At 44.3% G+C, this 144,179-nt stretch overlaps 1 protein-coding gene across 1 annotated transcript; it reads right to left on the bottom strand.

Moving 5' to 3' along the window:
• Positions 1-28,080: 28,080 nt before the first annotated feature.
• LOC142492226 (vomeronasal type-2 receptor 26-like) lies at positions 28,081-128,710 on the bottom strand. The gene is made up of 4 exons (XM_075594896.1): positions 128,618-128,710; positions 114,689-114,916; positions 80,746-80,869; positions 28,081-28,979 (listed from the first exon to the last, which is right to left on the bottom strand). Exons 1-4 carry the CDS (start codon positions 128,708-128,710, stop codon positions 28,081-28,083), a joined length of 1,344 nt encoding a protein of 447 aa, XP_075451011.1.
• Between the last annotated feature and the right edge of the window lie 15,469 nt (positions 128,711-144,179).

Here is a 144,179-nt window from a genome sequence, read left to right as displayed (position 1 = left end):
ATCAGGTCGGACCAGGGTCACTGCAGCTCCTGAATCCATCAAGCCGACTGCTTGCCGGTCACCGACTGTGACCGGGGTGAGATGTCTGCTACGGCCGTCCGTCTGCTGCAGGTCCTCGCTGAGATGTCCTCCGCTAATGGCTGTAGGCACCGATGAAACCGGGACAGGTGTGGCATGGGACGTCTCGCTGGGCGTTGGTTCCATGGCCGGTCCGGAGTCTTTGGTGGAAGCAACCCGCACGCAGGTTACCGGCATCGCAGCTGGGGTGTGTTGCCCCTGATGGGGTCCACCAGAATGCAGGGGTTCCGGGCAATCTGGTCTGATGTGACCAGGGCGGTTGCAGTTGTAGCACCAGCGCTCGTACCAGGGCTCCCCGGCCTTCAGTGGACTGCTGCCCGCAGGCGGCCTCTGAGTTCATGGGGGGGCATTGGCAGACTTTTTGGCCGGTGCCGCCGCCACCGCCGCCTTGCCTACTGCTTTGGCGAGCATCAGGGCTCGGCTGGCCACATAGTCATCTGCAAGCCTCGCCGCCTCCTGGTAAGTCTTGGGCATCTTGTCGTACACCCAAGCCCTCACCGCCGGCGGGCACTACTGCATGACCTGCTCCTGAAAGATGAGGTCTAGCAGGCGTTGGTAAGTAGGTGCCTCATAGCCCTCCAACCAGCATATCCCGTACAAAGCCATGCGGGTCACGTAGGTAACATAGGACTCCTGGGGCTGCCTCTCTTCCTGCTGAAATTTACCCCGGTAGGCTACGGGGGTAAAACTGTACTGAAACAATAACAGTTCTTTCAGGTGGTCATAGTCATCAGCATACTCATCTGGATGCGCCATCATTGTCTGCTTAGCCAATCCGGACAGTAAGGGGTCCAAACGTGCAACCCTATGCTGGGGAAGCACTTTGTACCGCGCGACACTGTGTCTTTAAGTTCTTTAGAAAACTGTTGATCTGATCAGTACCTTTCACGAACCCGGTGAGACTGTGCTGATCCAGTTTGAGTTCATCTATGTTGGGTTGAACAGGGGGGCAATAAGCGGGTCTCTTCACTGCCAAAGTGATAAACTGCAGCCGCTCCTCCGGTGTCCCTCTGTCACCCCACGCAGTAATCAGTGCCAACATTTCAGGGGTGAATGGACTGGTAGCCGCAGAAACCAGTACCCCTCCTGTTGCACTGCTCCCGGGAGGTGCACTCGTTCCCTCCCCAAGATTCCGCCTCCCCGGCACTGGGTTCCTTCCCTGATCGCCAGGTGGCTGTATAAGGGCAAGCTGAGCCGTATCCTGAGGCTCTGCAAGCCGGGCTTCATAGTCACCGATTGCGTCAACCATGTCTGCGACCTCCTGGAACTGATAGGGCAGTCCATATTCACGGCACTTGTCTTTCAGCTGAGCCCGGATCCTCATGTTGGATGAGCCTCCAGCCTCGCTCATGGTTCACGGTCGCAGCAGTGAGGTGGTGTTACAACTTGTGTTAACTGTTGCACTACTGTGTGTTCAATATCTTTAGTCCCAGGAACTCGCAATTACTCTCGAATTCCCACTATATTACAGGGTCCCGCAGTACACTCTAATATAGGTCCAGTTGAATCCCGCCGCTGCCACCAGTTAATTATAGAGCTTGTCACGGTAACTTATACCAAATAATGAACACCAAATATCTGGGTTGAACTGAACGAGGCTTAGATATAATAAAATATATTTATTCCTTAAAAAAGGTGAACACAGCAATATAGTACAATTAACAGGCAAAAAGGTAACACTTACTTAGGGTTGGGGGATGGAGAAGTATCAGCTAGCAATTCTCCAGCAATCCGGTGACATTCAAGATGGTATCAGAAGAAGAACAACTAAAAACTGTAGGGTTGACACAGTTTATATACCTGTGTAACCCTATTCTTAATATTGAATACAGACTATTGATGAACAATTAACTGTATCCAATCCCTAACGTGGAGACACAGCTTAAAACATGCCCCCCAGCTAGTTAGCTCATGTGTACTTGGACTCTATGGGTAGCCCCATAATTAAATCAGGGGCAACGACCAGTCTACCAAATGAAGTATCTGCATTGTTTGTAGGTGTAGACATAACACTTACAAACCACTCCAGTTTGATGATTCTCCACCCTCAGGTAACAATTAGAGTGGCAGTCTGTTGATTAGTACTTGGTCTGTTGATTAGTACTTAGTGTAAACAATCAGGCAGTTAACTTTTGATCACAGTGCTTAGGCTCAATCCTCCGGCTGCCCTTCATGACTTATTAGCATAGCAGATGAAGTCTGCATTTTCAGAACAGATCCACAATACCATACATATACACTTTAATATCTACACATATTAATAAGTTCCATTCTGGTGGGTTCAGGGGTTGAAATTTGCCAGTTTATAATGCCTACAGTGACTCCACATATTGGCCAAATATCAACTCTCTTCGACCTCCAGAACTGGAGATATAGAAATGCACTTTAAAACATCTTTAAAATACAGGATTATAATGAAACAGGGGAACATACATTTTCCTGACCTGACAAGGTGTAAGCCACCTTTCTGGACCACAGTCCAGTTAACCCCTTGCCTCCCTGGTGAGGTCAGGGGGTGGCCATATGGGGTGCAACCCCTTTAATACCGGGCCAACCCCCTCTCCCTCTACATGCTGTCTCCCACTTCACCTTCTGCTCCTCCTCTTCCTCCCATTGGTGTTCCCTCCTTTATGACCCCTGTCTGTCCTTTCTATCATTGCTCTGCATAGTTCTTGTTACCCCTGTGTATGATGTTCTATGCTTGGTTCTCCTCTGTGTTTCAGTTTGTTCCTGCTCCTGCTTATTCCTGGATTTCCCTGGTTTGACCGTGGCTTGTTTTTTGTTTTGGACTAACCTGCTCTCTGTTGTCATTGAACCCTACTGCACCGACACACTTTATTCGAGCAAATACCCAGTATGTACCTGGCAGATACCTGGAATGCGCCGCTCCTCACCTCTGACAAGCCCCGTTGCGTTTGCCTTCCCAGCCTGGGTTCATGCCTGGCTGACGGGCGGCTGATCTGTTAAATGATAATGATTAGGATTTAATAGGCTGCAATGCTTCGCGTGTCTACCAGATGGCATAAATTCATGAATTGTAATGCAGTATATATATATATACTGTGCAGTATTGCAGCCAGCGGGAATAAAATGCTTCAATCCCTGCCTGGAAAATAACCCAATGCACTCGGGCAGAAAACAGTCACAAACCTCAATACACCCGGGTATACCCGAATTCGTGGGACTAGCCGAGCTCGAATAAAGTGTGTCGCCAGTGTATCTACGAACTCTACCTTGCTGCACTCTTTAATCCCTGGACTTTGGCTTACGAACTTGACTACTCTGACTTCTGGATCCCTGGACATTGGCGCACGGACACCACTTCTCTTACTCTGTACTCCCAAGGCGTTGCAAGTATATCTAACCATCTCTCAAGAGTCCCGACAACGCCATACCACACTCCGGGCACGCCCTCACTGCTGTGGGTGTGTGGTGATACACTTCCCACCTCAGTTCTGGGGTCTTACCAGGTCTGCGGGCATACAGGCGTGACATGAACTTAAGATTCCCACAGTAAAGCATCTTCCCTCCCTCCCTATCAGCCAGTGCTGTCCTGCGGTGTGCCTAACCCGGTCTGCCCTCTCCCTTTGCAGTTACCGGTACCATGGGCCGCTCCCGCGCCTCACGCAGAGGGCACTCTGAGATCCTTAGAAATCTTTTAAACAGGCATTGCTGAGTGTAGAAAGAAATTAAAGCACAAGAATGTATATACGATGTTTAGTCGATGTGAATTCAATGTGCAGTGAATCCACAAAATGGATGGTGTATTTATACTTTAATGACTCACATTAGAGTACGCCCACTTTTAACACCTGCATCTCGTCGCCATGCATAAAAGGTGACACACATTGCATAGCCTCCCACTCAATGATCTGTATCTGAACTTGCCCTTGTCCAGATACTGCATTGTGCCATCTGCTTCCATGGATCAACCCCGATTCTACGGATGCAAGAACCTACTCTCTTCTGCCGTGCCTGTTGTGCAGAAAAAGCGAAAAGGCGGCAGCTGTTTCCAAGCCAAGGCCAAAACGAAAGGCTAAGGCTAATAAAGAAAACCTTCTGACGACTCCAAAGGCTAAGGATTTTAAGAAGCTGTATTATGTCAAGAAGAAATTCACTGATGTAGACACAAAGCAAAACAAATGGAAGCCAACCCATCGAACCCACAGGTCACCTCCTCCATCACTCCTTGACGACGACACTGCCTTTGCTCTCCCGGAAACCCACAGGTCACCTCCTCCATCAGTCCTCGACGACACTGCCGCTGCTCTCCCTGAAATCCACAGGTCAAATTCTCCATAGCTCTTCTACGACGCTGCCGCTTCTCTCCCGGAAATTCACAGGTCAACTTCTCCATCCCTCTTCGACGACGTTGCTGCTTCTCTCCAGAGATCCCCAATCTCATCCTCTTCAGCACCCATCCACCCAGATGTCCACAGCACCCCATGCACAAGATCCAGCTCGTTAGACCGCATGCTGAAGGGGTTAAGTGTCAATATCCCTGTGAACTCTATGCTGGTAAAGATAAATCTTCTTTTAGAGACCATGCTAAACATTGATCGACGAATGGAGAAAATGGATAAGCAGATGGAAAAGATGGATAAGTGCATGGAGAAGATAGAGACTGACATAGCAGGGATCTTCTCTTCTTAGGAGGGGAGATGTTCCCTCCTCTGTGACTAGCTTCAAAATGAGGCGACATAGGCTTTTATAGGCTACTGTATAAATATAGGCTTTTATAGGCTTTATGTTCTTTTCATGTATGGCTAATGTATTTAGCAGCTTTATTTTGTCATTGTTGTGAATAATGTAAATTGTATTTAGTTACAGGTTAATTGTAATGGCTTCTTTCTTGTAGTTAAATTAGAATGATGGTGGTTACTTTAAATTAGAATTGTTTGGCAATGGTTTGGCTTTAGTAATTGAATAGGGAATTGTAGTATTGATTTGTATTGTATTTTAATTGTTTGAGGAAATGGATTAATTGATTGCTTGGGATGCCTGCATACCCTCCCCTACTACCCCCCCACCCCATGAGGCCTAACCACCCTCACCCACTACCCACAAGGGAGGCCTACCCACATACCCTTGGGGCCAATACCCCCTTTCTCCCCCCCAACACATACAGTACAATAATGTGCAAAATAACTATTATCCAGATATGGATAATATATTATTTGCCCATTATGAAACACATAAAACATGCATAAATCAAAACATGAATTTTTAATCTTAAAATCACCACATTGCATGTTACAATTAATCCAGCATCTATTGTAAATATAAGCCAACAAATCAGCAGCTCAACAAATGTATATGAAATGTCACACAATTGCATTGTGTGTACATGATGCAATTAATCTGTGCATCATGTAACACTATGCAAAATATATGCAATAATAAAATACACTATGAAGAATGTCCCCTAACCACCAATTGCGGGAGCGCAAGAATCCTTATTGTGACTTATCATTCACATTATGTTTTTTATGAACACTGGGTGCTAAAATGCTTTTCAAAATTGTAGGCCTTTAAAAACCACTTTAGGTTTAGTTGGAATTCTTTGGCCTAATATGGGGCCCATTTTGAGAATCTCCCAGTGTTTTCTGATGATTTTCCTGATTTTGGGCTTCTGCTTACAGAAGTCGGCAATAAACATAGGTGTTTTGTGAATGTTTGAGAGAGTATCCTTTTCTCTAGGTATTAACAGCGTATATCGTGCTTTTCTTCTAGTTATTGATTTCTCCACTAGATTCTCGCTGTACCCTTTGTCAAAAAATCTTTGTTTTAACATATCGGATTGACAATCAAAATCTGAAAAAGCCGAACAATTCCGTCGGAATCTCAGAAATTGCCCATAGGGTATCTTGTTTAATCATTGAGAAGAGTGATTACTATTGTACTCTAAATAGGAGTTCACATCCAACTTTTTGAAAAAAATTATCATAATGACAGTTCTCCACAATTTCAAGATTGAGATGCAGGAAGTTAATGGTATTGGGGTTATGTTCTCCACTTAGTGAAAAAAAAGAGAGAAAAAACAGCGTACAACTCATAGTGTAGTTTATTCAATTATATTGTTGTAACGGGTATTCCCTCCTGTCTGACCCACCCAATCTCATATTGGCCCGTGTGGTCTAACCAAGCCCCACTACATGGTCGTGCCTGGTGGTGCACCTGTAGGCAACAGGACTCCTGAGTCTCCCGCATGGTGTTATTTGGGGATTGTCATACCAGACAGGCAGCTGAGGTAGTGTGTGCGAGTCCTACCTATTTCATGTGCAGCGCCTCCACCTCATCAGGATCTATGCGTCCGCAGGGAGATGGTCCTGATGAGGAACTCCTTCTTGGTGGTGCCTCCCACTGGAGAGTAAATTCACACTCACACAGTGGGGGTATCTTTGAACAGGGCATCTTTATTGTTGACGATGGTATGGACAGACTGCCCCTTGCAGCAATCAGCTCAGCCGCACATCTCTCCGTACTGTCCCTTGAAAAGGTACGCCCTCCCAATGGAGTGGGATCCCTTCTCCCCACAGGGAGATCACCCCTGTGCGAGGTCCCTGGACACAGTGTGGTCTTATCGGTTTGATACTACTTGATGTAGAAACGGGCCACTAGTTACTGCACTAGTGGACCCTACATTTCTAACGTACTCCAAACTCTCCAACACAACACGCACTCTAACTTTGGACAGTGATGTGCCTTATATACCTTAGGAAGCAGGCACATCTCTGATGTCACTAACTGTGGACTCAGAGTATGTAGCCACTCCCATCCATACATAGGGCACCTCACCAGGGTGTGAGGGCAAACCTCCATGATTACTGCTGGCATCTCTGTAACTTACCAGGTTTACTGCCAGCAGGAGAAGAAACTGCAGACCATTTTACAGCATGGCTACATTGAAATAAAGTGAAGGTGACAAATTTGCACGTACATCAAAACTTAAAAATATGGGCAATACATGAATTCTGGCACATGTTACTAAAAACAGCATTCAGCAGAACTCCTCATATATATCGCCGGCAAAAGCCGATCGCCGGTAAAGTCTCCTGCGGATAAATCTTCTCCTAATGGCAGTAAGATACACTTCCCAGTTATGTTCCGACAACGCAGAACCACGATGATCCGTCCCCGTCTCGCTGAGATGTGCTTCAGTCCGGAGTCCGGAAATTCAAAAGCTCTCTTGCTTAGAGTGAGCTTTCAGCCTATCACCTCCTCTGCGATTAGGTGTTACTATTTGAATACTTTTATAGCTCAATAAGAATGGATTACTATCATGATGCATTTTAAACTGGCTTGACACACTATGCTTATCATACCCAATTCTTATATTTCTGGCATGTTCTAAAATCCTGACCTTAAGTTTACGTTTGGTCCGTCCAATGTATTGTTTGAAACAGGGACACTCTGACAGGTATACTACAAAGGTGGAGCTTTTTCTATCTTTGCTTAATACTGCAGTTTACAAGCTTTACACTTCCCGCAACAAAAATTACCAGCTGGTTTCTGTGTTAACTAGTTGGTTTTATTTGTAAGTAACATCCCAATATCACTAGGAGCCACGCAGTTCTTGAGATTTTTAGCTTTCCGGAAAATAAACTCGTTTTTTTCTCTAATTGTGGACCAAGTAACGGATTATTAATCAAAATATTCCAATTTTTATTAATAATATTTTTTATCTCATGACTAACTGCGTTAAAATGAGTAACAAATGGAACAGATATTAATTGATTCTCTGAGTTTAACTCGTTCATATTTTTCTCAGTGTTTTTCTTGCTATTTAAAATTGAGTACCTATCATTATTAATTACTTTTGTTAATGCTTCAAGAAGGTTGACACCATTGTAGCCCCTCGGAATAAATGTATTAAATAATTACTCAGGTTGTTGTTAAAAATCTTTAATTTCAATACAATTACGTCTTACACACATAAATTGGCCAATATGGATGTACTCAATCCATGTTTTCTTATGGTTACTACTAGCCAATAGTTGGCTATTGGTGTCAACCTTCTTGAAGAGAGTCTTGGAAGAAACTTTATCTTCCATACCTACCAAATGTAAATCCAGAAAAGTTATATTAAACTTGTCACTTTCTGCCGTGAAAGTGAGGTTAAAATCATTTTGATTTAAATAGACAGTGAATTCATTTAAGGAGTCATCATCTCCCTCCCAAATACATAAAATATTGTCTATAAATCTGTGCCACGTAATGATCTTAGTTGCAAATGGGTTGTTGTTCCAAAAACGCCTTGCTCCCAAGCTCCCATATAAAGAATTAGATTGGTCATCACTCGAGTCTAGGCGCAAAGTTCACCTTTCCTGTCTTGCCTTCAAATACTTTGTGGGCAATCTACCCATCTATCTGAACAAGCTCCTCACCCCTACCACATGCAGCACTTATCATCTGAGATCAGACTCCAAAAGATTGTTCATAGTCCCAAAGCTCAACAAAGTATCCGGCCGCTCCTCCTCTCCGGCCGCTCCTCCTCTTCCCGTGCACCCCAAAACTGGAACAACCTACCGGAGACTGTCACATCCACCACCAGTTTAAGTTCTTTCAAAACTAAGGCTGTCTCACATTTTAATCTGGTCTGTAAATGTTTCATAAGCCTATAACATATATGTTTTCTTTAACTGTGCATGCAAATTATTTGATATAATGTATACCATGTTCATTTATGTAACTGTATTTGTAAGCATGCATTATTTGTCTTAACTCTAAGCCCAGGAGATACTTGAAAACGAGAGGTAACTCTCAATGTATTACTTCCTGGTAAAACATTTTATAAATAAATAAATAAAAATAAAAAGGTTTGCATAGTTGGGAGCAAAGTGTGTACCCATTGCTGTTCCACAGACTTGGATAAAACACTGTGTTAAAAATATAAAATAATGATGTGAGAGTATGAATCTAATTGACTCCAGAATAAAATGCCCATTTTGTACATATAATTTAGGATCGTTTATCAAATACAGTGCTATTGCAGCTACTGTACACCTTTCATATGGGGAATATTTGTATATAGAGACTGTACTGTACATCAAATGTGGCCCATCTGTAGCTTGTCTTCCATTTCAAATCTTTAAATAAACAAAGCTCCGGTGTCCTGTATTTAATGTAAGAAGGTAATAAACCAAAAAAATTCTGTAAGAAAAAATCAACATATTGTGACAGGTTTGATGTTAATGAATCAATCAATACCTGACACAACAGGTCTCTCAGGTATGGCTGTGAGGGATTTATGTATCTTGGGCAGATGATAAATAATAAGAGTTTTGGGGCTGTCTGAAAATAAAAATGAATATTCCTTTTTGTTCTCCACTTTGAATGATGTTTTTATCATTATCATTCAAATATATAGTGAATGCGTCTAGCTCTTCTATGGACCCTGACCAGATGACTAAAATGTCATCAATATATCTTCGATAGTTTTGGATATACTTCCTAAATCTATGTTCTTCCCATATATACTCACACTCCCATAAACCCATTAACAATCCTGCAGAATTAGGGGAGAAGCGTGTACCCATGGCCGTCCCATTGGTCTGGATATAATACCTGCCTTAAAAAAATTAAATATGATTAAGTATAAATGTGTTACTGTTAATTATACATTTCTGTTTAAGTCGTTTAAATGATCCTGGTGATAAAGAAAATGTGCTACTGCTTCAATACCTTGTGTGTGACGTATGCAAGTGTACAGTGAAGTTACATCAAACAAGACCCAAATAAAGTGTGTGCCATTCGATAGTCTGTAGTGAGTTTAAAACATTCTTACTGTCTCTTAAACTTGAAGGCAGTGCACAAGTGAGGGGAGCTAAAAAGGTTTCAACATAACGTGATAAATTGGAGGTCATAGAACCAATTCCAGACACAATGGGAAAGCCCGGCGGGTTCTTCAAGGTTTTATGAATTTTTGGGATGTGGTTTAAAATCGGAATGCGGGGATGGGCATTAAATATGTAGTGAAACTCCTTTAGTGTTAGGATGCCGTTGGATCTTTATCTGGGCAGCGATATGAAACATCATCCCCTAGGAGGCGGTTAGCTTCTTTTAAATAATTCAGCCGGTTCTATAGTACCGTAACTCTCCCTTTATCCGCTTGGTGGATAATCAAATTCCTGTTTTTATTTATTTATAAAATATTTAACAGGAAGTAATACATTGACAGTTACCTCTCGTTTTCAATTATGTCCTGGGCATAGAGTTAAGACAAATAATACATGGTTACAAATACAGTTACATAAATCAACAGGGTATACATTATATACAAGTCATTGCATGCACAGTTAAAGATAATATATATTACAGGCTTATGAAACATTTACAGATTAAAATGGGAGATAGCCTTAGTTTTGAACCATGCCATAAAATGGTATTGACAAATACAAAAAACCGCAGGTCATCCGGGATAGAAAAATTGGAGCCCTACATACAAGCAGCAAGGCATAAACACGCGTTGTTAGGAACGAGTCCTCTTGGCGCAGATGGTATCCTTGCAGAGTTGTATCTCTGCTCCGCCGCGACTCAAGTCCGAAACCACCCTTCAGGTATTCACCGGAACAGTGCCGGTGGCGGAGGCTAGTTAGTGGGGTCCACAGCTCTGCACCACGTGTGGCCGCTCTCCTCACTTCCTCCTCCGGTTTCACAGGATGTCTCTGTGCGCCCGCACGCGTGTGTGCCCGTGACCTTAAAGGGACAGCTGATGTGTTCTAAATGCCGGGAGCTGGCATTGGTTAGGATATATTAGTATGTCACCTAATATCATTGTTTGTAGCCCCTGAGGAAGAAGAGTAACGTCTACGAAACGTGTAGGGCAGGTGACATAGTCACTTTATGTTTGGTACTGGACGTTTATGGACATTCGATTTGGAGCCTTTCTGCAATTATAAAACATACAGAACACCTACAAGCTCAAATTGAACCCCCAAAATACCCACAACATATATATAAGCATATAAGTTTCACAGAGGAGTGCTACTGAGCATGGCAATATATATTTAAAACCAGAGACATAACATAAAACACAGACAAAGCTCAGTGCACATCCAGAAAAACTTATATACGGTACAGTGCCTAAATATACATGTATAAATAACTAATAAATAAAATGGTCTTTTAGTTTAACATTTTGGCCAAATTGTTGTAAGCCCTTGAGCCAAACTTCACGGCAGACCACGTTTCAAGGGTCCCTACACTAATATAAATTCTTAATAACCTGTGCATTGCCAGGAAGAATGATTTATAATAAATCTGTCATTATAAGTTGCAAAAGTTCTAAGTCTGATTGAAGCTTTTATTAACCTGTACATTACCAGGAAAAGCACTCTGTAATAGATTTGTCACAATCACACTGCATGCAGGCAAGTTCCCCTGATAGTTGGAGATGCCATGGAGTGAGCTTTTAACCATTTAAATGTGGGAGGGAGTGAGCTTCAATTGGATAGGAGGTTGCCACCCTCCAAAACAGCCAAGACTAGCTGCACAAGAATTATAAAACATACAGAACACCTACAAGCTCAAATTGAACCCCCAAAATACCCACAACATATATATAAGCATATAAGTTTCACAGAGGAGTGCTACTGAGCATGGCAATATATTTTTAAAACCAGAGACATAACATAAAACACAGACAAAGCTCAGTGCACATCCAGAAAAACTTATATACGGTACAGTGCCTAAATATACATGTATAAATAACTAATAAATAAAATGGTCTTTTAGTTTAACATTTTGGCCAAATTGTTGTAAGCCCTTGAGCCAAACTTCACGGCAGACCACGTTTCAAGGGTCCCTGCACTAATATAAATTCTTAATAACCTGTGCATTGCCAGGAAGAATGATTTATAATAAATCTGTCATTATAAGTTGCAAAAGTTCTAAGTCTGATTGAAGCTTTTATTAACCTGTACATTACCAGGAAAAGCACTCTGTAATAGATTTGTCACAATCACACTGCATGCAGGCAAGTTCCCCTGATAGTTGGAGATGCCATGGAGTGAGCTTTTAACCATTTAAATGTGGGAGGGAGTGAGCTTCAATTGGATAGGAGGTTGCCACCCTCCAAAACAGCCAAGACTAGCTGCACAAGAATTATAAAACATACAGAACACCTACAAGCTCAAATTGAACCCCCAAAATACCCACAACATATATATAAGCATATAAGTTTCACAGAGGAGTGCTACTGAGCATGGCAATATATTTTTAAAACCAGAGACATAACATAAAACACAGACAAAGCTCAGTGCACATCCAGAAAAACTTATATACGGTACAGTGCCTAAGTATACATGTATAAATAACTAATAAATAAAATGGTCTTTTAGTTTAACATTTTGGCCAAATTGTTGTAAGCCCTTGAGCCAAACTTCACGGCAGACCACGTTTCAAGGGTCCCTACACTAATATAAATTCTTAATAACCTGTGCATTGCCAGGAAGAATGATTTATAATAAATCTGTCAATATAAGTTGCAAAAGTTCTAAGTCTCCATGGCATCTCCAACTATCAGGGGAACTTGCCTGCATGCAGTGTGATTGTGACAAATCTATTACAGAGTGCTTTTCCTGGTAATGTACAGGTTAATAAAAGCTTCAATCAGACTTAGAACTTTTGCAACTTATATTGACAGATTTATTATAAATCATTCTTCCTGGCAATGCACAGGTTATTAAGAATTTATATTAGTGTAGGGACCCTTGAAACGTGGTCTGCCGTGAAGTTTGGCTCAAGGGCTTACAACAATTTGGCCAAAATGTTAAACTAAAAGACCATTTTATTTATTAGTTATTTATACATGTATATTTAGGCACTGTACCGTATATAAGTTTTTCTGGATGTGCACTGAGCTTTGTCTGTGTTTTATGTTATGTCTCTGGTTTTAAATGCCTTTCTGAAATTGCCAGGTCACGGGCACACTCGCGCGCGGGCGCGCAGAGACATCCTGTGAAACAGGAGGAGGAAGTGAGGAGAGCGGCCACACGTGGTGCAGAGCTGTGGACCCCACTAACTAGCCTCCGCCACCGCCACTGTTCCGGTGAATACCTGAAGGGCGGTTTCGGACTTGAGTCGCGGCGGAGCAGAGATACAACTCTGCAAGGATACCATCTGCACCAAGAAGACTCGTTCCTAACAACGCGTGTTTATGCCTTGCTGCTTGTAAGTAGGGCTCCAATTTTTCTATCCTGGATGACCTGCGGTTCTTTGTATTTGTCAATACCATTTTATGGCATAGTTCCTTTTAATAAATAGTATTTTTAACTGTCGCTAGGATTCTCACTGTTATATGTGATTTATAGTGTAGAACTGTTTAACCCTACAGTGTTGCACTGTGATCTGTGTTTGTTTGTGTTTTTTTCATTACATGGCCTGTCAAGCAAGTGTGCGGATCCCATGAGGAATACAGGACTTTCCATTGATTATTTGGCGCCAGGTTTCTTTTTCTTTATCACATATTTCTGTTAGTACTGGCAGTATTACCAGGCAGCCTACCTTTATTATAAGATATTTGTTATATTTCACACATTGGTATTTAGACTTTAGCGCTTGTTCACATTTTTTTTCTTCACACTTAGTTTTGAAAGAATTTAAACTGGTGGTGGATGTAAGAGTCTCCGGTAGGTTGTTCCAGTTTTGGGGTGCAAGGTAAGAGAAGGAGGAGCGGCCAAATACTTTGTTGAGCCTTGGGACCATGAACAGTCTTTTGGAGTATGATCGCAGATGATACGTTCTGCATGTGATAGAGGTGAGGAGCTGGTTCAGATAGATGGGTACACTGGCGACACACTTTATTCGAGCTTGGCTAGTCCCACGAATTCGGGTATACCCGGGTGTATTGAGGTTTGTGACTGTTTTCTGCCCGAGTGCATTGAGTTATTTTCCAAGCAGGGATTGAAGCATTTTATTCCCCCTGGCTGCAATACTGCACAGTATATATATATAAACTGCATTACAATTCATGAATTTATGCCATCTGGTAGACACGCGAAGCATTGCAGCCTATTAAATCCTAATCATTATCATTTAACAGATCAGCCGCCCATCAGCCAGGCATGAACCCAGGCTGGGAAGGCAAATGCAACGGGGCTTGTCAGAGGTTAGGAGCGTCGCATTCCAGGTATCTGCCAGGTACATACCGGGTATTTGCTCGAATAAAGTGTGTCGGTGCAGTAGCTTGCCCAGAAAGAATTTGAAGGCAAGACAGGAAAGGTGAACTTTTCGTCTAGACTCAAGTGATGACCAATCTTGTTCTTTGAGCATTTCACAGTGATGTGTGTTGTAGTTATATTGGAGAACAAAACGGCATATTGAATTGTAGAGGATGTCAAGTTTGCTAAGGTGGGTTTGGGGTGCCGAGCCATATACTATGTCTCCTTAGTCGATAATTGGCATTAGCATCTGCTGTGCAATACGCTTTCTGACCAGCAGACATAGGGATGATTTGTTCCTGTAAAGTACCCCTAGTTTGGCATAGGTTTGGGATGTCAGGGTATCAATGTGCATTCCGAATGTTAAGTGGGAGTCAAACCATATATTTAATTCCTTTAGGCTTGTCTTTCACAATGGGTTAGGTTGTAATTAAATACATAATACCTATTATTGCTGCATAGATTCTTAAATACTTTTTCTACTATATTTGCTGAAGAATTCAATGTTAGGTCGCACGATTCATAAGGATAAAAAAATCGATTTTCTATCTCAATTGTGTATGTATTGTGCAATATCCTTATTCCCATCACATTCTTCAAAAATGTGCATTAGGTCTTGTAAAGTCTCATCAATCGATCCTGGTATCTCATATCATTGTCTAGACTACTCATAAAACAACTCAACACCGTTATAAAGCGCTGCTTGGGGTCAAAAGAATCATATGGTGTTATAAGCGGATCGCGTTATAAGCAGGTCTATTTTTGCCCGACAGAATTGCACCCCTCAGGGTTTCCATGTCTGCCGGAGTGGGAGAACAGAGAGAACTCTCACAGCTGTCCCAGCTTCGGCAGAGCAGCGGCACCCCTATGCAGGACTGACCTGGCATCAGCTGGTAGCTCTCTCCTCTCCCTGCTTCTGGCGTAAGCTTCCGACTAACAGGGAGAGAAAAAAATCAGCGCAAGAGCCAGCTCCCTTTAAGAGACGGCATGTACAGTATGTGTAAGGAATCAGGGAGCATGTCCCCCGCGGAGCGCTCCTTCTTTATCTTCTGCTGCACAGCCTCCTGCAGAGCATCATATTGCACGTCCCCCGCAGCGTGCTTCCTATTCCTCCCGCTGTGCAACCTCCTGCGCATCTTACATAGCGTGCGCACCCATGGAGGGTTTTCAAGGATTCCTCAGAGCTTGGCTCCGCATAGACAAAAACACATTCTGTACTGTAAGATATAGTACTGTACTCACAACTGCTTTTCAACATTACAGTTACATTCGTGTTTTAAAATTAACTATGGGGCTATAATTCTGAAGACAAGGGAAAACATAATGCACTCCATAATTATTCTACTATTACGAAAGCATACATTAACAAACAAATTTAGGAGTAAACTTTAAAGCACTTACAGAGCTGAATACAAAAAAAGAAGAATTCAAGGTAGTCCAAAACATGTATCCCCCCTCTCAGTAAAACCTAGTGCTGGCCATGCACCTGGGAATACCACACTGAGGGGGTACAGAGCTTCAGACAGCTCCTCAAAGTCTATAGATTGTCAGCAGCTGCTTCAACGCGTTTCGTCCAAAAAAGACTTCTTCAGGGGTATTTTTTTGTATTCAGCTCTGTAAGTGCTTTTTTGTTTATAAAGTTTGTTCTACCTTTTCCTGCATCCTTTTCCTCTTTTTTTGCCTGGGATTTTTCCTGTGATTCCAGACATCTAAAGTTGGTTACTTTAAAAACCTAAAGGCGTACTACCTATACACACAATGTGAGTTGATACACTATATGGTTATAGAATTTATGTCTATATATACAGTATCACACTATGTGTGTTTATTTCTACATATCCGCATAATATCCTGCTGCCTGTGAGCTTGGGAGAAATTGGAAATATCCTGCCGTCAGAGACCATATAAGAATTGGTTACTTTAACAACCTAAATGCGTATTACCTATATACACAATATGAGTTGATACACTATATGTTTATAGAATTTATTTCTATATATACAGTATTACACTATGTGTGTTTATTTCTCTATATCTGCATAATATCCTGCGGCCTGTGAGCTTGGGAGAAATTGGGAATATCCTGCCGTCAGAGACCTTATAAGATTCCTGATTCCTGACGTTTCTCTATTACAGTTTGGTTAAACTGATTAACCGAGATGCCTGCTTTATCTTACTAGATGTGAGTGCATTACCATATTTATCTATACCGAATATATACAGAATTACCCTATTGTGTTTTCTCTCTCATTGCATATCCTTGTAAACATTGAGAAATAAAGCTAGTTTCTAACCCACTCCTGAGCCTCCACGATTCCCTGATGGTGTGTCAAGCCGCTGATGTGAAGATCAAACGCAAAAAGTAGAGAACAGAAGCGCACTGCCAGGGAGCCAGGTTGTTAAAAATCAATAGTAGAAGTGGAAAGGAGCACAGCTCACAGCGAGTCAGACGCAAAAAATAAGGGCAACTCCAACCGGGGATAAAATATAAATAAACCTTTAATGGTCAGTACAGACACACAAATAGGACAACGCACCTACGTGTTTCGTCCCTCGAGACTTTCTCAAGGTGTAATGAGGGACATAATAGCACACCATTTATCTAAACAAGAATTTGCGCCAAAACTCGGCACTCGTGATGTCATCTATATGCGTCTCCAAGCAGAGTCGCAATATTACTGCGCGGCTCAATACTGGGTCGCGCTCGCAATAGAGGAAGTACACAGAGTGTCTGGATTAGCTGTTCGAAGAAAACATTGAATAAAAAAAACTTTAATAAACACATTGTTTAAAAAAAGGATAACGAAACAAATATCATATGAAGAACAAATAAGATAAACAAATGGTATAACTATAAACCTCCAGAACAAAAAAGAAAAATTATTATAGAAGAAAAAAGAAGAAAAGGAAGAACAAATGAGAATATAAATAAATTATATGCAATATGCATGGTGCAGTGATTGTCAGAATATAGTAGAAGATGTATAGCCAAAAAAGAAACATCCATATAGGAAATCTATATAGAAAAATATATTTTTTTCATATTGTCATACCTACATACACTGACAACCCTACACCCAACATATATAAAAGTGAAGTTCCAAGAGGATACAAAAACCCTCCGTCCTATTAACAAAGGAAAAGGAAAACATGCATGTGTCAGTTAATGGTCAACATAACCAAATCAATAGATCAGCTAACATAGATATATGTTAATCCACATATTCATGGCACATACATATTTGCCAATATAGAAACTGCACAAAGAATAGAAAATAGAAATATAACTTAAAAAAAAGGAAAAAAAGATAAAAGATAATAATAGATAATAATTCTACATATATAAATATATGTTAACTCAGGGTGAGATAGAAATCTGCCAGACCTATGACAGGGTCAAGGGTCAAGGGTCAAAGCAGAGATCGTCTCTCCCTAAGAGAAAAAAAATATTACTTATAATCAGATCTACAGGAATCCTGAAAGATAAGGGGATTATATTAAAAAAAGTTTTAATAACTAATACACCAGAGACATTAAATGATTATAATCAAAAACATTAGAACATCTGATAATATCCCAGAATGACAATGGAACACTACAGACCAATATGTAAAATTTACAAACAATAAAGTGTAATTAACATAAAAAATATATAAAATATATACTTTTCCCAACTATATAAATTTGTAAAATAAAACAATTTTTTTTTAAAAGTTTTATTACAAAAAAATAATTACAAAAAATGAGTAAGATCCCAGTCTATGTTCATTCCGTGAGGCATTCTGGTCCTTAGAGTAAAGATCCAGAATGCCTCACGGCGATCCAGCTGTAAGGTCCTGTTGCCACCTCTTGTCAAAGGTGCAACCATCTCAATTCCTTGGAAGGAAAAGTTGTCAGGACCGCCCCTAATACAGCTGGAAAAATGTTTTGAAACCGGATGACTGAGATCCCCATTTGATATGAGTCTGAAGTGTTCCATCATTCTGATCTTAAGACATCTGGTTGTTTGACCCACATATTGACATCCACATCCGCATGTGATTAAATATACAACAAATGATGAATTGCAATTAATAAACATCATATTTTTATGAGTTGTTCTATTCACAGTGGAAGTGAAAGTTCTACCTTGTTTCATTTTAGGGCAAATCTTGTATTTATTGCATCTAAATGACCTCCTAGGGAGTTTCGAATGTTTTTCAGTTGATATTTTAAAGAGACTAGGTGAGAGAGTATTTGCTAACGTCCTAGCTTTTTTTTAAAATAACTCTAGTACCCGAAGAAACTATAGGTCTGAGAACAGGGTCTAACGACAAGATAGACCAATGTTTTTTCAGAATGCGTTTAATCTGTTCTCCCTGAATACTAAAAGATGTGATGAACAATGGACAATCATTTAATACAGTTTTTTTAGGGGACCGTTGGAGCAAACATCTTCTATCCATAGAGTAAACTTCCTGTATTTTTTTATTAGGTCACTATGACTATAACCTCGCTTAATAAAGCGATTATATAGGTCTTTAACCTGAACGTTAAATATCTCATCTGTAGAACAATTGCACCGGAGGCGTATCATTTGGCCCTTCGGAATGCTTTTAATTAAGGCTTTAGAGTGGCAGTTGTTCGCACGTCAAAAAGTGTTTTGTGAGTTAGGTTTATGAAAAACATCAGTATTAATTTTTAGTGAATTATCAATATACAAGTATAAATCTAAATAGTGTATATGGTGATAATTATAAGTGTACGTGAATTTGAGATTGAAATCATTAGTATTAAGTGTATTAATAAATAATAATAAAGTGGGGACATCACCCTCCCAAATAAACAATAGATCGTCAATAAACCGCCGATAAAATAAAATGTGCTCCCTATAAATGTTCAAATCTCCAAACACGTGGAACGACTCCCACCAACCCATAAAAAGATTGGCGTATGAGGGGGCAAAGCTTGTCCCCATGGCCGTTCCATGCGTTTGGAGATAATGAACCCCATCAAACAAAAAATAATTGTGAGTGAGAAGAAACCAAATTGAATCCAAAATAAAAGCAATTTGTGCATGTGATAAATCAGAACGACTCAAAAAGTGTCTAACAGCTGCCACCCCGTGAGAATGAGAGCTTACAGTATAAAGTGACGTAACGTCCAGGGTCACCCATAAGCAGTTCTTTTTCCAGACAACACATTCAATTTGTTTAAGGAGATCTCCGTTGTCTAAGATGTAAGAAGGTAATAATTGTACCAATGGCTGTAGGAAACAATCCACGTACCGTGAGACACCATCTCCCAAAGAATCAATGCTGGATATAATAGGTCTTCCAGGAGGGGAGACTAATGATTTATGAATCTTTGGGGGATGGTGAAACATGGCCGTGGTAGGAGTGGAGTTATAAAGAAATTCCATATCAATATCATTAAGGATACCCAACATAGAACCCTCATCAAGGAGGTTCCTCAATTCAGCAAGAAATTTAGGGGTAGGGTCAGATTGCAGTACAGCATAGGAACAAGTATCACAAAGTTAGCGTAAAGCCTCCCTGTGATAGTCATCCCTATGCTGCACTACAACCGCCCCCCCTTTATCAGCATTTTTAATAATAAGCGATGTATTGGCTTTAAGATCATTAAGTGCTTTACGTTCACCTATAGTTAAATTGTTGCCAAAGTGAGTATGTGAGGGAGAATCAAAAGTGAAACCCTTATGTAAAAGAATTAAGTCTCGTTCAACGAGACTCTCAAATGTTGACAAAAATTTGCCTTTCATGAATGAGGGGAAGAAATGAGATCTCCTCTTCAAACCCGATTCTCTTCTACCTCACTGCCGGGAGCCAGGTGGTTAAAAACCAATAAATGTATTAATCAAATAAACATCACCCGCAGGGGTAGTGCCACCCACCTACGCGTTTCGGACATAAGTCCTTTAACAAGGAGTATAATCCAATGGGGCACTGGACTGTACTTAAATATCCAATATCCCTGTATTAAAATAATTGAATTTCGCGCCAAAGCGGCTCCTAGCATGACGCGATAGTCAGGGTTCTCGTGCCCGCATGCGCACTGAAGATGTGCATGCGTGCGCCCCCGAGCAACCTCCGTCGCGTCCGCACGTGCCTATCATATTCCTGACTGGGGTGGATGTCAGCCGCACTGCACCAAGCCCCTCCCACCTGCCCGAGGCTCCCGGGTGAAGAACAGAGACCCATGCCAGTGAGCGGCAAAGACACACACTTCCCAATACCCCCCATGGCCATCTGTGCCCCTCCTCTCCTCGGGGGTCATCGCCCGGCAGGCACTGAGCCCGACACCCACGGGCATACACTCACCATCCAGGAACAAGGACTGGTCTCCATGGAAACCTGTCAAAACAATAACAACAAGGCGGGGGAAGTGGCTAAGTCCTCCCATAAAATAGAGACCTGTCATAACAGGGATTGGCACGAACCACAATAAAAAGAATAGCATAAAACAAGTTAATACAACATGAACATTAAATATATAAACTCATAATTTATACATAAAGTCCAGTAAGACCATAATAGAAACAAATAACATCTGTAATAAAACCTCCTAACAATATTATACTAAATTTATATAGAAACATAAATAAAAACTCTAATGGAGGATAGCCCTATAATAGAGGATATATAAATAACCTTCAACATCTTAAGCATTTATTCAGTTAATAGGGTACAGAAATATCTGGTTAATTAAAGAACAACTCCCTAAAGTGCAGGTTATAGTTAAATGCAGGATACATGGATATGTTGCCACCTTAAATATTAAGTTCAAAACTTTTAAGATGTAATAATGACTACTAATTTCATGTGGAAATGAAAGAAGGGGAAAATGGGAAAAGGGAAGGAAGGGAAGGGGAGGAAGGGGGAGAGGGAAGGAGAAGAAGGAAGGAAGAGGATAAGGAAAAGGGGGGGGCGAAGGGGAGGGGGAAAGGAGAAGGAAAAATGGGGAAGTCATCACTTTTTGGAAAACCAACAGAAATATATAAGGATCTGTCAGGAAAACACAATTGAATCAGATAAACAGAACAATTCCATATGGATAACAAGAGTGGACTCCACATAAAGAACGTAAAAATGGCATAAATTCCATTCAACATTCAGACCACAGGGGGCCCGGGTCCTCAAAATGAAGATCCAATAGGCCTCCCTGCGGTCCAAATGATTGAGTCCATCTCCCCCTCGTTCATCCAGGGAAAACTTTTCAATTCCTCTAACTGTTAAGTTCCTAATACTCCCTGATGTACATTCAGAAAAATGTTTAGATACAGGATGTGAGCAATCACATTTTTTTATTAGTCTCACATGCTCCATCACTCTTATTTTAAGAGCTCTAGTCATTCGGCCAACATACTGTAGTTGGCTCCGCATACACGTTAGAATGTTCACGACGTATTGCGTATTGCAATTAATATAAGATTTGATGGGAAATTGTTTACTTGAAGGGGTACTAGAAAAATGTGAAGAGGGTCACATATATTGACAAATATGACAGCCCTCACAACTGAAGGAACCCCTAGTAGTGAAGGTCTTGGTCACTGCATGTGAAGAGGCCACATAACTGGGGGCTACAACGGACTTAATAGTTCTAGCTTTACGGTAAACAAAACGGGGCCCATTTTCTACATATTGGACCAGACTCCGGTCCATACAAAGAAGATCCCAATGTTTGCATATGATCAGTTGGACCTGATGGCTTGGTCTATTAAATTGTAAAATGAATAAAGGGACATCATCCCCGTCCAGTCTTGTCCTGTCTCCAACTTGACCCTGTTTTCTACTACATTTGTTTACAGGCATACCCCGCATTAACGTACGTAATGGGACCGGAGCATGTATGTAAAGCAAAAATGTACTTAAAGTGAAGCACTACCTTTTTTCTACTTGTGCATCTACTGTACTGCAAACTTCATATACGCGCGCATAACTGATGTAAATAACGCATTTGTAACAGGCTCTATAGTCACCCCACTTGCGCACAGCTTTGGTACAGGTAGGAAGCCTGTATTGCAGTTCAGGACGTGCTAACAGGCGCATACACGAGATGCCTTTTGCCTATTGGGCGATATGTCCTTAATTGCGAGTGTACTTAAAGTGAGTGTCCTTAAACCGGGGTATGCCTGTATAATCTACCTTTTTCTTCATTGAGGATTTTCCAGCTCTACCTCCATACGCCAGGGTGCCCTCACTTTGTGGACTCAGTAATACAGTAGCTGTCTATCCATCGCTAACACTTCATTAAAAGTCTGTGATAATTCCTCATGTTTGTATACCCTTTGGATAAATCTTGAGCACAACTCCCCAGACTGACGGACAAAATCCTCAGTATTGGAGCAATTTCTCCTCAGTCTGAGGAATTGGCCTTTGGGGTTACCCTTTATGACTGCCATAAACTTTTTTTCCATGGAGACCTGTCATTTTTCCTAGATGGTGAGTGTATGGCCGTGGGTCTCCGTTCGTCCCTTGGGGGCCTCAGGCGGGTGGGAGGGTCTTATTGCCATGCTGCTGACATCCAACCCAGGCAGTGATATGATAGGCGCGTGCGGATGCGACGGAGATTGCTCGGGGGCATGCGCATGCCATCTTCAGTGTGCACGCGGGCACGAGTTCCCTGATGTGTGCGTCACACTAGGAGCCAGTTTTGGCGTGAAATTCAATTATTTTAATACAGTGATATTGGGTATATAAGTAGGGTCCAGGGCACCATTGTATTATACTCCTTGTTAAAGGATTTATGTCCGAAACGCGTAGGAGGGAGGCAATACCCCGTGGGTGATGTTTATTTGATTAATACATTTATTGATTTTTAACCACCTGGCTCCCTGGCAGTGTGATGCTGGTCTCTTCTTTTTGCATTGGATCTTCACATTAGCGGCTTGACACGCCATCAGGAACTCGTGGAGGCTCAGGAGTGGGTAAGAAACTAGCTTTATTTCTCAATGTTTACATGCAATGAGAGAGAAAACACAATAGTGTAATTATTTTTGTGTCAACTATTGCAGATATAAAGATTTGACATGAGCTTCACCATACTATAAACAGCAGTGGAAGTGTATGTAAACACAAAGTGTGCGTCAAGCAAAGTTCCTCTGGCTCAGATAGCCCGCAGCATACAGCTATCATTGAACTTGATAATTCAAGGTAGGTTATTTATCAACAAAGGTACTGGCAGCTCTGTGTCCCTATTAGAACAAGTGAACATCTAACTCCTCTGCAATACTCAGGATTAAGTATGCAAGTCGCTGCCAGTAAATTGCTTGCTTATTCAGCCGTCCCGCTGCTTTATCACATGGGGACGTTAGCGCTATGGCGTCACACACCAACGCAAGTTTCACGTCCAATAATTGACAGCATAGAACATCACTGTGTCTGGGGTATCCCACTGTAACGCATGCTCACCACAAAGAAGCGCGACAGCAGTGCTGAGGTAGGGAATTGAGTAACACCAACCCACAGCCACGCGGGCACACCTAGAATGTAGATTGGTTGTACAAGCAAGGTCAGGAGTAGGGATGTGAGAGTAGTAGAGGGTACCTGCCATATCAGGATTGGAGAGTAGTGGATCGTCAGGATAAGTAGCCAAGTTCAGGATTGGAGTGTAGGGGATTGTCGGGGTACTAGCCAAGATCAGGACTGGAGACTGGATGATGGTCGTACGAAAGCTGGATCGGAAGTAGAGCGGTGCGGAGTCCAAGGTACATAGCAGGGACAAGCAGCGGCAGGAAAAACAGGCAAGGCAGGAGAAACAAGAACTGAATGCAGCATGGCACAGCGTCACACTAGACTATGCTGAGCAATGAAAGTCTGGAACAAGAGATTATATAAAGGGAGATCCTCCAATACAAAGCCAGGGTAAAAACAGGAAACAGAATCCTATAGGCTGCTGATGCACACAGGTCACAGGACAACAGAAGCAGCTAGAGACACCCAGCTCCCTGCCACCTGAGACATGATAAGACCTGGTCACCCCTGCAGGGCACAGGTAAGACTAGATCTGGCCTGGTGTCTGGGGGCAGAGGGGCGGAGGGTGCAGGGTAGAGGGAATCAGGGGCAGGTGGCATCGGAAAACAGCATGATAGGAAGATCTGCATGTTACTGTATATGCTGTATATATGTATATCACGTGTTCAGTGTTAACAAGAAAAATCCACATTGCAGTACTTTCAAAACAATTGGGATCCACGCTTGCATCGCGTTATAAGTGGATTCCCCAAAATTATTCAACCAGTCAAATGAAGTATTAACAGCAATCTGTACATTCCCTATGGAATCTATTGTTCCTTGAGATCTTACTTCTCTTGTGTTTTCTCTTACAGTTCTCTCTATCAGTACTTTCTACATTTGATTCACCCATATTTGTCTCTGGCAAATCCAAATGACTGTAGGTGCACTTGTAACAAAATGCCTTTTCAGTGTTAATTTTCACAGGAATTTCTACATATCTAAATATAAGTTAAATTCGCTCCGTTTGTTCACCGGTGCAAAAGTTAAGCTCTTTTTGAGTAAACTGAATTGTGCACATGTTAACTGGAACTCAGACAGATTATAGATTCCATTCTCTTTCAGAATCTCCTCTGTGATTTCAACTTTTTCTGCTTGGGTACATTTTTCCCTTTACCTCTCCTCCCCCTGGGACATCCTTGTTCCTCCCCCCTCTGAGCCATGGTAGCGCATCTGGAGACTGGATCCAAAACCAAAAAATAAATTTGCCCATCTCTACTTACTAATTAGCCTATAACACAAGCAATATGTACACACATTTACATTTCTTACACTTTTTCGTGTGATCTTCACAGTTATGCCTTCCAGTCTAAATTTTCCTTACCAGTGCACATATTTCTAATTATGAACTAATATTGAAAATCAGTAGAGAATATTTTGTGGCTTTATTGCAGTTCCAGTATATTGTGTGTTTAGAAGTGAGATTGCACTGTTATAGCAACTAGTAGAAACAACACAATGATGAAGCACAGTAGCTCAGAAAGAAGGAATATCCCCAGTGAGAGTGATTTAGAGAGATGTTGAACAGGTGGAAGAAGAGGTTGCCAGATGCCCCATTGTTTAGGATGAATTAGCACAAATTAAAGTTATGCAGGTTTCAATCAGCTATTGAAACTCAGCCAGGAACTTGTACTCCTAGATTACAGAACTGAGGTTGTTTATGTAGAAAGACTTGTAGAAAGTGAACAATTGTAAGGGATTGATAGCAGAGTAATTACCTCACTAGACCCCAATTTTTTAAAGCTCCTTCACCTTGAATCAGAGTAAAGTCCCATTCATTTGCACTGACCCATAACAGAGTCTGATGAATATGGTAGGCTATGTATCACACTGATGATAAATACAGGCATTTACACAGCGCAATCCTTTCCTTGTGTCAGTGTACAGTACTTAAACTTATAGTTGCAAAGGTTAATGCCACTTCAGGCCTCGTGCATTTAATCAGTATGAAGAAAATGACAGAGATTCCATTTTTAATGCAGTAATACAATTATTGTCTTTTGTATGTTATTGATGTGAATGAGGAAGTCCTTTTAAGTTTTTGAGTAATGGCCAGAACCACTCTAGTTGATATCTGAGTTTTTTAGGTCTGTGTTTAAGAGAAAAAACGTACAAATACTCTATGCCTGCAAATAGAAAGTCTTAATATCACCTACAGCCGGGGTGTGCAAAGTTTCCTACATGCGCCCCCCAGTCTCCTCTCCCCTCCGGCTCGCACACCCCCTCCCTGCACAGCTCCGGCATCAAATGATGTAGCGGGGTCACGGAAAGTCACGTCCGCTGCGTCATTTGATGCCGGGTGACAATGGAGACGCGTCGCTGGAAGAAAGGTAAGTAAACAGTGATAGAGGCCTCGTGTGATCCCCGGCATTTATTTTAAATGCTTTCAGAGGAAACGTGCGGCCCCTGTAACAGCCATGACCACCCAGAAAATCTTGTGCCCTCACTGTGGGGCACGCCCCCCACTTTGCGCACCCCCTGATCTACAGTACCAATGATGTTGCATCTATCTGTTAGCTGCAGAAGCCATCCTGGTCCTTCTGTCATATTGTGTCCAACGGTAACCTATTCTTACCTTGTGAGAATAAATGCTTGTATCTTGGAAACAGGGTCTCTACAGAGGTTAGAGGGATGCGATCATCTCTGAAAGATAATTGCAAGAGCAATTTCCTCCCTCCAAAAAATAGAGACATGTGGACTGTTTATTTAATACAGGAAAATGTATACTTGCTCTGAATTCCTGTTGTTGGGAAAAATAGCTATATATTTTCAGTGGTGCATTGCATATCTGTGGAGGGATCCCCTCAAACCATCACAATTTCCAACAATAAAAAATAAAGCAGATGTAGTCATATTTGTGATGTCCAAAAAGGTCCTTTGACCATTTATTAGTATACAAGAAGACAAGCAATAGAACAACATCTCAGGGTAAAAATAATTCAACCTTTTTCAGGTGTATAGAGATCAAACGTGCAAGATCAGTGTCTTAATACAGGTATACATTTCCCACAATCCAGTTCTAATATGGACAGCAAATGTTAATTATCTGATGTCATTAATCACATCCCTTTAAGTGACGTCAATCATTTCAAAATCTAAACTAGATTAGCCCTCTTGCTTTTGGAGTGCATTGCACAGGTCCGCTCCATTTTCTCCTATGCTCGGCGACCTAATGGTTCAGTCTGTCAGTATTGCTGTGAGGCTTCAGATGCCCTGTCTGTGTACTGATAGGAAGTGCAGCCAGCTCCAACAGCAGCTGTGTGACGTCACTGTAATGGCTGCACAGTGCAGAGAGACACTGATCAGAGGCACATGTGTGTCCACAGGGACTATTTAATCCTCCTTGGATGGACATTATGATTAAGCCTGATGAAGGGGCCAGGAGGACTTGAAACGTTGCTCTATTGCGCACATACTGTATAACAGTATCTGCTAACATTTCCTATCTTTGTGTGTCCTTATCTTTTCTGTGTTGGTTCTTTTTTTTATACATTAAAGAAAAACTTGGTGAGACCAAAAGAGAAACGTACAGTATGTCCTTAATTATTTTTTTGAGTGCTGATCCAGTTTGGTTTTTGTACAGTTATATGCATCTTGCGGTGTGGATGCAGCATCATAGCACATCTAGCTGAATTGTGTTATATAGGGTGAGTGCTAATTCATTCTATTTTTGTATGTAATTAATTTCAAACATCAGTAGACTTGCTAATATGTTATGTTACTACTATATAATGGCTTTCTTAGTCAAAGTAGCATCACAATCATAATTTGTATCAATTATATAAAAACAATCAAATTATCTTTTTGCATTCAGACCTAAATGTTTCAGGTTACACGAATTGCTAATTTGTTTTCGGTGTTGGATAGAATAGTAAATCTATACATATCTAGTATACGTTTAATTAGGGGATATAAGGCAATACTATCCAGAAACAATATTATGAAAATGAAATAGACAGCCCCTCACGCCCATATTTATGACAGCATATCTTGGTCACATGATATGAAATCAACCCAAGGTGAGAGATACCAATGAAAAGCTTAACAACGAATGCTGAATAGTTTTGTCACCACGCTGGTGGCAAACACCCCTGGCACTAAACGTGTTAATAACAGCGTGCTAATTTGGACAATTCTAACATTATGTACAGAGTTTAAAATTCTTAATTAAGTTCCCTCTAATGCAAAATTAAAGCACATTATACTAACCCTAAAAGGAAATAGATCAACATTGTTTTACTTTAGTATTAAGTATATTTTGGTTCCTTTAAGTCATAACTTTCTTTGGAGTATATTAGATGTATATAAGAAGACTCCCACCATAATTTTTAATTTTTTGTGGTTAAATGGGCTTTAGTGTTCAGCTCAGGTCTCATTAGGATAATATAGCACTTGGGAATGAAGATACAGCACAGAAGTCCTGCACTGGAGGACAGGATGGCAAATACCTCCACGGCCACCATGTATTTGCCTTTGGTGCTCAGATATGCTGGGATAAAGGAGACCCAAACACTGCAGAACACCAGCATGCTGAATGTGATATACTGAGCTTCATTGAAAGTGTCTGGTAAGTTCCTTGCTAGGAATGCAACACTAAAGCTTGAGAAAGCCAAAAGTCCCATATAACTGAGGGCGAAATAGAATATAGTGACCGAGCCTTCATTACACTGTAATATCATCTTGCCAACTTCTGATTGGGTGTCATAGTCTTGAAATGGAGGAGAGTGCATTAGCCACACAATGCAAATCACAACCTCACCCAGTGAGCAGAGGAGGACTAGATAGCTGGATACTCTGGTCCCCACCCACCTCCTCAATTTGCTGTCGGGTTTCATAGCATTAAAGGCGATGACAACTGTGATGGTTTTTGACAGAACACAAGACACAGCAACAGTAAAAATAATCCCAAAAGTCACTTGTCGTAGCAGGCAGGTCACCTTCAGAGGACGACCGATGAAAAGCAGAGAACAGAGAAAACACAGCACAAGAGAGGTAAGAAGGGTGTAGCTGAGGTTCTGGTTGTTGGCTCGTACAACTGGAGTGTCCTTGTGCTTGATAAAGATCACCAGCACTGCAACAGTGACAGCAGAAAAGGAAACAGCAAGGGCTGCAATACCGCCACCTAGTGGTTCCTCATAGGAAAGGAAATCTATCATTCTTGGGATACAAGTATCTCTCCTTATATTAGGCCAGTGATCCTCAGGGCACTTCAAACAGTTTTCCATATCTGACAAGAGAAAATAATTACAAATATTTATAACATTACATTTTATGGAAACATTTCAAACAGTTTGCTTTGCATTAGCATCCATACCTCAGCATTAATAACGTGGTATCATTAAACATACAAATTGACAAGGGTCTGAGAACAGATATCTATACTCAATAAGCAAAAAATACACAACATGTTATTAGCCTCAAGCTTTCATCCCCAATGAACAAAAAAGAGCCTGCCAAGGAACCAACTGATGAGGTTGATACATATAGGGGCCTATTCTACTAGCCTTGATAAGTTTGCTGCTACTGTACATCGCTAGGTTTGGAATGTTTTCGCTGAATGGTTTGTCAGTTTAGTTATCATGGTATTCAGAAAGCTCAGTGACCACTCTCAAACCATGAGGCAGGAAAATGCCCAAACCGTGTGGTCAGCAGCGATAAGATCGCAAGCCTCACTCAAAATTCTCCCTAATGCGATCTGGGACAGCTGCATAGAGAGAGCCGCCTCTCCCTGTACATATCTCACATGCGATCGCAGGGTTTTTATAAAAATGTTAATTCTAATGTACAGTATGTGAGCAGGGGGTCTCAAGGAGCAGAACCGCATTGATTTCAGGTCCAGGGACCACTTGCTTCCCTGTAATGGGTTGCCGGTATCTCCTATACATTTAAATGTCCTAGTCACGTGAAGCAGGACATTTAAACATTGTATGGGGATACCGGCACCCAATAACGGTGATTATTACAAAAAAATTGTGATTAAGGCGCTCCTCTTAAAAGTGATAATAATTAAATAAATAAAGTGATATAAACTAAATAGTGATTAAAAATAAAAATGTGTACAATGTGTTTAATAATAAATAGTAGTGATAAAATGCAGCTACAACCCTCTGAAGAGATGGTCCAGTTCTCTTTTTTGCAAGTATCCAATGGGGTTGTGGGGAGCGCAGATGTCACCATATGTAAAGAATGGAGATATATATAGTGCAGTAGTTCTTAACTCAAATTTGACTCTTAAGTAGCAGAATGAAATCTGTGTGGTGTCCCTCGGTAACAGATAAAAATCACACTTAGTGCAACACTGTGAGTTCTTAAAATATAATATATTAGCAGATAAATATCGCACTTACATTTGTGCAATAAGGATAAGGCACATACAAATTAAAGGTGGCTTTGACCCTCTGCTCTTTCTTGCCGCTCGCACACCGTCACGTCACATCCGTCTCTCATCCGCGATCGTCGACGTCACTTCCGGATGCGGGTGAACTTAAAATCGGGAGCCGTGGAGACGGGAGATGCTGGGCAGATGCTGGATAGTGTGCAGGGGCTTGCGTAGCCTACTGATGTGTCACACTTCGCGTTTCGCTTTACAAAAGCTTCATCAGGAGTATAATCTACGGCGCCTCTCTGGTCTAAATAAATATGCTATACTTCATTGTGATTGGATAAAGTGGGAATTGCTAGAATGCTATTGGTCAATTTATTGCATTGTGATTGGGTGATAGGGGCTAATACATAATAATACTACTCTATCTTTTTTTATATAATACAAACAAGTACAACTTTATTGACATTTATACAATCTCATAAAAACTAAAATAAGTTAGTAACCTATACAGAATGGATGAATTAAAACAATTAAATATTTAATATTTTAATATTATAAGAGATAGGGGACTTCCTAACAAGTTGCTATTTATACTCCAAATAAGTGATCATCAATAAATACAACGGGGATATAAATAGGAAAGGAAGAGCAAGAAACAAGAATTAACATTACTCATAAATTATAAAATACATTAATTTTAAATACAAAATAGACATTAACAACAAGGGATACATATTAAAGAACTATAGACACATTAAAGGGTAAATTTAATTTATACCTATAAAATAAATTAATTTAAAAATATTAAAGGTTAAAACTTGTGTAGCCATGTCTAAGATTGGTGTACATATCTCTTTCTCATGCTGGCAGTAAATCTGGTAAGTATGCAGGGCTGCCAGCAACAATCAATGAGGTTTGCCCTCACACCCTGGTGAGGTGTCATATGTCCCCAAAGGAAGTGACAACATGCAGTGTGTTCCCACTTAGTGATACAGAGCATGTTTGTTCTCCGGGGGGGGTGATATAAGACACAGCACTGCCTAAAGTTAGAAGTTCAGTTTCCTGTTGTTGTGCTGCCTCTGTTCAGTGAGAGGCACGTGAAGGTCTGCAACAGTGTTGCAGTGTCTCATGCTAGCTGTGAGTCAGTGAGCATACGCAGCAGAGTTAGAGGAGCTGACAGAGACAGAGCAGCTCGAGAGAGAGATGCAGAGGTAGAGAGAGGAGCTTACAGCAGACAGAGAAGCTGGGGAATCTCTCTGAGAGGATAGGTGGAAAGCAGCTCTATTAGAGAAGGGACCTTCCTAAGGGAGTGCTACAAAGAGATGAGTGGCTGAGCTGTTATCTGTGAGGGGCAGCTGGCCCACATCACCATGCCAATAAAGATGCCCTGTTTGAATATACCTCCACTGTGTGAGTGTGAAGTTACTCAGCAGTGGATGGCACCACCAAGAAGGAGTTCCTCACCAGGACCATCTCCCTGCAGAAGCACAGATCCTGATGAGGTGGAGGAGCTGCACTGGATATAGGTAGAACTCGCACACACTACCTCAGCTGCCTGTCTGGATGACATCCCCTAATACCATCAAGCGGGAGACTCAGGAGCCCTGTTGCCTACAGGTGCACCACCAGACACGAACATGTAATGGGGACTGGTTAGACCACACTGGCCAATGTGAGATTGGGTGGGGGAAAACCCGTTACACTTGAATAAAAGTTTTTAATTATTTTTAAATGAATGCACCAATCTCAATATCTACGTTTAACCCCTTTGGATTCAGCGTTTTGAGGCAGTGAATCCAAAAGGTTTCTCTTTTTAACAATTCAATCGCTCGATTTCCTCCTCTCCAATTTTGAGGAATATGTTCTATCCCTTTTAGAATTAGATCTTTGGGATTGGATTGGTGAGATAAGTTAAAATGTTTAGGGACACTATGTGTGTCCATTTTTCTTCATATGTTCCCTATATGTTCTAAGGCTCTAATTTTTAAAGTTCTAATGGTCTTGCCTATGTATTGTAGCCCGCATGGACATTTGAGCATATAAATCATAAAATCAGTATTACAGTTTAAAAATTGTTTAATTTTAAACTCCTCATTGGTGACGTGTGATTTAAAAATATCTTTGTTCCCTTTTGAACAAAAATTACAGGCCGTAGAGTTACCACATGAAAAAAATCCTTTTGGAAGTTTCAACCAATTTTTATCTTGTGTATCCTCCCTTATTGGTTTGAGGATACTTGGTGCTAATTTTTTGTTTTAAATTGTTTTGCCTTTGTAAAAATTATATTTGGCCGTGGTGGTAATATACTTACAAGTACTGGATCGTTTTGTAAAATGTGCCAATGTTTGTTTATAGCCTGTTTTATTTTATTGGCATCCTTATTATATTTTGTCATAAACGTGGTTGTGAAATCTATTTTACTATTTTTCCTTACAGTATAATTAGAAGCTGTCTGTCAAGCTTATCCGTTCTATCTTTTGCATCTATCATAATGGATTTATTATATTTCTTTTCTTTAAATTTATCCATTAGTATCTCTGATTGCTCTTCATACGTATGATATACGTCACCAATGAGGAGTTTAAAATTAAACAATTTTTAAACTGTAATACTGATTTTATGATTTATATGCTCGAAAGTCCTTGCGGGCTACAATAAGAGGCAAGGCCATTAGAACTTTAAAAATTAGAGCCTTGGAATATATAGGGAATATATATGAAGAAAAATGGACACACATAGTGTCCCTAAGCATTTTAACTTATTTCACCAATCCAATCCCAAAGATCTAATTCTAAAAGGGATAGAACATATTCCTCAAAATTGGAGAGGAGGAAATAGAGCGATTGAATTGTTAAAAAGAGAAACCTTTTGGATTCACTGCCTCAAAACGCTGAATCCAAAGGAGTTAAATGTAGATATCGAGATTGGTGCATTCATTTAAAAACAATTAAAAACTTTTATTCAAGTTTTAACCTTTTAATATTTTTAAATTAATTTATTTTATAGGTATAAATTAAATGTACCCTTTTATGTGTCTATAGTTCTTTAATATGTATCCCTTGTTGTTAATGTCTATTTTGTATTTAAAATTAATGTATTTTATAATTTATGAGTAATGTTAATTCTTGTTTCTTGCTCTTCCTTTCCTATTTATATCCCCGTTGTATTTATTGATGATCACTTATTTGGAGTATAAATAGCAACTAGTTAGGAAGTCCCCTATCCCTTATAATATTAAAAATATTAAATATTTAATTGTTTTAATTCATCCATTCTGTATAGGTTACTAACTTATTTTAGTTTTTATGAGATTGTATAAATGTCAATAAAGTTGTACTTGTTTGTATTATATAAAAAAAGATAGTGTAGTATTATTATGTATTAGCCCCTATCACCCAATCACAATGCAATAAATTGACCAATAGCATTCTAGCAATTCCCACTTTATCCAATCACAATGAAGTATAGCATATTTATTTAGACCAGAGAGGCGCCGTAGATTATACTCCTGATGAAGCTTTTGTAAAGCGAAACGCGAAGTGTGACACATCAGTAGGCTACGCAAGCCCCTGCATACTATCCAGAATCTGCCCAGCAACTCCCGTCACCACGGCTCCCGATTCTAAGTTCACCCGCATCTGGAAGTGACGTCGACGATCGTAGACGTGAAACGGAAGTGACGTGACAGTGTGCGAGCGGCAAGAAGGAGCAGAGGGACAAAGCCACCTTTAATTTTTATGTGCCTTATCCTTATTGCACAAATGTAAGTGCGATATCTATCTGCTAATATATTATGTTTTAAGAACTCACAGTGTTGCACTAAGTGTGATTTTTATCTCTAACCGAGGGACACCACACAGACTACTGTACCTGAGAGGATAATTTCATACTGCTGTCATTTCACTGGGAGAATGTGAGTTTTCATTCTGCTACTTAAGAGTCAAATTTGAGTTAAGAACTACTGCACTATATACTGTATATCTCTATTCTTTACATATGGTGACATCTGCGCTCCCCACAACCACCATTGGATACCCAATAATGGTGCCTGCATCTCGGGAAGCATGGGGTCCCGGATCTCAAATCAATTATGTTCTGCTCCAGAGACCCCGATCTCATGCACTAGTATTAACATTTTTATAAAAATAGCTTAATTACCTTAGTGGGTATTCGCTAAAGCAATGAAGGGGTTAAACTTGAATAGTCATTTTATTGAGAGCAGAGTGGGTGGATGAAGGGGGTAGTAGCTCAGGATGGGTTTTTAAGCCTGCCTGGAAGGTTGCGGGAGGTGTTAACCCTTTCACTACCATTGCGGTTGGAACCGCTATGGTAATGAAGGGGTAACCAGTCCCGCTACCCACCTAGTAGGCCTAAACACATACCTTGGGGCAACTACCTACTCACTCTACCCCCAATAAACATAAATAAATACAACAACCCTAGTACCCTCCTCCTCTAACCTCAACAACCCCCTTCCTCCCCCCAACACATACAGTACAGTAATTGGCAAAATTACTCTTATCCAGATATGGATAATAGCTAATTTGCCCATTCTAAATAAAACATTAGCCAGCCAGCATAAATAGAGTACATAAAACTTGCATTTAACTGTGACATCCTGATGATCAGGATGAGACATCCTCATCATCATCCTCCATGTGCATGTCCTCGGTTTGCAGGAACAGAACAATAAAAAATACAATCTAATTGCCCTAACTTCTTAATCACCTTAGAGGTTAATAGACGCTATAGTAATTAAGGGGTAAACCCTCCCCCCGATACCCACCCAGGAGGCCTAACCACCCACCTGGGGCCACTATCCCATCCTCTACCCATTGATTGGCACAGTGGTACTTCATGCCCATAAAATATGGGAATGATAAGCCACTATGGCAGTCAATGGGCAACAAGAAAAAAAACAACCTCACCAAAAAGGCTCAAAAATAAAATAAATACACAAGCACCTAAATACCAGAAGAAGAAAACAACTAAAAAGCTTAGCCAACACATCAATACAATTAATCTAACACCAAAAAAAATTATGAAATTAATGTAATCCCAAAATTCAACAAGAATACCATTAAATAAACACCTAGCCGGGGGCGTGTCCAGGACGCTGATGAGAACGGTCGGGTAGCAGAGGAGCTCCCTAGACCCAAGCATAAAACTACAAAAGCAGCGCTTTCCCACCCCAAAAAAATCACCACAAAACAGCTCAAAACCTAGAGGAAACCCTCGAGAAGGCAATGGCAGGCAAACAAAAAGCCCAATCGGGCCCAGGAATTGCCCGTTTTCTCTCCCCTTCTCAGAGGAGCTCGGAGGCTGCCACAAGAAGCCAAGATGGCGGCGGCCCCACACCACGCGGGGCCAAGCAAGCGGCAATGGAGCGTGACCGCACCGACACACCACCACCGCAAGACGAAGCCCTAACGCGGGATTACATGCAAGAGCTAATAACATCAATGCTGAACAAGCTACATGCTTCACTCAAAGCGGACCTTAAAGCTGCGGTCTCTGAACTGAAACAGGAGATCTCGGGCCTCTCAGAGCGCACCGCGGAGCTGGAAATAAAAATGGCTGACGCAACACAGGCCCAAGAAGACGCCGCGAACGAAATCTACCGGCTGGGGGCCGAAGTGAGTAATCTTAAAGACCAGATAGAGGACCAGGAAAACCGAGATCGAAGACAAAACATCAGGATCAGAGGGATCCCAGAATCGGTCCTCCCAGCCCAGATTAAACCTTACATCCTGGCCCTTTTCCAATCCGTCTGCCCTGACCTTACTCCAAGTGAGTGTGAAATGGACAGAGCACATCGAGCCTTGGGACCAAGGTCAGATGACCCCAACAGAGCTAGAGACGTGATTGCAAGAATCCACCATTATACAATAAAAGAGCAAATCATGGCAGCATGCCGCGCGCAAGAACCTATCACCCACAAAGAGACCATCTTCAAATATATAACGACCTGTCTAAACGCACGGTGCTCAGGAGAAAAGAGATGCAACCTCTAACCAAACTCCTGCGTGAAAAAGAAATCAAATATAACTGGGGCTTCCCGTTTAAACTGCTGGTGCAGAAAAACGGGAAATACCATACCATCAGACACCCAGAGGATATGGCGCGCTTTGCCAAAACGGTTGGACTGAACCCGCCAGCAGAGTGGGATAAGAACCCCTCCAGAGTCCAAGAACCGGACACACGAGACCCGCCAGCAAGAACATCCGAAAGGCTGGCAGGACAAAGACAAGGCAGAGTCAAGTGAAGACCCTGAAAACTCACCAAACAAGGCCATCACAAAGCGTCTACCAGAAATTAGCTAAACACTCAAACACATCAGAAACCCCCTCCCCCCCCCCCTCCCCTCTCCCCCCCCCCCTCCCCTCTCTCCCCCCCCCCTCCCCTCTCTCCCCCCCCCCTCCCCTCTCTCCCCCCCCCCCTCTCCCCTCTCTCCCCCCCCCCTCTCCCCTCTCTCCCCTCCCCACCCACACCTCCCCCCCCCCCCGCCCGCCACCCCTCTACCTCTCCCCCCTACCCCCTCCTTCACCCCCCAAAGAACCCACAGACCCGTCTGCAAACCTGATCCTCCGCATCAAAGACGGCTGCCGATACCAGCGGAGCGGATGACGTCGAGACGCGGCAGGCGGCCGACCAGAGAGTGAACGTGGCGAGTACCTGGAGGCGGCAAAGCCTCTTACAGCACACCGGAACGGCCGCAGCAATGAGGACGGACGTGCACACCGACAGCCCCGACGCTGAAGCTTAGCTGAGACAGTGTGGAGCCAAGACCCGCCGTCGCGAGGGGAACGCAGGATCCTTTTGCCCCTCCCCTCCCGGAGGCCCCGACAACCGACCGGCCCTCACGGGAGCGGAGGAAGCGAGCACTCAGACGGGAACCCAGGACATCCGGTCGGATCACCCCCTCCGCTTTCTTTTGTCTCCCCCCTATCACCCCACCGTGACCCCAACGGGAACCGTGAGTACTACTGCCTGTATAACACTGCGGCGATCAGAGAGTCACGCCACTGTCGGGAGAACACGGGCCTGCTCCCCCCCCATCCCCCCCCTCCCGGCCACAGAAGGCCTCCCCATGCCTTGACACCCGACCCTCCCCCCCCCCCCAAGGGCCCCATGAGACCCATATCGACATGAAAAGAACTTGGACAATACAAAGATACCCTGGTCTGCGACCCATTCAAACCATGGGCTGCAGACATAAAACTTTAAAATAATTCTGACTAAAAAGAACAATGAGATTCCTAGGGGCGTATATGTTCAATGTTCCAAGCCGATAGCAAAATCTAAGAATAGGAGTCCCTCCTCAATCCCTCCCCCCCCACCTCCCCTCCCCCCCACCTTTCCCCCCCTCCCCACTTTCCCCCCCCCCACCTTTCCCCCCCCCACACTCCCTTCCCTCCCTATCCTCTCTCCCCCCCCCCCCCCCCTCCCTCATGCTGTAGCCGAGACAGGCTGCTGCCCAAGACAGTACTGTAAATGTGCCAGGATACTAGACAAGAGTACTCAGATGTATATGCCAGGGCGAAATTATCAGGTTCTCATACAGATACTGCTGTATGGGTCGTTGTAAGCCTTTGACAGGTTACCTACTGCGCATGGCGAGGCAGGTCTACCATGCTGCATGCCTGGACCACATCACAGTATAGGTAAATCCAGGCTTGCAATGGTACACCTCGGCATCGTAACGCAGGGGGTATCAGTGCGATTGTGATACGCCCCTTGTCAGACCTGTACTGTTGTGTATGTCAAGGTAGATTTGATATATTAAATGCCAGGATCACGTAACTATGTAGAAACAGCGCCGATGTACTACATGCCATGACAATAACGATGTGTAGGTTAAGGCAGGCTTACTATGTAACCTAACAGGAACATTTCTCTGTATATGTTAACCAGAAAGCTGATTGTGTACTAATAATAGACAACGTATATGATACTACACACAATGCATACAGTCCCAATAAAACAGGTTAACCCAGGCTTGCTATAACATACCCCAGGATCTAAGATCAGGAGGCGCTCGCGCGACAAAGTTGTATTCCGTGTCAGACCCATATTGTTATCTATGTTAAGGTAGATTTGAAACATTATATACCAGGGTTATATCGCAATGTTTAAACAAGCAGACCAGATGTATTGCATGTCATGACAATAACGAGATGTAGATCAACGCAGGTTTCCTATGTTACCTACCAGGCACATCCGTCTGTATATGTTAAACCAGAAAACTGACTGTGTACTAGTAGGGGCTGTGTTTAAGAAACTACACACAACACATACAGATCCAATAAAAGGCAGACCTAACCCATAACTACCAACATAGAGAAGAAAGAAAGTTAGGACGCCCCCCACCCTCAACTCCCCCCCCCCCATCCTACCCTCACCACCCGCCCCTGTGCTCCCCGCCCCCCACCGCCCCAGTAGAACGCTGCCAACCGGCCTTAAGTAACCAACAGAGAAATACGCACCCTTATATACCTCACCAAAATGGTAAAATAACCCGAGCCATACAACCAACGTCAGCGACTCCAACACTCATAACCTGAACGTCTCTTTGGGTGCTCACCCTCCCCCCCTTTTTCTTTTTTTTTCTTTCCCTTTCACTACCCACCCCCCCCCCCCCCATACAAGTAAAACACGACGCAGCCTAAAACTGAAACATGACGACAGAAAAAGGGAAAGCGCAACACACTAGCAACCTAGGGTCTGGACCCCTCGGTTGCACGCCGGTCACTGGTGCCGGAACCTCCCTAGATGGGCACACCTGCCCAAATGCCGGCCTTCACTAGGCCTGGCAACACAATATTAGGACCTGAAAAGGCCCTAATCCTATCTGCTCTCTATCCGCTGACTCTGTCCCAGCGGATCTTTAACCACCCTCCCTCCCCCTCATTCCCCCCCCCCCCCCTTCCTTGGCACCACACAAACAACTACCAAAGAAAATATAGACAAGACACATCCCTACCCCATAAACAAAGCAGCTTCCGAAGTAATACATACCTAGGACATAAAAGCAAGATCCCCTCCAGTGGGAAGGGGGAGATCCTGAGTCCTCAAGCCACAACAAAATCACAATGACATCCACAGCCCCAATAAAAATCTGCTCACTGAATGTTAAAGGGCTCCAAAATAATAGAAAACGGAGACTTGCACTCAACGATATGAAAAAAACAGGGGGAGACATCATATTCCTACAGGAGACCCACTTCACATCACAGGACCCCCCAAATTTATTCAAAAAAATATTCCCGACCTGCTTTTTTGCATCATTTAGTAGTAAGAAGAGGGGTGTGGCTATCCTTATCAGACAAGGCACCCCATTTAATCATGTCAGAACAACAATGGACCCAGAGGGTAGATTCCTAATGGTATATGGCTCCCTAGCGGGCTCGGCAATCGTCCTGATCAATGTATACGCCCCAAACGAGAACCAAACAGAGTTTTTACAAGCTGTTCTCGAGGGTGTTGACCCGGGATATCTGTCATCGATGATAGTGGGAGGAGACTTCAATATGGTCTTAAACCCTACCGAGGACAGATCAACCAACATGGGCCCCCCCCGCAAAACCCACTCCCAGATCAAAGGGAAAAGGTTCAGGGAAATCATGAGCGAATTCTCACTGGTGGATGTCTGGAGAACCCAACATCAGGGCCAGAGAGACTACACATTCTACTCAGCACCTCACCAGACTTACTCTCGAATAGACCACATCTTGACCACCAAAAATGTGATGGCGGCAGCCATAGAATCAGACATTGGCTCAATCACATGGTCAGACCATGCCCCGGTCACCTTGACTCTGTCAGTCCCCTTTGAAAAAACAACAACGTACACCTGGAGACTGAACGACTCACTACTAAATCACCCAGAGATCGAGAGAGAAGTCAGATCCTCACTTAAGGACTATTTCTCCCTCAATATGGGAACAGTCTCCTCTCCAGCAATCCTATGGGAAGCCCATAAGGCAACGATCAGAGGGAAATTTATTTCCATCGCATCCCACAGGAAAAAAGCCCGCCAAGCGCTAATCAAAGAACTCGCAGAAAACATAAAAGCAATAGAGCTAGCTCATAAAACACATCCCTCAAAAAAAATATACAAGTCATTAATAGATGCTAGAACAAAGCTTAGACAAACCCAGCTGGAGGACGTTGAAAAGGCCCTCAAATGGACCAAACAACTATACTATGACAAAGGCAACAAAGCTGACAGACTCTTAGCTAGTAAATTAAGAGGGATACAAAAAAGATCTCAAATAACGGCGATCAAGAGTAGGTCTGGTGAGATTCAATATAGTGAAAGCAAGATTGCAGCGGAATTCACAAGATATTACACAGAACTATATAATTTAAGAGCTAAAAACGGCCGACCTGTACCGATAGCGTCAGAATCTATAACTCAATATTTAAATAAATGCCAACTCCCCTCACTGACGGAGGAGGAAAACACAGTCCTCAATGCTGAGATCTCAAAAGAGGAACTGGAAGAGGCGGTCAAATCACTAAAGCTTACTAAGTCTCCTGGCCCTGACGGTTTCACAAATATTTACTATAAAAGGTTCTTGCCAACCCTATCCACGCATCTACTAAAAATATTCAATTATTTTATGGAAGGGAATCAAATCCCCCCAACAATGTCTCTAGCCAATCTGGCTATAATACATAAGGATGGCAGAGACCCGATGCAATGTGGAAGCTACCGTCCAATCTCCCTCCTCAATAGTGATCTCAAACTATATAGCAAAATTTTGGCAAATAGGCTAAACCCAATATTACCGAGGTTAATTAATATCGACCAAGTAGGATTTGTCGCGGGGAGACAAGCCTCAGACAATACCCGAAAAATAATTAATATCATTGACCATGTTCACCTCACAGGCACCAAAGCACTCCTGTTAAGCCTGGACGCAGAGAAGGCGTTCGATAGAATAAACTGGCAATTTTTGGACCAGACTATGCGCAAATTTGGCTTTAAAGACGCATACTTAGAGGGGGTCCGTAGACTATATCAAAACCCGTCAGCCACAGTGAAGCTACCAGGGGGCAATAACCACAGATTCGAGATAACAAATGGGACTCGACAGGGATGCCCTCTATCTCCTCTCCTCTTTGCGCTAACGATAGAACCACTAGCATCAGCAATACGACTCAATACGGACATCCAAGGAATAGAAATTGGAAACAGGCAGCATAAAATCTCCCTATTCGCGGATGATGTCATACTAACCCTTTCCAAACCCCAAATCTCCCTACCCAACCTTCAAAAAGAACTCCGGGATTTTGGAAAAATCTCAGGATATAAAATAAACAATGATAAGTCAGAAGCCCTGAACCTAAGTCTGCCAGAGCCAGAGGTGAAACTCCTCAAACTAAACTTCAATTACCGTTGGAGCTCCTCTTGTATCAAATACTTGGGGGTTAAGATATCGAGGACCTACCAATCCCTATACCAACATAACTATCCGACCTTATTCCATAAAATTAAACAAGATTTAGAAAAATGGGGAGGTTATCAAATATCATGGATCGGGAGAATGGTCTCGGTTAAAATGAACATACTCCCTAGGTTATTGTATTACTTCCAGACTCTCCCGGTCCACATCCCTGGCTCGGAACTGAAAAATATCCAAAAACTAATCTTCCACTTTATTTGGCAAGGTAAAAAACCTAGAGTCCCTAGAACAGTTCTCTTGGCCTCAAGGGGGAGAGGAGGACTGGGAGTCCCAGACATCACAAAATACTACCTAGCTGCCCAACTGCGACAGGTGGTAGTCTGGAACGCAAACCCAAACCAATATTGTTGGCTGGATATAGAAACACAATATGCCGGAACGCCTTCACTGCCAGCTTGCCTTTGGTCCCTGAACAAGGAGGACATGCAGAATAGAAAATTCAAACTAGGCCCAATGAGACACACATGGGAGACCTGGACGAAAAGCAAACTCAAGTACAAGCTCACAACACCACAATCCCAACTTACACCGATTCACAAAAATCCGAAATTCCCACCTGGCTGTGAGCCCAGACAATTTGACCAATTTCAAACCAAAAACATCAGGGTGATTGCCGACCTCTTGAGCCTCGGGGAGTTCCTGAGCTATCAAAACATACAAACCAAATATGGAATAATAGGACTGAACGTGTTCAAGTACTTACAAATTCGACACTTTATCCAAACAATATCCCCAACATTGAAATTTCCCCCTCTCACAGGTTTTGAGCGGCTCTGCAGAGAAACAGCTCACCAGAAAGGTCTAATAACACAAATATGTGCGGAGCTAGAGAGGGGCACAGAAGCCCCCACACATGACTATATGCTGCATTGGGCAGCAGAATTGGGCATAGTTATAGACCGAGAGGATTGGGAAAGTATTTGGGAAAATGCCTCAGGAACTTCTATATGTACCACAATCAGAGAAAATATTTACAAAATAATGTTCCGCTGGTATCTTACCCCAGTCAGACTAAATCAAATCTACCCCCTGGCATCCGATCTATGTTGGAGAGGCTGCGGTCAAAAGGGGGACATGGCCCACATTTGGTGGACATGTCCGGAAATTCAGAAATACTGGGAAACAACACAAAAATTAATAGAGGAGGTCACAGACCTCAAAATACCTGTTGAACCGCTGACCTACCTGTTGGCCAGGCCCCTAGACTATCTGGACCGACCAACAGGAAAATTAGTCTCCTTCATCCTCACGGCGGCTAGGTGTGCGGTGGCAGCCGCCTGGAAGAAAGTGTCTCCCCCCTCAAAACAAACAATAATAAAAAGGGTGCAAGAAGTAATGGACATGGAGAGATTGTCTGCTTTCCTTAAGAGGTCTTCTACCTCATTCACTAATATTTGGGATCCATGGTACACCCACATGGCGCTCCTAAGACGAAACACCCCTTAACAGATCAGAGACCCAATGGACACCAAGATCCAAACCAGAACTGCCAAGAAGCTAGGGAATAAGACCTTTCCCCATTACACCCTCCCCACCCCCCCCCACCCCACCCCCCCTCTCTTCTCTATCCCCTCTCTGTTTCCATGCTCGCGCCGCCCCGTTGGACCACATATGGTCAGGGAGACGTTGAGCCTTTCCTCTTCTCTCCCCAGTTAAGGAAAAAAAAAAAAATGTGTATTAGACGGGCTTACTGTTTGTATTATCTATACCCTGTAATGTCATAACTGTCTAATAAAAAAAATTGAAACAAAAATAAACACCTAGCCAACAGAACAATTAAAGAAATGTAACCCCTAATCAATCCTAAAATGTAATAAAACCAAGACCTACAAATACATAACAATTAAGTGAAAATAAAAAAATACACAGAGTACACATATTCCCAACAAGTTATGAGAAACCACAACCATTGCCACATTATATATATATATATATATATATATATATATATATATATATTTTTATATATATATATATATATATATATATATATATATATATATATATATATATATATATATATATATGCATATAAGTGTCAAAAGGAGTGATAGTGGGCATGGCTAAATGTATGCAGCAAAAAAACAAAAATGCCCAAAGCTACTTCTAATGTGACAAAAATACACAGTGCAATACCTATATATCTCTTGTAAAAAGGGTCATATAGTTTAACCCTTTGGCCATAGCATATTAAGCCTGCTGCCATATACAAGGCATGACAAAGCAGGTCCTAACACTCACCTGAGTTAAAATTATTTTTACCTGTATAATTACAGGAAGAATGATCTACACTGGATCTGTCGTAACCTGGCAAAATGAAACTGACCTGCCAACTTGGAAAGTGGGGTAGGGAAAGCCTAAACCTTGGGGGGGGCACTACCCTCCCATAAGCAACTGAGACCAGCTGCACACAGTTAACAAAATACACAGATTCCCAACAAGCTCTGAGAAACCCCAACCATTACCACATCATATATATATATATATATATGCATATAAGTGTCAAAAGGAGTTCTAGTGAGCGTGGCTAAATGTATACAGCAAAAAAACAAAAATGCCCAAAGCTACTTCCAATGTGACAAAAATACACAGTGCAATACCTATATATCTCTTGTAAAACGGTCATACAATAAACAGAAAAAGAAAAAATAACAATCAATTCAAAACAAATATTTGCCAAAAAAAATGCATTGTGTGTTACTGTAAAACAAAAAGACCTGCGCTCATACAGTAAGTGATCAGTGATGGGTGATAGTGACTTAGAAATACGGTATAAATTACAACCTGATTAGGGTGAGGTTTTGTGCTGCTGGTCAATTAGGATGGCTCAAACACCAGGCTACATGGAAACAGAGAAAAGACAGCGCAAAAAAACCATAGTGTAGTATATTTAAAAAACTATTTATAGGGTGGGGGTGAGTGTTGCACGTACATCAATAAAAAAGGTTAACAGCATGACATGTTAGGGACATGTTACCGCTCGGCAGGGACAGCAGAACACGGACAGATGTATGTTGGACGTCCTCCCTCTAGCTGTTGGTATCCAAGAGCGGTGTATGCAGCTCTGCTTTAGGGAGCCTTCCCGTGTGCTGGAGATACTCCAACCGGTAGTTCAGAAGGGGTAATCTCCTAGTCGCTTCCGGGTTAGTCCACGCTTGCGTCTGACGTCATCTGGCGGCGTCTCTCAGCCGGTCGCGTCTTTGGTGCGTCTCTCCCACATGATAGTTTCTCGAGTGATTAGGAAAGTCCCGAACAAGTCCCAAATAAAACAAGTGCAATAATATATAACCGCAATGGGAGTAGATATAGAAAATGAAGGAACGCGCCATTAAGCTAAAATGAGACTGAACAGGCCTTATACTGAATAAGGCTTGTGACATCACATTTTAGGGTCAGATGGTACAGGTTCAATCTGATTGGATGCTGTATCATGTGATAGGCTTTAAAAACAAATAAGAGTATGATGTCATCTCCAAGGGAGGTACTTCACATCCTTAAAACCAAATGGCTGATATCACATGGTACTACCCACAATGGGATCGAAGACAATACCATTGGTTCCTGTACCATGGATATGTTCCATTTTTTTTTTTTTTTTCCAAAGATTTTTATTAGGCAAATACTTATTTCACAATGTACATGTCATATATGTTAATACAGCCTAATACAAATTTTCTCCATTTTTTGGTTAAAGAAACCAGAAAGAGAGAGGAAAGCTCATCGCCCCCCTGACCCTCCTGGGGTTGTGAGGGGGGCGCGAGTATGGAAACAGAGAGTCAGAGTATGGAAAGGGAGAGAAGGGAAGGTGGGGAGGGGGGGGGGGAAGGGGGGAGGGGGAATACCTGTTGCTTATCGCATCCTCAGAATATTTCTATTGGAGTTTCTAGACTCGTTCTTTTTACTTTTCATTTTTGAGTTAGGGGCGTGGGGGTGCCATATGGGTTAGCCACGGGTCCCATGTTTTATTAAAGGAGTCCGTGGATCTTTTCAAAAAGGCCGATAGTTTCTCCATATTCATTACCTCTTGTATCCTATTTTTTATCGTTTGTTTTGAGGGGGGAGACACTTTCTTCCAGGCGGCCACCACTGCACATCTAGCCGCTGTTAGGATGAAGGAGATTAATTTACTTGTTGGTCGGTCCACATTTTCTAGGGGCCTGGCCAACAGGTAGGTCAGCGGGTCAACAGGGATTTTGAGGCCGGTGACCTCTTCTATTAATTTTTGAGTGGTTCCCCAGTATTTTTGAATTTCCGGACATGTCCACCAAATGTGTGCCATGTCCCCCTTTTGACCGCAACCTCTCCAGCATAGATCGGACGCCTGGGGGTAGATTTGATTTATTCTAACTGGGGTAAGATACCAGCGGAACAGTATTTTATATATATTTTCTTTGATTGTGGTACATATGGAAGTTCCTGAGGCGTTCTCCCAAATTCTTTCCCAGTCCTCTCGGTCTATAACTATTCCCAATTCTGCTGCCCAATGCAGCATATAGTCATGTGTGGGGGCTTCTATAGCCCTTTCCAATTCTGCGTAAATTTGTGTTATAAGACCTTTCTGGTGGCCTGTTTCTCAACAGAGCCGCTCAAAAACTGTGAGAGGGGGAAATTTCAACGTTGGGGATAAGGTTCGAATAAAGTGCCGAATTTGTAGATACTTGAACACGTCCAACCTTGCTATTTCATATTTGGTTTGTAGATTTTGATAGCTCAGGAATTCTCCAATACTCAAGAGGTCAGCGATCGCTCTAATATTTTTTGCTTTGAATTGGTCAAATTGTCTGGGCTCACAACCAGGAGGGAATTTCGGATTTTTGTGAATTGGTATGAGTTGGGATTGGGGCGAAGTGAGCTTAAATTTATATTTGCATCTCGTCCAGGTCTCCCATGTGTGTCTCATTGGGCCTAATTTAAGTTTACTATTCTGCATGTCTTCCCTGCTCAGGGACCAAAGGCAAGCTGGTAGTGAAGGCGTCCCGGCGTAGTATGATTCTATATCTAGCCAACAGTATTGGTTTGGGTTGGCATTCCAGACTACTACCTGTCTCAATTGTGCGGCTAGGTAGTATTTTGTGATGTCTGGGACCCCAAGTCCTCCTCTACCCCTTGATGCCAGGAGAACTGTCCTAGCGGTTCTAGGTTTCTTACCTTGCCAAATGAAGTGGAAGATTAGTTTTTGTATATTCTTTAATTCTGAGCCAGGGATGTGGACCGGGAGTGTCTGGAAATAATATAATAATCTGGGGAGTATGTTCATTTTAACCGAGATCATCCTCCCGATCCATGATATTTGATATCCTCCCCATTTCGCTAAATCTTGTTTAATTTTCCGGAACAGGGTCGGGTAATTTTGTTGATATAGGGATTGGTAGTTCCTCGCTATCTTTACTCGCAGATATTTGATACTCGAGGAGCTCCAATGGTAATTAAAGTTTAATTTGAGGAGTTTCACCTCTGGCAGGCTTAAATTTAGTGCTTCCGATTTATCGTTATTGATTTTATAGCCTGATATGTCTCCAAAATCTCGGAGTTCTTTTTGGAGGTTAGGCAGGGATGTTTGGGGTTGCGTCAGGGTTAAAATGACATCATCTGCAAATAGTGATATTTTGTGCTGCCTGTGTCCAATTTCTATTCCTTTGATGTCTCTATTGGTTCTTATTGCCGCTGCTAGGGGTTCTATGGTTAATGCAAAGAGAAGAGGAGATAGGGGGCATCCCTGTCGAGTTCCATTAGTAATCTCGAATCTCTGGTTACTGCCCCCTGGTAGTTTTACTGTTGCAGATGGATTTTGATATAATCTACGGACTCCTTCTAGATATGCGTCTTTGAAGCCGAATTTGCGCATAACTTGGTCCATGAGTAGCCAGTCTATTCTATCGAACGCCTTCTCTGCGTCCAAGCTAAGGAGTAGTGCTTTGGTCCCTGTGAGATGGACATGTTCAATAATGTCAATTATCTTTCGGGTATTGTCCGAGGCCTGTCTGCCTGCTACGAATCCCACTTGATCTTTATCTATTAATCTTGGTAAAATGGGATTCTATCTATTTGCGAGTATTTTGCTATATAGTTTGAGATCACAATTAAGCAGGGAGATTGGACGGTAGCTTCCACATTGCATCGGGTCCCTGCCTTCTTTGTGTATTATGGCCAGGGTGGCCAGGGACATTGACGTAGGGATTTGATTTCCTTCCATAAAATCGTTAAATGTTCTTAGGAGATGCGTGGATAATACTGGCAAGGATCTCTTATAGTAGACATTAGTGAAGCCAACTGGGCCAGGAGACTTAGTGATTTTTAATGATTTGACCGCCTCTTCCAGTTCCTCTTTTGAAATCTCAGCATTGAGGACTGTGTTTTCCTCCTCCGTTAGTGTGGGAAGCTGACACTTATCTAAGTATTGTGCTATTAATTCGGATGCTACTGATTCGGGGCGGCCTTTTTTGGATCTTAAGTTATAAAGTTCGGTGTAAAATTTTGTGAATTCGGCTGCCATTTTATTGTCACTATGTTGTATCTCACCAGACCTACTCTTGATCGCCGTGATTTGGGACCGTTTATGCACCCCTCTTAATTTAGTAGCTAGAAGTCTGTCTGCTTTGTTACCTTTATCATAATATTGTTGGTTGGTCCACTTGAGGGCTTTCTCAACATCCTCCAGCTGGATTTGTCTAAGTTTTGCTCTAGCTGTTGTCAATGTTTTATATATTTTTTTTGAGGGGTTAGCTTTATGAGTTTGTTCTATTATTTTGATATCATCTGTGAGCTCCTTTATTAGTTTTTGGCGGGCTTTTTTCCTGTGGGATGCGATGGAGATGATTTTCCCTCTAATGCTTGCCTTATGGGCTTCCCACAGGATTGCTGGTGAGGAGACGGATCCTGAGTTAAAAAAAAAGTTGTCTCGAATGGCAGCTCTGATCTCTCTTTCTATCTCAGGATGGTTGAGTAGTGAGTCATTTAGCCTCCATGAGTAATTTATTGTCTTTTCGAAGGGTGTTGTCAAGGTTATGGTAATCGGGGCATGATCAGACCATGTGATCGGTCCTATGTCGGAGTCAGTTGTTGCCACCACCACATTTTTTGTGGCCAGAAAGTGGTCTATTCGAGAGTAGGTCTGGTGAGGTGCTGAGTAGAAAGTATAGTCTCTCTGGCCCTGGTGTTGGGTTCTCCAGATGTCCACTAGTGAAAACTCGCTCAAGATTCCCCTAAACTTTTTCCCTGTGATCTGGGAGGGGGTTGTACGGGGGGGACCCATTGTGGTCGATCTGTCCTCGGTAGGGTTGAGGACCATGTTTAGGTCCCCTCCCACTATCATCGATGACAGATATCCCGGGTCTATGCCCTCGAGTACTTTCTTTAGGAATTCGGTTTGGTTCTCGTTTGGGGCATATACATTAATAAGAGCGATCGCTGAGCCCGCTAAGGAGCCATATACCACTAAGAATCTACCCTCTGGGTCCGCAGTTGTTTTGATATGATTGAATGGGGTGCCCTGTCTGATCAGGACAGCTACACCCCTTTTTTTGCTAGTAAATGATGCGAAAAAACACATTGGGAACACTTTTTTGAATAAATTTGGGGGGTCTTGTGATGTGAAGTGGGTCTCCTGTAGAAATATGATGTCCCCCCCTGATCTTTTCATATCTTGGAGTGCTAGTCTCCTTTTTCGGTTATTCTGGAGGCCCTTCACATTGAGTGAGGTGAATTTAATTGTGGTTTGGCTAGTCATTTGGGTTCTTTTTTAGATGGTACCGTGAGGCCTCATCTTTCCCATTTGAGAGGCCCTGATTCAGTAAGTCTGAGTCTAGTTTATATCTCTGTAGGTGTGGGAGTTGCGAGTTTTTTTTTGGCTGGAATGGCTATTTTAAGCTGAGGTGGGGGGGCGTGGGGGAGGGTCAGTGGGGGTAGGGCAGAGATCAGCTGGGACAGAGTCAGCTGATAGAAATAGGTTGTAATGAGGCCTTGAGAAGGCCTCAACAAACTTTTGCCAGCTTTAAAAACAGCCGGCATTTGGGCTATAAGAGCCCTTCTGGGGTGGTTCCGGGTCAGTCCACCGTTGGACGTCTGAGGGGTCCAAACCCTCTATAGAATTTACTTAACCCCTTTTTTACGTAGATCCTCAGTCCACAGGTGAGGGGGGATGGGGGGGGGTGAAGGTGTAATTCAGGCAGTTTAAACATTTCGCATTTTTGTACAGCATCTGTTATGTAACATTACATCATGGACCCACTGTGCACATTTTGATTTTCCACCCAAGCAATTTCAACTTTCTTCTGTAAATTTGCTTCGTCTGAGTGGGGGGGGGGAGGGGGGGATGGGGTGGGGGGGTGGGGGATGGGGTGGGGGGGGGTGGGGGGGGTGGGGGGGGGTTGGGGGTGGTAGGGGGTGGGGGGGGTGAGGGGGGGGTTGGGGGGGGTGGTTGGGGGGGGGGGGGTGGGGGGGGGGGTGTGGATGGGGTGTGTGGGGGGGGTTTGGGGGGGGGGGTTGACGGAACCTTTCCAACAGTATGGGCCTTTCACATTTTTGTATGCTTCATCTATTATATCACTCTTTGCAATAAGTATGCTATGTATTATCTGGAGATCAGCCAAGGCACCTTTTGTTTTCTTATAGACCCTTGCATCCCCTGGGTTCTGTTTCAAGGGAAGGCATAGGTGCATATATCACGTTGCGTTTAATTCACAACTTTTATATAATACCGGGGGGAGTGGGCAGGGGGGTGAGGGGAGGGGGGGGGGCTGGAAGGGTGAGGGGAGGGGGGTGGGGGTGGGGGTGGGGGGGGTTTGACAGAGCCTCTCCAACAGTGTGGGCATTTCACATTTTTGTGTGCTGCGTCTGTTGTACCACTCTATACAATAAGTATACTATACACTGTCTGGAAATTAGCCTAGGCACATTTAGTTTTCCTATGAGCCTTTGCTTCCTCTAGGTGCTGTTCCAAGGGAGGACATAGGTACATATCATTTATTGCATACATTTTTCAACTTTTGTATAGCACCCAGGGGGGGGGGGGGGTGAAGGGGGGGGAGGTGGGGAGTGGGGGGGGGAGGTGGGGAGTGGGGGGGGGGAGTGGGGGGGGGGGAAGGGGGGGGGGACGGCGGTGGGGGGAGGGGGGGGGGGGAAACGGCGGGGGGGGAGGGGAGGGGGGGGAGGGGGGAGAGGGTGTGTGGGGGGGGGGGGGGGTGGGGGAGGGTTGACGAAACATTTCCAGCAATAAAGACATTTCACATTTTTGTATGTTGCCTCAATAGTACCACTTTATCCAATAAGTATATTATATGCTGTCTGGAAATCAGCCAAGGCACATTTAATTTCCTTATATATCTTTGCTTCCTCTGAGTGCTATCCCACGGGAAGATATAGGTGCACCTAACCCGTTGCATGTACTCCTTAGCTTTTATTTAATACTGGGGTGGGGAGGAGGGGGAGGGGGAGGAGGGGCGGGGGGGTGGGAAGGCATAGGTGCGTCTCACCCATTGTATATACTCCTCAGCTTTTGTTTAATACAGGGGGGGGAGGAGGGGGGAGGAGGAGGGGTGGGAAGGCTTAGGTGCACCTCACCTATTGCATATGCTTCTCATCTTTTATATAATACTGGGGTGGGGGTGAGGGGTGGGGGGGGTGGGGGTAAGGGGTGGGGGGGGGGTTCGATGAAGCCTTACTGACAGAGCAGTCATTTCACATTTTTATATATTGCTTCTGTTTTACCACTCTTTGCAATAGGTATACCATATATTGTCTGGGACTCAGCCCCGATACATTTGGTTTCCTTATATACCCTTGCTTCTCCTGGGTGCTGTTCCAAGGGAATACCTAGGTACAGGTCACATTTTGCATATACTTCTCAACTTTTATATCGTGCCGGGGTGGGGTGGGGGAGGGTGGGGGTGGGGTGGGGGGAGGGTGGGGGGGTATGGGGGGGTAGGGGGGTAGGGGGGGGGTGGGTTGACGGAACATTTCAGACAGTGTGGGCATTTCACTTTCTTGTATGTTGCGTCTCTAGTACCACTCTATACCATAAATATACTGTATACTGCCTGGCAATCGGCCGAGGCCCATTTAGTTTCCTTATATACCCCTGCTTCCCCCGGGTGTTATTCCAAGGGGAGGCATGGGTGCACATCTTACTTTGCATGTACTTCTCAAATTTTATATAGCACCGGGGGGGGGAGGGGGGGAGAGGGGGGGATGTGAATGGGGGGGGGAGGGTAACGGCCCACTTCCAACAGGACAGGTGTTTCCCAGTTTTGTATATTACCTCTGTGATCCTCTGGGAGTCGTTCCAGGGGGGGGGAAAGTATGATGGGGGACATAGGGGTATTTTATTTATTGTTTACACTTCTTTGCTTTTATGTATGGGGGGGGGGAGGATGGGGAGGGAGGGGGGCTATGTGCTTAGGTTATGGTTGAAATGGGGAGGGGGGGGGGCTGTGGGGTGCCTTCCATAACATAACATTTTATCACATTACTCACGGCCTCCAGGGCGCCAAACCTCAATTTGTGTTTTTTGCGTCCCTTAAGTCAACTCGGGTGGTCCGGTTCCCCTGGGCCATAATTGTCCTTCGTCGCCTGAGCCGGTGTGCTCCCTGTCGGATCGGGCCCACCCGCCGATGGGCCATACCCCCCCCCCCCCCCCCCGTATGCCAAAAAAAAACCATCCCGAAAAATCGGGGCAACTGGCTGGAGAGAGGGGGGGGGGGGCACACATCCCCGCGGGGCCACCAGAAAGACTGGAGGTCGGGGCTTAGCAGAGCAAGGCTGAGGACCCGGCTCTCCTCGCATATTGGAATTGGGGAGATCACGCTCCTGCTCCATCCGATCGAGCCGGGTGTGCACCAGGATTTTAAAGCAGCTGGCGGGATCAGCTCCGGTGCCATCGTGGGAGTAGGTGACACGTGGTTCAGTGTGGGGAGCGGTGTCCAGTGTCGTCTCGTTCGGGAAGTCGGCGGCTCCTCTCCAGGTACTGCTCCGGTCCGATGGGGTGCCTTCCAATGTGGCTGTGGGTCTCCCCTCTTCCTCGGGATCACATAGGGAGGGGGGGGTGTTGTTTGAGTGCGGTGTCGGCTGTTACTGCTTGTCCCTGGAGTGCTGGGCCGCGATCCTCTCCGATATATCCGAGGCGGGTCTCCTGCAGCTTCACTAGATGACGGGTTGCCTGGTAGCCATCCTTGTGGAGGAGTTAGGCCCAAGGCCTTTGCAAATGGAGCCATGTCCGCGGGGTACTTCAGGGACAGGAACTTTCCATTTCTGTTCACCAAGATCTTAAACGGAAAGCCCCATCTGTACAGTATTCCCTTCTCACGGAGCAAGTTAGTCAGCGGCTTTAACTCCCGTCTGCGGTCTCTTGTTGCTTTTGACAAATCATTGTAGACTTGTAGGGTCTCGTTTTGAAATGTTATTTCTCCCATGTCTCGGCATGCTGAGATGATTTTTTCTTTGGAGGTGTATTTATGTATTTTTATTATGATGTCCCTTCTTCGTTTTGGATCATCAGACTTGGGTCCCAGCGCACGATGGGCTCTGTCCATTTCTAACTCCTTTTCTTCCAGCTCCCCGCAGACCATATTGAAGAGCTCCAGGAGGTAAGGCCGGATCTGTTCCTGCGTGACCGACTCTGGAACATTCCTCACACGAATGTTCTGTCGCCGGTCACGATTTTCCTGCTCCTCCATGCCTTCCTTGAGGAGGGAGATCTCTTCACCTAGGCGGCTGATCTCTTCTTCTGCCTCTCCCTGTCTTTGTAGGGATTCGGAGAGCCTGTTCTCCAGGGTCGTGGTCTTTTCTGTCAGCCCTGATATTTCTCTCCTAATGTTGCTCACTGCAGCCCGCAATTCCGTTTGGAAGGAAGTTTTGAGCGTAGCAGCCATGCCAGCCATCAGTTCCTCCAAATATGCCCTGGTTATTGTGTGTTCTGGGCTTGTAGGGGTTTTTTCGCTTGGCTGGGTCTTTTTCCCAGATTGGGAGGTAGCGCCATGCGGTCCGCCGCCATCTTGGGGATTCATAGTGCTGTCCTTACCTCGTTGAGACGGTGTGAAAAATTTAGAAACAGGCTGGTTGTTCGCTTTTTTCGTTTTTGACATTCCCCTTCTGTTTGTCTATCCGGAGGGACTAATTTCGTCCGAAAATTTTAAGTTTAAGTAGGGGTTTTTGCGCTGTTTAACCCGCGGGTTTCAGGAGCTCCTCTAGCAGCCGTCCATGCCGGGTGACGTCACCGGAAGTTCCCCGATATGTTCCATTTTTTAACAAATTATGTGACATCACTTTAAGGGATTACTGTATGTCACATCCATAAAAAAATAAAAATAAATTAAAAAAGCCTGTAACATGATACAACGTCCAATCGGATTGGACCTCTCCCATCTGACCCTAAAATGTGACGTCACAGGCCTTATGTAAGGCCTGTTTCATCTCATTTTAGCTTTATATGCCGATAAGTCAACATCCGTTTTGAATTTAACATGGGGAATGGATTACAAGGATAGAAGATTCAAGATGGCAGAAAACAATTAAAGAAGATGGAAAAAAGAAGATTTTTTTTTAACATGATGCTGATTTTCACCGAGGATGGCGGCGGACGATGTCTTTGATTGAGAGCTTCCTGATACGCCGGAATTCTGAGGGTGAAGAATTCTAAAGGTACTGTAAGACAAATTTTGAATGTATGTACAGTAATTGTCTTTTTCAGGTTTTTTATTGAATTTCTTTCTTTTAATGTATTAATCTGTGTCCGTTTAGGGTAAACATTAATACAGTGATAGCCAATGTATTTTTGGGCAAATTCTTGCTTTCTATTGAGTGTTATTTTTTTTATTTCAGTTTATTGTTTGGAATACTGAAAATTGTTTGTCATTTTCATGGCTTGGTTTTATTATTGTTTCCGATAGTTTAGTGTTTTTAATTAAATATTTTTTGTGTTGGCTCCTGCTTTCAATTGATGTGTTGCATAGTGGTTTTCTTAATTAATTGATTTGCTGGCTACTGGATAAAATTAATTAATTGTTTTTTGGTTACTGCTTTTATTTATTTCATTTGTTGGCTAGTGTTTGTATTTCTTGAATTGTGGTGTTAATGTGCTTGTGTAGATGTTTGATTATTGTTTGTTTTTTTGGAATTCATGCTTTTTAATTAGGGTGACCATTGAGTGCTATAGTGGCTTATCATGCCCATATTATATAGGTATGAAGTACCACTATGCCAATCAATGAATACAGGGTGCATGTAGTGGGCCCGGGGTGAGTGGTTAGGACTCCAGTGTGGGTAGCGGGGATGGGTGGGTTAACCTCTGTGTGTGCAGTTCTATGCTTGGCTCTCCTGTGTTTTCCAGCTTCTGTTCCTGCTCCTGCTTACCCCTAGATTTCCCTGGCTTGACCTCTGCTTGTACTGGATTACCCTGCTCGCTACTGCCCTTGGACCCTGGTTACGAATACGACTCTGCTGACTTCTTTGACAAAGGCCTGAGGGCTGAAACGCGTCAGAGGATCCATCAGCTACACATGTCTGTTGCAATAAACTTTTTTTAGTCACCACCCACGTCTACACCCTGTCTGCTTTACGGCTGTGCTCTGCTGTGATTCCTGCTGCTGCTGGAGGAGTTTCCCTGCATTTCCCTGCTGGACTGCATGCCGGGTAGTCGCTGCTCCCGGAGGAGATCACCGCCGGTCACATGACGCCCCACGTGACGTCACAGTCACGGAAGGGTTGGCGGTGCAACACTGAAGATACTGAGGACCGAGCCACGGCGCTTTTTATTCTCCTAACCGTGAGTGTCTGCAACAATTGGTGCCCAGAGCTGGGCCAGTTGCTATATCGTGCTATATATTCACACATTATGTATTCATGTCTGCAGCGCCTACCACATCATTTCTGATGCACCTGATGGGATAAATTGTTTATCAATTTCTACTAGTCCACTGTTTCCCAGCAGCTTGCTAACCTCTCCCTTCAGGAGTCTCCTATGGTTCCGTCACCTCCTGTTGCTATGACTTATGCTAACGCTGGACCCCGATTTCCTCCGCCTAATCGTTATGATGGGGACCCCCTCACTTGTCGCGGTTACATTAACCAATGCGAGGTGCAATTCGAAATGTCTCCCTCTCAATTTCCTACTGGCCGTTCTAAGGTGGCTTACATCTATGCTCTGCTCACCGGTGACGCCCTCGCTTGGGCCTCTCCCCTCTGGGAACACAAGAGTGAATTGACACAAGATTACTCCAAATTTAGGCATGAATTGCAGCAAATATTTGACACTCCCGCACGGCGCAAAATGGCCGCATTCTCTCTCTTCCATATTTCACAGGCTCCAAGATCGGCTGCCAAGTACGCGATCTGCGTTCCGTACCCTCGCCGTGGAGACACACTGGAATGATGAGGCGCTCGCCGCCGCTTACTGGCATGGTCTCTCTGATACCTTGAAGGATGATCTTGCTACTCATGCCCGGCCTTCTTCCTTGGAGGAGTTGATTACCCTCAGTGTACGAATGGACCAGCGCACCCAGGAATGATGACACGAGAGACACTGTTCTCGTTCTCTTTTTTCCCCTGTTGTCTCACACAGGTCGCCCTCTTCGCCTCTCCTGGCGTTGGACTCTCCGGAGCCGATGCAAATCGGTAGCCAACAACTTCGGGCCGCGGAGAGAATGCGACGCCGTCAGAATTGACTCTGTTTCTACTGTGGTTCTTTGGAACATCGCCTCCAGAACTTTTCCCTGAAGCCGGGAAACGGGAACACCCAGTAAAGGTAGAGGCGCTTCTACTGGGTACATTCTCTTCTTGCCCCTCTATCCCTGCTTCCTGCTACTCTGGGGGGCCCTGACCTCCTACTGGAAGAAAAGGCCTTCATTGACTCTGGATCTGGCGGTAACTTCCTGGATCAGACCTTCGCCTCAGAGAACCAAATTCCTATGGTCAAGAGAAAATCACCTATTGGTCTCGAGGTCATTGACGGTCATGCTCTCCAGCCAGCATTTATCATCTGGGAGTCCATTCCTCTTACACTGACCTTGGCCGATGGTCATAAGGAGGTAATTGTTTTTGATATCTTCCATTCTCTTACCGTTCAACTTATTTTAGGATTGCCTTGGCTTCAACTCCACAATCCGTGCATTGATTGGACCGGCACCATGCCTATCCAATGGCCTCCTTCCGCTGAGTCTGCTTCTCCCGTTCCTCCTGTTGCGGATCTTGCCAGTCTGGATTCTGTCCCTTCCAATCTCTCGATTCTTCCAACCGTGTATCATGAATTCCTGGACGTGTTAATAAGGTACAGGCTGAGGTTTTACCTCCCCATCGTCCATACGATTGTCCTATTGATTTAATTCCAGGAACCATTCTCCCAAAGTCGAAATCTTACCCGTTGTCTGTTCCTGAAACGGAGGCCATGACGTCTTACATCAAAGAAAATTTGGAGAAAGGATTCATCCGCAATTCTACCTCCCCCGCTGGGGCACACTTCTTCTTCGTGAAAAAGAAGGATGGATCATTAAGACGTTGTATCGACTTTCGTGGACTCAATAAAATCACGGTAAAGAATCGGTATCCCCTTCCCTTAATCTCATCCGCATAAGGGAGGGGGACGAATGGAAAACCGCGTTTAATACGCGATCTGGACATTATTAGTATCTAGTAATGCCCTTTGGATTATGCAATGCTCCTGCCGTCTTCCAAGAGTTCATGAACGACATCTTCCGGGATGTATTGGGAACATTTGTTATCGTATACTTGGATGACATTCTCATTTTTTCTAGAAACTTAGAGGAACACATTCACCATACCAAACTAGTATTCTCTAGGCTCCGTGCTAACCGCCTATACGCCAAGATGGAGAAATGTTTGTTCCACCAGACATCTACTGCCTTTTTAGGCTATATTATCTCTAACCAAGGTTTTTCTATGGACCCAGAGAAGGTGAAGTCGGTTTTCGACTGGCCGCTGCCAAGTTCTCTCAAAGCCGTGCAGCGTTTTCTTGGTTTTGCCAATTATTACAGGAAATTCATCCGTAATTTTTCTTCCATTGCTCTCCCCATCACTGCTTTGACTAAAAAAGGTGCCGACCCCACGTCTTGGTCCTCCAAAGCTATTGACACATTTGAATTCCTCAAAAAAGCCTTAGTCTCTGCACCCATCCTACGTCCTCCTGATACTGTACCTCTCTTCCCTTCACTTTGGAAGTTGACGCCTCAGATGTGGGAGCCAGTGCAGTTCTTTCTCAGAGGTCCTCCCCCCAAGAAAAACTCCCTCACTGTGTTTTTTTTTCTCGGAAATTCTCGTCTGCCGAGAGAAACTATGATGTTGGGAATCGTGAGCTACTGGCCATTAAGTTGGCTCTTCAGGAGTGGAGGCATCTTTTAGAAGGCACTAAGGAACCTATTTCCATCCTCACCGACCACAAAAATTTGCTGTATATTGAGGGGGCTCGTCGTTTGGGATCCTGTCAGGCCTGTTGGTCTCTTTTTTTTTCACGTTTTATCTATACCATTTCGTATATTCCAGGTACCAAAAATATCAAAGCAGATGCTCTCTCTCGCCAGTTCGCCACGGAGAACGAATCCAATGAATCCACGGAACCTATTCTTCCTTCCAAGTGCATAATCTCTGCCAGTCAGAGATTTCTCTCCTCAACAAAGGGTTGAAGTACGCGCCCTCCATGGGCATTGATCTTTTTGGAACAGTTGTGGATGTACACAAGTATGTCCGCAAGTTAACATTAAATTTTTTTTTTCATCAGCATGATAGTGGAGACAAATCTCTGACTGAGACTTCTCCTGAGGATCTTCCTCTGGGGAATTCCATTGACTCTGCCTCACCCCAAGCAACTTCTGATACTCCCCCTCTTCAGGTTTCTCTGAACTCTTTTCAAGATATATGTGCCTTGAGAGACTTGGACGATCTTGCTGAACAGGGTAATTATGTTGAGGATTCCCAGACCTATACTTTTGGTGACTGGGGTTCTAAGTTTAAAGAAAAGTCTGTTTTCTACCCCTCTTTTGTCAAAGGCCCCTATCTTTCCATGTTCGAAAACCTGGTCATTCGTGACCTTAGGCTTTTGGCTCAGGGTTTTTCATTTTCCAGTTTAAGCAATGACAATTTGAATGGGGAGGAGCGTCTGGCCCTTAAGACATTACGAAATAACCCTATGTTAGTCATCAAAAATGCAGATAAAGGGGGTGCCGTGGTGGTTCAGAGTAGGACAGAATATCTCAAGGAAGCTTTTCGCCAACTTGGGGATGTGTCCTCCTACTCTGAACTACCATATGATCCAACTGCCCCCTTTTTGAAGGAATTGTTGGATCTTATTGATTTAGGGTCTGCAACTCAAGTTCTTAATAAAAAAGAGATTGGATTCTTGGTTAACCCCCATCCGGTTATCCCTATCTTTCACCATCTCCCAAAGATCCATAAGACATTGGTCGACCCTCCTGGTCGGCCAATTGTCTCTAGCATTGGATCTTTGGGAGATGGCTTATCCCGTTATTGTTAATTCTTATTTGCAGCCATTTGTTAGCCTTGCCGTCCTTTATCCTCGATTCTGGGGATTTATTGGTACAACTGGAAAGTATCTCATGGAAACCTGACTTTCTATGGGTGATTATGGATGTGGTCTCCCTGTATTCATTTATAGAGCACGATCTGGGGTTGACGGCTGTTCGCCATTTCATTGAATGTCCAGGGAGCTCAATCTTAATGACCACTTTTATCACTGAATCCATTCTTTTTCTTCTCACGCACAATTATTTTCTTTTTGAGCACCAATTTTACTTACAACAGCGGGGAACAGCAATGGGGACAAGTTTTGCCCCCTCTTATGCGAACCTTTTTATGGGGTGGTGGGAGCATGTTTTCATCTATAATAGCACAAATAAATTTAGACACAATATTGTTTTTTACAAACGTTTTATTGACGACTTACTTATCATTTGGTACGGAGCACAGACACTTTAAAATTATTTTTCGAATATGTTAATGATAATGATCTTAATATTCAATTCACTTCTAATTTCAATCCACATCACATTAGCTTCCTGGACATTCTACTATTTGTAGATATGAATCAATAGATTCAAAAAGACATTTTTAGGAAAAGCAACTCAAGGAACTCAATTCTTAGGGCGGACAGTTGTCACCCCAGATCGGTAATTACTGGCATTCCCAAAAGTCAGTACCTCAGACTGAGGAAGAACTGCTCCACTCTTAGCGGGTTCCTGTCCCAGTCTGAGGCTCTCACTAATCGTTTTATTGAAAGGGGTTATGACAGGGAGACCCTCCAATCCATAGTGGATGAAATAACTAGAAGGGATAGAAATACATTGCTTCCCATTAAAGGATCGAGGGTGAAGGACGGTGGCCATAAAAGAGATATGGAAGGGTTGGGAAACACATCCCCCTTGTTTATCTCACAATTCAGCAAGGCCAGTGGCCAAGTGAATAGGATAATCAATAAACATTGGGGTCTATTACGTATGGACCCTATTCTTGGTGAGTACACCAAAAAGGGACCTAAGATTGTGTATAGGAAAGCGAAAACCATAGCCAACTATGTATCCCCAAGTGTTATTCCTGATCTAATCACTAATACAAACACATTCATTACAAAGGGATCGTTCAGATGCAACAATTGCAATGTGTGTAAATATATGAAACCTTCCAGATGTGTCTTTTCCCACAGCCCCCATAGACGGTTTAACATTAATAGTTTTATTGATTGTAATACGTCCTTTGTGGTCTATGTCATCAATTGTGGCTGTGGGAAAAGATACGTCGGAAGGACAACAAGGGCCCTAAAAATCAGAATGCAGGAGCATTGTAGACTCGTTAAGAAGGGAGACTTAATGCATCCTGTTTCTAAACATTTTTCAGAAAGTGGGAAGGGGGGCATTGAGAACTTTTCTTTTATGGGCATTGAGAAAATCTTACCAAAAGTAAGGGGGGGTGATCAGGTCAAATGGTTAGATTGCAGAGAGTCATTCTGGATATTCATGCTTAGAACCCGGTTTCCAGACGGAATGAACATTGAATGGAGCATTAATCATTTTTTGACCTGAACGATTCAGCAAACAGACTGGTCTTTTCTTCTTTTTTATATATATGTATTTTAATAATTTTATATATATAAACTTGTTTATTTTTCTCTCAAGATTAGACAAATATTCTGATGTAATACTTGAATAATATATGATGGTGTACTTCTCCTAACTATATAACTGTCCCACGAATAATAATTTCAGATCCCTATTGTGATCAAATAAGTTTTATGAAATTATTTGATGAGTCATTAATGACTTCAAACAATTAGTTATGTCACACTACTGTACTCAAAGAATATCACCTAGTGCAACAAGGAATTTAAATATAAAATCATAATCATATCCTTTATTTATTATAGGTATATTTGAGTACTATATGTGTTTTTTCTTTATGAGTTTTTTTCTCTATGAGTTTATATCTCTGTTATACAGTAGAACAATTAGTCAATTTAGTTATCCTCTGCTTTACTGGAAGGCTGTATATATATGTTTTTAATATAGGTATTAGATTAGAATTATTTTTTCATTTGATTTTTATTTATTTTGTTTGTGATTATATTGTATTATTAGTGTATGTTTTGTAAATATATGGCGCAGTCTGCCTGATTGGGCTCACCAATATTGACCAGTCCCTGCACTTTGCTCTTTAAATGTATATACACTTTATATATCTCCCCTTTTCTGATATGGCATATCTGTGGGTGTTCTTATTCAAACATGAGAAGAGCCCACACTTGGCCCTCTAGCAGTAACTGGTGGCACATTTTAATTATTATTAATTGTTTATTCAATGATTTCTTGTAGTTACTAACCATATTAAGTGCATTTTGTACGTATGTGCGAGTATTCAGGACCTCCTTGGTCCCTTCTCGCGGGACTTTGTCCGCGTTTAACATACTGGTTGATTTTTTCTCTTCAAGCACTGTCTGCGCATGCGCGAGCGGACGTGGCCTGCCTGAGCCGCATCTCGCGAGAGTTGGCCTTCCATTGCCCTGTGGTGCGTGTCACCGATCTGTGTGTTGTTAGGCACGCTTCTCGTAGTGTGACTGGGTAACTAGGCGGTCTACTTGGCGCTTGCGCTGCGCGGCTGTCACACATCTCTAATCAAGTATGAGGTCACTAATTAGTAAGTTTTTGGCGCCAAATCGGCAGACTGACGTGCTATATATAATGTTGTATGTACCATATTAAATTCACTTGTTGATACAGTGCATCTGATTGCACGAAACGCGTAGAAGGTTGCAGCCTTCCGTTTTATGTCCCTTTGAATAAAGAATTTTTTGCCAGACCTGCTATTACCCCTTTTTTGCTGTGCGTTGCACGAACAAACACTGCATTGGATTCTTCATATTCCCAGCAGGTTCAGGGTACAAGCGAGACGTCTATACGCATCTCCACATTTCGCCACAAGATCTTACTTTGGGGATCTTTCTTCTAGGTCTGCCGTTCATCCAGGCTTCAAGAGGACAGTGGATCTTATTAAACGGACATTTTGGTGGCCTAAGATGCACAAGGACATTTTTTATTTCACTAGTGCTTGTCCGGTATGTGCCCAGAGTAAAACTGCCCATCACAAACCTTCGGGTCTTTTCATGCCTCTTCCCATCCGGAGCAACCCTGGAAACACATCTCTAAGGATTTCATTGTCGAACTTCCCAATTCCAAAGGAATGAATACCTTTCTTTTCGTAATAGACAGATTTTCTAAACACTCACACTTTATTCCCCTCAAGGGTCTACCTAATTCTGCTACTTTGGCAGATATTTTTTACAAGGAGATTTTCAGATTACATGGCGATCCCATTTCGATTGTCTCTGACGGAGGTTCTCAATTTATCTCTAAGTTTTGGCGGGCGTTTTCCCAGAGACTCGGAATTTCTCTTCTTTTTTCTTCCAGATACCACCCTCAGACCAATGGTCAGACTGAAAGGATGAATCAAACCTTAGAGCAATATCTTAGATGTTTTGTCTCTGAGTCACAAGACAACTGGGTGGACCTGTTACCATGAACCGAATTTGCTATCAACTCATTTAACAATGAATCTACACAAGAGTCTTCTTTTTTCATCAATTTTGTTTTTCATCCTAGCACCCTTCCCCTCTCCTCCCCCCCTTCTGGCGTTGCCGCTGCAGACTCCCATGTTACAACCCTTCAGAATTCTTGGAAAAGGATCCTTAAGTCTCTACAAACCGCCGTCTCTAGGAAAAAAACTAAAGCGGATTGACATTGCCAACCTGGTCCTTCATTTAAACCGGGTGACAGAGTTTGGTTCTCCTCTAAGAATATTAGGCTTAAAACTCCATCTCCAAAGTTGGCCCAAAGATTCCTTGGCCCTTTCAAGATAACAGAAAAGATCAATCCAGTCGCCTACTGTCTAGCACTACCTACCACCATGAGGATCCCGTCCGTATTTCATTTGTCCCTACTCAAGACTTTCATCCAGAGTTCACACTTTCCGGATCCTTCCCAAAAACCAACCCAATCTCTACCCTAGGACAACAAGAGTACGAAATTCACTCTTTAATCGACCCTCGTTTGTCAAGAAACAAGCTTCAGTTCCTCATCCACTGGAAGGGGTATGGCCCAGAGGAACGTTCATGGGTTCCAGAACGTCACATCCATACTCCCAAGCTTCTTCAGCAGTTCAATCTAAAATTTCCCCAGAAGCCGTGGCTGGATCGTTCAGAGATCGATCCTCAAGGGTGGGATACTGTGATGATTCAGGGGAGTCCTTCCCCTCTATGTATCCCTGAAGTTCCGCTCATGCCTGCCTCTCCTGTCCCTTATTTACCCGTTCTCCCCTCTGCGGCTGCCTCTGACGCTCTCTCGGCATCTGCGCGTACACCCCGCAAGACACGCGCACCTTCTTGCGTTCCCGTTCCCCGTCGCGGTGCTGCCTGCTCAAGGCCCCCTCATCTCCCGTTCCTGCCTCCTTACCTCCTGCGGTCTCCCCTCTTGTCCTTTCTCTACCCTCGGCAGATGTCCCCGTGGCGCGGCGCTCCGCGCGCCTCATGACACAGCCTGTGCGTGTGCACTCTCACCTTACAGAGGGCGCGCACACGCTCCTCTTGTAGGCTCTCTCAGACCCCTGGCTCCTCCTCTCATACCCTTCAGGCTCTCTCCCTCACTGGCTCACCTGTCTCCTCCTCTTCTCCTCCTCACCTATCCCTGCTGCCTCCCACTTCACCTTCTGCTCCTCCTCTCTCTCCCATTGGTGTTCCCTCCTTTATAAACCCTGACTGTCCTGTGTATCATTGCTCTGCATAGTTCTTTGTAACCTCTGTGTGTGCAGTCCTATGCTTGGCTCCCCTGTGTTTTCCAGCTTCTGTTCCTGCTCCTGCTTACCCCTAGATTTCCCTGGCTTGACCTCTGCTTGTACTGGATTACCCTGCTCGCTACTGCCCTTGGAACCTGCTTATGAATACGACTCTGCTAACTTCTGTGATCCCTGGACTCTGGCTTATGAACATCACGATCCTGATCTCTATATACCTGGACCCTGGCACACGGACACCACTACTCTTACTCTGAACCCCAAAGGCTTTGCAAGTATTATTAACCATCTTTCTACAGGCCCGGGAATGCCATACCACACTCCGGACATGCCCTCACTGCTGTGGGTGCGTGATAATACCCTTCCCACCTCAGTATTGGGGACTGGTCAGGTCTGCGGGCATACAGGTGTTACAGTTTGTCAGAGAAAGTCTTTACAGAATGTGTCTATGTATCGGGGTTCCAGATTACAGCCAAGCACATTAAACTCTGACTCTGAAAGCGCTATTACGACTCACGCCAAGATCCCTGCTGCAGCATCATCCAGACATGGTAAATGGGTTTGAAGGGGATAAACTATATCTGCAGCTATACACAGAGTCTCTAATGTAGCAGGGGTTCCCCAGTATAGCAGAGGTACCCAGATATATGCCCAGGTGCCCTGAACCTAGTGTAGGGGTTCATGGGGATGCTCCAGCTAAGTGATAAAGCTGAGCATGATTGCATTGTCTAAAAGTTTTAAAAGTTATTTTTATAAAGTGTTCCAAGAATGAGGCTAGTGAATGTAGGTGAATTATACACTCACTTCATCTCTGACACCAGAATAGGAATTTACATCTTTTAGCACACAGAAGACAGGACACAATATATTTTATTAAATGGTTATATTTTTAATGGGTATATTTATTGAAAACCTGTATATGAACTGAGGGATTTCCAAGTCATAGATTCCGGAAAACCTAGATGGCTACGAACCTTGGTGCCACTGTGTCTGTGCGGATTCCGTATTGAAAGCCTCAGGGATGCCAAGGTGTTAGAACAGGAGGGATACTGCAATTCTGCGTGAGTACCCACATCCTTGGCTAACACAAGGCTATACGGCAATAATTTGCCAGAACCTAGACTCTTTGGAGCTGGGCAGCAGGTGGGCTCAGTATGCAAAAAGGCAGAAGTGTCAGGTTGGCACATGCCCCTTTACAGACTGAGAAAAGGTGCCCTCCCGGCTTTACAATACCGGCAAATCGGTGATTGGCTGGAAGGAGAATTCCCATGCTCTTATAGGCTGCACTGGTTAGTAAATGAGAGCCTGAAAGACTTAAGTGAGCTTGCAGCCAATTAGGAGCGCAGATTTCAAGCGCCAAACCAACAGCGGCAAATTCAAAGATGCTCTGGACTAAATAGACGCAAGCCGGCTTCAAGGATTTTGAACTCAGAAAAGTTTCTAAGTCCTGCCTTTGAGAATGTAGTGATCGCATCTGTCGCATCTGGCATTGCATGCCGAAATCAGTTCCAGGACTTTCGTGAGTAACTACTGTACCGGTCAAGGAAAAGGGCTCATAAAGTGGTAATTTTTGAGAATTTCATTCTGAGGATAGACTTATTCGTTAGCCCCGTTCCCAGTGTCACGGTAGACAGAACTTTTAATATCAAAATTACCCGGATCCTTTGACTGAGCAAAGCAAGAGATAAAATAAATTGTGAATTATTTACAGAATGAACACACACACAATAGTTGACAAAAAACACTTGAAATACACTTACTGGGACGGGGCAAAACGAAATCTTCTACTTCCAAAACAAAATCTTTAGAAATAGAGTCTCCAGGCAAAAATTTCCAGGAGCGGGAGTTGTGCGCAAACAGAGCCGAAAACTGTCTTTGACTAGTGTAGAAAAGGGGGTGGGGGGGTGATAGACAGCACTCTGACACACTGACTCAGCAAGGTTGCAGGATGCACGGAACAGGAAGGGACCCTAATTCCCTTCAGAAGTACGAACAAATCAAAAGATAGTACCAGCACTCTCTGTCTCATAGCTACAGATATAAGCAAATACCAGTGTAGGGAATATGAATAATTTAATGACACTAATAATAAACTGAAAATATAGCAACAATAGCCAATACGCCAATGCAAGAATAAATATCACCATAGAGAAAATCAAAAAATAAAAGGGGGTAGAGGGGAAAGAAGGAGGAGGGGAAAAAACACAAAAGAAAAGCAAAAAATCACAAAAATGGAAAAAGGAAAGCAAACTAGGGGGGCGATGTTTCGAGGGGTGACCTCTTCATCTGGCCCATTCCCCCTGGTCCCAAATGGTCCCAGAGGTACTTCCCTAAGCCTTCCCTCCCCACTGTCAAATAATCCCACACTCAGCTAATGATATAAATCTAAAGTCTAAAGAGGGCAAATCACATAAGCAGATATCAAATATCAAAACCAGGAAGAGGGTTTGCTTATACTTGTTCACTGATAGACATCTGATATCTGCATATGTTCTGTGTCTTTTACAATATTCTTGTATTTACATTTATTGTTTGATATTTGATATCTGCTTATGTGATTTGCCCTCTTTAGACTTTAGATTTATATCATTAGCTGAGTGTGGGATTATTTGACAGTGGGGAGGGAAGGCTTAGGGAAGTACCTCTGGGACCCTTTGGGACCAGGGGGAATGGGCCAGATGAAGAGGTCACCCCTCGAAACATTGCCCCCCTAGATTGCTTTCCTTTTTCCATTTTTGTGATATTTTGCTTTTCTTTTGTGTTTTTTCCCCTCCTCCTTCTTTCCCCTCTACCCCCTTTTATTTTTTGATTTTCTTTATGGTGATATTTATTCTTGCATTGGCATATTGGCTATTGTTGCTATATTTTCAGTTTATTATTAGTGTCATTAAATTATTCATATTCCCTACACTGGTATTTGCTTATATCTGTAGCTGTGAGACAGAGAGTGCTGGTACTATCTTTTGATTTGTTAGTCTTTGACTAGTGGTGCGCTCGCAACCACTATTTCTCCACCGGAGCTGCTTTCCTCTTTCTACCGCTATAAAATTAGTTCTGGATTCCTTAGTTCTTACGAACTACTGAAGCTTGTACAAATCTTATGTAGCCAGGTCACCTGTTTCCCCCAGCGACCTCCTAGGGAGCCTCCGTGGCCAGGAGAGATGCTGGGTACTGCCGGAGGCCAGTGGCAGACCCGACGGCCATCCCAAGGGTGGGGGCCGTTGCAGGGAGCGGTGCGCTGTCTCAGCGAGCTGGCCGGTTGCCGGGGACGCGATCGGGCCGTTGCTAAGGCTGCGGTTGCGTCTCTAAGGTCCCGGCGGCCGGCGAGGAGAGCGCCGCCATTAATTAGCCACTCGCGCATGCGCAGTGATCGCGCAGGCGCAGTTGGAGCCCCAGAGTCAGGGAAAGTCGCGCGAGGGCCAGAACAGAGTAGGGAAAGGTTGAGGAAGCCCCCTATAGCTCGCGCATGCGCAGGAAAGGCGCGCACGCGGCCAAAATGCCAGGATAGGCTCTATGGGACTACAACTCCCATGGAGCATAGCGAGGGAGGCACCAGGTGCCTCATAGGAGCCAATAGGGCTGCAGGATTGCGCTGGAGGAAAGGATACATTTCGCGGGCTTGCACCACGCTAGTCAGTCAGCGGAAGGAACAGACAAGGGAAGGAGGTAGGGTACAGGAGAGAGGGACTCCCCTGTATTAGGCCAGCACCCCCTTGGTCCGAGATAGCTCAGCTCCCCAGTAAGGTGAGTGTTGCCAGGGGCAGCCCTCAGGTTAGGGACCCTGCCACTTACATTAGTGGGAGCTGGAAGAAGGAAGTCTGCAGTTAAGAGAGTTGGAGTCAGGGAGCTGTGAGGGAAGTAGGGTGCGGGGAGCGAGTGCAGCTTCTGCCCCATATAGGTACCTACACTCCAGGTAGGCCCCAACTCCCCACTAGTTGGGTGGGTAACTGCTTAGGGAAGTCCTAGAGAGGGACGCGGACCCTAGTTTGGAGTGCTGCCTTGTCAGAGTCACAGCGGGCAGTGCTGTGAGGTCTGACAGGCAGGCACCTTGTTGCGCAGCACGTTGGCTGCAGCCTCCAGTGAGCTACAGCTTGCTGCTGTAGGCGCTGGGACTAGTCAGACAGTAGTGAGGCTGAAGGGACTTGGGTAGTTAGGGGAGTGGGACAGGTCATAACCCCTGCAGGCCCATAGGAGTTCCCCAAGCCACTACAGGTTGCTGTACTACAGGGACAGGCCCTAGGTTAGGGTTCCTGTCACGTTAGTACCACTTAGATAGATAGGGACACAGCGGCTGCTGCTGTTCCTGTGGAAGCGGTTGGACCCACGGTGGGGTCCACAGAGACGATTCCAGAGTGGGACCGCCCTAGCGGTCCGCACGTGCAAGGAGTTCGGTTGGAGGATCAGACGGATTCATCACACGTCTGACCCTTTGAGAAGTTTGTTGCTGACCCGAGCACCGGAGTGCTCGGCAGGTATTATACAATCACATGTGCACCAACAGGCCTAGAGGTTCTTAGTGACTGCGCAGTCACCCATTGACTATCTCTGTAGGAGTACGGGACACTGGGTGGGGTTCTTGGGACACTGGGTGGGATCACTTAGTGTTTGGGAATCGTCCTGCGAGACGTCACTGTTAGTGTCTCCTCGTGAGAGAGACACAGGTCATTATTATTTGTTAGTAAAGTCCTTAGTTATATAATCACTGTGTGTGTGGTTTCTGAGTGGGTTCCTATGTAGGGTCATTCTACACTTCTCTAGAATCCTACATAGGTGGAGGCGCTGAAAGAAGAAACGTTCCAGAGGATTCACCCCAGGCTCTCACTAGCGGAGGCTCAGACTTCCTGTGAGCCTGCAGGTATACGCACCACACCGGTAACACCGCATGTTCTACTCACCCACACTATATATGAGATTGGGTGGGGTGGAATACCCGTTACACTTAGTTATAATGTTAAATTTTGTTACAGGATGAATCTTTCACTGCATGATGAATCTGACCCCCCCACCCCCCGATCGACTGCAGGGATTCTTATACAATACAAAACCCCTATCTGTACCACTGCTGCCAATCTCTGCGTGGGAACTAATATTCCCAACTATCCCAGAGTTGCCCATACTTTGCAAACCTGTAAGAGGGGCTTCTTAGTTTGCTAAGGGCATGTCGAACCTCGCACCTCTGCTGCTTAGCGTACCAGAGCCACCCCCTTACCTTGCGACATTTTAATTGAGCTGGACGGATATCTGGGCCATTTGCCTGGACATTTACTAAGATGGGGATACTTGTATTACCCCTCTACACTTCACACTTTAGTCGGCTAAAGCTTTTCAACTACGGGCGTTTTCAGACACTGTGGAACCAAACCAGCGGGGTGTCTTAGAGTTCTGAGTTACATATGCATTGCTCACCTCACAGGAATTTCCTGCTATACATTTCTAAAGTACCGTAATCACAACTTAAGTGTTTTCCTCTGTTCCGGCCTCCTGAATGAAAATCCCCTTATGCCTATAATGTTGGAACAATTAAAATTGGGTGACTTTCATTTATCAATTTTTATATTACTTTATACAAATTGCCCTATAACCATTTTCATGATTTTACCCCAGCAGCGCTCACGGCAAATTTCAGCGCGCTAGGACCTTCTTAGCAGAAGTTAGCTAAAAGTTGTACGCTGTGCTGTTGGCTTCTGGGTTTTAAAACCATTTTTCCTTTGCACGGTTACAGGAAAATCCTGATATAGTAATACATGTCATAGTAGAAATAACATAATTCTCGCCACCTTATACCTGGTGGGAGATACACTGAACCCTAACCTGGGTTCTGGGTATTTGGGCATATCCATGGGTACTGTGAATATGATTCCTTCCCCTAGCACGAAATCCAAAGATTGCAGCGGAGCACAGCTAAAGAATGGGGACAGCACCATCAATGAAGGGTTAAAAACGTAGATTTATTAGTACATGGTATGGAGGGGGGGGAGACAGAACACACTCTGACGCGTTTCAGGCTGGGACGCCCTTTATCTTTATTTTTTGATAAAGGGCGTCCCAGCCTGAAACGCGTCAGAGTGTGTGGGCCTTTGAGTATCATTCATCAGCTTTTAACTGACAGATGAGCAGATCGCTATAGCAGTCCCTGGAACAGCAGCAATTTTGGATTATATTGTCAGCGAGACCCGGCGAGGTTGGGAGATTCGGAGCGGTGTCCCGCCCCCTGTGACGTGTATCCGGGCTGTGACGCAGTTCCGGCCGCGAGCGGAGGGCGCCTCGTGGAGCGGAAGGCAAGTCTGCCTATACTTACTGAGGAGTCACCTGCGGGGAATCACATACAGGCACGCATCCAGTATCACCCACCACCGGATCATCTTTAATCCCTATATCTGCGCATATCCTGAGGACTGGCTGTAAGTAGGATTCCGGTTTTGCACAACCGGATCCTGGATCTGCTCGCAATCAGTTGCTGAATTTTATTGTGTTCATTAAAATAAATTGTTATTAGTCAGCCTACATGTTTATTGTTGTATGTGCCTGTTTGTTTATGTGTTACATGTTCTAACCATATTTTGGTACACTATGATCTTGTTCTTTTGTCTCCCCTGCATATCATACATTGTTTGCTGCTGAGGAATCTGCTGTCCACTGGACTTGATTGTCATCTATTGGATATCCTAAGCCATCCATTGGACTTTTATTTATCCCACTATTTGGACTCTAAGGCGCCGGTCTGTATTGTTTTTTCTGGTCTGGTGAAGTGCCATCAAGGTTTTGGATACTTCTTCACCTAAAGACATTATATCTTATTGAATATTCCTGCTCTCAATTGCACTGGGTCCAATACTTGACATAGCTTTATTCTATTTCTCCTTATCTTGGCTATACATTGATATTAATTGCCTACGTATGTATCTAACATGCTGAAGCGCTGCTTCTGGGATTTCTTTCCTGCTCTTCCATTTGATTCCTTCCCCTGCCCGGTCTTACTGTTCTGGTCTGTGCTGAAGCATGGAGATTTGGCGGTGAGCTGCAAACTGCTTTCTAGGGAGAGGAGAGAAAACGGCAGTGCACTGCCAAGAAAACCAGGAGGAGGCTCACGGGAGCAAAAGCAAAAATTTATTTATGCCATAAAAAGATTGGACAAAGGTCCCCCCTAGCCCCAACAAGTATCCACCTATGCATTTCGTGCCCGAAACGCGTAGGTGGATACTTGTTGGGGCTAGGGGGGACCTTTGTCCAATATTTTTATGGCATAAATACATTTTTGCTTTTGCTGCCGTGAGCCTCCTCTTGGTTTTCTTGGCAGTGCACTGTCGTTTTTTCTCCTGTTCTTGCTCCTGTTACTGGTGGAATGCATGCTATTGATACCTGCTGAAGAACACTCCCCTGGATTCTGCAATTCAAAAGTGAGTTATACCTGTGGGTTGCCACACCCCTTCATTCTCACTACATGGGACATTTATTGTACAATTCTTTATTGGTGCCTGTGGCATTAAGTACTAGTCCCTTAAACCCTATTAGGCTAACTTTATTGTGTTATACAGATTATTGGGAGCTTCTCAACTGCAGATGTTACGAATACACTACGGACTTGTCTTTCTGATGCACTAGCGTTCTACACATCTATGCTTTCTAGGGAGGATTTTATCCGGTGGTCTGTGTTCCTCATGTCTTCTGGAATCTGGGGGGATTCCTGAGTACATGTTTCAAGGTAACCCGCAACACTGGCCCCCTCATACCCAAACACACCCTGACAAATTTTACCATAAAATCACCCCTGAAACTCACGCCCTGCACTTCTCCAATGGTTGGCACTCCTGGAACAGTAAAAATACACATACATCTTTATTACAAATGCAGTTACATGCCATGATTGGGTTGAAGAGCTGACAATCACAATTCCCCAATATGGTTTAGGGGCACCCTGCCGGGCATAATACCTTTATTTACTGGCCTGGGTACCCCTTCACCATCACACCCAGTAGGTGTGTTAACCTTGTAAATTGTGTTACATTGTGTGTATGTCTTTTCGTGAAATAAATTACAATTTATTTTACCTCCTTGTTTCGCTCAATCAATGATCCCCGTATAAAAAGGTATTAATAAACCTGGTCTCCTGTGACACCTGGGGGCCCCCAGAAACCAGTGGGGACCACCTGAGGACCCCCGTACACCCACAGGAACCACCCGGGACCCTTTGGGGCCCCCAGACACCTGCGGGGACCACCCGGAGACACCTGCTGGACTCTGGTATCAATCATGTGTATAAATAATTCAATTATGGTTTTATGTGGGGTCACAGGGGATGGGTTGTGTATTAGTGGGTAGTACATATTGTAATGTTTATTGGGGTCAGAGGGGGTGAATGAAGGGCCAAGTACCTACTTCACCCACACCCACTGCCTTCAATAAAGCTGCTGTTGTTCTTTAACCCCTCCATTGTCTTTGCTTTGCAAAAGTAATGAAGTTGAATATTAATGCATTTTCATCCTTAGTGACTCTTTAATCTGGATTGTTAGAAACGGTAACAGTTGTAGCAGTGCCACAAAATAATAATGGAAGCTGCAAAATTCAGCAGGCAGCAATCTGCTATTTGTAATTGCTTCCGTGGAAAAACCCCAGTGTGCGTTGACTCTTTGTCATGTGGTAAAAGTTTAGGGACAGTAAATCTTGGAAATATACACAATTCACAGTCACTTAAAACAATCAATGAAAGGGTGCAGAAAAATGTAAGTGGACACATTTATTGGACACTCCATCATTAGCAATTTAAGCATTATGAGCCTCACGCATTACACTCACACATCAAAGTTCAGTTCTTTTAGTGCAAATGTCTGATGAAGAATAATGTTAATTGGTTTTTAACAGCAAAGCAAATACAGCACTAACAATTAAGGTATTTTATTCTAAGGCATATAGAGACAGATTTCTCAGAGTAAATTGGTTATGAAGCAGGATTCATGATGCTGCACTCTCTTGCCAGAAGTCCTGATACAGAACATGGCGTTCAATCTTGCTGTTACTGGACATCGGCGAAAATTGACCGGAATTCGAATACACTGCAGACTAGCCAGTTCCCTTCAGCTGCGGATTTTGGTGGAGATGTTTAAAAAAAGGCTGATTCTTTTTTTCCCCTGATCACTAAAGATCTGTCCCGCAGAAAACGCTTAAAATGGGGCTATGGTAGAGAGTGGTGTAATTGTCTGTCAGCCCAAAGGATTTCAATAAGAACTATATTGAGTTGATAAGTCTAAGGTAGCGTGTGAGCTACTGGTGTCCGGCCCACCAAGGATAAGAAATAGACATGGCAGAATTTTGCGGTCAAATTTCAATCTGCTGAAGATTGGCCAGCTCCTTTTAGCCGCGGATTAATCCATTAATCAGTCACAAAAATGCAGATTTTTGTATTTTTTTTTTTTTTTTATAACTTCAAGTTTATTGGAATATTTTCAATATAAATAGCATCGCAATACAAATAACACGAACATTCACAGTATTACAGTCATGTACGATACTGCTACATTCTCCTTCTGGAGCCACAAGCGTTCATGCGTTGCACATGATATCTCTAAAACCAGTAGGTTAAACTTGGGGGAACAACACAAAAAAAAAGTAAATTAAGGAAGGGTAGGGTGGGAAGGAGGGAAGGGGAGGGGGGGGGCGCGGGCACGCTGCACTGCCACTTTCCCATAGGTGGCTGGTAGATTTACTATACACCGTTTGTTTGCCGACTTCTAGGGCCGCGCAAAGTGTTCACATGGTGTGTCCTCAACTAGGTCTCGTAGTCCGTTCCGCTTACTTTGTACGAGAATGCACTTGGAATAATCACTGCCATATCGTGGCTACCTCAACCCCCGGGATGTCTGTCTGTTCCAGCCAAGGCGTCCAGACTTTTAGATATTTTTCGCCAGTGTTATTGACCAGACTCGTCAATTTCTCCATCTGGCATATGTACCATAATCGATTCCGAATTTTTGGGATATTTGGGATCTCTGGTTGTTTCCACATAGCTGCGATCTCGCACCTCGTTGCTGTTGCAAAATGTGCAACTAGTTTATTACCTGATTTTGAAAGACCCTTCCATGGTCTGTTCAATAGGAACAGCCATGGATCAGGGGGAATTGTGAGGTCAAAAATCCTCTGGATCCAATGTCTAATTTCATCCCACAGGTGTGAGATCCGAGGGCAAGACCACAGCATGTGCAACAGGTCCGCCGATTCTCCGCACTGTTTGGGACACAGCGGGGAGTATCCTGTGACAAACCTTGATAATTTTAATGGGGTGAGGTACCACCTCATCAATACTTTATATGCATTCTCCTTCAAAGTAGTGCATATGGAGCTCTTGGCAGTAGCCTCTATTATAGCAGTCCAGTCGTCCTCCTCCAATTCCTCCCCAATATCTGTTTCCCATCTAAGTTGGTACGTCAGTTTTTGTCGTTGCTGTGAGCTCCCAGAACCGATCACTTCTCTATAGATGTGCGATGTAAGTCCCTGTGTGTCTGTTTTCATCAGACAGAGCTTTTCGAATGTGGTTAATGGTGGGAAGGGGGAGTTTTTGGCGAAGAACGCTCGTATCTGGAGGTAGCAAAAAAATTCGGAATGTGGGATGTTTTTTTCAGATCTAATTTGTTCGAATGATTTAACTCTGTTCGGTATACCCTCCAGATCTCTTAACCTAAGATATCCATATTTTTTCCAGGGCCCTGCGGCATTTGCCACTAGTCCCGGTGCAAAGTTAGGTTTGCCCCACAAGGGGGCCATCATAGAGCGCCTTGTGGTCAGGGTATGTTTATATTTTGTGGTCTCCCATACCGACAGTGAGTTGGCCACCGATGAGAGCGGTCGTTCAGCCCATTTAATAGCTGTTTTGGGTAACCATAGCAAATTCTCTATCTCTAGTGGGGCACAAGCCCTCTTTTCCAGATCCACCCATCTTTTCAGATCGGGGTTGGTCTGCCATTGTGTGAGTTGACACAATTGCGCCGCTTTGTAGTAAGAGACCAGGCAAGGTACCGCTAGGCCTCCTGTCCGGGTGTTTTTTTTCATAATTGTCTTATTTACTCTAGGTTTTTTCCCTCCCCAGATAAATTCGGAGATATCAGACTGAAGTGAGAGTATATACTTCAGTCTAAGTGGCACTGGTAGAGTCTGAAACAAATATAGGATACGGGGGAGGAGATTCATCTTGACACTATGTATCCTTACTATCCAGGAGATCTTGTAGGGCGTCCATTTTTTTAAATCTGCTTTTAGTGTCTTGATTAGTTTGGGGTAATTAGCATCATAGACGCCCTTGTAATCTTTAGTGATGTAGATCCCTAGATATTTAATATGTTTTGGTTGCCAATTGAAATTAAAGTTCAGACTCAGTAGTTTTTCAGTTTCCTTTGGGAGGCTGATATTCAGGGCCTCTGATTTGGTTTGATTTATTTTGAATCCTGATATTCTATTAAATTTATCCAACAGGTCAAATAGGTTCGGCAGGGAGGTTAGAGGCCTGGAGATTAGCAGCAGTATATCGTCTGCGTACAGGGCAATCTTATGTGATTGTGAATGCACCGTAATCCCTGAAATATCCGGGTTGTTACGGATTTGCGCAGCTAAAGGTTCCATACATAGGGCGAATAACAGGGGTGATAACGGGCACCCCTGACGTGTGTCGCTTTTAATTTGAAATAAATTAGAGGGGAAACCCTGATGTATGACCTTGGCTGTGGGGCCCGAGTATAGCGACATTATCGCCCCACTTACCCTTTCCCCAAAGCCGAATGCCCCAAGCGTCTGTTTTAAGTAGGGCCAGTCAATCCTGTCAAACGCTTTTTCCGCATCCAGACTCAACATCATAACGCTTAATTTCTGATTAGTGGCTATTTCTAGCAGAACAATGATTCGTCGGGTGTTGTCCGCAGCTTGTCTACCCATTATAAAGCCAACTTGATCTGGATGTATGAGTCTGGGCAGGATAAGACTTAATCTATTGGCCAGTAGTTTGGCGTATATTTTAACATCTGTATTAATTAGGGAAATTGGTCTATAACTTTTACAGTCCTGCGGATCTTTCCCAGGTTTATAGATAACTGAGATTGATGCCTGGAGCATCTGCTCCGGGAACGGGGCTCCTGCTAATACAGCATTATACATTCGGAGCAGCCATGGGGCAAGGTTCTCTGCGAACGCCTTATAATACTGCCCCGAAAACCCATCTGGCCCCGGGGCCTTTGAGGGTTTAAGGTCCGTGATGACCTGGGTAAGTTCTTCTAATGTGAAATCAGCCTCCAACCCCTCCCTGTCCTGCTCGCTCAGCCCTGTTAGGTTGGAACGTGCTATAAAATCTTCCGTGGCCCTTGCCGTTTTGGAGTTATGTGCCACTTTCTCTCCATTATATAAATTTTCGTAGAATGATTTAAATTCCTCGACTATGCTTTTTGGGTTGGATGTGGAGGAGCCGTCCTTCAGACGCACCGCCTGTATGTTATAATTAGGCTGTCTAGTGTTTAGTTTGCGCGCTAGCATGGTATCCGGCCTGTTCGCCTTTTCGTAAAATTTCCTCCGTGACCAACTCAGAGACTTATCAGCCTGGGAGACCAATAGTAGGTTTAGTTCGATTTTGATGTTCTTTAACTCCAATAGGACCCTCGGATCCTGCGTCAGTTTGTGTCTTGATGTGAGGGAATTTAATTTGGATTGGAGGGCTGCTATCTTGTTACTACGCTCTCTCTTTCTACGGGCGGCAATACCAATTAAAGTGCCCCTTATGGTTGCCTTATGGGCCTCCTAGAGGGTGAGGTCGGAGCTCACCGAACCATAATTAGTCGTGAAGAATTTATCTATCTCCTCTCCGACTGAGTCGCATATAGCTGGGATCTTAAGGAGTGACTCATTTATTTTCCAATTTGCACCGGGTCTATCAGGGCGAATTTGGTTGCACCTCAGCTCTATAGGCGCATGGTCTGACCATGAAATATCATGGATCAAAGCCTGGGCGACCAAGGGAACCAGTCTACTAGAAATGAAGAAGTAGTCGATTCTGCTATAGACGTCGTGGGGGTGGGAGTAAAAAGTATAGTTTTTTTCTGTGGGGTGAAGTTCCCTCCAGATATCTACTAGCTGGGCTTTCTTGAGACCTGATTTTAGGGTGTCAATCACTTTCTTACGACCGTTTCTAGCAATTCCCGTTCAATCTAGCTTGGGGTTCATAGTAAGGTTGAAGTCTCCCGCTAGGATTATCTGACCTTTGGCTACCTGCGTCAGTTTCTGAAAAAAATCCTTGATAAATTTGTGTCCTTGCTCACCCGGGGCATACACCGAGGCTATTGTCAGTGGCTGTTCTTGTATTGAACCCACTACTATTAAGTATCTGCCTTCATTGTCTCTCCTAATCGTGTCCAGTGTGAATGGAACCCTGTTGTGGAAGATAACTCCGACCTCTCTTTTTTTTTCTGCAGCGGACGCCCAATAGAATTGTGTGAATTGTCTATCTAGGAATTTGGGTACACTGTTACGGCTAAAATGTGTTTCCTGTATTAGGAGGATGTCGGCCTGTTTTGCCTTAAAATCTGTAAAGGCGACTTTTCTTTTCGTAGGGTTGTTAAATCCCTTTACGTTTATAGATATAAAATTCAGCGCCATATAGTTAGGTTGGTGTCTGGGATCTGCGTACAGATGTTATGGTTCTGAGGCGGTCCAAATCTGGGCCTCCTATTATCGTGAGTGTGACCTGTGATAGGTATGTGCCCCTGGGTTGGCCTTGCCCTGCTCTGATGGTAGGCCCGCAGCCCCAAGGATAGGGAAGGGGGGGAGGAGAGAGGGAAGGAGAGGGGGAAGAACTGGGTAAATAAAAAGAAAAAGGGAAAAGCCTTGTCTGGGCTGATCCAGAGTCGGCTCTTATGCCCTGTTTGTCGGACCGCCGACTGGCACCCATCAAACGGGAGTGCCAGTCTTTGTGGGCAAGTCCTCTGTAGGGCGTGTTGGCTCCCATGGACTACCTCCATGAGATACCTTGTGAGGCACCGGCGAAGACCAAAGGTGTCTCGCACCGACATTGAACTTTGTGTGTGTATTGCGGCATCACATAACATTCTTTATTACAACTTCAAAAAGTAAAACAATAACTATAGACTTAGCGTAATTCAGCTTCGGCTCCACGGGCGCATCCCGGCGCTAGGGGGCCTCCCCAGACCGACGTCTCCCCACTCCCGAAGTTAATGCCTCTGTGGGATTCTGCGTTGGTGGCTTACGTATCCTCGCTTGCCCCATCCGTAGATCTCATGCCGAGTGGGGGCCTGTGTCTCGGTCACGGAGCTGTCCACCGAGATGGGACCCCATCGAGGGTGCCCCCGAGCACCCCGATACCCCGCCAGCCGACCGCCGTGAGCGATTCCTGACCCTAAGGTAGACAAAGTGCATTAATCAATAGTCATCATGTAGAGTCAAAGTCATTAAGGTTGAACGAACAAACCTGGGTCAAACATGAACCCAACAATAATCTATCTCTCTTGAGCCTGTAATGTCTCCTATATGCAACATCCCTTTAAGATGTATATGTGTCAGTCTGGCCTTGGCAGGAGCACCCCTATGGCGGAACTTCTTTCTCTCCCTTAACTGCTCTCCTCTCAGCCTAGGGCGTATTGCTCATCTCCCCCTGCATACTGTTAGTATAACCTGTGGGGGGAGGGGTGGAGGGAGGGGGGTGGAGGGGTTAGGGGCAAAAGGTGGGGTGGTGCAGAGGAGGGGAAATGATGTGGGGGGGTGGTGAGGGGAGAGGGAGGGGAGGATAGTGGGAGGGGAAGGGATAAATGGGGAAGGTTAAGGGGGGGGGAGGGGGGTGGCGGGGAGAGCGGAGAGGGGGGGGAGAGGAAGGAGAAGGGGGGGAAGGCGGGGGGGGATGGGGCAGACAGGTGGGGGGGGGGAAGGCAGGAGGGAGGAGGCCATGGGTAAGAGGAGATAACAAGGGAGAGGCGGCAAGAGGAGGGGGGGGCCGAGAGGGGGGGAGCGGCACGGGTGAGCATTTTCCAAACCCTTCTGATGCGTCGCCAATGAAGGGCTGCCCCCTACTCTGAGGCCCGCCCCGGGTTCTCAGGGGAGCTAGCCCCTCACAGCCGCCGACCCCCGCCTCAGCATCCAGTCCCGTTTCCCCCCCTCTCCCATCAGGCTCAGTGTCCCTCCCTCCGCATCCGATACCCTCTGACCCGGAAGTCTCCTCAATGGGTGGAAGTGCCCGAGCGCCAGGGAGTCTTGATGATGACGTCGCGGTGTGTGCCGGTCTGGAGCTCCTCCCTCCTCCTGTTCGCGCCTTTATCCTGCTTTCCCGCTCTCATCTTCACTGCCTGTCGGAGAAGAAGGGATCCGGCGTCTCCCAGCTGCAGTATTCGGAGAAGACCACCAGGGGGGGACATCGCAGGAGTACCCATGGCCGGCCATTTTGACACGAGGGAGGGAGACATGAATCAGGTCCCTTTAAGAGCTCTACCAGACCGGCGGAGCTGTGTAGAACTCGTGGTTTCACAGGGTTTCCTCCAGCGCGGCTCCCACTCTGTTCCGGGACATCGACGGGGTCGGATCAGCCTCGGATTCCAGGTAAGGTGGATGAGAGGGGCCAGGGCTGTGGGGGCTTTGCTGTAGTCCCAGCTTCTTGAGGAAGCTGTTGCCGTCCTCGGCCCTCCGTAGGGTATTCGCCACACCGTTCTTCACCACTAGCAGGGCAAAGGGAAACAGCCATCTGTACCTGACCCCCCTGTCCTGCAGGGTTTTAGTTACCGGTCCCAGGCTACGTCGTCTTAGGAGGGTAGCCGGGGATAGATCCTGAAAGATCTGAAGCTTGACACCCTCATACTCCATGGACCTGGCCTCCCTGGCCATCCGGCAAACTGCATCTTTTATTTTATAAAAATGAAAGCGTACTATGATATCCCGAGGGGGGGCTCCTGCCTGTGGTCTTGAACGGAGGGCTCTATGGCACCTATCAAGGTGCAAGTCCTGGGCAGATTTATCAGGCAGTATATGCTCCAGCCACTGCTGAACAAATTCCTCAGCGTCTGTTACTGTCTCAGGCACCCCACGGATACGGACATTATTTCGTCTGTCCCGATTTTCGGTGTCCTCTTGTTTGTCTGAGAGGTCACGGAACTTATCCTGTAACTGGGCTACTGTTTTGTTTGTCTGTTGGATGGCCCTCGTGTTAGCGTCCATTTTGGTCTCTAGGGACCCGGTCCTCTCCCCCAGTCCATCGAGGTCCCTCCGCAGATTCCACAGCTCTCTGTTGAAGAACTGTTTCATCTCTGCGCAGAGCTCCCTGAAGTCTTTTCTAGTTACTGGTTCATTGTCATCCGCTCTTGCAGCCGGCCTGGCAACCTCAGCCTCTGCTGCCATCCCTGCTGTAGGGGGATCAGGGCTGTCTCCTGCTGCAGGTTTTTTTTAATTGAAATAAGTCGTGACCGAGGGGTCTTTCGGCTTTGCTTTTCCCCGTGCCGGCATCACCAGGTATTCCCCTACTTGAATTCACTGGACTGATTCGTGGGGGGTCACTTTGATTGCCGCTTTTAATAGATTATTGTGCCGATGCGAGCAGAGCTAGAAACCTAAGCTTCCATCTACTCTGGCTTCACGCATGCGCCTCAGATTTTTGTATTTTTAACATTGCAAACGTGTTTTTTGGATTCCGTATTTTAGCAATCCGTGGACTGAATTCACAATCTATACACACACACACACTCAGACACACACACACACACACACACACACACACACACACACACACACACACACACACACACACACACACACGCACGCACACACACTTGCTTTGCCCATTTCTAATTAGAACATTTGCTATTCTGATTAGCAACTCTAGCAGTGTGACCTAAACCAGGTGATGGGCAGCAAAACAGAATATGACTGAGTTAGGGGTTACTAACCAGTGCTGTTGGAGATCTCCCCCTCTGTGCATTGAACACAGTCATAGCAGCATCTGGGTCTTCCTTCCTGCTGAGCTTTTCTGTACCCAGGCAGGCAGCTCTCAGTGCACACAGAGCGGGGTTTCTAAAAAATACAATGGAAAGTCATGAGTCACATATAATAATGTTTTATTTCTAGCATTGCGCAGAATGAGTAATACAGCCTTTCCCTGTTACATACTCATACAGTGGCCGTTATTCGATCAAATCACGGTGCCAATTTCACCTGCTCTGCTGTACTCCACGTGGCATGAACGCGGCCAATCGCCCCAGGCACCGGTGCTTATCGCGGATACTTTATTTGAATTTCACGGATTCTGTTTCTTTGGTTGCAATGAAATGAATGAATTGCAATGTGTACAGCACTGTGCTACTGTATCTATTTCATGTGTCTATTTTATGTGTTTAAAAAACAGAACACTAAAATGCAATTTTCTACACTCGCTACACTCACAGGAACTCGCGAGAAGTTTGGAAGACATCCCATGTCATGACATCGGTATTCCGATATACACAACGCGTGAAGAGGTCGAATAACGGCGGTTTTATCAGTAGTGTCATACAATGGAAAGCCATGAGTCCCATATAATAATGTTTCATTTCTAGCATTGCTGCATACACAGCGCAGAATAAGTAATACAGCCGTTCCCTGTTACATAGTGTCAGCGCATAAAGGGTCTAACTTTTGGGGCAGTATGGCCTCGTGGTAGGGTCAGTAAGAGTCGAAAGGTATGTTTTTAGACTTTAAACCTGCAGTTGTTTACTTTCCAAAATAAAACAAATAGGCACACTTTCCTTTTAAGGCAAAATCAAAACCTACTCCCTGTAAGGATCAGCGTTAGGTCCCACCACTGCAACAAGCTCCATCAGACCAGGGAAGCTACTCCCAGGTGCCACGTCATCAGACAAGAGGACACTGCCATATCCAGGCCCCACCCCTGCACCACGTCCTGTGATGCTTTACGCACAAAGTGAACCACGCACCAGTGTTGTGCAACTAACAGCACACAACGAGTTAATCGTTACTCACATCATCCTTAATCAAATGCACCTGCAGCTCTTTCTGCCTCCACTCCACCATTGGCCGCTCACTACTGAGTGGGTGTGGTGGTGGAAGGGTTAACCAGGCCAATAATAAAGGTATTATGCCCAGCTGGTTAACCCTAAACTGTGTTGGGACAGAAGGGGTTAAAATGTATTGCCAACATAACACCATGTTTTCCCCTACACTACCTTTATTTTCCCTGATTTGCAGCTTAGCAGCTAGCTGCAGTTAAAGGAATGAATGAAAAATGTGCTAACTGTATTTGCAGCACAAGGGGGAGCTGCTGGCACTGTGCCAAGTGCTGATTGAAGTAGTGTGACTGTGAATAAGTAACTGTGTTAAAGATAAGTATCAGTTTTCAGACCCCAGACATTGAAATCACAAAGTCAATTGAATAAGTGGTCTGCGGTTTAGCTGAAGTGCCTTCTTGATACTTACTATCCTGCTGTCTCGTTATCCACTTGAGCTGAATTGGTGGCTCCCGTCTGCGGTTACTGATCAAAAGCCAGGACGGATACATTGTATGCCGGCTTGTAACCCAGACCGATTATAGATCAAACCGCAACCCATATCACAGAGCCCCTTCAATTAAGTGGATAGCTCACGCTAGGAAAGATCTAGCTCTCTAATTTTTGGAGTGCAGCTAGTGGAAAAGAAACCATTAAGATACACATGAGTTTTATGTTTGTTCCATACACAGAACATAGATTTATCAATAAAATGTATTTCAATGAGTTTTAAATGTACAGGCAGGAATCTTTTCCTGCCAGCCCGGCAATGAATCTATTAACACGCCCCTGTGTTATAGATGAATGAGCTGAGGGATTTTTCATCTCCGAACTTCAAAAGGCACCCTGCTAAGGTGTGCCCCAGTGTCTATGAGAAGTCCGGAGTTGAAAAGCCTCAGAGACCTGAGGTGTTAGGGTACCCAGGATATTTGTAAGTGCCATATACCGGTGTGAAGTACGGACACTTCACACTTGGTAGCCAAACCCCAGACTTGCTGTCGTCAGGTAGAAGGTTGGGACCGGTATGTTAACTAGCTCAGGTGTCAAGTTGGCACATGCTCGGAGAAAACAGGGAAGCAACTTCTGCCCTCTTTGCAAACTACTGGCAAGTCTGGGATAGGTGGGAAACATTGTTCAAACGGGAAGATTGACTGTGGATGTTAGGGATAGGGCGCTAAACCCTATAAACATGCCTGCAGTCCAGTCTTAGTGAGATTCACCTAAGAGCAACCAAGAAACGTCCAAGATTTAGCATCAACGGTTCTGGAGTGTGAGGGATTAACCTACATCGTAACGAAGGTTTACACCCTCTACCAGAATTAGCTTGAGCTGGGGATTCACATTACATTACAAAATCTTTCCCTTCAGCAATGATATAGGGGTGACAAGTTGCGCCCCTAGCCAAGGACTGTCACACGACTCAAAGCTCGCACCTACTTGCATGAGTGCAGGGGTGTCCAGAGACTTTGTTTCGTTCAATGGACATTTGATTTCGTTTCCCCATCCCAGTAAGTGTTTTATCCAGTGTAATTGTGAATTTTGTGTGTTTGTCTGAAAATAAATAAAGTACAATGTATTTTGCCCTTCTTGTTGTGCTCAATCCAGAATCCCGGTATAAATGTGTTGGTAAAACCTGGTCTACCGTGACAGTGGGCGGTTAAGCTCTTCGCTGCTAGCTGATCATTGGGCACCTGCCGTTTATATGCTCAAAGAAACTCGTGGGGAGCGCAGATGTCACCGTATGTGGAAAAAATGAAAATATATAGTGTAGTATGTTCTACAGGAAAAACAACTTCAAAAATCACAAGTGGGGACTCTCAATTTCTTAATAAAATACCAGCAGTGTGTAAGTAGTATGGAAGACTTTCTTGATATGAAGTGCCAGGCTTCAGCAGGACAGACTCTCAATAAAAGAGATGACACTCTTAGTGCAACATTGCATGTTCACTGTATATATATTTATAAAGCAATAAATATTACACTCACATTTAGCACTATGTGCATAGACACATAAAAATTAAAGGAGCGCAGCTTTCGAGTTCGCTTTCAACCCCACTCCCGAGATCGTGCCGCATCACTTCCGGTTTGGTCCATCGCGTCACTTCCAGTTGCGAAAGATCGCAGAATTGGCAAAAGGGGACATCCTTTCAAATGTTTTTTGTTTGTTGGTTTGTTTTTTGTTTGTTGGTTTGTTTTTTGTTTTAGATAGATTATGGTAAATAGTTTAGGAGTAATTATTATATGTCATGGAGTGAAATGTTAGTTTGCCACATTTAGTGATTTGAGTGAAAGCACTGTGTCTGTGTTCTACGGGACATCACAGTGTATGAAATACCTATTAGAGGTACTGTATGGAATATTATTTTAAGATTCTTTTGTAACCAGTTTAAATGATTGTACTGTATAGTTCACTAATATATTTTTTACCAGACCAAAGTATTAGTTGTGGCCCCCCGAGGTTTGTGAGAACCAATATGAACAAAAGTAGAATATGTGACTAAAAATAAAAAGTTTAAATAAAGTATCTTGTTTTGCTTGCTGTTATAGAGAAGTCAGCAATTTTAATATATATATACAGTATATATATATATATATATATATATATAAAAGCAAAAAATTGTAGCGCCAAAAACAGTAACGTGATATATTATATAATAAGTGAACTATAGTTCCATCAATCAAATGGATTGTGTAAAGTGCATGATAATATATATATAATTACATATAAATATAAACTATACTGCCTAATAAACTCTATTAAAACACAACCAATATAAATAAGCTTAAAAGTGCAAAAAGGTGCTAAAAAAAGAACAAGAAAAATGTATAAAAAAGTACAACCAGTCCTTCAATAGTTAGTCCATAGTGGTGGGTATTTGATGTAGATAAAGGGGTCTTTGGCTGCTCTCACACTATTCTTATAGAGTATTCCCTAGCGGGAAATTTAACTCACGGGCAACGCCGGGTCTCTCAGCTAGTATATATATATATATATATATATATATATATATATATATATATATATATATATATATATAAAAATATATATATATATATATAAAATGAGAGACCCGGCGTTGCCCGTGAGTTAAATTTCCCGCTAGGAAAGGTGGGGGGGGGGTATGGGGGGGTGGGTTGTTGGGGGTGTGTGTGGGGGGTTTGGTTTGTGGGGGGGTGGGGGGGGTTTACGTGTATTTGGTGCCGACAGGAAGGCTTTATTTTAAAGGTTAAGCAGTGTGGCGCATGAGGCCTAAGGTGAGTTGGGGGTGGGGTGTTTGTGGGGGGTTGTGGGGTTTTTGGGGGGAGGGGGGGTGGTAGGGTGGGGGGGGGTGGGTTTGTGTCGCACCGGAGTGTTTGTGGAGTGTTGTGTTGCACGGTATATTAATTAATTTGGTGCTGACAGGAAGGCTTTATTTTTCTGGTGTAGTAGTGTGTCGCATGAGGCTGAAGGTGAGTGGGGGGGGTTGTGGTGGTGGGGGGGGGGGGGTTGTGGTGTGGGGGGGGGTTGTGTGGCACCGGAGTGTTTGCAAACAGTATATAAATGTACAGGGAAAGGCCGTTATAACGCGCCTCGTTATACGGCGAAATAAATAAATAAATAAATTTGTAAATTGAAATAAATGTTTTTATTTTGTATTTTTTGCACAGTGCACACACTGCACACACTGTCACTGCACAGACTGCACACACACTGCTCACTGCACACACAGGGCCTCATGCAGTAAGCCCCGATACAAAATTTTCGGCACGAATTGCGAAAATGTTTTTTTTGGGCGATTTGCCCTCGCAGTATTCAGTAAGGGCCGAATCCTTCCGATCCCTGCTGAAGCACTGCGAAAGCAAAGCTGCCGATGACCTGTGGCGATACAGCCTGGCTCCCGATAAGGCTCCCGATAAGCCTTTGGTGCCGATAGATGTTTGCAGCTGAGAGAGACAAGCCGCTCTCTCAGCGCAAACATAGGCACCAAAAAAAGTATTTAAAAACAACTTTTATTCATACTGTACATGTGCAGGGGGTCTTCGGAGCTCAACCGCGTTGGTTTGAGGTCCGGGGACCCGCTGCCCCCCGAGATACAGGCCCCTTTATGAGGTGCCGGTATCCCTCGGCGTTTAAAAGTCCCGATCACGTGACCGCGACCTGTAAACAAACCAGAGGGATACCGGCACCCATAAAGGGGCCTGTATCTCGGGGGGCAGGGGGTCCCCGGACCTCAAACCAACGCGGTTCTGCTCCGGAGACCCTCTGCACATGTACAGTATGAATAAAATACACACACATCAATAAAGACTCGTTCCTTACCTTGGCGGCTATGTGCAACCGTAATGAAGCAGCATGAATGTCTTTTTAATTATACTGTACAGTGAGCAGGGGGTCCCCTGAGCTGAACCGCATTGCTTTGTGGAGCAGGGACCCCCTGCTTCCCGAGTTACAGGCCCCGGTATGTGTCATCGGGTGGCAGTGTCGCCGCCATGTTTATAGCGTCCCCGCAATAAACATGGCGTCCACACTGTAACCGATGGCCCAAACCAGGGCCTGTAACTCGGGAGGCAGGGGGTCTCTGAGCCACAAATAAATGCGCTTCAGCTCAGGGGGCCTCCTGCTTCCGCACAATATTATTAAAATACATTAATGCTGCTTCATTACCATAGCGGATAGCCGCTAAGGCAATGAAGGGGTTAACGCATAGTAGCATGTTTATTGGGGACAAATGCCCCCAATAAACATAGCAGCAATACACAACATACAGTATAGTAATGGGCACAATGACTATTATCCACAAATGGATAATAGTGCAGTTGTCCATTTAAAATACATACACAACAATAAAGACATTAAATACATATAGCACTCACCCATGTCCCACTGCCACGATGAAGGCCATCCTCATCTTCATCCTGCCCATGCCCCATCCGCTTCTGCAAAACAAACACAAGAATTACAACATCCAAATTAATGTCCCCTAACCCCTTAATCGCCATAGCGGTTATTAACCGCTACAGTTATTAAGGGGTTAAGCCACCATCACCCACATACCCTCCCCCACAAAGCCCCCCAACCACCCTCACCCAATACCCACAGCGGAGTCCTACCAAATACCCTTGGGCCTAATACCCCCTCCCCCAGCACATACAGTACAATAATGTGCCAAATAACTATTATCCACATAGGGATAATACATTATTTGGCCATTATTAAACACATTCAATACCGTTAAAATGTAAAGAAAATTGTACTAACCTCATCAATAAGAAGTCTCCGTCGCCAGCATCATCCTTGGTGTCCGTTGCCAACATTATAAATAGCCACAACATTTGAATATCATTAACATAACACTGAACCCCTTAATCACCTTATCGGGTACTAACCTGAAAGGTAATTAAGGGGTGAAGCCATCCTGCAATGCCTACAACAGTTATGCATAACATCCTCAGTGAAATAAAAACCAATTGCCTAACCAAATTCCATTTAATCATTCAATCTGTAGGCTCACATGCCTCATAAAACATTGCATTTACAGTGTATACATGTAGCATAACATGTAAACTGCATGTACACGCTGCAAATCAATGTTAACAATACAATAATCTCACTCAAATCGCCATACATCACAAGAAGTATATTATTTAATCCAATAAACTCACCATCAATGAATTACCACACATCACTTACATCCCTAAACAATTAAAATACCATCCATACCAATTACACATTGAACTAAAGCTATCCTAACAGAGAACAACTTCAAAACATAGTCAAAAGTACACCAACAATTACAATATACTAAAGCAAGGCTTTCCATATCCTACTGTACGGCCTGGAAGCCCAAAACTTACATCTGTCTAAAAATAAAATACATTTAGTACACATCAATGCATAGCCACAATGATTAACAATACAGAATTAGAAGCTTTAACAACACTATCATTTCTTACCCTGTATATATATCTGTACACATACATACAGACATACATACAGTGGGAAGAAATGATATGCATTATAAAAAATGAAAACATGAAAAAGCAACACAAAAAACAGTTACATTAAGTACATTTCTTTATTTAACTTACCATTACTTGCCCCCACCGACTCCCGTTGATCAGCTTACTCACGTACCAATCCACGACACCATCCACGACACCATCCACGACACCATCCACGACACAATCCAGGAACAAATCCACGAACCAAACCAGGAACCAATCCAAGAACAAGTGCAGGAACCAATCCAGGAAGCAAGCCACGAAGAAATCCACGAAACAATCCACGACACGATCCAGGAACAGGAACCCATAAAAGAAAAGAAAAAAACAAATTAAACATTAAAATAATAAAACATGACAATCAAGGGTTGTACTAGTTTTATTCTTAGTGAATCTGTATTAAAATACCTTGTTCCGGGGTCTTCTTGATGTCCGGTGCCACGCCCTGGTCTTCAGTCTTCAGGAGGAGGTCCGTCCTCCTCGGCATCTGCCTTCAAAATGAGACGACATAGGCTTTTAAAGGCCTATGACGTCACATTTGTCGTCATATGGTTCCCACGGCCCTGATTGGGCCGTGAAAACCATGTGTTTTGGCCGATGTAAAAAAATTGATGACGTCACTTAAAGGCAATGCCAGCACAGCCAATCAGAATGGCTTTGCTGCTATTGCCTTTAAGAAAACGTCATGAAATGACACATGGCCGGACTCACATGGTAAGCCAGCCAATCAGAGCGTGGCAACTCCATCCCTACTCTGATTGGCTGGCTTACCATGTGAGTCCGGCCATGTGTCATTTCATGACGTTTTCTTAAAGGCAATAGCAGCAAAGCCATTCTGATTGGCTGTGCTGGCATTGCCTTTAAGTGACGTCATCAATTTTTTTACATCGGCCAAAACACATGGTTTTCACGGCCCAATCAGGGCCGTGGTGTGAGGGTTTGGGAGTCACGCCGCCCTCGGCGTGCTCCTCACTCACCTACAGCTCCGACGGTGATCCCCGCAGCACACTCTCATTCCCTCACCGGAGCACCGGTCACTGCTTCACGTGGGCGCGCGCGCGCACGCCAGGACTGCACTTCTAATCTCGGGCTGATGGCTTCACCCGGTCACGCGCACGCAAACCCTGCTATACGGAGGCCTGGCCACACGACGTCGCTCCAACCCCTTAAAGGTACAGCGCATCAAAACATTGCTGCAATCAAATGCACTCAGACTACTGGGCTTTATGGCTCCTCCCATGGGACTCATTCTGGACCTATCCCTGCGGTAGCCTGGCCCTTCCACACACCTCCACCTTGCTGCACTGCTATTGGACCCTCTCTCCTATATATACCTGGCAGAATCACTGACTCGTTGGCTGAGCATAGAACCAGTTGTTCTCACCTCTCTCTGCCTCCTTATTCTATTTCGCAGACTTCCTCGTGAACTGAACCGGCTTCCGCTACGTCTTCCTGTACCTCTGGCATCCCGAACTCGGCATACGGCTACACGACTCTCCGCACCTCTGGAATCCCGATCCTGGCTTACGGTAAACGACAACGTCCCTCTCTCTAACCCCGGACCTGGCTAACGGCCTCTCTACCTACCGTACCTCTCCTACCCCGATCCGGAATCCCAGACCACTCTTCAATCAAGACGTGCCCTCGTGGCTGTGGGTGGCGTTCTTTCCTATCCCACCTCAGCACCGCGGTCCCGTCTCGTTTGTGGTGAGCACATCCTTACATTATGCTCAGCCCACCAAAAATGGACCCCGCTGAGGTGGAGCGGACTTTAAATGCCCATACTGCTCTTTTTACAAGATTAGAGTCTTATCTGGACCAATCTGATAAACGAATGGATGCTTTACAGCAAAGCGTCCACGCCCTTACTCTTCAAGTTCGAGGCCTCACGCGCCAATCTCCACCCGTGGCACCGGCAAATCCTTTCCCGATACCTCCGTTCACTCCAGAACCACGTATTCCTCCTCCCAAACACTACGCGGGGGATCCACAAGGATGCCGGGGTTTCATTAACCAATGTCTCGTTCAATTTCGTCTCTCCCCCTCTCGCTTTGTGTCTTCTGTCTCCAAGGTTGGCTACATCTACTCCCTTCTCACCGACCAGGCACTGGCATGGGCCTCTCCCATCTGGGAACAACAGGGGGCTCTCACGCAGGACATCGATCTTTTCGTCGAGGAATTCCGAAGAGTTTTCGATACTCCAGCACGGAAGTTAACGGCAGCTTCTGCTCTACACCACATAACTCAAGGAGATCGTTCGGTTGCCGTGTATGCCGTGGAGTTCCGCACTCTTGCTGCTGAGACGGGTTGGAACAACGAGGCTCTATCTTCTGCGTTCTGGCAAGGTCTGGCTGAAACTCTAAAGGATGAACTCGCCGCACGAGATCGTCCTACTAACCTGGAGGAGTTAATCGCTCTGGCTATCCGTGTGGATCAGCGCCTACTGGAGCGGAGATACGAACGTTCTCATTACCGTCAACGGGTTCCAAGAAGTCTTGCTCCCACCTTCGTGGCTCCGTCACCTTCTTCCGGGGACATTCCTGAACCAATGCAGTTGGGGGGCAACAGGCTGTCGTCTGCTGAGAAGCAACGTCGGCGCACGGCCGGACTTTGTATGTATTGTGGCAATTCCACTCACGCTTTACCCCAGTGTCCCCACAGACCGGGAAACGCCAGCTCCCAATGAGATCCCGGAGAGTTTCATTGGGAATACTGACCCTTTCTCCCATCGTCCAAAACATCCTTCCTACCAGGATAGTCTTGCCTATAATACTGTCTGGAGAAGGGTTTCACACCCGGGCACGTGCGTTCATTGATTCCGGTTCTGCAGGTAATTTCATTGATGAGACTTTTGCTAGACAGAACAATATTCCATTTATCAACAGGAGGACGCCTGTAGGTCTGGAGGCCATTGACGGTCGACCTCTAAATCCGGCATTCATCACACTACAGACGGTACCTCTTCTACTGCAGTTCGTCGACGTCCATACGGAGATCATTACTCTCGATGTAATCCACACTCCCTCTGCTGAGTTGATTTTGGGTCTTCCTTGGCTCCAACTTCATAATCCTCGCATCGACTGGACGGATCGGGAACCTGTACAGTGGGCTCCTTCTTGTGTCAAGACATGTACCAGGGTTTTCCAGAAGATCGGTGGCGTATCTACCATATCAGAGAAGATCAACTCCTTACCTTCTGTGTACTGGGAATTTCGTGACGTATTCGATAAAGCACGTTCCGAGGTACTACCACCGCATCGGTCTTTTGATTGTCCCATTGACCTACTTCCTGGAGCACCTCTTCCCAGGGGAAGATCCTACCCTCTCTCTCTTCCAGAGACTAAAGCCATGAACATTTATATTGCCGAGAACTTAGAAAGGGGTTTCATCAGAAAATCTTCCTCCCCGGTCGGAGCAGGATTCTTCTTCGTCAAGAAGAAGGACGGTTCTCTCCGTCTATGCATCGACTACCGGGGTTTGAATAATATCACACGCAAAAATCGATACCCTCTGCCTTTGATTCCGGAACTCTTCGACCGCCTCCAGGGAGCTACTATCTTTTCTAAACTGGACCTGAGAGGTGATTACAATTTAGTAAGGATACGAGAGGGGGACGAGTGGAAGACTGCTTTTAACACCCATGACGGCCACTACGAGTATCTGGTTATGCCATTCGGTTTGTGCAACGCACCAGCAGTTTTTCAGGATTTTGTTAACGAGATCTTTCGGGACATTCTTAATTCATTTCTTATTGTTTACTTAGATGACATCCTCATCTTTTCTAAATCCGTTCAAGAACACATCGACCATGTTCAACAAGTGCTGTTACGCCTTCGGGAGAACCATCTCTTTGCGAAATTGGAGAAATGTCAGTTCCACCTCAAATCGGTGGCGTTTTTGGGATACGTTATCTCTGACTCCGGTTTCAACATGGATCCAGAGAAACTTAAGGCTATTTTGGACTGGCCTCGTCCTACCACTCTCAAAGCCGTGCAACGCTTTCTGGGTTTTGCAAACTATTACCGACGTTTCATCCGCAATTTTTCCTCTACAGTATCTCCCATAACGGCTCTCACTAAGAAAGGTGTAGATCCTTCATCATGGTCTGAAACCGCCATACGGGCATTTGATCTGCTAAAAAAGGCTTTTGTGTCTGCTCCCATCCTCAACCACCCGGATCCTAAACTTCCATTTACCTTGGAGGTAGATGCATCGGACATCGGGGCTGGGGCCGTCTTGTCACAGAGGACATCTCCCTTAGCTAAACTGCATCCATGTGCCTTCTTTTCGAAGAAATTTTCGGCCGCAGAACGGAATTATGATGTCGGGAACCGGGAGCTTTTGGCGATCAAATTGGCACTAGAAGAGTGGAGACACTTCTTAGAAGGTACTGAGACACCTATAACCATTCTTACAGACCATAAGAACCTTCTCTACTTAGAAGGGGCACGTCGTTTGAACTCTCGACAAGCCCGCTGGGCATTATTTTTTTCTCGATTCAATTTTCTCATCTCCTTCATCCCTGGCTCCAAAAATCTAAAGGCGGATGCTCTGTCTCGACAATTCATTGCTGAAGACAAGTCTGAAGAGCAGCTAGAGACTATTATTCCCTCTAGATGTATCCTGTCCGCCAACTCGTTTGATATCATGGGCAAGATCCAATCCGAGCAATCACAGATTCCTATGGGGCTCAAGGTTCCAGAGGGAAGACTCTACACGGCGCCTCAACACCGCAAAAGGGTTCTCGAGTGGTGCCATTCCTCTAAGTCTGCAGGACATCCAGGGATACGGAAAACCAACGACCTTGTTCAACGTACCTTCTGGTGGCCTGAGAGGGCTAAGGATGTGGAGGAGTTCGTCAAAGCATGTGGCACTTGTGCTCGCAATAAAGTACCCCGGGTTAGACCTGCAGGCCTTCTTCTTCCCTTACCCATTCCAGACCGTCCTTGGAACCATATTTCTATGGATTTCATTGTGGAGCTCCCAGACTCCAAAGGAAAGAATACCATCCTTGTGGTAATTGATCGTTTTTCCAAACAAACTCACCTGGTGCCCTTAAGGGGTCTTCCAAATTCCTCCAGGCTTGCGGACATTTTTATCCAGGAGATTTTTCGTCTTCACGGAGTACCTGCAACCATCGTCTCTGATCGTGGGTCCCAGTTTGTGTCAAGATTTTGGAGAGCCTTTTCTCGAAGGTTGGGTATTTCACTTCATTTTTCCTCGGGTTACCACCCACAGACCAATGGGCAGACGGAGAGGGCCAGCCAAAACCTGGAACAATACCTTCAGTGTTTCATAGCCGAGACTCAGGATGATTGGGTAGATCTACTTCCTTGGGCTGAGTTTGCTCTTAACTCCCTTCGCAATGACTCCACTCAAGAATCGCCCTTCTTCATAAATTATGGCTTTCACCCTTCCCGCCTACCCTTCTCTCCTATACCCTCAGGAGTACCAGCAGTTGATAAACGCATCTCCCGCTTAAAGGACTTATGGACAAGGACTCAGGAGAACTTAAGGGTGGCTACTGGGAGACAGAAACTTCAGGCAGATCGTCTTCGACGCCAGGTTCCGGAATTCGTCCCAGGAGACAGTGTTTGGCTTTCCTCCAGGAACATTCGTTTAAAGGTTCCTACCATGAAGTTAGCACCTAAGTTTCTCTGCCCCTTTCCTGTGGTCAAGAGGATTAATCCTGTGGCTTATCGTTTGCGTCTTCCACCCTCGTTGAAGATTCCTTCAGTCTTTCATGTTTCCTTACTTAAACCTGCATTCCGGAGTTCTCGCTTTTCTAAGTCCACGGCATCTCCACTTCCTCTTCTGGTCCAAGGTCAAGAGGAGTACGAGGTTCAGTTTATCCTGGATTCTAGGATCTCCAGAGGAGGGTTACAATATTTGGTTCACTGGAAGGGCTTTGGACCTGAGGAACGTTCCTGGATTTCCCACCGGGATCTCCACGCGCCTCGCCTCGTTCAGGCTTTCCATCGCAAGCATCCCTCCAAGCCATGTCATGGACGCCCGGAGGTCGCCCCTGAAGGGGGGGGTACTGTGAGGGTTTGGGAGTCACGCCGCCCTCGGCGTGCTCCTCACTCACCTACAGCTCCGACGGTGATCCCCGCAGCACACTCTCATTCCCTCACCGGAGCACCGGTCACTGCTTCACGTGGGCGCGCGCGCGCACGCCAGGACTGCACTTCTAATCTCGGGCTGACGGCTTCACCCGGTCACGCGCACGCAAACCCTGCTATACGGAGGCCTGGCCACACGACGTCGCTCCAACCCATTAAAGGTACAGCGCATCAAAACATTGCTGCAATCAAATGCACTCAGACTACTGGGCTTTATGGCTCCTCCCATGGGACTCATTCTGGACCTATCCCTGCGGTAGCCTGGCCCTTCCACACACCTCCACCTTGCTGCACTGCTATTGGACCCTCTCTCCTATATATACCTGGCAGAATCACTGACTCGTTGGCTGAGCATAGAACCAGTTGTTCTCACCTCTCTCTGCCTCCTTATTCTATTTCGCAGACTTCCTCGTGAACTGAACCGGCTTCCGCTACGTCTTCCTGTACCTCTGGCATCCCGAACTCGGCATACGGCTACACGACTCTCCGCACCTCTGGAATCCCGATCCTGGCTTACGGTAAACGACAACGTCCCTCTCTCTAACCCCGGACCTGGCTAACGGCCTCTCTACCTACCGTACCTCTCCTACCCCGATCCGGAATCCCAGACCACTCTTCAATCAAGACGTGCCCTCGTGGCTGTGGGTGGCGTTCTTTCCTATCCCACCTCAGCACCGCGGTCCCGTCTCGTTTGTGGTGAGCACATCCTTACACGTGGGAACCATATGACGACAAATGTGACGTCATAGGCCTTTAAAAGCCTATGTCGTCTCATTTTGAAGGCAGATGCCGAGGAGGACGGACCTCCTCCTGAAGACTGAAGACCAGGGCGTGGCACCGGACATCAAGAAGACCCCGGAACAAGGTATTTTAATACAGATTCACTAAGAATAAAACTAGTACAACCCTTGATTGTCATGTTTTATTATTTTAATGTTTAATTTGTTTTTTTCTTTTCTTTTATGGGTTCCTGTTCCTGGATCGTGTCGTGGATTGTTTCGTGGATTTCTTCGTGGCTTGCTTCCTGGATTGGTTCCTGCACTTGTTCTTGGATTGGTTCCTGGTTTGGTTCGTGGATTTGTTCCTGGATTGTGTCGTGGATGGTGTCGTGGATGGTGTCGTGGATGGTGTCGTGGATTGGTACGTGAGTAAGCTGATCAACGGGAGTCGGTGGGGGCAAGTAATGGTAAGTTAAATAAAGAAATGTACTTAATGTAACTGTTTTTTGTGTTGCTTTTTCATGTTTTCATTTTTTATAATGCATATCATTTCTTCCCACTGTATGTATGTCTGTATGTATGTGTACAGATATATATACAGGGTAAGAAATGATAGTGTTGTTAAAGCTTCTAATTCTGTATTGTTAATCATTGAGGCTATGCATTGATGTGTACTAAATGTATTTTATTTTTAGACAGATGTAAGTTTTGGGCTTCCAGGCCATACAGTAGGATATGGAAAGCCTTGCTTTAGTATATTGAAATTGTTGGTGTACTTTTGACTATGTTTTGAAGTTGTTCTCTGTTAGGATAGCTTTAGTTCATTGTGTAATTGGTATGGATGGTATTTTAATTGTTTAGGGATGTAAGTGATGTGTGGTAATTCATTGATGGTGAGTTTATTGGATTAAATAATATACTTCTTGTGATGTATGGCGATTTGAGTGAGATTATTGTATTGTTAACATTGATTTGCAGCGTGTACATGCAGTTTACATGTTATGCTACATGTTTACACTGTAAATGCAATGTTTTATGAGGCATGTGAGCCTACAGATTGAATGATTAAATGGAATTTGGTTAGGCAATTGGTTTTTATTTCACTGAGGATGTTATGCATAACTGTTGTAGGCATTGCAGGATGGCTTCACCCCTTAATTACCTTTCAGGTTAGTACCCGATAAGGTGATTAAGGGGTTCAGTGTTATGTTAATGATATTCAAATGTTGTGGCTATTTATAATGTTGGCAACGGACCCCAAGGATGATGCTGGCGACGGAGACTTCTTATTGATGAGGTTAGTACAATTTTCTTTACATTTTAACGGTATTGAATGTGTTTAATAATGGCCAAATAATGTATTATCCCTATGTGGATAATAGTTATTTGGCACATTATTGTACTGTATGTGCTGGGGGAGGGGGTATTAGGCCCAAGGGTATTTGGTAGGACTCCGCTGTGGGTATTGGGTGAGGGTGGTTGGGGGGCTTTGTGGGGGAGGGTATGTGGGTGATGGTGGCTTAACCCCTTAATAACTGTAGCGGTTAATAACCGCTATGGTGATTAAGGGGTTAGGGGACATTAATTTGGATGTTGTAATTCTTGTGTTTGTTTTGCAGAAGCGGATGGGGCATGGGCAGGATGAAGATGAGGAAGGCCTTCATCGTGGCAGTGGGACATGGGTGAGTGCTATATGTATTTAAAGTCTTTATTGTTGTGTATGTATTGTAAATGGACAACTGCACTATTATCCATTTGTGGATAATAGTCATTCTGCCCATTACTATACTGTATGTTAGGGGGGTATAGGTGTTGTTGGGTATATATATATATATATATATATATATATATATATATAATTATTTAATTATTTATTTATTTCGTTATTGTGTGGCTGGGGTGTGTTTTTTTATTATTGTGGGTAGTGGGGGTGTGTGAAGGGGGCATTAGCCCCAACGGTGGTTGTTTAGGGCTTGTGGGTGGGTAGCGGGAGGCCTTAACCCCTTCAGGACCGTAGCGGTATTAACCGCTACGGTCGTGAAGGGGTTAAGTGCCCCCGCATCCCCCCCGCAAGTCCTAAACTCACACCCAGGGCCAAATACCCCCCTAACCCATCCCCGCTACCCACAATAACGCTGGCACGGTGGGTTAACCCCTTCATTGCCTTAGCGGTTAGCCGCTAAGGTAATGAAGTGGCTTTTAAATGCCTTTTTCCTGCCTCGGATGCATGCCGGGGGGCTCCGGTGCGGGTATCAGCTCCGGAGACCCCCGGCATCAATCACAGGCAGGAAAAAGGGCTGATTTTTCCTAAGTGTCGCCCTTGCCGATGCTTCTCCTTCAGCAAGTTGCCAACTTTAGTTGGCGGGCTGGATTGGCCATAAAATCTCCAATCTGGCCTGCCGATCAGCACAGAAAAGCTGATCGGGGCTTACTGAATTCAGGCGGGAAAAAAAAGTCCCGATAAGTGGCTTATCGGCAGCCGGGTGGCGAAATTTTTTTTTTCGGAAGAAAAGTTGCCGATAATTCCCACTTATCGGGGCTTACTGAATCAGGAGGGCAAAAAACGGCTATAAAATGCCGAAAAAGCCTTATCGGGGCTTACTGCATGAGGCCCACAGTGCTCACACTGACACACACTGCTCATACTGCACACACACTGCTCATTGTTCACATTGCACACACTGCACACTGCACACACACACTGCACACTGCACACACACTGCTCATTGCTCGCACTGACGCACACTGCACACACACAGCTCACAGTGACACACACTGCACACACACTGGTCACACTGACACACACTGCACACTGCACACACACTGCTCACTGCTCACACTGCACACACACATACACAGCTCATTGCTGACACTGACACACACTGCACACTGCACACACACTGCTCACACTGCACACACACTGCTCACACTGACACACACTGCTCACACTGACACACACTGCATACTGCACACACACTGCTCAATGGTCACACTGCACACTGCACACACACTGCTCAGACTGACACACACTGCATACTGCACACACACTGCTCATTGGTCACACTGCACACACTGACACACTGCTCATTGCTCACACTGCACACAGTTCACACACACTGCTCATTGCTCACACTGCACACACTGCACACTGCACACACACTGCTCACACTGACACACACTGCACACTGCACACACACTGCTCACACTGCACACACAGTGGTCATTGCTCACACTGCACACACTGACACACTGCTCATTGCTCACACTGCACAGTGCATCACACACACACACACACACACACACACACACACACACACACACACACACACACACACACACACACACACACACACACACACACACACACACACACACACACACACACACACAGTGTTACACAGACTCACACACAATCACACACAGTCACACACACTTACACACACTTTCACACAGTTTCAAACAGTTTCACGCAGTCATAGACACTTACACAGACTTACACACACTCACACACACTCTCACACTGTGAAACACTTACACACACTGTCACACAAAGTTACACACAGTCACACACAGTCACAGACACTTACACACAGTTTCACACAGTCACAGACACTTACACACACTTACACACACTCACAGACACTCACACACAGTCTCACACAATTACACACACCAGCACCAACACCCGCTCCCCCCCCTCCTCCTGCACAGGCAGCGGGGACAACGGTGGGGAGAAGGTGAAGCGGGGACCAGAGGGGCATCCCCCCTCCCATCTCACGTCCCGCAGCCTGTCACGCGGTGACAGGGGGGAGCCGGGACCGGAGGGGCATCCCCCCTCCCATCTCACGTCCCACAGCCTGTCACGCGGTGACAGGGGGGAGCCGGGAGCGGAGGGGCATGCCCCCTCCCATCTCACGTCCCGCGGCCTGTCACGCGGTGACGGGGGGAGCCGGGACCTGAGGGGCATCCCCCCTCCCATCTCACGTCCCGCGGCCTGTCACGTGGTGACAGGGGGGAGCCGGGACCGGAGGGGCATCCCCCCTCCCATCTCCTGTCCTGCGGTGTGAAGGGGTGAAGACGCGCTGATGCGGCGGCCATTTTGTATTTTCCGCGACCCTGTTATAAGGGGTTTTACGACAGGAAGGCTTTATTGTAACGGTTAAGCAGTGTGTCGCATGAGGCTGAAGGTGAGTCGGGGGTGGGGTGTTTGTGGGGGGGGGGGGTGTTTGGGGGGGGTGTTTGTGAGGGGGGGGGTGTTTGTGAGTGGGGGGTGTTTGGGGGGGTGTTTGTGGGGGGGGAGGGTTGTGGGGGGATGTGGGGGGTGGCGGGGTGGGGGGTGGGTTTGTGTGGCAACGGAGTGTTTTTGGAGTGTTGTGTTGGACGGTATATGAATAAATTTGGTGCCGACAGGAAGGCTTTATTTTTCCGGTGAAGCAGTGTGTCGCATGAGGCTGAAGGTGAGTTATGTTGTGTCCTGCGGTTTTCAGGTGCTTACACAATATATAGAGAGTCTGTACCTGATTCCTTTTGGTGGTAGCAGCTGCTGACGGTTTAGTGCGTTGAGAGGTGAGAGGGTTTAGTGCATTCAGAGATGAGAGCTGTGAAGCGTCGTCTCCCAGAGCAGTGAGAGTTAGGTGCGTTCCCAAAGCTCAGTGAGGGCTGGGAGAGTGAGGCAGTGGTGAGGTGTGCGGGGGCGGGCCAAGGGGGCCTTGAAACAGTGGTGTGAGTGTGTCAGGCCAATGAGAGGTGTGGGGGGTGGGCCAATGTGGTGGTGTCAGTGTGTGAGGGGGTGGTGTTAGTGTGTGAGGGGGCGGGCCAAGGGGGTGGTGTGAGTGTGTGACGCCAATGAGAGGTGTGGGGGGCGGGCCAAGGGGGTGGTGTAAGTGTGTGAGGCCAATGAGAGGTGTGTGGGGGCGGGCGGGGGCGGGTGGGGCAAGGGACCAATGAGATTGCCGCTAGGGACAGGGAACACACCAGGGAAAAATACATACATACATACATACATACATACATACATACATACATACAATGCTTTCAGAAATATATAGTAGATATATATGTAACGGGTATTCCCCCAGTCCCAATCGCAGATAGAGTGCATGTGAGGGGGGGAACCTATATGTTACCTGGTGTGGTGAGTATACCTGCAGGTTCACAGGAGGCCTGAGCCTCCGCTGAAGGGAACCTGGGGTGAATCCTCTGGAATGATCTTTCTTACAGTGCCTCCACCTGTGTAGGATTTTAGGAGTGTAGAATGTACCCCACACAGGACCCACATATAGTAACCACATACACAGAAGTATAAATATAACAGTTTACTAAATGCAGAATAAACATAACACATTACACCCGTATCAGCAACAATAACTGTGTCACTCTGTAATACTTCTCCCCCTGGGGGATAACTCCACACCATGTACCGAAGTCTCAAATGTCATTCACTCTCACTTAGGAGTGTAAACCTTGTACCCACCACCGTGTACCCCCACACTGTGTCCACAGTATAACCCTTGTCCCGTGGTTAGCGCTGCCACAATGTGTGAGTTCTCTGTAGTTGGTGCACTTAATTTACAATACCTGCTCTGTGCGGCTGCACCTGGGCATTCAACAAATCTTCGAAAAGGATCCAACGACCTCCTTGGCGATGCCGGTTCCACCAGCGCGGTGCTCAGTCAGGGATGTCCACTGTGGGATTATTCCGCTCTTGTTGCAGAGTAGGCCTGATCCCAAGCCTCAGAATGGGAAACGCAGCGTCCGCTGTGTCCCTAACTGTGCTACTGACACTAAAAGGGGCAGGGTCCCTAACCTAGGGCCTGTCCCTGCAGTGACACAATCTACTGAGGGGCTCAGGGGCTAACTCGGGCCTAGGGGGCTGCTGGCCTAATGCAGTGGGTCACTGACCCCTGCACCCTCACCTCCTTCCCCTAGACTCTCCTGGCGCTGACTGCCGTGTCTCCAACACGCAAAATGTATCAATCCCTGAGAGTAGGGAGATACTCCAGCACTATTGGCTCCCGGGCGTCATGTGGGGCACTCCTGAGGCTCAAGGGACTTGTTGTCCCTTCCAACAGCCTTCCCTAGTAGGCTAGCCCTTCGTGCGCTTGTCCTCGCGCATCCGCAACTGGAAAGGGCCGCCGGAGCTCCAACTGCACATGTGCGAACTCGCGCAAGATGGCGCCACCCTGCACAACCCCTGCCATTTCCCACCCTCTCCCGGGAGCCGCTGGACACCGCCGCTGCTCCAGCTGAGTGTGTCTTTACAGGAATTTTAAGTGATGATAGCCATGATACCCGGGTTTTACAGAAGGATAAGGCCTCGGCCAGGCTCCCTGCTGGCGTGCTTTTGGCGCGCTGAGGCGCAGGGAAAGCGGTTGCTTTCCCTGGCCTTGCGGTTGCTTACCGCAAGTGCTGTCAGCAGGCCGTCAGGGGGTGGGCCGGGGGCGGGCCGAGGGTGGGCACGTCACTGGCCGGGGGAAGGCCAGTGATGTCACAGAGCTGGTTCGCCCTCATTGGGCAAACCACTCACGTGACCGGCCTGTCGCCCGGCAAGTGGGGGAATTTTAAATTCCCCTAAGACCTGCGCTTCCGCACGCTTGCGGAAGCGCAGGTGAGCCCCTACTAAAGCCGCTCTAATTGCAGCTCTAGGGGCTCAGTGCTGAGCGGGAGCGCTCGTCAGCACGCTTCCGCGAGCAAGCGGTAAACATGGCCGAGGCCTAAAGAAGAATTGATCAAATAATACAGTAAGCATACATAATTTGGAATGTTGAAGATTTAATAGAACAGCATCAGTGATAATCAAGTTAAACATGCAGACTATGATTCTGAAGTAAATTGTTTGGTTCCCAGTAATATTAACAAGGTGGGTTCAAAGAGAACCCAAAAGAATCCAATATCTAGCACTCGCTGGGGAAAGTAGTAAAAGGAGTAATTACTCCAAGAGATATAAATATCTCTAACAAATGGTTTCTAACCAAAGGCTAACCATCAGCTGATATATATATACACATATGTCCACATACAGTAGGACTAAAAGTGACAAAATAATAGAGTTTTAATAAACATATGATAGCAATAAATGAACATATAAAGTGTGGAGTAAATAAAATCCTCTTGGAAGTGTGTGCCCTACTGTATATATAAATATACAACAGTTGGCATAAACCTAATCAGATGATAGGTAAACCCCTATGTAGAGGTAGATGTTAGAGCAAAGAGTGAATATACCAACTCTAATCAAAAGCAACTGGTGTAGCAGCATACAGATATGGGTGTATATGTACTAAAAGGGAAACCTCAGTATATACAAGGAAAGTGGTGTACAGTACTGTATATCTAGTATAGACAAGATGGATTTACCTTTGAGTCACAATAAAGATTCTTGCAATCGCGCTGTCCTCTTTAAAAGATATATATATATTTCAGACCGACTAAGGTGTCGGGTTGCGAGGGATATCCCAAGTATCCCCATCTTAGTGAATGTCTGGCAGATGGGCAAGATGGCGTCCCAGGCCACACATAGTGTCACCAGGTAAGAGGGGCCGGGTCTCATAAGGTAAGCGGCAAAGGTGCGAGGTTCGCACATGCCCATGGCAGAATTAGAAGCCTCCTCTGCCAGGGCTCTGAGGTATTGGCAACTCAGGACAGGTGAGAAATATTATTCCCACAGAGAGATTGGCTGCATGGGTTAGGTATAGGAGAATAGCACTGTGGATATTCTGAACACGATACATAAAGCTTGGCCCCCTGCAGACGCACTTACCAGAACTCCCTCCTGTCTCTGTACGTTCTACCTACCTACCAATTAGACTGTAAGCTCCTCGGGGCAGGGACTCCTCTACCGAAATGTTACTTTTATGTTTAAAGCACTTATTCCCATGATCTGTTATTTATATTATCTGTTATTTATTTGATTACCACATGTATTACTACTTTGTAGCGCTATGTATATTAATGGCGCTATATAAATAAAGACATACAATACAATACAATTTAACCCTATAAGAATCCCTCCAGCCCATCGAGAGTGAGACTCATCCTAAGATTAACACGGTAACTAAGATTGTGACAAGATTCTGGAGTTCGTAAGAACTAAGGTTCCAGGTACCAATACCAAAGAGGCAGAACAAACAAAGCAGCTCCAGCGGAGTAACAGCGGTTGCGACAGGCGCCACTGACCGAGGACTGTTTCCAGCTCTGTTTGCGAGCAACTCCTGCTTCTCGGAAATTGCTCCTCGGTCTGATTTCAAAGATTTTGTTTTGGGAACAAGATATTTCATTTTACCCCATTCCAGTAAGGGTATTTCAAGTGTAATTGTGTATCATAGTGTGTATGTCATTTTGTGGAAATAAATTACAAATAATTTTATCTCTTTGCTCAATCAATGATCCCGATAATTTGGTGTTAAAAGTGCTGGTCTCCCGTGACAATCATTCAGAAAGGGTAAATGGGCATGAAGGGATTAATGTATACCTGCAACCATACAAAGGTCCCAAGTATAAAGAGGGCTTCCTAGCATAAGGAAGTGTGCCCAGATACATGCCCAGGTACCCTGAACCTGAGATACGGGTTCAGGGTGTGCTCCATCTACGTGCTAAAGCTGAGAGTGATTTCTTGTGTGTAAAAAGTTTTAAAATGTATTTTCTAATGTGTGCCAAGAATGAGGCTAGTGAGTGTAAGCAGTATATCCCCTCACACCATCCCTGACAACAGAATAGGGACTTACACATTTATCACACAAGATACAGGAAACAGTATATTTTATTAAAGAGTTATGTTTAATAGTTATATGTACTGATAACCTGTGAATAAACTGTGGGATTTCCAAGTCATGGATTTTGAGGGACTAGTTGGCTACCAAGCTCGGTGCCTATTGGTCTGTGTGGAGTCCAGACTAGAAAGTCTCAGGGATGCCAAGGCGTTAGAACTGGAGGGGTTCAGCAGTTCTGCTTGAGTACCCGCATCCTAGGCTAACACAGGGCTATCCGGCCACCATTTGCCAGATCCCAGACTCTGTGGAGCCTGGACAGCAAATGGGCTCAGTGTGCAAAGAGGCAGTGGTGCCAGGTTGGCGCATGCCCCTTTGCAGAATTAAAAAAGGTGCCCTCCCAAATTTACAATACCGGCAAATCGGTGATTGCTGGCAGGAGAATTCCCATGCTCTGATAGGCTGCGGAGCGCAGATTCCAAGTGCCAAACCAACAGCAGCAAATTCAAAGATGCTCTGTAATGAATAGATGCGAGCCGGCTACAAAGATTTTGACTCAAGAATTCTGCTACTGTAAGTCCCACTTTTGAAGAACACAGCGGCCGCGTCTGGCAATGCATGCTGAAATCAGTTCCAGAATTTTCTCTGAGTACCTACCGATCATTGGAAAAGGCCCCTATAGAAGTCATTTTTGTGAATTTCGTTTAAAGGATAGATTTATTTATTAGCCCAGTTCCCAGTAAGTGTGTTAACCCTGTAAATTGTGTTACATTGTGTGTATGTCTTTTCCTGAAATAAATTACAATTTATTTTATCTCCTTGCTTTGCTCAATCAATAATCACGGTATAAAAAGATGTTGATAAACCTGGTCTCCTGTGACAATATTGTAATGTTTTTTGGGGGGCAGATGGGGTGAGTGAAGGGCCAAGTACCCATTTCACTGACCCCCTCAGCCACCAATAAAGCTGCTGTTGTTCCTTAACTCCTTCATTGCCTTAGCGGTTAGCCGCTAAGGTATTGGATTTGCCTGTAAATATATTTATAATGCATGGGATTCATGCCGGGGGCCTCCGGTGCTGATATTAATGGATATCCGCTCAGGAGACTCCCGGCATCAATCCAATAAAGGATAAAAGCATCTTTTTTTCTAAGTCCCCCTCGCCGCTTCAGTGAGGAAATCTCTATTCTAGAGCCGCGAATAGCCTCGATAAGCTAATCGGGCTATTACAATTACACAAGTTTGAAAACCTGCAGATAAGTGACTTGTCGCTGTTTGTTTGGTGTGTTTTTTTTCTCTGAAATTTTTTTTGCAGAAAAGGCCTTTTATCGTCGACTTATCGGGGCTAACTGAATAGCAGTTGGCCTTATTGGCGAAAAGGCCTCGATAAGTGGCTTATCAGTGATTAGTGCATAGTTCCCTATGCATTTATTTATTGCGCACTAAGACATGAGGCCAAAAATGGTATTCACTAAGAAGGAACACCACTTTTTTTAAATCGATTGAAAAAATTCACTTTCGTCCGACCTGTTTTTTGTATCTGTGCTATCGCGCTATAAATCCAATAGTGCGATAACTGCATGGCTCTTACAAGCGATCTTGCAATAAAAAAGATGATTTTGATAATAGTGTGTGGGAGTAGGGGGTCTCCTGACCTGAACTGCATTGTTTTCAGCCTCGGTGACCCCTTCTTCCCGAGATAAAGGCCCCGTTATGGGGTGCCGGTATCCCAGTGCTTTGAATCTCCGTGTCACGTAACCGTGGGATTTAAATCCTGTACTGGGATATCGGCAGCCCATAACAGAGCCTGTATCACATCGGTTCCCGATGCTGAAATCAACGCGTTAACCTCAGGAGACCCTGCTTCCGCACACTAGTAGAAAAAAACTCATAAAAATAAAAAAACAATTGTTACTATAGTGGCTATACGGTATTGTATTGTATGTCTTTATTTATATAGCGCCATTAATGTACATAGCGCTTCACAGTAGTAATACATATGGAAATCAAATAAATAACAGATAATATAAATAACAGATCATGGGAATAAGTGCTTTAGACATAAAAGTAACATTAAGGAAGAGGAGTCCCTGCCCCGAGGAGCTTACAGTCTAATTGGTAGGTAGGGAGAACGTACAGAGACAGTAGGTGGGAGTTCTGGTAAGTGCGTCTGTAGGGGGCCAAGCTTTATGTATCATGTGTTCAGAATATTCACAGTGCTATTCATATGCTTCTTTAAGCAAGTGTGTCTTAAGGTGGGTCTTAAAGGTGGATAGAGAGGGTGCTAGTCGGGTACTGAGGGGAAGGGCATTCCAGAGGTGTGGGGCAGTCAGTGAAAAAGGTTAAAGGCGGGAGAGGGCTATAGATACAAAAGGGGTAGAAAGGAGACATCCTTGAGCAGAACGCAAGAGTCGGGATGGTGCATAGCGAGAAATTAGGGCTGAGATGTAAGGAGGGGCAGAAGATTGTAAAGCTTTAAAAGTGAGGAGAAGAATGGAGTGTGAGATGCGGGATTTGATCGGAAGCCAGGAGAGGGATTTCATGAGGGGAGATGCTGAGACAGATCTAGGAAAGAGTAGAGTGATTCTGGCAGCAGCATTTAGGATAGATTGTAGGGGAGACAGGTGAGAAGCAGGAAGGCCGGACAGCAGGAGGTTACAGTAATCAAGACGGAGAGAATGAGGGCCTGAGTCAGAGTTTTAGCAGTTGAGCAACAGAGGAAAGGGCGTATCTTTGGTATATTGCAAAGGAAAAAGCGACACGTTTTAGAAATGTTTTGAATGTGAAGGGCGAATGTGAGAGAGGAGTCGAGTGTGACCCCTAGGCAGCGTTTTTGGGCTACAGGGTGAATGATCGTAGTTCCAACAGTAATGTGGAAGGAGGTAGTAGGGCCAGGTTTGGGAGGAAGTATGAGGTGCTCTGTTTTAGCCATGTTGAGTTTAAGGCTGTGGAGGGCCATCCAGGATGATATAGCAGAGAGACATTCAGAAACTTTGGTTTGTACAGCAGGTGTAAGGTCGGGTGTTGAAACGTACATTTGTGTATCGTCAGCATAGAGGTGATATTTTAACACAAAATATGTTATTAGGTCACCTAGAGAGAGTGTGTACAGAGAAAAGAGAAGAGGTCCCAGGACAGAGCCCTGGGGTACCCCCACAGAGACATCAATAGAGAAGGAGGAGGTGTTAGCAGAAGAGACACTGAAAGTACGATGGGAGAGGTAGGATGAGATCCAGGATAGAGCTTTGTTCCAAATTCCAAGAGTATGGAGAATATGAAGGAGAAGAGGGTGGTACACAGTGTCAAATGCTGCAGAGAGGTCGAGTAATAAGAGCAGAGTGTAATGACTTCTGTTTTTGGCAGCATGGAGGTCGTCAGTTATTTTAGTGAGGGCTGTTTCCGTGGAGTGAGCAGTGTGGAAGCCAGATTGTAGAGGGTCTAGGAGAGAATAGGTGTTGAGAAAATTGAGCAAGCGAGAGAACACAAGACGTTCAAGGAGTTCAGAGGCAAAAGGCAGGAGGGAGACAGGTCAATAGTTAGAAGACAGGTAGGGTCAAGCTTGCTGTTTTTGAGTAATGGTATGACTGTTGCATGTTTGAAGGAGGATGGAAAGGTTCCAGAGCAGAGGGAGGAGTTAAAAATTTGTGTGAGCATAGGGATTATAGTAGGAGCAAGAGGTTTTAGGAGATGGGAGGGAATGGGGTCAAGGGGCAAGTGGTAGAGGGAGAAGAGGCGATCAACATCCTCCTCTGAGACAGTGGAAAAAGAGTCAAGGAAGGCAGGAGGAGAGTTAGGAAGAGGTGTAGGATGGGAGGAAGAAACAGAGGGGATGTTCTGACGTATGGATTCCACCTTTCCTTAAAATAGTCAGCAAAGTCCTGAGCAGAGATGGAGGAAGGAGAGGCAGCTGAGGGTGGTTTGAGTAGAGTATCAAATACAGAAAACAGTCGGCGTGGGTTAGACTTGTGCATGTTGATTAGTGCAGAAAAGTAGGCTTGTTTAGCTTGCAAGAGGGCAGAGTTGAAACAGGATAGCATAAATTTGTAGTGAAGGATGTCTGTGAGAGTGTAAGACTTCCTCCAGAGGCGTTCAGAGGAACAAGTTTAGGAACACAGCATGCGTGTGTGGGAATTTAGCCAGGGTCTAGGGTTAGAAGGGCGAGTGCGGCAGAGAGAAAGCAGGGCATGTAGATCAAGAGACGAGGACAAGACAGAGTTGTAGTTCCTGACCAGGTTGTCGGGGTCTGTAGCAGAGCTGAGAGAGGAGAGGGAGGAGCGTAAAGTGGACTCAAAGTCAGGTAAGTGAATAGAGCACAGGTTTCTGCAGAACCGGGGGGTAGATGGAGGTGGAGAAGGGGAGAAGCGAGATAGAGAGAATGAGATGAGATGATGGTCAGAGAGAGGAAAAGGGGAAATGGAGAAATTGGAGAGAGAGAAGTTCTTAGTGAAAACCAGGTCTAAGTAGTGGCCATCCTTGTGGGTGCTGGCTGCAGTTCACTGTTGAAGGCCAAAAGAAGAGGTTAGAGAAAGAAAGCGGGAAGCCCAAGGGAGAGAGGGGTCATCAATGTTGCAATTGAAGTCCCCAACGAGAAGAACAGGGGAGTCTAAGGAGAGAAGGAAAGAGAGCCAGGATTCAAAGTGAGAGAGAAAGGCAGAAGGGGGATGAGTAGAGGTAGGTGGGCGATAGATGACCGCCACTTGAACAGGGAGAGGAGAGAAAATCTGGACAGTGTGAGCCTCAAAGGAGGGAAAAGCAAGAGAGGGAGGAATAGGAAGGGTTCGGTACCGGCAGAGAGAGGAGAGCAGGAGACCCACGCCTCCACCCCTGCCATCAGTGTGCGGAATGAGGGAGAAGGAATGGCCACCATAGGAGAGGGCAGCTTCCAGAGCAGAGTCAGACTGAGTGAGCCAGGTCTCAGTTATAGCAAATAGGAGCAGAGAGTGAGAGAAAAAAGTCATGTACAGAGAGGAACTTGTTAGAAAGGGAGCGAGCATTCCAAAGGGCACAGGAGAAAGGGAGAGAGGAGAGAGGGTGGCAGGGGATGGGTATGAGGTTGGAGGGGTTGACACCAGAAGGAGTAGAGGTTGCAATTGGCAGGCAAGGACGAGCGCATGTAGGAATAAGACAGGGACCAGGATTGGGAGAGATATCCCCAGAAGCAAGGAGGAGAAGCATGGATAGAAAGAGGATGTGTGAGGATGATTTGTAGGGGTGTTTTTTAGTGCAGGGGATACAGCTGTGTGGTGTCAGAGGACGCAGGTAAGAAAGGAGTTCATGTGAACTGAGAAGTGGGGAAGGAAGGAGAGATGGAGATATATGAATAGAGTTAGATACATACTGAGGCTGGTAAAAAGAAGTGCATAATTTGAGAAGAAGTGAAGTCACAGCAAATATAAATGGAAAAGGCAGCATCACAGCCGTAATGATGCAGTCTGGTATAGATGATATCCTCCTTTCCAGCGTAGTTCAAATGCAGGAATCAGGGCATGTTGGTGTGTCCACTTCTTCTTCACTTCTTTTGAACTTCCTTTTAAACTTGAGTTGGTCAGTAGTCATGCCACTTATAATGGGCCACTTCCTTTTAAACTTGAGTTGGGCAGTAATCATGCCACTTGTAATGGGCCACTTCCTTTTAAACTTGAGTTTTTCAGTAGTCATGCCACTAATAATGGGCTACTTCCTTTTAAACTTGAGTTGTTCAGTAGTCATGCCACTTATAATGGGCCACTTTGAATATGGGCTGCAGGCAGCATAGGGCTGTTCTATCTGGGGTTATATAGGCCTAAAAAGTCACCTGACAGTGTGGTTCTGTCTGCTTAATTAGCACATCTGAGGCACATTCAAACAGATGGTTTTCTACACAGGGTGTTCCCTGCCTAGGTGGCAACACTTAATTTGATTAGGGGTAGACAGAAAACAGCATTCAAATATGGTTTTTACCTAGCATTGGATCACTTGCATATATATATAATACACACAGCAAAGGCTTCAATGAGGATTTAGAGATGTTTTTTTACCTAGCATTGGATCACTTACATATATATAATACACATAGCAATGAAGCTGCTTTAATGTAATTTTTATTAATAATGCGCGGGAGCTGGAGATCTCCTGAGATGAACCGCATTTATTTGAGCCTTAGGGAACCCTACTTCCTGAGTTACAGGCCCTTATATAGGGTGCTGGTATCTCCTCCATTTTTTAAATCCCTCGGTCCGTGACGTGGACAATCTAAAAATGGCGGCGATACTGGCACACGTTGCCCTATACTAGGGCCAGTAACTCAGGAAGCAGGGGGTCTCTGTGGCATAAATCAAAGCAGATCAGCTCAGGAGACCCCCTGCTCCCACACATTATTATTACAAATTACATTAAAGCAGCTTCATTACTTAAGGCAATGAAGGGGTTAAGGCACTATAGTAGGTTTATTGGGGCAGAGGGGGTGAGTGAAGGGGGTACTTGGCCCATAACTAACCCCCTCTGCCGACAATAAACATTACAATATGTACTACCCAACAATATACAACTAATCCACCGCTGTACCCCCACATAAAGCATTTCTTTTCTGCACTGGATTGATCACAGGGGCTTGTGGGTGTCCTTATGTGGTCCCCATGGTGTCCGGGGGCCCCAAATGTGTCCGGGGGTCCTCGGGTGGACCCCACGGGTGTCTGGGATTCCCACAGGCTTGCGGTATCAATACTGTGCATAATAAAATAAAATTCAAATTGGTTCACTCCCCCCCCCCCGCCCCAATACATACAGTACAGTAATGGTCAAAATGACTATTATCCAGATATGGATAATAGTGCATTTGCCCATTTAAAATAAAACATAAATACACTGCATAAAGTAAATAAAACTTGCACTTACCCCTGCCAGTAGAAAGGCTGTTCTCATCCTAAAAAGCATATACGGAAAACCAGTGTATCTCCTCCACAGCTCGTGCTGTGGAGGAGATACATCGATGACATTCTCATTATCTGGAACGGAGATAATGATTCCTTTGACTCTTTTGTTAAGAACATCAATAATAACAAATTTTATCTGCTATTTACGAGTGAGATTAGTAGCGACCAAATTAGATTTCTGGAACTGATCATCCTGATTGAGAGAAACAGTATCCTCACCAAAACTTACTTTAAAACCACAAATGTCAATTCAAAATTTACATCCTACTAATGGCCATGAATGCAAATGCACTGACAATATTCCCTACAGTCAGTTCCTCCGCTTAAGGTTCAATTGTGCATATATTAGAATCTTTGAAGAACAATCGGAATTCTTAAAATAAAGATTCAGACAGAAGGGATACAAGGAACAATTAATACTGACCGTATATCAGAAAGCGTTGAATAAAAACAGGGAAACATTGTTTCACAAGAAAGATAAAAAGTAACAAAATGTGGGTAACCTAGTGAGAGGTGAAATTAATACCGTAACTATTAATCCTCTTTCAGCAATTGGCACTAGTGTTGATACAAAAAAACTGAAACAACAATTTCCCTATTTTATTAAACAATTCAATAGTTCACCTGCATTAATTAAAAAGGCACTATCCCGTCACTGGTGTATTTTACAAATGGATCCCATTCTCAATGAAGCTCTTTCCACCAAAACCCCTGTAGTTTTTAGAAAATAAAAGACAATCCAAACTATTTTTGCACCATGCCTCCTTAAAGGTACTTATAACATTCAGAAAAAGGATTTAAGAGATACTTTGTACATAATCGGCAATTATAAATGCAATAGATGCAAAATCTGTCTGAAACTAAAATCCGAAAAGATTATAAAATCCCATGTTACTGGTAGTGAGTATCACATTAAACACTACAGTGACTGTCTGTCTACATACATAGTATGTGTGCTGCAATGCAGCTGCGGACTACAGTACATAATCAGAACAAAGCGTAATCTTAAAATACAGATTATGGAACATCTGCAGAATATTCAGAACATCCACAAGTTGGAAGAGGCATCAAAACCACTGACACATCTATTGTCCCATTTTAGGGATGTCCATGGATGCAGCATAGAGGGGGTTAACTATATGGGCATTGAGAGAATTAAGGAGAACATTAGAGCAGGGGACAGTGATCTTCATATTGCCAGAAGGGAGCAGTACTGGATTTTTACATTGTAAAGTAAATTTCCAGGAGGGTTGAATGATTACATAGAACTTACCCCCTTTCTAAAATAGGGAGGTAATCTTCATTAACCCCCCTTTAATATTGGGCTCACACTCATATTGGCTTGGTCATTTGTTTTGAGTGTATGGGATATGTTTTCTACATATGTTCATGCACTTATCTATTATACTAATGGAACTGGCACCTATGGTTTATGCACGCAGTTACTTACACTTATGTGCGTGTGTGTCTATTTAGAGATTTTACATTCCTTCAGGATAGTTATTAACCCCTGTTTTAAATCCAATATTTTTTTGGTTATGTATATACATACTGTATATGCATATTTTTTTGGTTATGTATATACATATATGTATGCATATATACTGTATATATGTGTTTACATTTGTTCTTCTTTTCTGTTTTGTCTCTTCTCGGTTCCCCATCCCCCATTTTACATCTTCTCTTTTCTTCTCTCCCCCCCCCTCTTTTTTCCCCTTCCCATTTACCTTTTTTTGTTGTGATGTCATAGTTTGTTTGTTTGGTTGGTATTGGAACTATGTTTTATTTATTTATCATTGTATTAATTGATATTGTTTTATATGCTTCTTTGCAGCACTCACATCAGATAAATTTCATATGATCTGTATTACAATGACGGCACCATCACACTCTGCCATTGTAATTGTCCAATTGATCGATATAGAGATTATTATAATTTCTACTTGGGGTTTCTTATGAGATCTATAGACCCAATTGCTTGCAGGAAATTGGATTATATCTGACACACCTGTTTGGAATTTCTGCTTGGAGTTTCTTATGAGACCCAATTACATGCAAGAAATAGGATTATATCTAAACACACCTGTGTGAGATAGTATATTAAAGTTGATGTGGATGCTTTCCACTCTTGCCTGACGAAGTAGATTAGTCTGCGAAACATGTTGTAGTAAGTGCACTGTGGACACTGCATGCAAATCAACCCCTTGGCTAATTGCCACTTGGCTTGAGAGAGAGACTGTGAACTTGGGATACATGCACAAAACAGCACACGGTCGCGCGGTACTGCACATACCCGGAAGTAGCAGTGCAGAGCAAGACGGAGATACTACTCGATCCCAGTGCGCGGGATAGACTGTCTCGAGCTCGGTGTTTCTTCCCTTCTCGCCACAGGTGGGGCAGCATGGACTGTACCTCTTAAGAGCTCACTGGATAACAGATTCATTATATGTAAGTTGATAATTGTTATTTGTATTCACTTTTATTATAATATTATTCAACCTCGGTGCGCTCTGTGCTGTTTGTTTTCTATGACTTGTCTACCTGTGGAGTAATCCTCGGTGGGTCTTCAGTGGAGAAGGGGAATATCTCAATGCACAGAAGCAGCAAAAGGAAGGAGTTGTTTTACACCAGAGACTGTAGGATGCATGAGCGCGGATCAATAAACCCCTTTGCTGTCCTCATCCACATCACCATCTTTGTCCTCCGGGGGCATCGAGAATACAATAAAAAATACAATCTAATGGCCCCTAACCCCTTAATCACTTTAGTGTTTAGCTACCGCTATAGTAATTAAGAGGTTAACCCACCCTCCCCCGCTAACCACCCACCCTACCCTGGGACACCACCCCGCTACACATTGATTGGCACAGTGTTAAAGCAGGCCCATATAATATGGGCCTGCTATAACACTTTAGGATAAATGGGGAAGTCAAAAAATAACAGGCCCAAAATAAAACACATTACATAAAAAATATACACATTCCAAATGCCAATAAACCAATTGTTTGGCACAGTGATAAATCATGCCCATATAATATATGCATTTTATAACACTATCACAGTCAATGGTCAACCTAAAAAAAAAAGAACCCCAACAATATAAAATTCAATCAAAACAATCACCAAATAAACAACAATAACAAAGTAAACAAAAAAAATATCAGAAATCAATAAAGCAATAGCCAAATAAGCCCCAGAATTAAAAATCAAAACACCAAAAAAACCATAAATAAATGAAAGAAAACTCCAAATTAACACCATTATTAAAAAGCTAAAGACCAAAAATAAACCACAATTAAAAAGCAAATACCAGAAAGTGTGTGTAGGGAGGAAGCAGGTGTCAATTTATATACTTTCGGCTTCAAACTACATGTCACTTGTAAAAGTGGATTACATCAGGCCAAATCCATCAGTGCCTTATGCACATTTCTCCCAAACTCACAATGGCATAGTCCCCCTCCAGATTTCACACCACGGATCAGATTGGACATGAAATCCCTGGATAGTCCACCTAGCATTTTATATCACATTTGCCCATCTCTAAGGCTTAGTTTACCCTATTCTTATCACAGTGTCCTAATAAAGTTAAGGAAAGAGAGAGTCTCAGACTGTGCAAACCGTTGCTGAATGCATAGTAACATCATAGTGTATAAAATGAGGCAGTCAGAGAGAAACAAATCCATAATAACAAAACAATATACTGTCAATATTATTTTGTAGGTGTCCGACTTTGATAAAATCCCAGTCATAATTATAAGAACCATAAAAGAATTATGCAAGGGATAGCTGTGAATGAGTAATTAACTACTAAAAACTCATAGTACATTTGATCCTTATTCAGGTCATTCCAAAATGAAACATAATAAAAGAAAATACAATTCCTGGGAACTGGAGAAATGGATGAAAGTGTTCACCATCTTTATAATTGCCATGTTATTATTCACCTACTGTAGATGAAAAAGTTAATGGGATAAATACATTCTGGGATCAGTGTCTGGGTGTCATATCACAAATGTGTTTCCAGTAGTTATACAAAGAAACAGGATGGGAACAGGGATGTAATCAAAATAATACATTGTACTGTAAGTCTTCATACTGTTTCCTTTTTAATTGTATTAAACAAAATGTACTTTATTCAATTCTGCTGTACTGCACCAAAACCAAGTAAAGGGAAGGCAGTGTGCTGAATATTGCCCTCCTGGTTTCTTTGTGTAAGGGCAATGTCACTAGCGGCTTTGTTTACTTTAAGCCTAAAAGGCTGCTAACCGTGACCCACTGCTCTAAATTACAATAGGCATGTCTTCTGGCATCTATTTGAGTCTGTCCTCTGATGAAAAGCTTCCTTACCGAATATGAATATATATTCTCTTCATTTGGGCTACTAACCTTCCTAAATAAAGAATTGTTTCTTACCTGAGTAAATGAAGAATTCCATTGAATTGCACTGTCATTGATTAGGATTTGAGAACCTTGACTTCCAGTTGAATAAAAATGTCCAACTTGAATTTCTCTCACTGACTTGTTAGGCAGTATAATGTAGTTTAGAATTTCAAACTTTGCAAAAGAGTTTTCCTCATCATCAAAGTATACTTCCTCACCCCCTGGGGTTTTGAAATGAACTTTTTTCAAGTAATAGTTTACCTAAATAGAAAGAAACAACAAATATGTTGCAGGACAATGATTATGTCCTCATCTTTATAGTGTTTCCCACAGTGATTACATTTGATCATTGTTCAGTTGGATATTCTATAAATCTTTCATGTACAGCTGCGGCCCCTTTTATTCTCCAACATCTCCGAATTTTTTCGGGGATTTTTGCCGAATGCCACGCACTTCACCGCACTTCACCGCACTTCACCACGTTCATGCCGCATTCATACCGCATTGATGTTGCATTCATGCCGGCGTCACCCGCGGTTGATGTGTTTATTGATGTGTTTATTGATAATGGTTCGTATTTAATTGGTTGCAATTCTTCGCATATCCGCCAGGTGGCAGATTTTCATGAATTGTAAAGCGCATGCGCTTCAGTAATGTGTCGACTTGCAGGTGTTTAAAAAAATACCACAGTGGTCCATTGTAAATTGGCCTTGGTACTGAAGAAGTTACAATAATGTATCAATTTAGGCTTTCATATTAAAAAATACATGCACAGTGTCTGGTGTTTTATTGTCCTGAGAGTCCCGAAATGAGTGCACCACCGCAGTCCGTGTTCCAAAAACCTGACAGAACGTACGCTTATTTAATATGGCCGCGATTAATGCAACAGATGATAAGATGGCAACAGTTGGTCAACTTTATCAGTATTTTATCGAAAACTATGACTTTTACAAATTTTTACCAGATGCTCATGTGTAGAGGCGTGCAAAAAGGAAAAAGTTATGTATCGATCCGTGTTTTTTTCGTATTGATCCCGGTGTTATTGGAGGGTATTGGTGTGTATCACCAGATTTTTCCCGTATCTTTGATCATGGAGACTTCAAAAGGCGTAAGGTCATGTTAAAACCAACTAAGAAACGTCAGTCGCTGGCAGTGAAAACCTGTCAACCCTTGCTGTCTGTCCCCGCCCGGATACCTGCAGCCTGAGCCGGATTTTGCATACAGATTCCAGCAAGCTTGCATGTACCAAAGCGATTTCCAAGCTGTCAACTGCAGGTGTAGTAGTCCCGCTGTCACCTGTCAACTACATGTATAATCGAGAATACGGGACCGGCAGTGGCTCGGCGCCACCTGATTGGAAAAGTCTATGGTGAGTAATGTTACCGTATTTTATTCTGTTTTTTAAATATCAATATCAATGCACAGTCAAGCGATTCTCCTGTAAAGCAATATCATTGGCTGAGCAGCTTCTACAGTAGATACTGCACAATTGGTGGAAAACTAGGCGCATGCGCATTGGAACCTTCTTGAAATGCATATGCGTGTCATCACATCGACAGTAGGCGCATGCGCATGTGAACAGGAGATGCCCCCCGAGAAAATTGTTGTGGGAACTTCTTTAAGGACTGCCTGACAATTACAGTAAAACTTTTACTTTTGTGTTTCCTCAGAAAAGAAAATGTTATCATCTCATGCGGAAAACGGCAAATGGAGGGATTTCGATGGATAATATCGCTTTGTGTAACAATGCCTGCACATTGCTGAATCGGATTTAAAAAACCCCGTACCGAAGTCTACAGTTTAGTGGCCATTGTTATTGATTAGGATAGAATACTGTAACTGAGAGCTTCATAGAATACCTGAAACAGTATGCTGTTGTTTTCAGACCGTATAGAATACTTTTTTTTATATATATATACTGTATAATAAACCCGAAAAATAAAAAGTATGCATTTATTCTACATTTATTCCCATACATATGTGTATTCTATACCCATACAGCATGTATTGTTTTAATACTCTTATGATGTACAGTACTGAGCATGCCTACAGTATATAGTACAGTACTGTACAGTATGCCTGGACAGTACTGTATGTTCTAGAAACACTATATTTTGTTACAGTATAAAAGGAGACAATGGAACAATTTAAAACAAATCAACATTTTCTGTTATTGGTGGAGTAAGTACAAAAACATTTATTTACAAATACAATTTAAAAACATTTAAAGTGTACAGCAATTCAAAATATTAAAAGGTGGATGGTTTACTGCTAGTGAAAACATTTATGTACAGAAAGTCAAAACATTTACAGTAGGTTGGTGTACAGAACAGTCAGTCAGGCCTGCGCAACTCCAGTCCTCGAGGGCCACAAACAGGCCCGGTTTTCAGGATAACCATGAAAACCGGGCCTGTTTGTGGCCCACGAGGACTGGAGTTGTGCAGGTCTTGTGTAAGTAAAAACATTTCTTTATTAATACAAGTTAAAACACGCAACATCTCCTTTATTAAAGTACAGAAATTCAAAATATTTACAGTAGGATGGTATACAGTACAGTAAGTCAGGCCTGCACAACTCCAGTCCTCGAGGGCCACAAACAGGCCCGGTTTTATCCTTAAAACTGGGCATGTTTGTGGCCCTCGAGGACTGGAGTTGTTCAGGTCTTGTGTAAGTAAAAACATTTCTTTATTAATACAAGTTAAAACAAGCAACAAGTCAAAAAATAAACAACAGTTGAACAATCATGCAAATTCAATCTCCACCAGATTGTCCTTCCAGAGCTGATGCCTTGTATGATGCAAAATGCCATGAATGGAGTCTCGAACGATTTTCATTAAAGGATCTGAAATTGAAAAATAGCACCGCAATTCCTCCACAATAGTCAGGAAGCGCCCGTTTTTCGCAATTTCCTTCATAGTTGACATTTTTGGCCCACCCGCAGTACACCAAGTAGGACACGTGATGCTTAAAAATTAGCATGCCATACTTCTGGGGTAAACCAGCACTCATCACCCTATACTTCTCCCTGAGTGCCGGTGGCTGCTCGCGCAGGATGATGTCGGGCACCGTATCGATGCAAGCGTATGTAAGTTTGATTCTGGAAGTGGGTGTTCTTCTGGGAGCGGGCGTGCTTGTGGCGGCGGGCCAGGGTAGGTTGTCTGGGAGGAAGCTTTCCTCCTGTCTTGGTCGCCGTGTTGTCTTCTGGTGTGGTCTTGATGGGGTTGTCATGTTATCCTCCTTGTCAACAGCATACATGTACACAAATTCTTCTGGTGTAGGGGGTGTGCTTGGTGTTGGAAGATGGTCGAAGGTCCCATTCATCACATCCATTCCACCCTCCTGCTCCAGCTTCGGGGATACAAGGGCATGAACACCGAGCAAATGATGTATCCCCGCTATGTCAGTCTCTATCTTCTCCATCCGTTGATCCATCTTCTCCATACATTGATCCATCTTCTCCATCCGTTGATCCATATTTAGCATGGTCTCTAAAAGAAGATCTATCTCTACCAGCAAAGTAGAGTTCCCAGGGATATCGACTCTTAACCCATTCTGCATGCGGTCTAACGTGCTGGGTCTTGTGCATGGGGTGCTGTGGACATCTTGATGGATGGGTGCTACGGAGGATGAGATGGGGGTTCCCTGGAGAGAAGCGGCAGCGTTGTCGAATAAGAATGGAGGAGGTGACCTGTGGATTTCCGGGAGAAAAGCGGCAGCGTCGTCGAAGAGGGATGGAGAAAGTGACCTGTGGACTTCCGAACGAGAAGTGGCAGAGTCATCTAAGCGTAATGGAGAAAGTGACCCGTGGATTTCCGGGAGACCAGCGGCAGCGTTGTATAAGAGTAGTGGAGAAGATGGGCTGTGGGTTTCCGGGAGAGCAGAGGCAGCGTCGTGGACGAGTAGTGGAGAATATGGGCTGTAGATTTCCGGGAGAGCAGAGGCAGAGACGTCGAAGCGTAATCGAGGAAGTGGCCTTTGGGTTCGATTGGTTGGCTGCCTTTTGTTTTGCCTTGAGTGAACATCACCGAATTTCTTCTGCGACATTATAAGGCTTACGTGTATTAAAACCCTTAGCCTTTGGGGCTAGCAGAAGGTTTTCTTTATAAGCCTTAGCCTGTCGCTTTGGCCTTGCTTGGAAACGGCTGCCGCCGCCTTTTGCTTTTTCTGTGTGATAGGCACGGTAGAGGCGAGTGGCTTCCTGTGTCCGTAGTATCTGGGTTGATCCATGGAAGCAGATGGCACAATGCAGTATCTGGACAAGGGCAAGTTCAGATAAAGATCATCGAGTGGTGGGCTATGCAACGTTTGTAACCTTTTATGCATGGCGACGAGGTACAGGTGTTGAAAGTGGGCGTACTCTAATGTGAGTCATTAACGTATAAATACACCATCCATTTTGTGGATTCACTGCACATTGAATACACATCGACTAAACATCGAATATACATTCTTGTGCTTGTATTTCTTTCTACTCACAGCTTTGCCTGTTAAAAAGATTTCAAAGGATCTCAGCATGAGAATTAAGATGTACACGATCAGACAACAAATTGCAGATATCCAACGCTGGTTAGCTGCTTCTGGCCTTGTTGTGCCATCAACCACCGTGTGCACACGGAAAAACCAAACAACGCACGAGGACACCAACGGTAACTATCGCTTAAGTATATTTATATAACTATATAATACAGTATATCTATTATTGTTTATATTGCTGCATATTAATATAACTATATAGTACAGATCTATCTAATTTTAAACTTATTTTGGTATATTTATATAACTACAGTATATAATACAGTATATCTATTATTGTTTATATTGTTGCATATTAATATAACTATATAGTATAGATCTATCTAATTTTATAGTTATTTCGGTATATTTATATAACTACAGTATATAATACAGTATATCTATTATTTTTTATATTGTTGCATCTATAATTGTTTACTGTAAATGATGTGCTGTACTTGTGGCCTACTGCACTGTATCTTACCGGATTGTTGTTTTTCTGTACACTGTAGGGAGACAACTCTTCTGGTCGACAAAATAAGTGAAGAGAATGATGAGAAGAGTGCCTTAATTGTCAAATACACTCTGCTGCAAAATCACAATCTCACTGTATCCGAGACCAGCATAAAGAAGATGAGACGCAGAATTGGATGGAAATATGGACGTGTGAGGTTAGTACTGGACAGTACAGGAGGTTAAAGTGTTGTTTAAGAAACTGTACTGTATCTATAAAATTATTCCTTGTCATTAAAGAGCGTACCCTATGATAAGGGACGTTAACAAGATCAAGAGAGTGGTCCAGGCCCAGGCATGGATCGACAGTGGAGAAACTTTCCAGGATTGCATCTGCACTGACAAGTCTACTGTATCGCTGGAGAGATTTGCCACCTTTGTATTCCACAAAAAAGGTCGCATTTCTATGAAGCCACGTCCAAAACACCCAGTGAAGATGTATGTGTGGGGTGCCATCTCTAGGCGTGGACCAGGATGCATTGTCATCTTTGAAGGTAAAATAAGTCACACGCTTTTGCCTTATGCAAAATACTTATGCCTTATACTTTACTAGTGTGCAGTTTTTTGAGCACTTTTCTTTTCTTGTTATAGGAATCGTGAATAAAGCTTTTCTCCAAGAGCAAATTGTGCCTGAGATTGTGGAATATCACACGTGAGTTCCCAGATGGTCAATGTTTCTACCAGGACAACGATCCGAAGCACACCGCGTCAACAGTGCATATTCTTGAGCGCGGTATCAACTGGGTGAAGACGCTAGCGGAGTAGGTGCGGTAACCGTGTCTCATTTTTTCCCACTGTTTTTACTGTGTACTGTATCTCTTTAACTAATTGTCCTTATTTTCCCCCTCCAATGACAGATCGCCAGACTTCAATCCTATCGAAATGTTCTGGCATGAGCTGAAGGACCATATCCGAAAAGTCGTGAAACCCTCCAGAAAGGATGAGTTGGCGCAAGGCATCCTGAGTTTTTGGAACGATGTACTCACCGTGGAATGATGCAATAAATATATTGACGATATTGTGACTGTGTTGCCCATTGTGATCGCGCGTAATGGGCAAGCATCAGGAAGGTAGTATGGTAAAGTACTGTACTGTCGTATGGTACTGTAAGTACAGTATGATACAGGTAAGTATGGCACAGATGTTTTCTTTCCTGAGAGAGTAGCACTAGCCACCTGGTTGCAAAGTATTTAACAGTAGTTACAGTATACAGTAGTTCCAGTATAGACTAGTTTGACCGTACTAACTGCATACTGTAGTCCAATATGGAGTAGCTATACAGTACACAATGCCATAATATGCACCTACAGTAACTGCACAATTTTTTTTCTTTCCTGAGAGAGCAGCACTAGCCATCAGGTTGCAAAGTATTTAACAGTAATTACAGTATACAGTAGTTGAAGTATAGACTAGTTTGACAGTACTAACTGCATACTGTAGTCCAATATGGAGTAGCTATACAGTACACAATGCCATAATACAGTATGCACAAAACTGCACTAATTTTTTAATTTCTTGCCTTTTCAGAAAAAAAGGATGGGCTGGGGGAGTGGGGGGGGTATCATGTGTAAAGTTTGTGAACTGTGTCTACAGTTAAGTGTATCTAACTGCAGTCATAATTTACACAAACCCTCCCCTCTCTCAATGAACTACACAGAATGAGGAAGAAGATAAAGACTGAAAATTTGTATTACTGTTTTTTTTATTATCAATGTTCATTATTCATGATTATCCACCGGCCCTCAATTTTCACCCCCCCTCCTCTCTCAATGATTATTTGTATTTTTCTTTCACGATAAAATAAAATACATATTTAATTACATTAAGCTTTTATATCTTTGAACTTTAAATTCACTGTGAATGTGTGTGGGGGGGATTCTTCAAGAAGACAAAAGTTTTAATAATTGGTTACCTTTTTAATAATTGGTTACATAATCAGATTAACATAAGGGCAAGCCAACAATAGGAAAATTAACGAATGATGTGAGAGAGGTTGAAAAGCACAATGACAAGCTTTAGAAATGGAATGGTTCTGGAGAGGTGTCGATAAGAGGTTATAATCCTTGAGCGAGCCCTGTGTGTATCTGTGGGGGTGGGGGGGAGGGGGCTAAAGCTGCATGAAGGATTAGCTGTATTGTAGTTCAAATACATGACATATTTTCAACAGGCAGTCATCATAATAATTTGATCACTACACCCCCAAATACATAAAAACCACACAAATCAACCATGTGCAGTCAAACGCACAGTGTCACAGTCAAAAGCTACAGCACAGATTGAATATTGTAATATCAAGATTGCTTAGGCAGGCTTGTGGAGAAAATAAAAAATGACGAGAAAAAAAAAATATATTTTTTTTTGGTCACTCACTCTTGAACTTTGCAAGCAAGCAGTGATGAAGTTATAGACGCATGCGCAGTAATCATCAGCTATGTAGCTCCCTTCCCAAAGAGGATTACACGCAGGCGCAGAGAGGTGATGCTTGGCTAGGGACGATTAAAAACACAATGACAAGCTTTAGAAACGAAATGGTTCTGGAGAGGTGTCGATAAGAGGTTGTGATCCTTGAGCGAGCCCTGTGTGTGTCTGCGGAGGGGGGTTGGGGAGGGGGCTAAAGCTGCATGAAGGATTAGCTGAATTGTATTTTAAAGACATGACATATTTTCAACAGGCAGGTCATCATAATAATTTGCTATCCACACCCCCAAATACATAAAAACCACACAAATCAACCATGTGCATTCAAACGCAGTGTCGCAGTCAAAAGCTACAGCACAGATTGAATATCGTAATATTAAGATGATTTAGGCAGGCTTGTGGAGAAAAATAAAAAATGACAAGAAAAAAAAATATTTTTTTTTTTGGTCACTCACTCTTGAACTTTGCAAGCAGCAGTGGTGAAGTTATAGACGCATGCGCAGTAATCATCAGCTAGCAAGCAGGAATGTGATTGAAACCAGAAAGACACACATTCAAAGGAATGGTGTGGAGAGGTGTACTGTACTGTAGATAAGATAAGAAGTTGAAATACTGAAGTGCAGTAAATTGGCCTGTGTGTGTGTGGGGGCGAGCGAGGGGAGAGCGCTGTATATGACGAAATGTGGTACAGTTACAATACACGCCTATGCGTTTCAACAATGTTCAAATGAGACATACTGTACAGCACTGAACATACATGTATAAATATGCAAATTTACAATTTCTGCACGCACACACGCAGACTGTGTATTGACGAACTGTAGGTTGAACTGCTAAAGTATTAGACTTTAAAGACAATAGCTCGCGAACGTGCCCCTGAGTTTTTAGACGGTATTGCAGTGTTGCAGACAGCGCTAATAAAATGCTAATATTATGAGCGCTAAAATACCTGAACATATTCCGGGGAAAAAAAAATACTGCATCTGGCCGCGGTTATCAGAGTTGAGCCGATACGGCCATATTAGGATAAAGGCTGCTGCAGCTGTATATGTAGCACCTGTTTCCCCCTGCCACAGAATATCTGGCCACTACATGGGTGTTTTCCTGGGTTCTGTAGATCACCTGTTGATTCAGGAGCTCTGAGTTGCTCCGCATTGGAGTTTGGGAGCAGCAACAGGGCAAGCTTTCTCGTGGTTCTTACTGTGCAGCGCCTTCATTCCATGAGGATCCTGCTGGATGAAGGATGGTCTCCACAGGCAATACTCCGTTCCAATGATCACATACCATAGTATGTCCAAAGGCAGTTTTATTATACAACTGCATGCTCGTCCTCCATCCCTGGATCAGACCACCGGAGCTTGAGACCCCAAGAGCCCTTCCCAATCACCTTAACTCTCTGCTAGGGAAAAAGGGTATCACACAATTCCATAATCATTAACATTCAATTTGGGGGGTTGAGTTTTATACCTGTGGGGAAGGGCCTGTAACCGTGCCCCATAACAGGGCAGGTCCTGCACAAGGAGTTTAACCCCAACTCTGCCTGTTCCTCTCAAGACTTATAGTGTTGAGGCCAGTAGAATACTATAGCCAGGGTCACTTGGTTACATCCTCCCTCTGGTGAAAATCCTCCTCACGAACCTCATGAGGAGCATAAGTATGCACCATCAATAATTGTGCAGGCCCACAAAATTATAAAACACATAGCATTACAATACATTAGAATAACTGGTGACATAACTAGTTCCTCTTATCCAAAATAAACTTTTGCCCAGTTGCAGTACAGTTCCTGCTGTAATTACCTCCTGGCTCAATATGCTCTATATCCCTGCTGTATCTCTCTTTACAATTTGCATTACTGCCCTGCTGTATCAATAGTAGTGATCAGGGTCTGGAATCCAGACTAGCTTACCATCTTTATCCGGCACTGTTATGGAGTGGCACTTGCCATACTCACTGATATATGTGACGGTAGGGGTTGATGGCATCACAAAACTGAAATGAAGCCCAGCTAGCTACTGTACCCTTAAATCCATGTAACTTGGCCACCTATGTAAGGCTTATTTCAACCAAATGCACTATGTATGTGAGAATGTAGTCCAAAGCACTTTATTCCCTGTTAATTCAATTCCCAAGTCTAGTTGAACAAGCAATATGAGATAAAGGGTTTGTGATCTTTGTGTAAGCACTGTGATGTGATTTGGGAGACAGCCTTGTAAAGGATTATTTGGATAATATGTACATTTGTATGGAGGGGACCCTGATTTAATCATCTGAGGTTCCTGCAAATAAATGTGTATTGAGACAATGGTTGGGAGCATGAAGGTGACAAAATAATATTGCTAAAATGAAGATACTGTTGATATATTATTGAAATGGACTGGTTGGGGTCTCTGGAGAAGGATTGAAAGTGATGTTCAGTTTCCATTTTGCAAAGTCAGTCATGTCCAGTATCCATTTTGTGAGTAAAAATGTGTATGTGGTGTGAATGAGTTTCGTTTCTGAGTACTGTAGATTATGATTGTGCCTAAAGTAACGCCCACATTCCTAGTGAGACTTGGTACCTGGAACCATTCATAGTTGTTTTGAGGCTAGTTCTAACCAGGTTTAATGAGCTGTAATATGATTGGTTTAAGAATTAAGGAGTGGTTAGTATAATCTGCCTAGTAACAGTTTTAGACAAAGGTGTATAACATTTACTGCCTGGACACTCCCTGGCAGAGAGTCTATTTGACTTTGGTGTATGATCATACTTTGTATTAAATAATCTTCTCATTATTCAACAAACCCTTGTTTGTGAGTTTGCAAACAACAACAGAGGTGTTACAGACATTTGTTGAGTGAAAAAGATTGAACAATATGGGGATGGGTTCTTAGCACACCCTCTGGCTGTTGTGGCCCCAACCTAATCGATGCTCTGATTGGCGGGCAGCACCCTCCCAGGCAAGGGATAGCCACAGAGGGCTATATAAGGGGTGCTGATGATCAGAGAATGAGATCTACCTTCAGAGAGCACCAGAGAGCAAGAGAGGCTAACAGAGACCGGGAGACACTCTGGGAAGGTGTGTGCAGATTCCCTCAGAGGACCATTTGAAGAGACACTCTGTGAAGGAGTGGGGAGAGCATCTGATAGCATCTCAGAGCATATGAGAGACTATATGAGAGAGTGAGAGTCATTCTGTGAAGGAGTTTGATCTTGACGGTGACCAGCTGGAGATGTATCTCTGAGGGGCTGCTGTGTGATCAGCCCTCTTGTATCCTGGATGAGAAGAGGACAGGGCAAGCCTACATGAAGCAGGCTCCTGTACCTATTGAGGCTAGAGTCTACTCCCCAGGTCCACAGTTTGTATTGTATCTTGTTTTGTACATCTTTGTTTTGTCTGCTGGCGTGCCAGAATAAACCCCATTTTATTCAACAACGTTTCCCTGCCTGCTGCTAGTGGTCCCAGTGGTTTTGGTGTAAAAGTACTGTTCTCCTGTGAAAATATACTCTACCCGGTCTAGATGAATATTGTGTCCTACCTACCAGACCTACCAGATATTCAGCGCTGTCCGCCCTAATAACAGCTGTGGTATTATATTTAGGAGCAATATATTCAATCACTGCCACCCTTACCCACTCATCCCTATGAGCCTCAGTGACTCTCATGAGCTCTTCGGGGAGATAAGGATACTCATACCATGGGAACGCTTAAACTGCTGTACTAGAACTCGCTCTGCACGGCTACTATTCATGAGATTCTGCCCACATGCCCGGCCACGCAATACCAGAATAGTGGTCCATCCAAAGGGGAAACACAGAAATCCTCCCCTTTTCTGGTTGTGCAAGCAGTCCCTGATCTACACATTGGTTATGTTTCCTCATTATCTCCGCCTCCTGCTCTGGAGTAAACTTTGCATTCTGCCACCAGTGATTGTCCCTTTCCAGAACAAAGCATGTCCTGTTTAAATGTGGTACATAACCCCTGAACATAGGATCCCATCACCTGTACACATCATTGGCATCATCAGATTCATACATATCCTATACTTTTCTAACAGTACGTTCTGGTGCTACAGTCATGGTAGATGATCGTGGCAGAGGGGATAGGGGACGTTATTTATTATCTAAATCTTTGGTCTCTGGGAAGGTGGCGGGGATGGTAATATGGGCAATAGGGGTCTGGGCTGGAGTTATAGTATTCCCCGCAAAAGACAATGCGGGAAGCATTGTGGCCAGAGTGGAAGAGATCGTACAGTATTGTCAGGAAGTCCCTCTTTGCGTCCACAGAGGAAGTCTCCGCCACTCACTGGAGCTTACGGATCAGTTTGACAGACTCCGCACCTCCGCCCGGATAAGGCCAATATAGGCCAGTAACAGGCCGGCAGCCACGGTTGCAAATAGGCCACATCGCACCGCAGGCAACGGGTGTCGTCTCCTATCTCGCCTCCCGGGTAACCACAAATCAGGCACACATAGTGCAGGAATTTCTCCTCTCTGTCCCACATCATTAGAATGCCTCCAGGCAGTGCATATCGCTTGAATGGAAACATATCCATAGTAGTAGAACCAGAGATAGTTCAATGGTTAACCTTCCGACACTGAGCAACATGTGTATCTGGGCTTTACTGGCTTCGCATCCGATCACACCCGCCTACTCTACGCGTTTCACTTTGCAGCTTCTTCAAGAGTCGGCGTTACTGATATCCTCCATGAGAATTGCTGCCCGTCCTCCTCCACGATCCCGAAGGCACCAGAAGGGACGCGACCCGCCACCGGAAGTGACACTCACTGAGCAGTGGAGATATCGACTAGCCACTCATCTTTATTTTTATGTGCCTATGATACCTTTTATTCATGTAAGTATGATATATTATTAAATACACACCCCTGAATTTTATACAGTGTTGCACTACTGTGGAATTTTCTGTTTCATTGAGGATACATCACACTGTGACCACCATCACCAAACGACTAGATAAACTAACATCTGACTACCCTGAGCCACATGTTATGTGGGAAATTATGTTTTTTGATCTGAGAGATTGTGAGTACCCTTTTGGCTGAATCCTAGAATTAAGAACACTTGTGAAGCTGATTACACTATGTAGTATATACAGTATGTTTTTCATAAATGGTGATATCTGCACTCCCCAAACTTTAAATATAACTACACAGAAGAAAACCAGGATCTTTCTTCAGAGGGTTGAGCTGCGACCTATTACCTATTTACTGCACTTGCACATTCACTTATTTGTATTTAATTTTCAGCACTTAATTATACACTTGTTAGCGTTTCAATATTGTTTACTATTTGAGCACATTTAATTACTCTGTATAGGAGCGCCTTAGCACCACTTTTCATCACTATCCTGCTAAGGGACCCTGAACTCTCCTCCTTTAGTGCCTGCAACAAGCTCCATCATTTGGGGGCTATGTTTCAAGCCCCCACACCGGCTGGCATGCTCCACAGGCATTCTTTTCCTCCCCAACTGCAAGCGCATAGTCCCAATATGGGGGGCTAACTTTCACGCCAGGTCCCCATTCGAGCACCCTATCCCACCCGGGGATCTAGCTCATAGTAGTTGAGCACATACTGCTGTCCCATTGCGGGGATTGATATCTTTAAGTCACAACCCCCTGGGGCATGTGCTGCAGCGTGCCCTTGGCTGAAATGGTTATGTTCAGGCACCTCTCAACCCTGGAACATAACTCTGTAAAGGCACCAAACAGATAGTCCAACGCGGGGTGCTATCTTTCAAGACTATCCCCTAAAGGCATACCATCTGCGGCTCCTGTCATGATACTGTGAGGTTTAGACACTTCTCCACCTTTGGAAGAGGATGTGACCCGGCCCTGATACAGTGTGATTCTGACACCTCTCAGATCTGCATAATATCCCGGACAAGGTAAAACGATGGCCTTGAAACAGTGGGTTCAGGCACATCTCATGCAGCAGAGGGTGGGGTTGTGTTATGAGCGAGTTCCATCCAGGGAACACCGCTTGCAACCGAAAAGAAACGCTCTGGCCTGGATACGGTGAATGCCCCCATTAACTTCTCCTATAGCGGGTTTTCCAGCAATACTTTGCCGCCCCCGTTGCTCATCTCAGCAGTGCCTCCAAATATTGTCGCGGCCGAGCTGAGTCTAATACTCACCCGGTTTGTGCCGCGGCAGATTTTGGGCTGGCGCCGAATTTTCCCGCGCGCCAGCCGAAGCCTCGCAGATTGGTCCTCCGATCAGTGCCTCTCCCCTCCCCTCTCCGGGTCCACCGGGTCCCCCGGGCCCCCCACCACCTTCCCCCACATCTCCCGTAACCAGGGCTCCCTTCGGGGAGCCCTGGGCACGCGCGCCACGTGCGCACGCACCCGATGAAGCGTGACCGCGCATCAGTGACGCGCGGCACGCTGAGGGAAAAAAATAACAAACCCAGCCCCTTTAGACTCAGCTGCGCCACCACTGTATAGTGTATAGTACCTGTTCCCCCCTGCCATGGAAGATCTGGCCACTGCATGGGTGTTTCCCTGGGTACTGTAGCTCACCTGCTGGTTCAGGAGCTCTGAGTTTCTCCGCGGTTGGAGTTTGGGAGCAGCGACAGGGAAGGTTTTCTCGTGGTCCTTACTGTGCAGCGCCATCATCCCATGAGGATTCCTCTTTTTTTATTGATATTCTCAATAGACATTAAGCATGCCCTACTTATTAGAAGTACAGTAACTATGTACAGGTAGTCCTCGGTTTACGACGTTTCGCTTTCCGTTGGATGATTTTTCCGACAGCGGCTAATTCAATAAAAAAATGCATCATCCGTCGCAAGTTTCGCGTACCCGACGGAAATCACCACCTGTTAACATTGGTCCCGCTTTCCGACAATCTGCTATCCGACAGGGGTTTGCGGGACGCTTTGTGTCGGATAAGCGAGGACTCACTCTAATGCAATTTGAAGAAAATTAGTGTGGTAAAAATGTTTTCATGATTTAGATAAATCAATATCTTTATATTTAAAAATAAAAAACACATCTAGACTTTAGGGCCATTTGTGAAACATTTTTAGTTTTCTAAATTGTGTTTATTGTGTTTTGGTAACTTACTACAGAGGCAGTAAGAGGTATTGTTGAGTATTCAGCCAGGAAACCACAGTTGAAAGCTGCCTGACCACTGTCTGCTCGTGGCTTTCCCGCGGCCAGACTAATTTCCCATCAGGATTAAAATAGCGGGCTCCCTGCTTCTGAATGGGACCCTCACTGTGTCAATCCTACCGGGCTACACCAGTCTAGAAGAGCTGTGCAGTGAGAGCAGACAGAAGCGGTCCCTCTCCCTGCACATCTCTAACAGGCTATCGCGCTGCTTTTATTTTATTTAATTACATAGTATTGCAGCACCCCTATGCACTACAATCCATTAATAAATTGACAATTTCATTTGATATCATATTATAAAGAGTTATTGCCAGATTGGCTAACATTACTATATTCAAAATAATTAGGCAAAATAATCACTTAAGTCAAGGATTTTCTAGTATGAAAATATTTTCCTTTTAACCCTCCTGTGTAATATTCTCTCCCCTTCTATGTGCAGTTGCATTTCTTCTCACAATCCAGTGGGAACAGCATTACATTGTACCTGGATTGTAAGAAGAAATGCAGTGTTTTGGGACCAGCGGAAACAGGACCCACCAGAGGGTTTGAGCCGGGAGTAACAACCATATTTGTTTTTTCACTGCACTATATTTGCACAATTATGTTTATATGGTAATTTTAGCTCTGTCACTTGAAGTTATTATTGTGTATTAGAGCACTTAATACAGATCACGTTATTGTTAGTGATCACTCTTTGCGGAAGCGCCTTTTTTCAACTTTCTCTTTACTTATGTACAGATGTAGCCAGATTTTGTTTAATTTCTGTCGCGTGATGCAAACTATTAATCTCATCAACCTGAAGGAGTCAAGAAAAATGTGTAATATTTAAGATGTAAATTCCTATATTACACTTTAGTAAAACACATGTACATAATTTTTTCCTGATATTTGCTCATTTTCACAAGGAAAAGCCATCCCTATTCATGATATACATCTTCATCCAAATATTTACCTTCCATGGCTGCCAGGTCTGACTTGGGATATCAGTTTTTGGGAGCTTGTGGTTAGTGTGTAAATACATGTCATGCAATGCATGTGCAACAGCATAAACCGCTGTATATACGCTGTGGGTGAATCGGAAATTATTCACATCGTAGATAAAGGGATCCAACACACTGAGGTCCCTATTATCTTCACATTCAGGGATTGGAATTATTGTCTTGTTTGGTAATAATGTCATATTTTGAGGCAAACAATCAAATGTGTCTCCCCAGATATACTTGAGAAATATATTGTCTGGATATTTATAGAGATCTGCACTTTGTAGGAAATCTCGCAGACCTGGGATATCCCCTCTTTGCACAGAAAACCTCAGAGCGCCATTCAACTGTTCAATGCCATAGAGCTCGTGTAATTTTGTTACTGTCAGCAATGTGGCAGGTAGAATTAAAACTTTCCCTAATCCAGATACTGCACCGACACACTTTATTCGAGCAAATACCCGATATGTACCTGGCAGATACCTGGAATGCGCCGCTCCTCACCTCTGACAAGCCCCGTTGCATTTGCCTTCCCAGCCTGGGTTCATGCCTGGCTGATGGGCGGCTGATCTGTTAAATGATAATGATTAGGATTTAATAGGCTGCAATGCTTAGCGTGTCTACCTGATGGCATAAATTCATGAATTGTAATGCAGTATATATATATGTACTGTGCAGTATTGCAGCCAACGGGAATAAAATGCTTCAATCCCTGCCGGAAAATAACTCAATGCACTCGGGCAGAAAACAGTCACAAACCTCAATACACCCGGGTATACCCGAATTCGTGGGACTAGCCGAGCTCGAATAAAGTGTGTCGCCAGTGTACATCGGAAGAATATTTAAAGATGGATATTAAACGTGCTGGGTTGGTATATACAATGACCACATTACAGTTGGATTTTAGGACAACATCCATATTTTTGTTGTACCAGTCTTCAGTGAGAACAGTTATGAGGAATTCAACACAGCTTCCGCTGTTAATTATTTCATCTCGTAGTTCCCTGCCGACTCTGTAGTTACTTTCATCATCTGAAGTGATAATCCCAACCCAGTTCCAGCCAAAATGCTGTAATAACTGAATGATGGCCTTATACTGGATTCGCTCATTGGGCACAGTGCGGTAAAATGATGGAAATCGTATTCTGTCATTAAAAATGGGATCCATAGCTCCATAAGTGATCTGCAGAGAACAGGAAAATAATATAATGAAAACAGGCAACACCATGATAGCCAATAAATCAGATTATTACCACATTGTTTAAGAATGTCTTAATATATAAAGACAAGATACAGATAATGTTTTATTCTTCTGTCTCCAAAGCATGAATATTCAGGAACAAGAAAGAAAGAATGCAAATATTATATTTACAATTATTATCATTATAGTCTGTTAAAAATACCAGGTCTCCAAGGTTTGAGTAGGCTATCCCTACTGCGTTTTCTGTAAACTGTTTCTTCACATCTTTGTAAACACTTCTGTTCTCTCCAACTTCCCCTCTCCACTCCTATCCATATTTCTTCCTCTATCCTCCCCTCTGTCTAAGCCTGTGCCCATGCACTGCACAATTATCTATACACCTCTCCCTCCCAACAAATTCTTTACCCCTTAATAGTAGACACACCCACAAATCCTCTATTCACAACCTCTATCTACTACTTATTGCTGCAGGGGATATCTCTCCAAATACTGGACCCAGCCATATACATACCTGCTCTCATCCTCGCCTCCCTACCAACTCTTTCCTTGCTAACGGTGTTAACCTATCTGATTGATCTAATACTGACAAACCTTAAAACTTACCTCACAAATCACACATCCCAATAACCTGAACTCATGGCTAGTGTTCAACACCCACAGTCACTGAGGCAAAGCACTGCTAGCCACCGCACTTATTCCCTCACCTGCTGTCTCTGTAAGTCTCCAATCACTTCGATTGTAAGCTCTTCGGGACAGGGATTCCCTTTCCTATTGTCTGATTTTGCTGCACTTATTGGCTAGAGTTGGGTCAGACAAATGAGCATAAAGACCTTCCAACGCGTTTCGTAACTGGAAAGCAGTAAATTCCAGTTACGAAACGCGTTGAAAGGTCTTTATGCTCATTTGTCTGACCCAACTCTAGCCAAGTATATTCTTGGTGTAGTCCTCCCTGTCCCCTGTATCACAGCTTGCTGTTTTGTGTGCCATACGCCGCCCTGTGTGCTGTACACCGCTGTGGACACTCCTCTCCGCATTGCAATAGAGGAGAATCCTGTGACATCATCAGCAGGTACTCCACGGGACTGAGAGGCGTGCTGTCGGTGCTCTGCAGCTGTGGGACTCAAGGAGGCATTTGTGCCTCGCTATGGGACTTTTTGCGGGACTTATTCATCTGTCCCCACCATCTGGTTACCCTGAGATGAGGGAAACGTAATTCAAGGTTCCACGGAGATTCCTATCCTGTGTCTTCCATCCTATGTGTTGAAGAGCTGTGATTCCAACCCTCCCTCTGTGTGGTAACCCCACGAATCCAGTGCTTGTTTTTATCAACATTGATGTACGCAGAACTTATAATCTTTTAGTAAAATGTATCTTTTTTACTGTGCTTCACTATGTGCGTTGTGCACCCTGTCTTTATGTCTTTTCTCCAGCTCTAGGGGTGTCGAGCCACCCCTCAAGAAAGGCTGCAGATGCTACTATAGTGACTTCCCTCACAAGGTTCAACTATTGTTTATTTTGACGCTACACTGCATTTAATAGCACTGTTTGTATTACCATGTTTTAGCTGCGCACTGATCACCCTTTTTTGTTCTTCCACAGGTTGACCTGACAATAAATGTTCAAAGTATTGAGGGTATTTGACAGTTTTCTTCTCTTTTTAGCTACGTTTTACTTTACTTACATTTCAAATATGCAAGCAAAGCTCTTACAGAGATGTCCTATAATTCCTATTATAATTGAGTATTCAGGAATTTAGGAACCATTTCAGTCTATTCTATTTGAAAAAAAAGTAATAAAGAAGAAATACTGCAGCCTACAAACCCTGACACCAGAATACACCAGTTGTACCTCCTGCTTACCTGTGGATATCTGTAGATCCCAGTAAGACCTGCTAGTGAGTAGGTGGATGAAGACATCATGTGTCCTATAAAGGCCACCACTTTACTATTCAAATCGCAGCTGTAGTTGGGAACAGCTTTCACCGCTCCTGTTAATATGCTTAGTGCACTCTCTATGGCTTTATTTTCCATCAGACAAGAGTCGTAAATCTGGAATCCAAGGGTAATGTTTGGTAGGAGCTTTGACTGTTTATTTATCTCTTCAACAGCGAAAACAAAGGCCATGAAGTGTCGGAAATAACGAATAGAATATCTGTAAGAAGATAGGATATATAGGATGGCAAGCTATACTGCACCGACACACTTTATTCGAGCAAATACCAAGTATGTACCTGGCAGATACCTGGAATGCGCCACTCCTCACCTCTGACAAGCCCCGTTGTGTTTGCCTTCCCAGCCTGGGTTCATGCCTGGCTGACGGGCGGCTGATCTGTTAAATGATAATGATTAGGATTTAATAGGCTGCAATGCTTCGCGTGTCTACCAGATGGCATAAATTCATGAATTGTAATGCAGTATATATATATATACTGTGCAGTATTGCAGCCAGTGGGAATAAAATGCTTCAATCCCTGCCTGGAAAATAACCCAATTCACTCGGGCAGAAAACAGTCACAAACCTCAATATACCCGGGTATACCCGAATTCGTGGGACTAGCCGAGCTCGAATAAAGTGTGTCGCCAGTGTACAATGTAATATGTATTATGTTGAGCTCCTTCCTTTATTAGCCTGTACCAGCTCTGTTGGGAGACTAATCCATGAATCCACCACTATTTCTGTAAAGAAGTACTCACATTTTACTCTGAGCCTCCCAATTTCAAGTTTGAATGTGTGATCACTTGTTTTAGCAATTCTCAATCTCTGAAATGTGCTTTTCTTCTGTACTTTGTTTAAACCCTTGAGGTACAGTATTTCAAAATTTCTATCACATCCCCCACTCCCTTCTCTTCTCTAACTGTACATTTTGAGATCTTTTCTTCTTTCCTGGTAGTTTTCACATCATGCACAATTATAGTAAAAAAATAGTAATTGAACAACCTCTAATTGTTATGTCCTTATGAAGATACAGATGTAGTTAGCCTTAATGTATTCAGGGCCACGAATGCACACGGTCCTATTATTGCACAGATTGCAGCGCCAAAAACAGAAAGGATTTTCTGTTTCAAAGCTCCCGGCTTGTTGAGGCGGTTCCATGCCAGGTCTTCCAGTCCAAGTGTGACCGGTGTACCAGGAGCATGGATCACGTAAAAGTCCAGGGTTTCCTTGTGGGAATGAGAAGAAAGGGTGATGGGGCCAGTCTCCAATGAGATATATGCTGGGGTGAGCGGACGATTGTCTATCCAGACCAAGGCAATGGGACACTTCTTCTTAAAGAGTAGAATCTAGTTCTGTTCAGAGAGAATCTGGTCCACAAAGTTCCCTCCTGCGCCGGAATCGATAAATGCTGCTGTGGAGGTGCGGAAGGTAGGACCAAATAGAGAATGGTCAATCTTTTTGGAAGTTCCTTCCTGAAAAGGGGACAAAGAGATCTAGCACCTAGGGAGAGCCCCTTCACACTCACTGGGCGTGGTTGTTTCCCGGACATGGTGGACATTCATGGGTCAGTTGCTTGGAAGACCCGCAATGGTAACACAAGCCTCCGGTTGGGCGCCATTGTTGTGAGGGTAGCCTAGGACGCTGGACTCCGGGTTGCATCGGCATCCAGAGCGGGCAGCGGGAAGATGGCGGGTCCTGTGGTAGTAGAGAACCTGAAAAAAGGGGCACAGAAGGGCGTAGACCGGGGTAGCTGGCACTGAGCGCAGCGTACCTGAAGACGCTGATCCATACGAATGGCTTGAGAGATTAAGTCCTCCAGAAATCCTGGCCTGGGTTATGATGCAAGTTCGTCCTTCACAAAATTCGATAAGCTTTGCCAGAAGACAGAGACTAAAGCCTCCTGATCCTATCGTGTCAGCTGCTATGTTCCTGAATTCCAAGGCGTATTGGGCCACAGGCCGATGTCCCTGTGAAAGCTGAAGCAGAGAGTTGAAGCAATTTCTTGATGTTCGGGGGTATCGAAGACCTGTTGAAAGTCTCGTCTAAAGGCTTTGTAATCTCGGGTGATCTCAGGACGCAGTTCTCAAATTGGGGAGGCCCATGCCAGTGCTTTACCTGTGAGTAGGCTGTAGACATAAGCCACCTTTTTACGACCAGTGGAATACTGTTGCGGGGCCATCTCGAACAGGATCTTGCATTGGTTGAGGAAACCACGACAGTGCAAACACCCACACCAGTAAAATAAAAATAAAATCACACCTGGACATAGCTACATACTGGGACTGTGTATGGCTTCGAGGCTGGAATCTTCGGATCTGGGGACGATATGGATACCAGGTTCTGCCTGCGCCGGTGCCTGAAGAGTAAGGTCCTGTACCTGTTGGGTGAGGAGAGCCACTTGATCCGTTAAGGCCTGGATTTGTTGATAGATGGTCGTTATCATGGAGGCCAGATCAGTCTGGTCTGTGTCTTGTGGGCCCGACATAATGTTATGATGGTGGTTCCCGCAGACCAGACCCGTCCCTATTACTGAGGTGGGGATGTATACGTGCACGCACCTGCAGCAAAAGGAGCGCGTCCGTAGTGTGGTGTTTTAGGCGTTGCCAGGCCAGGTGGTGATAGCTTTTGCAATACTTGCCGGTTCCGGTAAAGGAGAGACATAGTCGTTGCCGATAGCCAAGGTCAGGGATTGGAGAATTCCGGAAGGACGTTGTCCAGGCAGGGGTCTATAGCCAGAGATTGCCGTCCGTCAAGCCGAGTCGTGACCTGAGTGAATGAGTGGAGACTACGTCGAGCAATGAGTGAGTGGCAGGACAGGCAATATAAATTGCGGCTGACCAATCAGAAGCGGGGACAGACCTGGAGGAGTGCGTGAAGCTGTCTTGGATAGGTCCCCTTGATTGGCAGGTAGGTGAGTTAGTTTGGTCTGGGGAAATAGCCTGTAAGTCAGTTGGAGGTGTGGTTTCACTGCCAGTGCAGTGAATAAATTATCTTTACCCGGCGCTAGCTGTCCACGCGCGCCCGGGACAAATGTCCGCCGCATGAGAGAGAGGCAGCCTTGGAGCAGAGGCGGACCGCCGGAGACGGCGGGGAAACCCCAAGGCAGCGGGAGATTACCGGCGCCGGCGAGAGGGACGCACCATGGCAGCATCAGGAGGTAAAGGAGGTGAGGAGGGGTCGCGCTGTGAGCGCCGCGATCCCCGAACCCTCACACCCAGTCACCTATCTTTTGTTGAAAATATAAAAATAAACAGGTTGCATTGTAATGTTTTTTTCTGTATCACAATAAGAAAACAGTATGTAAAAGTTGGGCTCTAAAAAATATTTTTTCGTGGTAGGTGTGCTATAGGTTCGGGGGGGGAGGGTGCGCTATCCTGCACCTTTCATTTGTCCTCGGCCCCATGATTTCTGTTGGTGGCCCTGACTATGGGTACTTGATTTGTAATCAGTCCCAGTATATAGCTATGTCCAGGAGTGATTTTATTTTTATTTTACTGGTGTGGGTGTTTGCACTTTACATCACTCTGTAATATCTACTGTGGGTGACGTAGCTGTCGCCAATGCCCTGAATATAGATTAGGGCTCCACTGTTAAGTAGTTGAGGTGTTTTAATTATTTCAATTGACTGTGGGATATTCAAAAGACGTCCTGTCATTAGTGAACGTTGTAATTCACTGCCATGTATTTCTACTATGGGTACTGGATTTGCAATCAGTCCCAGTATGAAGTTACAGTATGTTTATGTTTGATTTTATAAATTTATATAATACTCGTGTGGGTATTTTCACTGCACATCTACTGTGTGTGACGCAACTGTCGCTAATGCCCTGAATATAGATTAGGGCTTTATAGTGTAAGTAGTCCAGGTGTTCAATTATTTCAATTGACTGTGGGCTACTTAAGAGACGCCCTGCCATTTGTGAACGTTGCCGAACCTGATGAAGTATTGCGAGATACGAAAGGCGTAGTTCGGGCAACGTTCACTGTCCTGGCTCCTGCTGACCACCGTAGCGCTTCGGCATCACTACCCATCAGCTCTGTGGACCATACGAGGTATAAAGAGTAGCTTCTAGTGAGACGCAGCCCGGACAAGTCAGGAGCTTTGCTGCTTTTTCACATGTGAGTGCCTTGTTACTTATGTATTGCGATTTAATTAAACTTTGTACTTTAACCATACCATCTGGGCATTCTCTACCCTATTTGACATCTGGTGCATCACGAGGACTTATCTCCCAGCACTATAATACCACTGTACATGCAGAGGGATGCGACGATAGACTATCAGTGCCCAAGACACCCTGTGTGGTACAGACTCACACATGGTCGTGTGAGTCCCTATTTCTTATATATTTTTCACATCACCCCTGGCTATTCCCCTATTTTACGGGTGGATCGTATTGTGACTTGCACTTTATTGGGTTTGTGTGTCATTCCTCACCCATCCCCGGCCTTTTGGATTGCATGCTGATATTATTACACCAGCTGTCGATACCAGGAATACTTATAGTATTTTTACCTTTCCTTTTTTGCGCTCCCCTACTCTCCTTCTCACTATCCACTGAGGATCGCTGGGACAAACCTCCTCGGCTCGAGCAGCAGTATCTACGATGGGCCAGTATTATCTATATTACTCTTTGCCCTACTCCATCCATCTGTACATCATATCAGACACATTAGAGTATACGTTTCTCTCCAGAGGGAGCTTTGTTTGAGCGCCCTAGTTTCTTTCCACTATTTTGCATTTGGGGCAGTGGCAGATTTCTGCCGCTTCTGTGATTCCTGCCAGCGAGTGGGTAAGGTAGATGATCAGGTGAGGGCACTCCTTAACCCGTTACGGTAATTGGGGAACCTTTCCAGAGGGTAGCTATGGACATGATCCCCATTTGGTCAAGCAAGCGTTACATACTCACGGTGGTGGATTTTGCCACCCGTTACCATGAGGCTGTACCTCTTTCCACCATCGATGCTAGGGCAGTAGCAAAAGCATTGTTTGTGATTTTCACTAGAGTAGGTTTCCCTTCTGAGATTCTAACCAATCAACGGTCACGATTCAAGAGTGAATTGTTACAGTGTCTCTGGGATGCTTGCGAGGTGAAGCACCAGCGCATGACCCATTACCACCCCCTGACCAACGGGCTATATGAGAGGTTCAATCTTACCCTGAAGCAGATGCTTTTAGCGTTTATAGAAGTAGATGGGATGGGCTGGGAGATTCACTTACAGCAATTGCTATTTGCATACCGAGAAGTACCGCAAGAATCTACAGGGTTCTCTCCCTTTGAGCTGCTATATAGTCGCAGGTACTGGGACCTCTGAACCTATTCCGTGAGGGATGTGAAGGGGAGACTACAAATACTGATGCTTCTGTGCTTCAGTATGTAGCAGATCTCAGAGACCGGCTAGAAATGCTTATGGGGTTGGTACAGGCTAACCTCAAGGAGGCTCAGACCAAGCAGAAAGCTTAGTATTACCAAAATAACCATAGCAGATCATTCATCACAGGACAGCAACTACTTGTTCTTAAACCCACTCGGCAGAACAAATTAATGTCTGCCTGCTCTGAACCGTACACAGTTCTCAGAAAGATGAATGAGTACAACTATATTGTGCAGTTAGATGGCGAGAAAGGAAGAACTAGAACTTATCACATTAATATGCTGAAAGAGTTTTTTGCACCGAGTGTGGTATCAGTGCTGACTATATGTAGCCCACCGATGGGGGACCTGGCAAGCAATGCTCTGCCTGACCTCCTAAGGGAGACTAGGAAATGGCGCACAGTATAGCAGGTTGAGATAGGGTCTGAGCTCAGTGAGCGGCAGAGGGTACAAGGTGAGTGCTATGCTTGATAAGCATAGGGTTCTGTTCATGGACAAGCCGGGCAGAACACATATCACAAATCACCCAGTGCACACCTGCATAAGCATGCATATCAAGTATCAGCAGAAGTGAATGGCAGTATAGAGAGGGAGGTAGAGGAGATGCTAGTCCTAGGGTTAATTGTACCATCCCAGAGACCTTGGGCTTGCCCGGTCATCCTAGTGCCTAAGTTTCTCCATCCCACCAATCTCTATCTTGCCCACAGTTTGCAGTGTGGGCACAACCGGGATTTCCGGTTGATACAGCGCCTGTGCAACTCTGACACCTGGGCTGCTTACCATATGGGTACTCCCGTTTTTACCTAACGTCTCCCAGGCTAGGAGTTGGACCAAAGGTGTGAACAAGCCCCGATGACTAACAGGATCTCCCATTCAGTGAGCATCCCGACTAATTCACACATCCTGCTCTGGGGGCTTTAATTTGCAACACTCCCCTAAACTCATAGACACTGCCTCAACATGGGGTCTCTGAAGTCTGGATACGAAAGTGCTCCCAGCTCATGGGTGTTGAAACATTTGGTCACTGGATGCATTACAAAGGCAAGTACAAAAAACTTAATCCTGCCTGTACATTTAAAACTGGAGCCAGAAAGGTACTTTATTAAAAATATATGTTCTACTTGTCCTAAAGTTATATTTTTGATATGTGTGTACTTGGGGTGTTACTCTGGGGCTACACACCATATTTCAGGGTGCTAGTCCATTCCGTTCCCGAGTTAGGGCTTCTCCTTGAGCTGGCAACGCTGGGCTATGGGCTTCTCACGTCAATTGACTTGCGGTTTACAGAGTTCCCACGTCAATTGACCGAGTACCCACGGCAATTGCCGGCCGCCTTTCAAGTTACGCTACTAACTGGGATGGGATACTGTACATTGTATCTGGTAACCACTTGAGACTGAAAACCGCAACCCTTTGATTCAATTGACCTCGCGGTTGTGAGGTCAAGCCTCAGTAATGGATACCTATGTTCCTCAATGGAACAAAGAGACCGCGCCACGCTTCTCCAATTAACTTGCGGTTTGACTCTAGCAGCGGCATCTTGTGTCCAAACCCAGTAATGCAGGTATACAATGCAATACATTACCGCAGGCCTACAGTATACAATCCTGCAAAATGGGGACAACAAGGGACAGAGGGAAAAATAATACATGCCCAGTGCACATAAAATGAACCCCTTCATTCCCAATATGAAATAGGGGTAACCAGCCAAGCATACTGCCTTTATTAATGCACTGATTACCCACAATTTCGCCACAGTAAGCTTCCCGTCTATCTGAACAAGATCCTCACCCCTACACATGCAGCACATATAATCTGAGATCTGACCCCCAAAAAATGTTCATAGTCCCAAGTTTCAGAAAAGTATCCAGCCGCTCCTCCTTCTCTTATCGTGCACCCCAAAACTGGAACAATCTACTGGAGACTATCACAGCTGCCACCAGTTTACGTTCTTTCAAAACTAAAGCTGTCTCCCATTTTAATCTGTAACTATTACATACATTACGCCTATAATATATATTATCTGTAACTGTGAATGCTATGTCTTGTATATAATGTATACCCTGTTCACTTATGTAACTGTATTTGTAACCATGTATTATTTGTCATCATAACTGTGCCTAGTACACACTTGAAAACAAGAGGTAACTCTCAATGTTTTACTTCCTTGTTAAACATTTTATAACTAAATAAATAAAATTGTCTCACGAGTTGGTTCAATGCTGGTACTAGTGTTTTTTTATTTATATCTGTATGCTTAGGATAAGATATATCCCTGTGCCCCACCCTAATCCGTAGATCCCCTTAGAGACCATCAGTTTTCTTTTGTTTAAAATTTTGTTTGTTTAAATGTTAGGATGTTTAAAAGTGAAAATACGAAAGAAAATTTGTAAGCAGCCAGTTCTCACGTATCTGACAGATATCCTAAAGATTTGGAGTTACAATATTGTATGGCTTTCCATGTACAGTATATGATGTAAACATATGTCTTTTTTTTTATATGATATTTTGTTTCAATGTATACAGGTATGTCAATCTAAAATAAACAATCGTTTAAATTTTTTTTTTTTTTACTTTGTATTTTGTCACGTTGGATGTAGCATTGGACATTATACAATTACCTAGTTTCCAAAACCATTGTGAAACTTAGCAGAAAGGGTGTACTTACAGAGCACAAGTGATTTCAGGTTTTCTTGTCAGGTCAAAATCTTCATATAGCTTAAGTATGGCCATCTGCATGATTCCTCCAAGGATGAGGTCCCCCTGTTTGCTGTAGCTCACAAGCTCCATATTAGTCTCTAAGTCACATGTGGAACTGTTGACAGAATCCCTTCCAATGATACTGACAAGGATCAGGAAGATTATTTGGCACAACATCTTCCACATTTCTCTAATAAAGAGATATCACAATGTGATGTTATCAGTCAAGACTCGATATGTTACTTTTATACTGTACTCTATAGTAGATTCAAAATAAAGGTACCCTTCCCTCTTGTACCTAATGATGTATGAGGATTCATTTTTCCCCCCAAAAAATTAAAACCTGTTAAAATGCAGAATATCACAAAGTTTTCATAGCATTCAATGGCAATGCTGGCAGACGACCTATCCCAAAATATCACAGCAGAAAGGAACAGTGAAGCCTGCTACATCTGTATATTCAAAACCAATACTGAACATATTTGCGATTAGTTGCTGGTCACTCTGGCAGTGAAGAGGTTACATTTTACATAGGGCCTCCTAATACACCCAGATACTGAAAACAAGAGAAACAAATTGAAAATTAGTGTAATTATTTGAAGAGGAAATGCTGTATGTTTGCTATACTTTGCTGGCTCCAGTGGTGTAGCTAGACATGTGCAGGCCCCCGGGCAAAACATTTTTCAGGGCCCCATTATATGTAAAGGTATTCCATAGATACAGCAGAAAAATTTGTCTTGATTTAAATTGGAAGATCTCTTTTATCATCTCTACTCAGCTCTCTCATTCCTCCTCATATCTCCTCTTCACCTCTCCTCATCATCCCTCCTCATCTCTCCTCAGCTCTCCCCCTCAGCTCTCTCCCCCCCCCCAGCTCTCTGCCCTCCTCTCCCTCCCCTCCATGCCTACCTGTGGGACAGGGTGGTGATTGAGGCAGACGGGGGGCAGGGGTTGAGATGATGGTATGCGGCGGTGATGGGCCACCAGAGTTAAGCAGAGGAGCAGCCGGCAGAGGAGTTAGGAGTTGCAAGGTGGCAGAGCAGGACAGCCGGGGAGGAGCACGCTGTAGCAGCATTGACACCGGAAATAATAAAGACATCCTGGTCGGACTGGTGGAGCGTGCTCCTCCCTGGCTGTTCTGCTCATCCTCTGTGTAACTCCTAACTCCTCTGCTAGCTGCTCCTCGACTTCCTTCTTGTGGCCCTCTGCCACATACTATCATCTCCCCCTGCCTGCCTCTAACTGGGTGAGAAGAGAGAGATGGTCAGCATGGCCGCCGACAGGGGGGGAGAGAGGGCCCCCAACAGCGTTAGCTACTCCCCTGGCTGGCTCTATTGACAGTGAAGGGGTTTGTTCAAACTTGATGCTTCAGTATAAATAAACTCAATGTTTATATCAGATTAAATAGATATTGCTTTTTAAGTTTGCTGAATTCATACAGTACCTGCTGTCACAGGAGACCAGGCATTTACACCTTTTACCAGGATCATACATTGAGCAAAACAGGTAATTGAAATAAATTGTAAATTTATTCACAGAAAAAGGCAGACACACAATGTTACACAAACTACATAAGAAAATACACACATACTGGGAGTCTGGGGGTGAAAACTATACTTTCCTAGTTGCTGGGGCTTCTAAATCCAAAGATTACCCTGACAGCAATTTAGCCTGAAATGTTCTGGAACTGAAATCAGACTGCATGATAAAAGTCTGGGCATCAACACATGAACTTTGAACTTTTTTAATAACTTTTTTTCTTTACAGGTATTGTTATTTTAATTATAATGTATGTTCTATTAGATTTATGTAAGTAGTGTACACACAAAGATGATAGGGTAGTAACAGGTATATTTTGTTTAGTATTTTTTATTTTGTTTTTATTGTTTTGTGAATTGTATATACTGTATGCACTCTCTTTAGTCACACAATGAAATCCTGGTAGACAAAGCCCATATTTTATGTATAATGTAACCCAATGTACTATCTATATTCAATAGGTTGCACCCCAGGAATATGTGTGTTATATTTAACCCCTTGAGAAAAGGACAATATGATATAAGATATTTGTAGAACTATCTATAAGAAATTGGTTACGAAGGGTGTAGAACTACGAGTTTGCCCTGTGGAAGTTATTAACTCTGTGGTAGAAGGACAGATAGAAAATAACCCTGCAACTAGACCAGGTTATATTTTTGGGAAAAGTAGTTCCAGTGATTAAAGGTAGAGATAAGGGATGGGATTAGTTGGGACTTGGTGGTTGGATTAGTTCTCTGGAAGCGAAGCTAGCGGATGTTTTTGTATGTGTGTCTGTTCTACTCGTTACTCTCTATGTATGTGTTAAGTACAGCAACATTTTAATCCAGAAGTGCGCTGCAATCCCCCATTGACGCAATGCCTCTTTTCGGTGATAAAGATGTCGGCAGTCCCCCAGAAGCAGAGACCAAAGAAGAAATCACCTGGGCCGACATAATGGCCGGAAAGGAATGAAGTTATGCACAATTGGACAATTTTCTTGGTCCAGCAGAACAATAAAGTGGTTAACTGTTCTCTAAATAGACTTTCTCTTAAGAATAAGAGGGGACTCAGAGGATCGGATATGAGGCTATAAGGAAGGTGGTGAGGTCACCCAGGGGTTTGAGTCAACCAAAAGGAAAGAAGTCCAAGTCAGCCATTTTAGATCATAGCAGCCATTTTGCTGTTTTGCCATTCTAAATAAATGCAGTATGAAAGATGTGTGCAAGCAGGATGCATGTGCAGTCGCTCCCAGTAGAAAT

Source organism: Ascaphus truei, chromosome 4, assembly GCF_040206685.1.
Source record: "Ascaphus truei isolate aAscTru1 chromosome 4, aAscTru1.hap1, whole genome shotgun sequence".
Lineage (NCBI taxonomy): Eukaryota > Metazoa > Chordata > Amphibia > Anura > Ascaphidae > Ascaphus > Ascaphus truei.
Note: the sequence above shows the minus strand (reverse complement) of the source record. Positions and strands in the feature narration are given on the sequence as shown.

Coding starts and splice junctions, on each gene's coding strand:
- LOC142492226 (XM_075594896.1), bottom strand. CDS start 128,710: ATGGCGCTGCACAGTAAGGACCACGAGAAAACCTTCCCTGTCGCTGCT. Junction 114,917..128,617: donor CAGAGCTCCTGAACCAGCAG/GTGAGCTACAGT, acceptor CTTTCTATTTAG/GTAAACTATTACTTGAAAAA. Junction 28,980..80,745: donor GGAGATCTCCAACAGCACTG/GTTAGTAACCCC, acceptor TTCTCTTGTCAG/ATATGGAAAACTGTTTGAAG.